The following is a 144,179-nucleotide window of genomic DNA, read 5'->3' on the forward strand; positions in this document are numbered from 1 at the left end:
TTGTCCGCCCGAGTTCAAAGCTGGCACTTCCAAGTCCCAGTGAATCATTCAAAGGAAACAGCACTCTTGTTTTTTTTATTGCAAAGATAAATTCGTAAAGAAATCTGTATGTAACTACACAGTTACTAAAGCGGTTCAGTGTAATGTTTGCAAATCGAGAATATAATCATTGGATCTGATATTGCCTGTGTTTGGAAAAACCAAAGACATTTATTTCTCATGCAGGGCCCTATTTACATACATTGAGGCAACAAGACATTCTGACAGCTGAATGGATCCCACTGGACTTTTGCAGATGGATCTTAAACAGTGATCTTTCCCCACTGCCCCTTGGCAGGAGCTGCCCCAATCTTTAGTGCATCCCTCAGCACCTAGTCTCGGACTTTGGAATGTGCCAGCCTGCGACGCCCGGTCAGGGTCAACTCCTTGCCGTGGAAGACCAGCAAGATCCAGGAAAACTAAAGAGCCCCTCCCACTGAGTTGATGGTCCTCCAGGCGCAGTCAATGCTTGTCTCAGTGTGCATCCTGGGGAACCGACCGTACAGCGCACAGTCCCACGTCATGGAGCTTCTCGGGACGAAACTCAATACAAACCACCGCACCTTCCTCCAGACTTCCTTGACCATAGGCACATTCCAGTAGGAGATGTGTGACAGTCTCTAATCCCCGCAGCCACTTTGAGGTGAGACAGACCAACTGGGAAGGAACTCACAGGTGGTGCCCTGCGCGCCACTAGCCAAACAAGGGCCTGTGCCTGTTGGAAAGTTCTGGTGATAAGGCATTCTGCCCAATGACTTTGACAATCTGCTCAGGAGACCACGTGACAGGACCCGGCCTCCCCTTTTCCCTCAGCGTCTCCACGTGCAGACCACTTCCTAATGGAGTGGTGGTCAAAAGGGTTGTCTTTCGCGGAATTTTTCCACAAGGGACAATTACTTGGAGTGTTCCACAGCAGCAAGGCCAGTCCCATCCTTCGCAAGCTTTTGGACGGGTCGAATCTCAGGACACAGTGACACTTGGCATTTGCGTACTGAGGCTCTGTGCACTGCTTGATGCAGCCACACACAAAGGTGGCCATCAGGGTGAGGGTGGTGGTGGGGGGGGGGGAAATTCATTCCCCCCGCTTATCCAGATCTTTGCACATGGAGTCCCTGCAGACCCCGTCCATCCAAGACCTCCCGATGAAGTGGAAGATGGTAATGGTGCAGGTTCTGGGAACGGGCCCGTCCTGCACCACATACAACAACAGAGAGAGCCCCTCAAATCTGATGGTCAGGTTTTTGCCCACAGAGCTCCCAAAAGCCCAGTTTCTGCCTCATCTTGGTAATAAGCTCCTCCCAAGTTTCTTCAGCCCCTCCGAACGAGATTCCCAGCACCTTCAGGTAATCCATCCTGACGGTGAAGGGGATAAAGGATCACTTGGACCAGTTCCCAAAGAACGTGGCCTCACCCTTGCCTCGATTCCCCTTGGCTCCTGAGGCTAGTTCGGGATGCTGCCTGACCTGCTGTGCTTTTCCAGTAAAACACTCTCGACTCTGGTCACAGATTCCCATGAGTCTGTGCACTGACAGTGGATCCAAGCAGAAAACAGCGATGTCATCGATGTACAGGAAGGCCTTAATCTGCAGGCCCCCACTGACTGGAATAGTCATCCTCTCAGGCTCGCAGCAGGCTCTCAGACTCAGCAAAGGGATCTAGACAACACCCAAACAAGGCAAGAGGGAGTGGGCATCCCAGCCTGACTCCGGATCTGATCGGGAAATTTTCTGATTCCCACCCATTGATTCAGACCGAACTAATGATGTTGGTGGAGAGCAGTCGGATCCAATTGCAGATTCTCTCCCCCAAAGCCCATTTTAGAGAGCACGTCCTACATGTACGGGTGTGATGTCGGGTAAAAGGCCGCCTCCTGGTCCCGGCTGATGAGGCAGGCACATAACCCCATGCACTGCATGAAGGCAATCACATCTGTGTGGAGCGCGGGTCTCTGAGAGACTGTCCTGTATGTAGGCGATCATATCCGTGTGGAGTGTGGGTCTCTGAGAGACTGTCCTGTATGTAGGCGATCATATCTGTGTGGAGCGCGGGTCTCTGAGAGACTGTCCTGTATGTAGGCGATCATATCTGTGTGGAGCGCGGGTCTCTGAGAGACTGTCCTGTATGTAGGCGATCGTATCTGTGTGGAGTGTGGGTCTCTCAGAGACTGTCCTGTATGTAGGCGATCATATCTGTGTGGAGCGCGGGTCTCTCAGAGACTGTCCTGTATGTAGGCGATCATATCTGTGTGGAGTGTGGGTCTCTCAGAGACTGTCCTGTATGTAGGCGATCGTATCTGTGTGGAGTGTGGGTCTCTCAGAGACTGTCCTGTATGTAGGCGATCATATCCGTGTGGAGTGTGGGTCTCTCAGAGACTGTCCTGTATGTAGGCGATCGTATCTGTGTGGAGTGTGGGTCTCTCAGAGACTGTCCTGTATGTAGGCGATCGTATCTGTGTGGAGCACCAGGCTCTTGGAGACTGTCCTGTATGTAGGCGATTGTATCCGTGTGGAGCGGGGGGATCTCAGAGACAGTCCTGTATGTAGGCGATCATATCCGTGTAGAGTGTGGGTCTCTCAGAGACGGTCCTGTATGTAGGTGATCGTATCCGTGTAGAGCGCGAGGCTCTCATAGACTGTCCTGTATGTAGGCGATCATATCCGTGTGGAGTGTGGGTCTCTCAGAGACAGTCCTGTATGTAGGCGATCATATCCGTGTAGAGTGTGGGTCTCTCAGTGACTGTCCTGTATGTAGGCGATCGTATCCGTGAGGAGCACCAGGCTCTTGGAGACTGTCCTGTATGTAGGCGATCGTATCCATGTGGAGCGGGGGGATCTTAGAGACTGTCCTGTATGTAGGCGATTGTATCCGTGTGGAGCGCGAGGCTCTCAGAGACTGTCCTGTATGTAGGCGATCGTATCCATGTAGAGCGCGGGTCTCTCAGTGACTGTCCTGTATGTAGGCGATCGTATCCGTGAGGAGTGTGGGTCTCTCAGAGACTGTCCTGTATGTAGGCGATCGTATCCGTGTGGAGCACCAGGCTCTTGGAGACTGTCCTGTATGTAGGCGATCGTATCCATGTGGAGCAGGGGGATCTCAGAGACTGTCCTGTATGTAGGCAATCGTATCCGTGTAGAGCACCAGGCTCTTGGAGACTGTCCTGTATGTAGGCGATCATACCCGTGTGAAGCGCGAGGCTCTCAGAGACTATCCTGTATGTGGGAGATCGCATCCATGTGGAGCGGGGGGATCTCAGAGACTGTCCTGTATGTAGGCGATTGTATCCGTGTGGAGCGGGGGGATCTCAGAGACTGTCCTATATGTAGGCAATCATATCCGTGTAGAGCACCAGGCTCTCAGAGACTGTCCTGTATGTAGGCGATCGTATCCGTGTGGAGCGGGGGGATCTCAGAGACGGTCCTGTATGTAGGCGATCGTATCCATGTGGAGCGGGGGGATCTCAGAGACTGTCCTGTATGTAGGCAATCGTATCCGTGTGGAGCACCAGGCTCTTGGAGACTGTCCTGTATGTAGGCGATCGTATCCATGTGGAGCGGGGGGATCTCAGAGACTGTCCTGTATGTAGGCAATCGTATCCGTGTAGAGCACCAGGCTCTCAGAGACTGTCCTGTATGTAGGCGATCATATCCGTGTGGAGCGGGGGGATCTCAGAGACTGTCCTGTATGTAGGCAATCGTATCCGTGTAGAGCACCAGGCTCTCAGAGACTGTCCTGTATGTAGGCGATCGTATCCGTGTGGAGCGGGGGGATCTCAGAGACTGTCCTGTATGTAGGCAATCGTATCCGTGTAGAGCACCAGGCTCTCAGAGACTGTCCTGTATGTAGGCGATCATATCCGTGTGGTGTGCAGGACTCTCAGAGACGGTCCTGTATGTAGGAGATCATATCCGTGTGGAGCGCAGGGCTCTCAGAGACTGTCCTGCATGTAGGAGATTGTATATATGTGGAGTGCGAGGCTCTCAGAGACTGTCCTGTATGTAGGAGATTGTATATATGTGGAGCGCAGGTCTCTCAGAGACTGTCCTGTATGTAGGCAATCGTATCCGTGTGGAGTGCGGGACCCTCAGGGACAGTCCTGTATGTGGGCGATTGTATCCGTGTGGAGCGTGAGGTTCTTGGAGACTAACGTGTATGTAGGCAATCGTATCCGTGTGGAACGCGAGCCTCTCAGAGACTGTCCTGCCCGGTACAGCACAGGTGTGGCCAGGGTGACTTACCGATTCCAGAGCCGACCTAACTTTTTAGCAATGACCTCAGACTGGATTTTGTAATCTGCACTCAGCAATGAGATTGGTCATCAATTTCTAATTTCCTCCCGTGTTCTCTTCCTTTTGTCAATGAAGGTGAAGATGCCTTTCCTCATAGATTTGTACATTGCTACCTGGCCGGGAGCACGCTGTCATTAACCTTAAACAGGTCCTGACCAACCATGTCCCACGGAGCTGAACGAAGGTCAGCTGGTTAGCCATCGCTTCCAGGTGTTGTGTTCTTTTCTAAGAACCCAAGGGCTCTGTTCAGCTCATCCAGAGATAGCGGCTGGTCCAGCCTTTTCCCGCCCGGGGTTTCCTCTGCGATCGTGGTCATGGCCGACTGTGAGGCTGCACTGTCTGGGTGCTTCATGTCTTGAGTAAAAGGATATGTTGATGTCTGAGGTGGCATTACCGAGCTACCCTTCAGGCTGCTGAGCAGGGAGCTCTTCCTCTGCACCTTCTGGAAGAAGAAACGTGAGCATCCTGTTACACGGTGTGGATTCTGGACTGGACAATTATCTTGGACGTCTTCACGGATTGCTGTCTCTTCAACTCCTGGAGATTCTCCATGACATCGACCCCCATCGTCTGCAGCAGGAGTCCCTTCTGCATGCCTTTTTAGAGTTTGGACAGTTTTGCCCATCTCTCTCTCTCACCTGCTGAACACCTTTTTTTGGACGTTCCCCTTGACCATCTCCCAACGTCGGCTCAAGGAGGGGCTTCACGGTCCTCCAACCTGTCCAATCACCTTTGAGACCCTCATTGTTTTCTGGGGTCAACGGTTTCACGTTCGGCTTCCACCTTCCCATGCCAGCCCCCTGGTCGTGCTGCAGTGAGAGTCGGCCAGCAGGAGGCAGCGGTCAGCCAAAGGCATTGGCTTGACTTCGGTGGATTTGACTGAGATAGTGCGGGACGCAAACAGGAATTCTATCTTTGAACTGTCTGCGGCGGGGGGGGGGCGGGGGGGGTGTGTGTCTGGAGGGGGGGGCTTACATGTTAACAAGTCTGAGGGGGGCGTTTTTGAAGGATGCACCCACCCTCCACTTCCTTAACGTCGGGGATGGTGACGTTGCCTCTTCCCAGCTGGGCCGGAGGGACGGCTGTCATACCGCCATGACCAAATCAAAGGCCCATGACTCTGTCAGCTCGACCACCTCCTGATGAAGGCCCTCTGCCCGAAATGTCGGTTCTCCTGCTCCTCGGATGTTTCCTGACCTGCTGTGCTTTTCCAGCACCGCGCCCTCGACTCCCTTCCTCACACTTCCTGCAGCTGCTGAGTATCTGGCATTCCTGTCGCGGTACACTTTGAGGTTGGCCAGGGAATCCAATGTGGAAGCGCATCGAGTTGCAGGGAACAGCACTCTAACATTTATTTAATATTTTGAAAATGTGCTGTATTAATAAAAAAATATATATATAATACATATATATATAATACATACACATATCCACAACTGCAGTTTGATTCTGTGCAGTAGCATATTAAGGAAACATCAGACTCTCTCTCAATCCAAAGGCCTCTCCTACTTTTACAAGGATATATCTGTATGCATTTGATGCACCAGGAGGGGCTGGTAACTGGACAGACCTCCACTGAACTTCAGCAGAAAGACCTCAGACAGTGGTCTTTCCCCACTGCCCCTTGGTGGCAGTTGCCCCGAGCTTTAATGCGTCCCTCAGCACGGAGTCCTGAACCTCGGAATGTGCCAGTCCACAACTTTCGGTCAGGGTCAACCCCTTGTTGTGGAAGACCAGCAAGCTTTGGGCAGGCTAAAGAGTGTCTCTCGCTAAGTTGATGGTCCTTCAGACGCAGTCGATATTTGTCTCAGTGTGCGGTGTCCCTGGAAACAGACCGTTGAGAGTTCCATGTCACAGAGCTGCTCAGGACGAGCCTCAGCACAAACCACTATATCTTCCTCCAGACTTCCTTTACTAAGGCACATTTCAGGAGATCTGTGACAGTCTCTAAGCCCCACAGCCACTTCGAGGGCAGTGTGAGGTGACACGGCTAGTGCCCTTCTCACCACCAGCCAAACGATACCTTGGTGCTTGTTGGAAAGTTCTGGTGATGAGGCATTCTGCCGAATGACATTGACAGTCTGCTCAGGGAACCACGGGACAGGATCTGGCCTCTCCTTTTCCCTCAGGGTCTCGAGGACGCTACGTACTGACCACTTCCTGATGGACTGGTGGTCAGAGGTGGGTTTCTCTTTGCAAATTTCTCCACGAGGGATAGGTGATACGGAACGGTCCAACCACTTGGAGTAGCAGTGCGTCCAATCCCACCCTTCACAACCCCGGGGACAGGTAGGAGCTCAGTACGCAGTGACTCTTGGTGTTTGCGTACCAAGGGTCTACGCACAGCTTGATGTGGCCGCACAGCAAAGGTGGCCATCAGGTTGAGGAAGGCGTTGGGGACGTTCATTCCCCACGCTTTGTACATGGAGAACCTCCAGACCCTGTCCATCTTACACATCCAGATGAAATGGTAGATGGTTCAAGTGTCTGCAACAGCACAGTCTCGGGGGGATGGGCCAGACAGGTATCAAGTACAATGAGACAGAGAGTACCTCACACCCGACAACCAGGATTTTACCATCAATGGGGAGGGTGCAGTGCCCCCAAAAGACCAGTTTCTGTTTCACTTTGACGATGCGCTTCTCCTGACACTTTACGCAAACACCAACCCCTCCGTGCCCTAACTCCAATGCCTTCAGGTAATCTGTGCTGATGGTAAAGGGAGCTGAAGGGTTGGTCAGCACAGCTTCCGAAGATCAAGGTATGACGTCACGCGACACCAGGTTACAGTCCAACAAGTTGATTTAAAATCATTAGCTTCAGATTGCTGCTCCTTCGTCAGATGAGGGGGAATTTGCCAGTACCTGACAAAGGTGCTGCACTCCAAAAGCAAGTGATTTCAAATAAATCTGTTGGACTATAACCTGGTGTGGCAAGACTTATGAATTTGTCGACTCCAGCCCAACACTGGCACCTCCATATCATGACCAAAGAGCTTTGATTTACCTTGGCTCCCCAGGCCAGTTCATTGCATTTCCAGTGAATGGTTACAGCGGCTGTCATAGGGAACTGCACTCTGTCAGTCTCCAATCGGCGTTACAGTCCCAGTGAATGGTTACAGTGACTGTCATAGGGAACTGCACTCTGTCAGTCTCCAATCAGGATTACAGTCCCACTGAATTGTTACAGTGACTGTCAGAGGGAACTGCACCTTGTCAGTCTCCAATCGGCGTTACAGTCCCAGTGAATGGTTACAGTGACTGTCAGAAGGATTTGCTGTCTATCAGTCTCCAATCGGCATTACAGTCCCAGTGAACGGTTACAGTGACTGTCAGAAGGATCTGCTGTCTATCAGTCTCCAATCAGCATTACAGTCCCAGGGAATACTTACGGTAACTGTCAGAGGGAACTGCACCCTCTCAGTCTCCAATCGGCGTTACAGTCCCAGTGAATGGTTACAGTGCCTGTCAGAGGGAAGTGCAACCTGTCAGTCTCCAATCGTCGTTACAGTCCCAGTGAATGGTTACAGTGACTGTCAGAGGGACCTGCATTCTGTCAGTCACCTATCAGTGTTACAGTCCCAGTGAATGGTTACAGTGACTGTGAGAGTGAACTGCACCCTGTCAGTCTCCAATCGGCGTTACAGTCCCAGTGAATGTTTACAGTGACTGTCAGAGGGAACTGCATCCTGTCAATCTCCAATCGGCATTACAGTCCCAGTGAATGGTTACAGTGACTGTCAGAGGGATCTGCACCCTGTCAGTCTCCAATCAGCATTACAGTCCCAGTGAATGGTTACAGTGACTGTCAGAGGGACCTGAACCCTGTCCATCTCCAATCGGCGTTACTGTCCCAGTGAATGGTTACAGTGACTGTCAGAGTGAACTGCAACCTGTCCGTCACCAATCGGCGTTACAGTCCCAGTGAATGGTTACAGTGACTGTCAGAGGGAACTGCACCCTCTCAGTCTCCAATCGGCGTTACAGTCCCAGTGAATGGTTACAGTGACTGTCAGAGGGACTTGCACCCTGTCCATCTCCAATCGGCGTTACAGTCCCAGTCAATGGTTACAGTGACTGTCAGAGGGAAGTGCAACCTGTCAGTCTCCAATCAGTGTTACAGTCCCAGTGAATGGTTACAGTGACTTCAGATGGACCTGCACCCTGTCCATCTCCAATCGGCGTTACAGTCCCAGTGAAAGGTTACAGTGACTGTCAGAGGGAACTGCACCCTGTCCGTCTCCAATCGGCATTACAGGCCCAGGGAATGGTTCCAGTGACTGTCAGAGGGAACTGCACCCTGTCCGTCTCCAATCGGCATTACAGTCCCAGGTAATGTTTACAGTGACTGTCAGAGGGAGCTGCACCCTGTCCGTCTCCAATCAGCATTACAGTCCCAGTGAATGGTTACAGTGACTGTCAGAGGGAACTGCACCCTGGCAGTCTCCAATCAGTGTTACAGTCCCAGTGAATGGTTACAGTGACTGTCAGAGGGATCTGCACCCTGTCCGTCACCAATCAGCGTTACAGTCCCAAGAAACGGTTACAGTGACTGTCAGAGGGAACTGCACCCTCTCAGTCTCCAATCAGCGTTACAGTCCCAGTGAATGGTTACAGTCACTGTCAGAGGGAACTGCACCCTGTCCGTCTCCAATCGGCATTACAGTCCCAGGTAATGTTTACAGTGACTGTCAGAGGGAAGTCACCCTGTCCGTCTCCAATCGGCATTACAGTCCCAGTGAATGGTTACAGTGACTGTCAGAGGGAACTGCACCCTGTCAGTCTCCAATCAGCGTTACAGTCCCAGTGAATGGCTACAGTGACTGTCAGAGGGACCTGCACCCTGTCCATCTCCAATCGGCGTTACAGTCCCAGTGAATGGTTACAGTGACTGTCAGAGGGAACTGCACCCTCTCAGTCTCCAATCGGCGTTACAGTCCCAGTGAAAGGTTACAGTGACTGTCAGAGGGAAGTGCAACCTGTCAGTCTCCAATCGTCGTTACAGTCCCAGTGAATGGTTACAGTGACTGTCAGAGTGAACTGCACCCTGTCAGTCTCTAATCGGCGTTACAGTCCCAGTGAATGTTTGCAGTGACTGTCAGAGGGAACTGCACCCTGTCAGTTTCCAATTGGCGTTACAGTCCCAGTGAATGGTTACAGTGACTGTCAGAGGGACTTGCACCCTGTCCATCTCCAATCGGCGTTACAGTCCCAGTGAATGGTTACAGTGACTGTCAGAGGGAAGTGCAACCTGTCAGTCTCCAATTGTCATTACAGTCCCAGTGAATGGTTACAGTGACTTCAGAGGGACCTGCACCCTGTCCATCTCCAATCGGCGTTACAGTCCCAGTGAAAGGTTACAGTCACTGTCAGAGGGAACTGCACCCTGTCCGTCTCCAATCGGCATTACAGTCCCAGGGAATGGTTACAGTGACTGTCAGAGGGAACTGCACCCTGTCCGTCTCCAATCGGCATTACAGTCCCAGGGAATGGTTACTGTGACTGTCAGAGGGAACTGCACCCTGTCCGTCTCCAATCGGCATTACAGTCCCAGGGAATGGTTACAGTGACTGTCAGAGGGAACTGCACCCTGTCCGTCCCCAATCGGCATTACAGTCCCAGGTAATGTTTACAGTGACTGTCAGAGGGAAGTGCACCCTGTCCGTCTCCAATCGGCATTACAGTCCCAGTGAATGGTTACAGTGACTGTCAGAGGGAAGTGCACCCTGTCCGTCTCCAATCGGCATTACAGTCCCAGGGAATGGTTACAGTGACTGTCAGAGGGAACTGCACCCTGTCCGTCTCCAATCGGCATTACAGTCCCAGGTAATGTTTACAGTGACTGTCAGAGGGAAGTCACCCTGTCCGTCTCCAATCGGCATTACAGTCCCAGTGAATGGTTACAGTGACTGTCAGAGGGAACTGCACCCTGTCAGTCTCCAATCGGCATTACAGTCCCAGTGAATGGTTACAGTGACTGTCAGAGGGACCTGCACCCTGTCCGTCACCAATCGGCGTTACCGTCCCAAGAAACGGTTACAGTGACTGTCAGAGGGAACTGCACCCTGTCCATCTCCAATCAGCGTTACAGTCCCAGTGAATGGTTACAGTGACTGTCAGAGGGAAGTGCAACCTGTCAGTCTCCAATCGTCGTTACAGTCCCAGTGAATGGTTACAGTGACTGTCAGAGGGACCTGCACCCTGTCCATCTCCAATTGGCGTTACAGTCCCAGTGAATGGTTACAGTGACTTCAGAGGGACCTGCACCCTGTCCATCTCCAATCGGCGTTACAGTCCCAGTGAATGGTTACAGTGACTTCAGAGGGACCTGCAACCTGTCAGTCTCCAATCGTCGTTACAGTCCCAGGGAATGGTTACAGTGACTGTCAGAGGGAACTGCACCCTGTCCATCTCCAATCGGCATTACAGTCCCAGTGAATGGTTCCAGTGACTGTCAGAGGGAACTGCACCCTGTCAGTCTCCAATCGGCGTTACAGTCCCAGTGAATGGTTACAGTGACTGTCAGAGGGAACAGTCACCTATCAGCGTTGCAGTCCCAGTGAGAGAGCGCTGTTGTGTTGTGGTACACCAGGAAGAGCGGATCAGTCAGTGAGTGGATGAGGGAGCGGTGTGAGGTCTCTGAGCTGAGCTAACATGTTCCTGACCATTACCGTGCTCGCTGCCTGTCTGCTGCTCCCAGAGGGTGAGCATCCCCCTGGTCCTCGGCTGTGGCGGGGAGGTGGGGGGGTGGGGGGGGACGGCTTTCTGCTGCTCCCACACTCAGCCCCCTTTGCTGACCCGCTTCTCTCTCTGTTTCTCTCCTTTCAGTCGAGAGTTTTGCGATCACGGCGGAGGGTTCGATTAACGTGACCGTCGGAGACACCGCCAACTTTACAGTGAAGCCGTCGGCTGCCGTGAAGAATGGGAACTGGGATTTCAAGGGCAAGAATATTGGTCTGTGGATCGGTTCATCTCCTTCTATCAGCAATGAATATACACCCAGGGCTGAGATTCTCACACCCAATGGATCTCTGGTGTTGAAGTCAGTGACGAGCTCAGACAGTGGGGACTACACTGTTACCATGGTCCCCGAAGTAGGGGAACAAGCCTCGAAGACTATCACCCTACATGTACTTGGTAAGAAGTTACTATTGACCGGGGACTGGCTGAGATGGGTGTGGGGGCTCTATCAATTACGCTTAGGGACCCTCTCCCCTTCCATTGCCTTGATGCATGTTTTACAAAGGGAGAAACGCAAAAGCTTAGCTGCAATGACGCTCAGCTACAGTTTCCACACCCAACACCACCCTCAGAGACAGTGCCCACCACACCGGAGGGTATTGGCTGTAGAGGAATGGGGCAGCTCAGCTGTACGTGCCACCCGCCCACCCACACACACACACACACACCATCTCCCCCCCTCCACCTTCACCACCTGGGACAAACCAATCCCCCCCCCCCCCACCCCTCCCCAAGGCTCCAAATTTCTGTGCCCTCCCCCTCACCACCTCTCCCACCCAACCTCCTTTCCAGGCGGGGGGTGCCGAGCTGAGGTCCCGGTGGGTGGGCAACAGGGTGGGCACCGTTTCGTGGCATCCTGGCCCGCACTTAGTCCCTCAGCCGACAAACCAGAAGGAGACGCAGCGTTCAAAAGTGCAGTTCCTGTTGTGGCATTGCAAGTGCAGTGGTTAAATGGTACAGAGTAAACTCACTGAACCTTCAATGCTTTGTGACATAGATTGAAGGGTGGATATTGGCTCGGTCCACAGTAATATCCCCAAACTCTTCACTGGAACAGTGAGACAGGATTTTATTTTCATAGAGGGTGTAAATTGTCTGTCTTACCCAGTACTTCTGCAATTCAGCACTCCCTGAGTGTTGTACTGAACTGTCAGCCCAATTTCTGTGTGCATGTTTCAAGATTGGAAACTACTGAGTTCTAACTGGGGGGCGGGGGGTGGGGGGAGTGGAATTAGCCACAATTGTAGATAGGATAGTGAAGAAGGCATTTGGTATGCTTTTATTGGTCAGAGTATTGAGTTGGGATGTAAGGCTGTGCAGGATATTGGTTAGGCCACTTTTGGAATATTGCGGGCAATTCTGCTCTCCTTCTGATTGGAAGGACATTGTGAAACTTGAAAGGGTTCAGAAAAGATTTACAAGGTTGTTGCCAGAGTTGAAGGGTTTGAGCTAGAGGGAGAGGTTGAATAGGCTGGGGCTGTTTTCCCTGGAGCATTGGAGGCTGAGGTTTGTAAAATCATGAGAGGCATGGATAAGGGTAAATAGACAAGGTCTTTCTTTCCCTGTGGCTGGGGAGTCTGGAACTAGATGGCATAGGTTTAGGGTGAGAGGAGAAAAATTAAAAAGAGACCTAAAGGGAAACTTGTCACAAAGAGGGTGGTACGTGTCTGGAATGAGCTGTTAGAGGAAGTGGTGAAGGCTGGCGCAATGACAACATTTAAAAGGCATCTAAATAGGTATGTGACAGGAAGGGTATGCAGGGATATGGGCCAAGTGCTGGCAAATGGGACTCGATTAGGTTAGGATATCTGGTTGGCATTGATGAGTCAGACAAAAGAATCTGTCTCCATGCTGTACATCTCTTATGACTATGACTCTAATTAGCATGGTCAAGAGTTCAGTGGGTGCTCCAGTAACCTTTCACCTGTGCATATAGAAATGAAATGACTTGGAGAAGGACAATAATTTGATATCTCCACTCACCAGTGATATAGGTGGAATCACTCTGTCTTCAAACATGCACAGCCCAAGCATCACACCATATATATAGTTTGCAGAGTTGGTTTCTGACTCCTCAGATGAGTCAGCTGTCTCCAATGCACGCTGATGTACATCTCAGCAAAGTAAAAATATGTTGTGTGAGGTCTGATTGAAGTGTGGTCAGCAGTTGGGACAATGGGAATTATTTTCAGACTGGTATTTGATGAGAAATCCTGGATGGGGAAGCTACATAAACCTAACAGTAAACACGGCATCTCCCAGCGACAACTCCAGTCCCTCATTCGAGGTAAAGGCACAATGGGAAATTTAGAGGTTTAATCCTCATGAACAATTCCCATTACGGACACTTCAACCAAATATGTTTATTGTGCTGAACACAATGCTTGGTGAAGGGATGTTTAAGACTTTATCTGACATATCAAGCTAATTTTACCTTCAAAGTATTTCCACCCTTTGTTCCATAATCTCTGACAGCATAATGTTATCAATAGATTTGAAGAATAAACCTACCTGTTATTTTACATGTGCTTGCCTGTGGAGAGAGGAAATTCTGTCATTCTGCGTCAAAGGGTTGAGTTTAGAGTGTTGATTTCTAGCAATACGTCCAAGGGATTGAAATGGTTGTGAATGTTTTGGGCGTAAAATGCACTCTTGAAACAGAAACTTTACAATTACTGTACACTTACAAGTGCTCAGTGTAGCGGTCAGGTAAAGAGAGCTGGAAAATAATGTTATTTGGCACTGAGGAATCTCAGTAGACTTGAAACTCTATCCACAGCTCTGACGAGCCACAGTCACCAGGGAAAAGTTAGAAATATGGTTGCTGTGGTTCACTCATGCGCAGGACCCAATGACCTGCAGCCCAGCATCAGAACATAAGTGCATGTGGTGAACTTACACCCTGGTCTTAATCTCTCAAAATTCCTTAGCTCCTGGATGAATTCAAGTGGACTATTCTTACTTAAGGAAGAAAGGAGATGGAAAATCTTCAGGGTAATTGCTGGAAGCCTTTATTGCGATTGCTAGTCAGAAACGGGCGGCACGGTGGCACAGTGGTTAGCACTGCTGCCTCACAGCGCCTGAGACCCGGGTTCAATTCCCACCTCAGGCGACTGACTGTGTGGAGTTTGCACATTCTCCCTGTGTCTGCGTGGGTTTCCTCCGGGTGCTCCGGTTTCCTCCCACAGTCCAAAGATGTGCAGGCCAGGTGAATTGGCCATGCTAAATTGCCCATAGTGTTAGGTAAGGGGTAAATGTAGATGTAGGTGTATGGGTGGGTTACGCTTCGGCGGGGCGGTGTGGACTTGTTGGGCCGAAGGGCCTGTTTCCACACTGTAAGTAATCTAATCTAAAATAATCAAGCCCAGTGAACATGGTTTTATGAAAGGGGAATTTAGTGGGATTATCTGAAGAAATATCAAGTTGGGATAAAAGGCAACACGCTGATGGATTTTCAACTTCGAGATGGTTAGAAAGGAAGTTCGAATGAAGGATTTTGAACAGTTATGGGTTAAACTAAAAAGGCAGAAATCCGCCCCCAAGTGATCACCTTAGAATTGCTACAGCTAAACTGGCATCAGGTAAAGAATATCAAGGAGTTAAGCTTAAGGCTCAGGGGAAATGGGGCCTTGGCACATGGCTAGGGGAGAGCGAAACTGTTCGAATGGGATGGGCTCCACTTGAGCCGTGTGTTCCTGGGCGAATTTGATGAAGTTGTGCTGCTGTCGAGAGAAAGTTTTCAACTAACTAGAGGGTGGGAGGATAGAGAAGAAAGGAACTGTTAGCTTTCAAAGCAAGTGTATATAGCAGCATTTCCAGGTCACTGTTTAGATAGTGACACTCAGAGTGAGGCAGGAGGGACGGAGTGTGTCATATGAAAACATATGAAGCATATAAAAAAACAGCAGCAAACAGGAGGCAAGAGGGAATATGGTTAAAAGGCAAAAATAATGGCTGTTTACTTGAACGCACGTAGTATTCAGAACAAAATAAATGAATTATTGGCATAAATAGAGGTTTCATGGGAATGTTCTTCTAACCACTACAGAGACATGTTTACAATGAGATCAAAACTGGGATGTTGAAGGGGGTGTGACGTTTCCAAAAGGCAGGCAGGATGGAAAGGCTAGAGGAGCAGTTTTGTTCATACAAGATGAGGTAACAACGAGAAATAATCTTGAATTGGGCTGCGTAGAATCCACAGGTGCGGAAGTGAAAAATAGCAAGGGGAGAGAGGACATTGGTGGGAATAGTCGATCAGCAGATTAACAGTGTCAATACTGTACAACAGAAAATAAGTTAGGAAAGAATGAAGGTATGCAAAAAAAAAAGGCAGTGCGTGCGTTGTTGGTGACTTCAATCTTCATGTAGATTAGAGAAATAAACCTGGTAAAGGTAGGCACATGGAAAACGTCAGACTGTATGCAGGACACTTTCCTAGAACAAAATATAATGGACCCAAACATGAATCAGGTGCTCTTGGATCTGGTCATGTGTAACGAGGCAGGTTTAATAAATGATCTCAGAGCAAATGATCCACGAGGGAATAATGCCCATGACATGGTGGAATTTAGCATTCATTTTGAGAGGGAGGAACGGGATTCGGGACCAACTGGGCCAAACTTAAATAAAATTAATTATGTCGGGACAGGGGAAGAGTTGGCTGGAGTGGACTAGGGAAGGAGGTTAGCAGAAAAGATGGTTGAGGAACAATGGCTGCTGTTTAACAAAAGAGGTGGCATTGTGGCTCAGTTGTTAGCCCTGCTGTCTCACAGCATCAGGGACACGGGTTCGATTCTGCCTCAGGCGACTGTCTGTGTTGAGTTTGCACATTCTCCCCATGTCTGCGTGGGTTTCCTCCGGGTGCTCTGGTTTCACCCACAGTCCAAAGATGTGCGGGTTAGGGTGGACTGGCCATGGGAAATTGTCCCATAGTGTCCAGGGATGTGTAGCTTAGAGTGGACTGGCCATGCTAAATTGTCCCATAGTGTCCAGGATGTGCAGGTTAGGGTGGATTGCCAAACAAAATTGTCCCATAGTGCCCAGGGAAGTGTAGATTAGATCAAGGGAAATGTAGAGTAAAAGGGTGGGGCATGAATCTGTAGGGATTCTGTGGTTCTATGATTGTTCAGGATTAACAGCAAAAAAAACATAGGCTTGTAACGAAGGATTCCAGGAAGGGGACAAACCAGCCAGGGTTAAACAAGGAAGTTAAGGAGAGTATCAAATAAAAAAAATACAGCCATGATTAGCAAACTAGAAGACAGGGATTGTTTTAAAAATAGGCAAAGCAAGGCTAAAACGTAATCTATGAGAAGGTAAACAATGACAGTAAACTCGCAAGTAACATAAAAATTGATAGTAAGTGCTTCTTAAAATATCCAAAGAGAGGAAAAAAGAATCCAAAATGAATATAAGTCCCTTTAAGAATGAGGCCGGGGAAATTATAATGGGGAGCCAGGAAGTGGCGGAGAGGTTAATTAAAAGTTTACATCAGTCTAAAAAGTAAAGGCCACAATAACGTTCCAAAATAATTAATGGGCTAAAGCAGGAGATAAATAAATACAGTAACAATAACTAGAGAAAAAGAAAAACTCATTGAACTAAAGACCGATAAGTTCACTGGATGGAATGTTTCTTGGATATTAAAAGAATTGGCGATAGAGTTAGTGGATAACCTGACAGTAATCTTCCATCATCCTTTGCTTCGGGAAATTGGAAAACTGCTGATGTAATGCACCGTTATTAAAAGTTAACTGTAGGCCAGTTAGTTTCATACCTGTCACTGGGAGAATGCAACAGTCTATCATAAAGCATATAACTGCAGTGAAAATGCATAATATGATCAAGCAGACTCATGAAGGGAATCATGTCTAACAGTTTTATTACAGCCCTTGGAAGAGATAACAAGCAGAATCGCTACAGGAGGAGTAGTAGAATCAAAGAATCCCAACAGTGTGGAAATAGGCTCATCAGCCCAACTGGTCCATACTGACCATCTGAAGAGTAACCGACGCTGATCCATTCCCCGACCTGATATTTACCCCTGACCAATCCACCCTAACCTGCGGATCCCTGGACACTACGGGAAAATTTAGCATAGCAAATCCACCCTAACCTGCACATCCCTGGGCACTATGGGACAATTTAGCATGGCCAATCCACCCAAACCTGTGCATCCCTGAACACTATGGGATAATTAAGCATGGCCAATACACCCTAACCTGCACATCCCTGGACACCAGGGGACAATTTAGCATGGCCAATCCACCCTAGCCTACACATCCCTGAACACTATGGGACAATTTAGCATGGCCAATCCACCTAAGCATGCACATCACTGGACACTATGAGACAATTTACCATGGCCAATCCATCCTAACCTACACATTTCTGGAGACAATGGGACAATTTAGCATGGCCAATCCAGACTAACCTTCACATCCCTGGGCACGATGGGCCAATTTAGCATGGCCAATCCAGCCTAACCTGCACATCCCTGGACACTGTGGGACAATTTAGAATAGCCAATCCAGCCTAACCTACACATCCCTGGGCACTCTGGGAAAATTTAGCATGACCAACCCACCCTATTCTGCACATCCCTGAACACTATGGGCAAATCTAGGATGGCCAATCCACCCTAACGCACACATCCCTGGACACTAAGGAGCAATTTAGCATGACCAATCCACCCTAACCCACACATCCCTGGACAAGAATGGACAATTTAGCATGGCCAATCCACCCTAATCTGCATATCTCTGAACATTATGGGCCAATCGAGCATGGCCAATCCACCCTAACCTACACATGCCTGGACACTATGGGACAATTTAGCATGGCCAATCCACACTAACCTGCACATCCCTGGGCACTATGGGACAAATTAGCATGGCCAATCCACCCTAATCTACACATCCCTGGACACTATGGGACAATTTATCATGGCTAATCCACCCTAATGTGCACATCCCTGGACACTATGGGACAATCTAGCATGGCCAATCCACCCTAACCTACACATCCCTGGACACTATGGGACAATCTAGCATGGCCAATCCACCCTAACCTGCACATCCCTCGGCACAATGGGACAATTTAGCATGGCCAATCCAGTCTAACCAACATATCCCTGGACACGATGGGACAATTTAGCATGACCAATCCACCCTAACCTAAACATCCCTTGGCACTATGGTACAATTTAGCATGGCCAATCCACCCTAACCTACACATCCCTGGACACTATCGGACAATTTAGCATGGCCAATCCACCTTAACCTACACATTCCTGGGCACTATGGGACAATTTAGCATGGCCAATCCACCCAAAACTGAACATCCATGGACACTATCGGACAATTTAGCATGGCCAATCCACCCTAACCTACACATCCCTGGGCACTACGGGACAATTTAGCACGGCCAATCCACCCTAACCTCCACATCCCTGGACACTATGGGACAATTTAGCATGGCCAATCCACCCTAACCTACACATCCCTGGACACTATGGGACAATTTAGCATGGCCAATCCACCCTAAACTACACATTCATGGACACTATGGGATAATTTAGCATGGCCAATTCAGCCTAACCTACATATCCTTGGACACTATGGGATAATTTAGCATGACCAATCCACCCTTAACCTGCACATCCCTGGACACTATCGGACAATTTAGCATGGCCAATCCACCCTAACCTATACATCCCTGGGCACTATGGGACAATTTAGCATGGCCAATCCACCCTAACCTGCACATCGCTGGACACTATCGGACAATATAGCATGGCAAATCCACCCTAACCTACATATCCCTGGACACTTTGGGACAATATAGCATGGCCAATCCATCCTAAACTACACATCCCTGGGCACTATGGGACAATTTAGCAGGACCAATCCACGCTAACATGGTCATCCCAGAGCACTTTGGGACAATTTAGTATGGCCAATCCACCCTAAACTGAACATCCATGGACACTATGGGACAATTTAGCATGGCCAATCCACCCTAAACTACACATCCATAGACATTATGGGATAATTGAGCATGGCCAATCCAGCCTAACCTACATATCCCTGGACACTATGGGATAATTTAGCGTGGCGAATCCAACCTATCCTACACATCCCTGGACACTATGGGACAATTTAGCATGACCAATCCACTCTAACCTAAACATCCCTTGGCACTATGGGAATATTTTGCATGGTCAATCCACCCCAAAACTACACATCCCCGGACACTATGGGACAATATAGCATGACCAATCCACCCTAACCTACATATCCCTGGACACTATGGGACATTTTAGCATGGCCAATCCACCCTAACCTACACATCCCTGGGCACTATGGGACAATTTAGCATGGCCAATCCACCCTAACCTACACATCCCTGGACACTATGGGACATTTTAGCATGGCCAATCCACCCTAACCTACACATCCCTGGGCACTATGGGACAATTTAGCATGGCCAATCCACCCTAACCTACACATCCCTGGGCACTATGGGACATTTTAGCATGGCCAATCCACCCTAACCTACACATCCCTGGGCACTATGGGACAATTTAGCGTGGTCTGGATTAGTGGTGCTGGAAGAGCACAGCAGTTCAGGCAGCATCCAAGGAGCTTCGAAATTGAAGTTTTGGGCAAAAGCAGGAATAAAGGCAGTGAGCCTGAAGCGTGGAGAGATAAACTAGATGACGGTGGGGGTGTGGAGAAAGTAGCGTAGAGTACAATGGGTGAGTGGGGGAGGGGATGAAGGTAATAGGTCAGGGAGGAGAGGGTGGAGTGGATAGGTGGAAAAGGAGATAGGCAGGTAGGACAATTCCGGACAAATCATGGGGATAGTGCTGAGCTGGAAGTTTGGAACTAGAGTGAGCTGGGTTAGCATGGCCAATCCACCCAAACCTGCACATCCCTGCACACTATGGGACAATATAGCATGGCCAATCCATCCTAAACTACACATCCCTGGGCACTATAGGACAATTTAGCAGGACCAATCCACGCTAACATGGTCATCCCAGAGCACTATGGGACAATTTAGCATGGCCAATCCACCCTAACCTACACATCCCTGGACACAATTGGACAATATAGCATGGCCAGTCCACCCTAAACTACACATCCATGGACATTATGGGAAAATTGAGCATGGCCAATCCAGGAGGTAAAAACAATGACTGCCGATGCTGGAAAGCAAATACTGGATTAGTGGTGCTGGAAGAGCACAGCAGTTCAGGCAGCATCCGCTGAGCGTTGGATGCTGCCTGAACTGCTGTGCTCTTCCAGCACCACTAATCCATGGCCAATCCAGCCTAACCTACATATCCCTGGACACTATGGGACAATTTAGCATGACCAATCCACTCTAACCTAAACATCCCTTGACACTATGGGAATACTTTGCATGGTCAATCCACCCCAAAACTACACATCCCCAGACACAATGGGACAATTTAGCATGGCCAATCCACCCGAACCTACATATCCCTGGATACTATAGGACAATTTAAGATGGCCAATCCACCCTAACCTGCAAAGCCCTGGACACTATGGGCCAATTTAACATGGCCAATCCACCCTAACCTACACATCCCTAGACACTATGGGACAATTTAGCATGGCCAATCCACCCTAACCTACATCCCCAGACACTACGGGACAATTTAGCATGGCCAATCCACACTAACCTGCACATCCCAGAACACTATGGAACAATCCAGCATGGCCAATCCAGTCGAACCTACACATCCCCGGTCACTATGGGACAATTTAGCATGGCCAATCCACCCTAACCGGCACATTCCTGAACAGTATGGGCCAATGTTGCATGGCGAATCCACCCTAACCCATACAACCCTGGACACTATAGGATAATTTAGCATGGCCAATCCACCCTAACCTGCACATCCCTGGACACGAGGGAAAAGTTAAGATGGCCAATCCATCCTAACCTGCAAAGCCCAGGACACCATCGGACAATATAGCATGGCCAATCCACCCTAACCTGCACATCTCTGGACACTATGGGACAATTTATCATGGCCAATCCACCCTATCCTACACATCCCTGGACACGACGGAATAATTTCGCATGGCCAATCCAGCCAAACCTGCACATCCCTGAACACTAACGGACAAATTAGCGTGGCCAATCCACCCTAATCTATACATCCCTGAATACTATGGGAATATTTTGCATGGCCAATCCACCCCAAAACTACACATCCCCGGACACTATAGGACAATTTAGCATGGCCAATCCACCCGAACCTGCACATCCCTTAACAGTATGGGCCAATGTTGCATGGCCAATCCACCCTAACCAATACAAACCTGGACACAATGGGACAATTTAGCATGACCAATCCACACTAACCTGCACATCCTAGAACACTATGGGACAATTTAGCATGGCCAATCCACCCTAACCTACACATCCCCAGACACTATGGGACAATTTAGCATGGCTAATCCACCCTAATGGACACATCCCTGAACACTATGGGACAATTTAGCATGGCCAATCCACCCTAATCTACACATCCCCGGACACTATGGGACAATTTAGCACGGCCAATCCATTAAAATCTGCACATCCCTGAACACTATGAGCCAGTTTAACATGACCAATCAACGTGAAACTGCACATCCCTGAACACTATCGGACAATTTAGCATGGCAATCCACCCAAAACTGCACATCCCTGCTCACTATGGGACAATATAGCATGGCCAATCCATCCTAAACTACACATCCCTGGGCATTATGGGAACATTTAGCATGACCAATCCACCCTAACATAGTCATCCCAGAGCACTATGGGGCAATTTAGTATGGCCAATCCACCCTAAACTGCACATCAATGGACACTATGGAATAATTAAGAATGGCCAATCCAGCCTAAGCTACATATCCCTGGACACCATAGGACAATTTAGAATGACCAATCCACTCTAACCTAAACATCCCTTGGCACTATGGGACAATTTAGCATGGCCAATCCACCCTAACCTGCACATCCCTGGACACTATGGGAATATTTTGCATGGCCAATCCACCCCAAAACTACACATGCCCGGATACTATGGGACAATTTAGCATGGCCAATCCACCCTAGCCTACACATCCCTGGACACTATGGGATAATTTAGTGTGGCGAATCCAACCTATCCTACACATCCCTGGACACAATGGGATAATTTAGCATGGCCAATCCAACCTAACCTGCACATCCCTGGGCACTATGGGACAATTTATCATGGCCAATCCACCCTAACCTACACATCCCTGGACACTATGGGACAATTTAGCATGACCAATCCACGCTAACCTGCACATCCCAGAGCGCTATGGGACAATTTATCATGGCCAATCCACCCTAACCTACACATCCCTGGGCACTATGAGACAATTTAGCGTGGCCAATCCACCCTAAACTACACATCCATGGACACCATCGGACAATTTAGCATGACCAATCCACTCTAACCTAAACATCTCTTGGCACTATGGGACAATTTAGCATGACCAATCCACCTTAACCTGCACATCCCTGGACACTATGGGACAATTTAGCATGGCCAATCCACACTAAATTGCACATCCCTGAACACTAACGGACAAATTAGCACGGCCAATACGCCCTAACCTACACATCCCTGAACACTATGGGAATATTTGCATGGCCAATCCACCCCAAAACTACACATCCCCGGACACAATAGGATAATTTAGCATGGCCAATCCACCCGAACCTGCACATCCCTGAACAGTATGGGCCAATGTTGCATGGCCAATCCACCCTAACCTGCAAAGCCCTGGACACTATGGGCCAACTTTGCATGGCCAATCCACCCTACCCTACACATCCCTGGACACTATGGGACAATTTAAGATGGCCAATTCACCCTAACCTGCAAAGCCCTGGACACTATGGGCCAACTTTGCATGGCCAATCCACCCTAACCTACACATCCATGGACACTATGGGACAATTTAAGATAGCCAATTCACCCTAACCTGCAAAGCCCTGGACACTATGGGTCAACTTTGCATGGCCAATCCACCCTAACCTACACATCCCAGAACACTATGGGACAATTTAGCATGGCTAATCCACCCTAACCTGCACATCCCTGAACACTAAGGGCCAATTTAGCATGACCAATCCTCCCTAACCGACACACCCCTGGACACTGTGGGACAATTTAGAATGGCGAATCCATCCTAACCTACACATCCCTGGGCATGATGGGACAATTTAGCGTGACCAATCCACCCTTACTTTTCCTTCCCTGGACACATTGGACCAATTTAGCATGGCCAATCCACCCAAAACCTGCGCATCCCTGGACACTATCGGTCAATTTAGCATGGCCAATCCACCCTAACCTACACATTCCTGGGCATTATGGACAATTTAGCATGACCAATCCACCCTAACATGGTCATCCCTGAGCACTATGGGCCAATTTAGTATGGCCAAACCTCCCTAACCTACACCTCCCCGGTCACTATCGGACAATTTAGCACGAACAAACCACCCTAACCTGCACATCCCTGGACACTATGGGACAATTTAGCGTGATAAATCCACCCTAACCTACACATCTCAGAACACTATGGGACAATTTAGTATGGCAAATCCACCCTAACCTGCACACCCTGCACACTATGGGTCAACTTTGCATGGCCAATCCACCCTAACCTACACATCCCAGAACACTATGGGACAATTTAGCATGGCTAATCCACCCTAACCTGCACATCCCTGAACACTAAGGGCCAATTTAGCATGACCAATCCTCCCTAACCGACACACCCCTGGACACTGTGGGACAATTTAGAATGGCGAATCCATCCTAACCTACACATCCCTGGGCATGATGGGACAATTTAGCGTGACCAATCCACCCTTACTTTTCCTTCCCTGGACACATTGGACCAATTTAGCATGGCCAATCCACCCAAAACCTGCGCATCCCTGGACACTATCGGTCAATTTAGCATGGCCAATCCACCCTAACCTACACATTCCTGGGCATTATGGACAATTTAGCATGACCAATCCACCCTAACATGGTCATCCCTGAGCACTATGGGCCAATTTAGTATGGCCAAACCTCCCTAACCTACACCTCCCCGGTCACTATCGGACAATTTAGCACGAACAAACCACCCTAACCTGCACATCCCTGGACACTATGGGACAATTTAGCGTGATAAATCCACCCTAACCTACACATCTCAGAACACTATGGGACAATTTAGTATGGCAAATCCACCCTAACCTGCACACCCTGCACACTATGGGACAATTTAGCATGGCCAATCCACCCTAACCCACACACCCCTGGGCACTGTGGGACAATTTAAAATGGCCAATCCACCCTAACTTGCACATCCCTGGACACTATGGGACAATATAGCATGGCCAGTCCACCCTAACCTGCACCTCCCTGGACACTATGGGACAATTTAGCATGGCCAATCCACCCTTTCCTGCTCCTCCCTGGACACTATGGGACAATATAGCATGGCCAATCCACCCTAACCTGCACATGCCTGGACACTATCGGACAATATAGCATGGCCAATCCATCCTGACCTTCACATACCTGAACATTTTGGGACAATTTAGCACAGCCAATCCACGCTAACCTGCACATCTCTGAACGCTATTGGCCAATTTAGCATGGCCAATCCATCCTGACCTGCACATACCTGAACATTTTGGGACAATTTAGCACGGCCAATCCACCCTAACCTGCACATCACTGAACACTATGGGACAATTTATCATGGCCAATCCACCCTAGCCTGCACATCTCCAGACACTATGGGACAATTTAGCATGGTCAATCCCGCCTAACCTGTGCATCCCCGGAACACTATGGGCCAATTTAGCATGGCCAATCCACCCTACCCTACACATCCCAGGACATTATGGGACAATTTAGCAAGGCCAATCCACCCTAACCTACACATCCCCGGTCACTATGGGACAATTTAGCATGACCAATCTACCCTAACCTACACGTCCTTAGGCACTGTGGACAATTTAGCATGACCTATCCACCCTAACATGGTCATCCCTGAGCACTATGGGCCAATTTAGCATGGCCAATCCACCATAACCTACACATCACCGGACGCTATCGGACAATTTAGCATGGCCAATCAACCCTAACCTACACATCCCTGGACACTATGGGGCAATTTAGCATGGCCAATCCACCCTATCCTGCACATCCCTGGGCTCTATGGGGCAATTTAGCATGGCCAATCCACCCTAACCTACACATCCCTGGACACTATGGGGCAATTTAGCATGGCCAATCCACCCTAACCTGCACATCCCTGGGAACTATGGGACAATCTAATGTGCATAATTGAGGACTGCAGATGCTGGAAATCAGAGTCTAGATTTGTATGGTGCTGGAAAAGCACTGCAGGTCCTGCAGCATCCGAGGAGCAGGAAAATCAACGTTTTGGGCAAAAGCGCTTTGAGTTTCCTGCTCCTCGGATGCTGTGCTTTTCCAGCACCACTCTAATTTAGACAACATAGCATGGCCAATCCACCCTAACCTGCACACCTTTGGACTGAGGGAGGAATCCCTCGCAGACACGGGGAGAATGTGCAAACTCCACACAGACAGTCACCCAAGGCCGGAACCAAACCTAGGTCCCTGCTGCTGTGAAGCGGCAGTGCTGACCCACTGAGCCACCGTGCTGCCCCCAAGTAACACATTTCCAAAACGCACTCAAAAGTTACTGCACTCAAGGTTAATAACAGAAGAGCCTATGGTGTCAGAGGTAGCGTATCAGCATGGATAGAACAATGGGTTGGGGTAAGTGGAGGACCACTTTCAGGAGAGCTGTAACTTTGTGAAGTTGTGAAGAGGTGGGTTTTGGGGCCTCAAGTATTTAGAATCGACAATAATTACTCGTGTGATGGAAGTACAATGGCTCCTATCTCCAAGTTTGTGGATGACTCAAAATTAGGTGGGAAGGCAATTAGGGGGGATGACCCAAGCTCTCTACTGAGGGGCGTGGATATTTTACGTGAATGGGCAAAATATCGGGCCAATGGAATATCCTGTGGAAAACTGCAAGGCTTTATATGAACATTGGCAAGAAGAGTAGAAGGGCTGAATATTATTTAAATGGAGAGTGACTGTAAAAAGCTGGGATTTGGAGTCTTTTTGTATGAATCACAAAAAGCCAACTTCTAAGTTTAGTAGGCAAATGAAATGTTGTTTTTTATTTCAAAGGGAATGAGGAACGTTTGAGGACGTTGAGTTTATACTCATTGGAGTTCAGAAGTGGGGGGTGGATCTAATTCAACCTTATGGAATACCGAATGGCCTGGACAGAGTAGATATTGGTAGGAGAGACTAAGAGCTGAGGGCACAGCATTAGAGCAAAGGGAAGACCTTTTAGAATGGAGATAAGGCGAAACTTCTTCAGCCAGAGAGTGGGGAATCCATGGGATTCACTGCCACAGAAGGATGTGGGGGTCAGATCATTGAGTATATTTAAGATTGAGATGGATAGGTTCCTGAGTATCAAGGGGGTGAACGGTCAGGGGGAGAAAGCGGGAGAATGGAGGTTGAGAAACGTTATCAGCCATGATTGGATAGTGGAGCAGACATAGCTAACCTCTGCTATGGTCCTATGGTCTTAAGAATAAAAAATGGGGAAGTCTTGTGAAAAGCACTTGTCACAACTGGAGTAAAGTGAACAGTATCGGCATTGAAGGCAATCCCAGTAAGGGAGGGGTATCATTCCAAGATGTGAGGAGAAACATCTTCACTCAAAGGAGTGTGATGATTTGGAATTCATTACCGAAGAGGGTTGCAAGAAACTTTGCAATTGAATAGAAATAAGGCTGGGACAGGCATGTTTTTAGACTCTTGGGGAACGAAAGGATACAGGGAGTGAGCGGGAAATTGTAGCTGATGCCTACCATGAGTCAAGATCCTGTGGTGTGTTGCACAGTCTCGATGGGCTAGATGATTTCCTTCAGCTCCTATCCCTTATGTTCCGTACCGTTGGAATGCCATACTCCAACAGGGTGGTTGCTAAAGCGACAGATACTGTGTGTGTGTGTGTGTGTGTGTACTCCAACCCTTGATTGACTATCAGACTTAGGCCTCCCACTGAGTCCTCCATTTCTATCATACCAGAGAGCTTGTCTATCCTGATGGCAAGTTCGGACCAAAGGTATTATTTGGACCAACGTCATCTTCTCTTTTAACAATGTTTGTTTCACACTTTACAGGTAATTCTTTGAGTTCAATTTTCTGGGGGTGAAATCTACATTTTTTTCTGCATTTTGTTCAAGGTATTCAAATAGTGACAAACTTATCTGGAATGGGCTGTTGATTGGCCCCGTGACAAATTTTTATTTGGTCCTCCGCTCAGAGGGATGCAACCGTTTAACAGGAGCTCCCAAATAAATTCAGAGTAATCCTGCGACAACTCTATTTAGGTCTACTCCTTCATAGCATGGAGCTGAATGATAATCTTGTGTGTTTTGACAGAATCTATCTCTAAGCCTATCGTCTCATCAGACAACGTAAGTCCCGTAGAACACAATGATACGGTGACTCTGAAATGCACTGCTTCAGGGCCAGTACAATCATATTACTGGCTTAGAGGAGATGCCATTGTCAATAATGATGATAGAATTGTTCTCAGTCAAAGTAATGAAACCCTCACTGTGTCTGGAGTTTTGAGGACAGACGGAGGATTTATATGCCATGCATATAATGCAATTGATTGGAGCAGAAGTGAGCCATATTATCTAAACGTTAGCTGTAAGTGTTATAGTAAATTCTTTCAACATTTTAGATGCTTGTTGCCAAATGTAGTGAGATTAACATGGGGGAGTCGGAAGAGGAAATGACTCATATTTTTATATGTGAAATTTCTAACACATATTTTACAAACCGAGCTTCAATGTTACTTATTTGGGTTGAGTGCGGATGCAATTCTCCATCGGTTTGGAAAAATGTGAGAAGTTGATTGATAAGACATTTGATTCTTGTGGAATCTATTTAAAATTCTAATTTGACATAACATGAAGATTAAATATTTCCTGGCCCCAAATGTTGCGAACCAGGATTGGTTCATCTTGCATTTTCTACAGATCTGTCAATCATCTTGCTGGTGATAGAATCGTACTAGACTTAGCATGAATTGTGTGAAAGAAAGCTTTCAATGACTTCCTAATATCTAATCCATAATCAGCGCATTAAATGTGATCTGGAATTGGAAACTGCCCTCAGTCATGGTGAATATGAAACCCACTTTGATCATCATAAGAGAACAACAAATTCCCTCTGTGTCTTCTACTCTACACTAACCATGAGACCATAGCAAATAAGAATAGGACAAGGCCATTCAGCCCCTTGAGCCTCCTCCCCATTCCATAGGATCATGGCTGATCCCACACATGTTCCTGCCCTGCCCTCATAACTCTTGATTTCCCTCCTGATCAAGAATCTATCTACCTCAGCCTTAAATATATGCAAGGACTCTGCCCCCCCCACAGTAACAAGGAGTTCCAAAGACTCACAATCTCGGAGAGAACAAATTCCGCCTCACCTCAGTCTGCAATTGGTGCCCCTTTATTCTGAACCTATGGCCTCTGGTCTGAGATTCTCCCCAAAGGAAAAACATTCTCTCAGCATTTACCCTGTCAAACCCATTAAGAATCCTGTATGTTTCAATGAGATGACCATTCATAGACTCAATCTCTTCAGCCTTCGCTCGAAAGACAATCCCTCCATATCATTGATCACTCTAGTGAACCTTCTCTGCTCCATCCAATGACATATTATCTTTTCTTAAATAAGGGGGCCAAAACTGTTTATAGCACTCCAGATGTGGCCCCACCAGCATCTTGTACAGTTGCAGTAAGACTTCACTCTAATTCCTTTGAAATAATATTCCTTTCGCCTTCCTGATTGCCCCTTTCACCTGTGTGTGAGCTTTCCTGCACAAATACGTCCAATCCCTTGGTGTTGCAATGTTCTACAGTCTTTTGTTCCCCCCCCAATTTGAATAATAATCTGTTCTTTGGCTTTTCCCTCCCAAATGAACAACTTCCCATTTGTCCACACATTACTTCCCACACAATACTGTATTCCCTTCACTTCGTATTATCCGAAGCCAGAAGTCAAGGACGTTTTCCACAGTGGAATGATAATCTTCTTGTAATCTGGGGTCTAGAACTGCACAACGTGATTGAGATAGGGATCAACAAATGTCCTGCAGAGGCATTGTCTAATTATATCACGTCCATGATTTAATTGACTCCTCCCCCTCAATTTGCTCCGATCATGCCCTGTATTTGATTTGTCACTGATTCCATCAAACGATTCTCATTGAATCGTAGAAAAATAGGAACAGGAATTGGCCATTCGACCCCTCAAGCCTTCTCTACTCATTCAATGTGATCCTGGTTGACCATTCAGCTCAAACCCCTGTTCCCCCCTCTCTCTACTTTGATCCCTTTCACCCTAAGAACTGTATCAAACTCCTATTTGAAAACATGTCATTGGTTTGGTCCCAACCACCTTCCACGACTGGAATTTCTATAAGCTCCCCACTCTCTGGGTGAAGATGTTTCTCCCCTGTCAATGGGAGCATCCTTCCTGCTTTGATCCTGCCTAGTCCTGGACATGTTTTAGAGGTTGCTATGAGATACCCCACTTACTCTTCTGAACTGTAGTGAATATAGTCCTAGCCGATCCAATCTCTCCCCATAGCACCACCTGGTCTGTAACTAAACTATTAATTTCTCTCCCCTAATTCCAACATTTTGTTCCTGATCATTTCAATTGGAATCCCCCAACTGGACAAGTCAAGCTGCAAGTTTCTTTTAATAATTGTCTTACAGCACACCTCTGGAGTTGGTGGGACTTGAACTCACGCCTCTTGGCTCAGAGGCATGTATGCTAGCACTGAGCTACAGGGGTGCTCCATCCTGCATCTTACCAACACAACCTTTGACTCCTCGCAACTTCCTTCAATTTGCTGTCGATTAGACAATCACAACAATGTTATTGTAATCCCTAATTCCAAGTGATTGAATGTTGCAAAAGCTGATCCAATATCTCCATTGGATTTTCCCACCTGCTTCCCCGCAAAGGACCCTTTCGGTGAGCAGAGTCGAGTCAGGTTCCCAACAGACCAGCAGCTGGGAAGAATTTAAGCCCACATCCACAGCCAAACCTGAGCTCCATGTTCCAGGCAAAACGATGCCCCCTTCCGCATTCCTCAACAAGTCCCAGTATGAAAATTCCCGCCTAATTTCCTGTGAAATCGACCATTGCTTCCAGCAGAGAAGCCAAGGCTACTGATGTGAACATCGATATGAGTTGGTCAGGTGGAGCCCATTATTTCTTGATGTGGAGGTGCTGGTGTTGGACTGGGGTGTACAAAATTAAAAATCGCACAACACCAGTTTATAGTACCAACAGGTTTATTTGGAAGCACGAGCTTTTGGAGTGCTGCTCCTTCATCGGATGATTGTCATCAGGTGATGAAGGAGCAGCGCTCTGAAAGCTAGTGCTTCCAAATAAGCCTGTTGGACTATAACCTGGTGTTGTGTGATTTTTAACCTTTATTTCTCGTTTGCCTAATGCCAGAGATCTTCTGGTTCCTTTCATAGAAACATAGGAACAGACCATTCAGCCCCTTGAGACTGTCTCATCATTCAATCAGCTGGTATGTGGCCAGACTCTGTACACCTGCCTTTGTCCCATATGCCTTCACTTCTTTGCTTAACAAATGATTATCTACCTCAAGATTTAAAATTAACCACTGATTTCAGCATCCACAAGCATTTGTGGAAGAGAGTTCCAAATATCTACCACCCTTTGTATGTAGAAACATCCTAACATCATTCTTGAATAGTCAGGCCCCATTTCCCAGGCTAATACCTCCAGTTCAAGAATCCCCAACCAGTGACAATAGTTTATGTTTATCTGTCCTGTCTTTTCCTGTTAATTTCTTGAAGACTTCAATCTGACCACGGCTTAACCTTCTAAATTCTGGAGAACACAGAGCTAATTTGTATAATCTCCTCTCGTAGCTTAACCCCTGAAGTCCAGGTAAGATTCACGTAAACCTTCCTAATCCTTCCTAAGATATGGTGCCCAGATTTGCTCACAGTACTCCAATTGGGGTTTAACCGGGGTTTTCTACAACTGCAGTTAGGTATCACTGTGTCTTTTGCTGTCTGTTTAATTTCATTGGTTTACATCTGTTCTTATTTTGTTTTTCGATTCCTGGCAATCCTATTCTTCTTGTTCTATCAACAACTTCCGCCATATTCTTACACCTTTTTTTGCCTGTCACTGAAGTCAAAGCTAAAATTTTAGGACCATACAATGAGGAAGAACTTGCACTCACACCTCTCGCCCTACTGGCCACAGGATATCCCTAAAATATTTCAGAACCAGTCTAGCGCATCAAAGTGTTGTCATTATTTTAACATGTGAAACTTCACTGGTCAAAATCTGCAATGCAACGTCCCATAAACCGCAATACGAAAGAAAAAGACTTATTGCCCTAATTTGGTGATATTGGTGGGGGCTGAATGTTGGCAAAGGCACTCTCTTTATTGAGATATTTACTTCAGTGTGTCATTGTCTGTCAAGATTTGGAGATGCTGGTGTTGGACTGGGGTGTGCAAAGTTAAAAATCACACAACGTCAGGTTATAGTCCAACAGGTTTAATTGGGGGCACTAGCTTTTGGAGCGCTCCATCATGTGGTTGTGGAGTACAAGATCGTAGACACAGGATTTATAGCAAAATGAGCTGCCCTTGGTGGGACTATCTGTGCCACAATGGTCAGACTGATCTAATCGAAAAAATGGATTCTGTAAATCTGTCTCATACAGGGCACCTCACACCTTAAATGCACTTTCTGGGCCAACATGGCACCAATTGTTAAAGTTGACTTGAGAATGTAACTTTTAAACTTTCTGCGATTTACATATTAAAGAACCAACACCAACATGCCCATTCTAAAAGATGAGAGACTTAACAAACAATCCAGGTCTTTTTCAATATATAGTTTCAGTTACCTCACACTGTAAAATTTTGCTATAAATCCTGTGTCTATGATCTTATACTCTACAACCATCTGATGAAGGAGCTACACTCTGAAAGCGAGTGTTTCCAAATAAACCTGTTGGACCATAACCTGGTGTTGCGTGATTTTTAACATCGTTCCCCCAATTCAATTTGAGAAAGTCCTCCATCGTCTCTTGTTTATGTATATTCATGCACTGTTTTGAAAAAAAAAAGCTGTGCCTGCTTCCTCAAATTTCAGCTCCCTAAAGATTCAAACCAAATTCAGACAAAATGTTACAAAATACAATGTTACTTTCCATAGCCAGTGGCATCTGCAGTTAGACTCCATGAGGTTAAGATACATACTTCTAAAACACTTTGATCCTTAACCTCAGTCTTTACAGAAAGTTATGAGCTGTTTGGCTTCCATCCATCTGATGTGATCATTAACCATTTAGGTAAGAGAGTAAAGGACGCGATGAGCACGGTAAAGACAATACAGCTCCTCTTTAATCTTAAAATCAAGACTAAGAACAAATAAATTCCTACAAATTACATATCTGAAAAAGCCTACATTTTGGAACAAAGCTTTTTTTCACATATGCAACTTAGCTCTTAGTTTTATTTTCAGTCTTTTGGTTTTTATTCAACACTCCGAGTGGCATGATTTGTGGATGTAATGATTTGTGAAATAACTTTTGTCGGCTTGTGTGTTGCATGCTAACTTGACAATCCAAGTGACATGTTGTAACTAATCGTGCGTTTGCTTTTAGATGGACCGGAATCTCTAAATATATCCATCAACCCACAACATGATTTATACATTTTGGGGTCAAATGTGATTTTTACCTGTTCTGCCATTTCAAAACCCGTTTCTGAATTTCAGTGGTACCTTAACGGGAATTCACTTCATAAATATGGACAGCAGCTAACCATTTCTGATATAACCTTGAATAACACTGGTATCTACACTTGTGAAGCCTTTAATGCTGTGACCAAAAGATACAGCACAACAATGAGGGATATCATTGTGGTCGGTATGTAAGCCTGACTATCTTGTCGAATAGAAACGTCCTTGTAACTTGTGAAATCTGTTGTTGTTGTGTGGTAGATCTAGCTGTGTTTGTAGCAGTGGTAGTTGGGGTTGTTAATCACTGTTTCTCAAAAAGTATATTCAACTTTGTCCCTCATGTTTCGTCTGTCGTTTGTGAATTTACTGTAAAGTCGGAAAACAGTATCTATATTCTGCTTCTGCCTGTGTTTTTCCTTTTGGAATCAAGTTTGAGGGGGTGGTTTCTAGAACAGACAACCAATCCCCACTACCTCTTTGATATGCCTCATGACTTTGATGATGATATTGATCTTTATTGTCATGTATACTCAAGTACAAAGTACAATGAAAAGTGTACAACAGTGCCACACAAGGTCCCATCTCAGATACAAGTACTTAGGTGCAGAATCTTAACAGCAAGATAGAAAGAAGGAACAGGGTTAAAGGTTTAGCATCACAGTAATTGTAGACCATCACGCCAGTCCGAGAGACTGCCACGCCAGGCCACCGAGAGACCGCCATGCCAGGCTGAGAATTCACCACGCCAGACTGAGAGTCTGCCACGCCGGGCTGAGAATTTGCCACACTGGGCCATTGAGAGATCGCCATACCAGACCTAGAGTGCACCATGCCAGGTTGAAAGCCGTGAGTTGACCATGCCCGGTCGAGAGTCTGCCATGCTGGGCCACTGAGAGTCTGCCACGCCGGGCTGAGAGTCTACCATACCAAGCTTAGAGTTCACTATGCCAGGCCGAGAGCCTGCCAGGCTAGGCCAAGAGTTCACCATGCCAGGCCGAGAGTTGACCATGCCCGGTCGAGAGTCTAACAGGCCAAGCCGAGAGTTCACCGTGCCAGGCCGAGAGTCTGCCACACTGGGCCACTGAGAGTCTGCCATGCCAGGCTGAGAGTTGACCATGCCAGATCGAGAGTCTGCCACGCTGGGCTGAGAATCTGCCACACTGGGCCACTGAGAGATCGCCATACCAGGCTTAGAGTTCACCATGCCAGGCTGAGAGCCTGCCAGGCCGGGCCGAGAGGTCACCATACCAGGCTGAGAGCCTGCCACGCTGAGCCAAGAGGCTGCCATGCCGGCCTGAGAGTCTGCCATGCCAGGCCAAGAGTCGGCCACACTGTGCCGAGAGTCTGCCACGCTGACTAAAGTTCACCTCGCCAGGCCGGCATGAATATCCATGTGTTAGTTTCATAAACTCAGTCATTGACAAGTGAGCACTCTTTGGAGGTTATTCAGAGTCAATGCCCCCAGTTCAGGGCAAAGTTATGTGTTAAAATCTTACGCTGTCTGATAAAGTTGCTTCAAACAATGCTGGCGAATAGATCTGGCAGCATCTGTGGAGACAGAAACAGAGTTAATGCAATGAGTCCAACACAACTAGCAGCTCGAAGCAAGTTATATTGGACTTAAAACTTTGGTTCCCTCTCCCCTGATGTTACCAGGCCTGTGAGTTGCTTCAGAATTCCCTGTAACTGTTTCAGATTTCCTGCAGCGGCATTTATGAAAAGTTTGCGTGTTATTTGAGGAGATAATGCGGAGGCTTGATGACCGATATACAAATAGCATTGCAGTCCATCAAGATTTTCTGATGGCGTAAAACGAGGCGTTCCATTGTATCGTGTCGCATGCAGTGGGAACGTGGGTAAGGGCTGACAGACGGAGACCACAGTCATTAACAGTCAGTCTGATAGTGTATGTGGAGACCGAAGCAGAATTGGCGTTTCAACGCCCTAACCAGACCGCTCCCCAGCAAATGGGTGAAGATAAGACTTAACAGGCAAGAGTTCCTCCCAGCCACTGCCCACCTCCCAGGAAGCGATAATAAGAAGTGGAAAATATACACTCTATGGGTAAGGCTTGGGGCCTAGTGAGGGAAAGCGGCCCTTATGTAGGCAGTTCTATATGTTTGATGGTATAGGCTCAATGTCCCGAAAGGCCACCTCAGTATTCTACACTATCTATTCATTTCTGTTGAATTTTGGTATACAATTATTTCATCAAATTCAGCTCCCTTGCTCGTTATGTTCTTTTGTATTACAGGATCAGAGAGCATGATTTTAACTTATGGTATTAAACTTATTTGCCGGCACTTCAACTATTTTGGAAATAATTTCATATAAAGCAACATATATTTACTATGCTTTATTTTACTGTATGCCTGTGAATACAACCTTTATATCTTTACTATGATATCTCATTGGGAAGCATTTAAATTATTGCAACTTGCTCATAAATATAGCACGGATTAAATCGCATTCTGTCAAGTTATATTCACATCGGTCAACTGTGAGGATAGATTAAAGACGTTGGGACTGTTCTTTTTGGTGAGACAAAGGTTTCGAGGAGATTTTCGCTCAGGTTTTCAAAATATGATCGATACAATGGACAGGGATAATTGTTTCCGCTTGTGAAATAAACAAGACTGCGAGGGCATAGATATAAACGCTATACATATGAAGTCAGAGTGACAGCGAGTGAGCTGGAATGTGCTGCCTGACAATGTGACAGGCGCAGGTTCGATTGAAGCACTCAAGAGGGGCATTGGATAGTGGTTTGAACAGTCATTATGAACTAAAATTAGCGTCATTGTCGCATGTACTCAGATGAGTCCACTTATGACGCCATCTTCAGCGCAGACTCTTCAGTACAAGTTCTCAGTTCAAAGAAAATGAGAAAATAAAGACACAAAAGGTCCGGCATTAGAGGTCGTTGGAATAAATGAGAAAATTGAGGCGAGGAGACAAGGACACAGCCTTAGAGTAAAGGGACAACCTTTTGGAACAGAGATAAGGAGAAACTTCTTCATCCAGCAAGTGGGGAATCTATGGGATTCACTGCCACAGAAGGATGTGGAGGCCTGGTCATTATATACTTAAAACTGGGATAGATAGGTTCTTGAATATCAAGGGTTACGGGGAGAAAATGGGAGAATGGGGTTGAGAAACTTTTCAGCCATGATTGAATGGCACAGCAGACTCGATGGGCTGAATGACCTAATTTCTGATCCTACGTCCTACGGTCTAAAATGGAGAAATAAATAGGTCATAATCATAGTTCTTTCAACCCAGTCCACGTTGGCACCGAGCCTCCAATCCACACCAGGCCTTTGCTCCACACCGCGTCAGGCTTCACCTCAAGGCTAGGAGATCACTCTGGAATCACTGTGAGATCAGAAGGTCATGCTGAGGCCGCACCGGGCCGAGAGACCAGAACATCAGGCCGAGAGACTGCCATGGGCTCCCGAGAGACCAACACATCAGGCTGAGAGACGGCCATGGGCTCCCGAGAGACCAACACATCAGGCTGAGAGACCGCCATGGGCTACCGAGAGACCAACACGCTGGGCCGAGAGACCGCCGTAGGATGCCGAGAGACTAACACACCAGGCTGAGAGACCGCCATGGGCTCCCAAGAGACCAACACATCAGGCCGAGAAACCGCCATGGACTACCGAGAGACCAACACGCTGGGCCGAGAGACCGCCGTAGGCTGCCGAGAGACTAACACACCAGGCTGAGAGACCGCCGTGGGCTACCGAGAGACCCACACGATGGGCCGAGAGACTGCCATGGGCTGCCAAGAGACTAACACACCGGGCCACTGAGAGAGCGCCATGGGCTGCCGAGAGACCAACACGCTGGGTCACTGAGAAACCACCACTCCAGGCCAGGAGACTGCATGCTGGGTCAATAAGAGACAGCCATGTCAAGACGAGTGACTGCCTTACAGGATCGAGTGTGCAGGGATATAGGGAAAAGGCAGGCTACTGGCCTTCGATAAAGATCTGTAGTAGATAATAGAGGCACGAAGGAATTAATGGGCTCCTTCAGCCCCTTAATAAATCTGCAATATGCTTAAAATATTCAAAGCAACTCAGGCAGTTAAGGAATACAAAAGTGAATATGATAGACATGCCCTGTTATATTGCTTTGGTAATTATTGAATGTTTTGTTTAATACAATGATATGCTGTATTTTGACAGAACCCGTTTCTAAGCCCTCTATCTCATCCAATAACACCAACTCGGTAGAACATGACACAGTGGTTCTGACGTGCCATGCTTCAGGGACAGCAGTTTCATATCGGTGGCTAAAAGATAATGAAACTATTGAGGCCGGTGACAGGTTTGGTCTGAGTAGTGATAACAGCACCTTGACCGTGTTCGGAGTCTTGAGATCTGATGAAGAGTTCATATGTTACGGTTACAACATGGTTAATGAAAACGCAAGTGATCCTTATCTACTTAACGTTAACTGTAAGTGCCACAATAAAATGCATGAGTTAGTCATTGGCAATTCCTCGACTTTACCCTGCATTGTGTTTTCTAGCACGATACTGTGGGCTGATGGAAATAACAACAGGTTCTGCTGGCCCAGTTCCCTTTCTGCGTTGACTCGCATAACCAAAACTGTTTCTGAATAACCCTTCCCAACTATTTGGTACAAATAGAGCCATGAACCAAAATTGCTTTCCATCAGTCTGCAGAATATCAGTGAGTTGCCTTCCCTCAGTACGATCGCATGTTCATTGAGTAGTTACGTAAACAAGCTGCATTTCTTGTGCTTCTTATGGTCACCGCCCTACTGAAGGGCCGAACAGCCTACTCCTGTTCCTAGTCCATATTTGGATTTAATTCAAATTGTCATGAATGGAATCTGAAACTGCCAAGTTAATGTAAACACCCAGTTTCAGGGACCTGTGCTTCGCAGTCCAGTAAAACAGACGAAATTATCGTTTCATCTTGATATGTTTCTGAGAGTGGTTTAATATTTCAAATCAGGCGAGCGCACATCCATAAATTACTTCCTGAAACAGAGTGAAATTGATGAGAAAGGTCATATGCATTAACTGACGAGTTGTTTATAAAGAGTAGCTGACCCTTCCAGACTGAACGTTATGCCATTTTAAAATCACACAACCCTCCTGAATTATTTGACCACAGGCCAAGGGTCTGCATTCAGCAGAAACGCCATGAAAGATCATAACAGGAGTGGGAGTAGGCCATTCGTGCCATCAAAGCTGCTCCACCATTCTATATGACCAGGGCTGACCTGGTTGTGAGAAAACAGAGATTTGAGCATTGGAATAGAATGTAATTCAATTGGCTTGAAAGACTTGGATCCGGAACAAGAATATTTGTTGGTTGCATCCCTGTCTTTGAACCAGGAAGTTCACGTCCCACCTGATAGAGTCTCTGAACAGATAATGCCTAAGAAGATAGATATAGGACAGATGTCAGAGGTAGTTTCTTTGCTCAGAGAATAATAGAGGTCTGGAATGCCCTGCCTGCAACAGTAGTAGACTTGCCAACTTTAAGGGCAATTAAGTGGTCACTGGATAGACATATGGACAAGAATGGATTAGTGTAGGCCTTTGGATTGGTTTCACAGATCGGTGCAACATTGAGGGCTGAAGGGCCTGTAGTGCACTGTAATGTTCTAAGGAAAGTGGGTGGGTCTGTGAAGGTGAATTCTCAACCACTGATGGGTGTTGCACAGTTTCTTGCGTGACAAACGAGCTGATTGATTCAGATTGATCACGGCCAAGGATCATGTCGCCTTTGGGGGTAAGAGATGGCCCGTGACAGAAGAAAGTGCCAGAGAGCAACAAGGAACTGCTGGGATACTCCAGCAGTAAGTCTACTTGCACATGTCCTCCCGAAAACCCAAGTCCATCAGCAGCCCGCTCCCACAAGAAATGGCGGGGAATAACTTGGTTCGGGCACTGCCAATGAGACGAAGGGGCCACAAAGATGGTCCTACACTACCCTCCTCACCACCAAATCCACAACCTTTTCCCACTATGTGTAGCCTTCCCACCACGAGGTGACAGAATGAGGTGCTTAGGCAACCATTCAGCCACTTGAACTCCTCACTTGTCTCCAGGGCAGATGAGCCACCCATCAGGGTCGAATGAGTGGAATTGCACATTCTCCCTGTGTCTGCGTGGGTAAGCTCCCACAGTCCAAAGATGTGCAGGTTAGGGTGGATTGGCCATGCTAAATTGTCCCATAGTGCCCAGGGATGTGCAGGTTAGGGTGGATTGGCCATGCTAAATTGCCCCATAGTGCCCAGGGATGTGCAGGTTAGGGTCGATTGGTCATGCTAAATTGTCCCTTAGTGCCCAGGGAGGTGCAGGTTAGGGTGGATTGGCCATGTGGGTAATTAGGGTTGGCAAACAAATGCTGGGAAATGGGATTAGATTAATTTAGGAAATCTGGTCAATAAATGGATCAACAACAAATTAGGCATCTTGCACAAACCTGGAGCCTTCATTGAGTTGCACGCAACCTGGCGGCTTGTGCCTGTCGGTTATGAATTGGCAGTAAGCAAGTGGGGAGGGGAAGCTCAGACTTCCTTTGTGGACTCCTTACCCCATTGGAAATTAATTTTGCACGGACTTGGAACGATTAGTCCACCTAAGACATGGTGTATTCACAGTAACAGCCACAACGTTTCAATCCACCAATTCATATTAACAACTTTCACAGCATCATAGACTCCCTACAGTGTGGAAACAGGCCTTGGCCCAACAAGTCCACAGTGACCCTCTGAAGATTATGCCATTCCCCTACCCTATTACTCTGCATTTCCCCTGACTAATGCACCTAACCTACACATCCCTGAACACCATGGGCAATTTAGCATGGCCAAATCACCCTAACCTGCACATCCCTGAACACTATGGGACAATTTAGCATGGCCAATCCACCCTAACCTGTACATCCCTGGGCACTGTGGGGCAATTTAGCATGGCCAATCCACCCTAACCTGCACATCCCTGGGCACTATGGGACAATTTAGCATGGCCAATCCACCCTAGCCTGTACATCCCTGAACACTATGGGACAATTTAGCATGGCCAATCCACCCTAGCCTGTACATCCCTGGGCACTATGGGACAATTTAGCATGGCCAATCCACCCTAGCCTGTACATCCCTGGGCACTATGGGACAATTTAGCATGGCCAATCCACACTAACCTGCACATCCCTGGGCACTATGGGACAATTTAGCACGGCCAATCCACCCTAACCTGCACACCCCTGAGCCCTATGGGGCAATTTAGCATGGCCAATCCACCCTAACCTGCACATCCCTGGGCACTATGGGACAATTTAGCACGGCCAATCCACCCTAACCTGCACACCCCTGAGCCCTATGGGGCAATTTAGCACGGCCAATCCACCCTAACCTGCACACCCCTGAGCCCTATGGGGTAATTTAGCATGGCCAATCCACCCTAACCTACACATCCCTGGACACTATGGGACAATTTAGCACGGCCAATCCACCCTAACCTGCACACCCCTGAGCCCTATGGGGCAATTTAGCATGGCCAATCCACCCTAACCTACACATCCCTGGACACTATGGGACAATTTAGCATGGCCAATCCACCCTAGCCTGTACATCCCTGGTCACTGTGGGGCAATTTAGCATGGCCAATCCACCCTAACCTGCACACCCCTGAGCCCTATGGGACAATTTAGCATGGCCAATCCACCCTAACCTGCACATCCTGGGCTGTGGGAGCTTGCCCACACAGACACAGGGAGAATGTGCAATTCCACACCGACAATTGCCCGAGCTGGAATTGAACCCAGGTCCCTAGCGCTGTGAGGCAGCAATACTAAGCACTGAGCCATTATGCCAATAAATCACTAGGGAATACCAGAGGGCATAAGCTTAAGGTAAGAGGGATTTAAAAGGGACCTGAGGGGCAACTGTTTCACTCAGAGGGTGGTGCATGTGTGGAATGAGCTGCCAGAGGAAGTAGTGGAGGTTGGTACAATGACAGCAATTAAAAGGCATATGGATGGATACATGAATAGGAAGGTTTTGGAGGGATATGGGCCAAATGCTGGCAAATGGGACGAGATTAGGTTAGGATATCTGGTCGGCATGGATGAGTTGGACCAAAGGGACTGTTTCCATGCTGTACGTCTCTATGACTGTAAGTGGGTCACACCCGTCACATGCAAAGCTGAAGAGGATTTGAAGTGAGTTTCTCAGTGTGACTCCCCGAATGATTTACAAGGGGTGTAAGGATTTGGAAAATGTGACCAACCGAAGCCAAAATGAGTCAAGAGGCAGTTCAAGCATGTTGTCGCTCTGTGATATTTGCAAAAAGAAGTTAAACTATGCGCCACATTTGCTGAATGTCGCTTGTTTCCATACCTATTTCTTTCACCTGAATAGCAGTAGTGTCTAGAATTAGTTGTGGCAGAGTCTTCACTAGGATTTAAAGCTGTCGTGCTGGGCTGCATGCATGCCTTACGTTTGCCACTGCCTACATGATATGTCGCAACCGACTGTGTGTTTATTTTAGATGGACCAGAATCCATTAATGTATCCGTCGATCCACAACCTCTCTTGCCCACCTTGGGGTTGAGTGCAAACCTTTCCTGTTCTCCCGATTCAAATCCCACTTCTGGGTACCATAATACTACTCAGTATTATGAAGAGCAGCTAAACCTTGATGATATATCCTTAAATGACACTAGTAACTACAGCTGCGAGACTTTAAGCAACGCAACAGAGCAAAATAGCATGACAACAACAGAAATGGTGGTCTTGGTAGGTACGTAATGCATCTAGAAAAAGGAGAAGTGCTATTTTTTAATTGCCTAATTATGTTGGAGTGGATAATCTGTTTTTGCTGACTGTTATATCTCAGTAGCTCTATCTTCCAGCAGAAAAGACTGCAAATCTGACAATAGCATTTTAAAAAAACGTAGAAATTGTGCATGCAATTGTTCTGTTTAATCGTGTTATGTTTCAGAATCGTAATTTGTGGTATTATGTAGTTCTAAGGAGCATACGGCAGGCTAATGGACATAGAAATTGCGATCATTGTTTAATTAAAATGTCTGGGAATGACGTGTACAGCAGGATATGTAAAACAAAAAGTTACCAGACTTGGCTGAATGATTAACGCCAACTATTGTTAAACACGATCAGCAGAACAAGTCATCAGTTTTTTGTTGTTGAAACAAAATCACGGGTCCATTCGGTGCAAGCTTATTGTTTTGCTTCAACATTACTCTTGCAAACATCCCCATTGCAAACATTTTCATTTTGATATGTGTCGGTATGCTGGCATGGAGCATGTACCATTGCTTTATACATAGCCTTAACCCATGTCTGAGTGCTGAAGTGAATGACTTTCCCTGTAAGGTTCCTCATTGATCACTTACTTACTGGCTTTCAGGTGGAGGTGCTTGAGCCTACTCTGCTGATTTATATTAAAAGGTGATCGTTGTTCGGGCTCCTGCTGTTTGGCGGCACGATGGCTCAGTGGTTAGCACTGCTGCCTCACAGCACCAGGGATCTGGGTTTGATTCCACCCTTGGGTGACTCTGTGTGTGTGTGTGTGTGTGTGTGTGTGTGTGTGTGTGTGTGGAGTTTGTGCATTCTCCTCATGGCTGCGGGGGTTTCCTTTAGGTGCTCCAGTTTCCTCCCGCAATCCAAAGATGTGCAGGTTAGGTGCCCTTGGCGTTAGGGATGTCTCGGTTAGGTGTATCAGTCAGGGTTCAAAAGCAGGTAGAGGGAATGGGTCTGGGTGGGTTACTCTTTGGAGGGTCGGTGTGGACTTTTTGGGCTAAAGGGCCTGTTTCCACACTGTAGGGATTCTATGATAATCATCTGCACTATCAAGGACCTTATTTACCTTAAAAAAGGTCCACCTCATTCTGACAAACTTCAATGGATACAGGACTAACTTTCTTATAAAGTAACGCCCCACTCATAGACCCCATGTTGGCTACTGGTTGAGAGTTAAGAATTCGATTGGCTAACATGGCGGCCAGAATGGTTCAGAGGCTAAGGTGAAAGGTCGCAGATGGAGGCCCCACACTAACAGTGGAATGCTGGGTCACTTGATGGAAATCGCCATACTCAGCCAGACAACAAACTTCCCGGAGCTGTAACTGTGGGACCACCCAGTGCCATTATTTTTGTCTTTCTGAGCAAAAGCGCAGCGTGCCCTCCCATTGCAATCGGCAACATTGCCCCAATAGGGGGGGACACAAAAAGATTTTCTAAGACAGTTTATTGAATTGAAACCAGGCACCAATTGGTGGTCATGACAAATCAGGTCTGCTGTAGAGCCTGTTTCTTCAACGCGAATTGGCTTTGAGGCGATTGAAAAACTTAGGCCGTTATTCTGTGGAAAGCGAACTTTCTTTACCTGTCAAGGGTACAACGTGATTGCGGCCACACCCGTTTAAACGGGGCGGCTATGGCCCAACTCCCCTATAACACGAGACCAGCACTATCGCGTTATAGCAGGACCGACCGTATTTTCAAAATCGGCTCAGGTGTGAAATGCCTTCTGAAAACCATCAGGGCCTGTTATAAGCATGCTCACTTTGCCCTGAAGAGGAGAAAACGGTGGCGTGATGCCAAGAATGACGCAGCGAGACGAGTGAGTCGCGAAGTGAGACAAGTCACCAGTCAACACGGGGGGTTTCCTTCTTTGGGGTGCTGTTGGAAGTTGGCAGGCCTCAGACTGCCCCAGTGGGCAGCACAGAAAGGCGTCGGGCAGGATTATGCTGCCGTCGAGAGCGCGGCGCTGGGAAAGCGCGGCAGGTCAGGCAGCACCCGAGGAGCAGGAGAGTCGACGTTTCGGGGCAAAAGCCCTTCAGGATTCCTGACGAAGGGCTCTTGCCCGTAACGTCGACTCTCCTGCTCCTCGGATGCCGCCTGGCCTGCTGTGCTTTTCCAGCATCGCGCTCTCGAATCTCCAGCCATCTGTCGACCTCACTTTTGCCTCGGGTTACACTGCAGGCTGTTACAGAGTGAGCTGAGCGGAGGGCTGAGGCTGATAGTGCCACCAAGATCCACGGCAATTGCACCAGCGTTTGCTAAACCATTTTCAGCAGTCAGTTCACCACTACTTTCACAGTGCCCCTGAGGGACCTTGCATGACTTACACTACAATTCCATTTAACAGCCTAACCTCTTGCTTTTGATTTCCTACAGTGTTTTTTGTTCTTTAATTGCAAAAGGTCCCATCACATTTTCCATTACGCTTCCTTTCATCGGCTTCCCTTTAATTTATTAATTAAATTATCGTCATGAGTTATTAACGGGACTCACTGTACAAATACAGTGGCTGCAAGAGCAGGTCAGAGGCTGGGAATCCTGCAGCGGGTAACTCACCTCCACACTCCTGAAAGCCTGTCCCACCATCTATAACGGCACAACTCAGAAGTGCGATGGAATACTCCCCACTTGCCCCTGGATGGCTGTAGCTGTAACAACACTCAAGAAGCTCAATATCATCCAGGACAAAGCAACCCCCCCAACTCCGGCTTGACTGGCACCACATCCACTCCCTCCCCCACCGACGCTCAGTAGCAGCAGGGTGTACCATCTACAAGATGCACTGCAGAAACTCACCAAAGATCCTCAGGCAGCACCTTCCAAACCCACCACCACTTCCATTGAGAAGGACAAGGGCAGCAGATACATGGGAACACCGCCCTCTGCCAGTCCCCTCCAAACCAGTCACCATCCTGACTCGGAAATGTTTCACAATCCCTTCCATGTTATTGTGCCAAAATCTTGAAACGACCCCCCCCCCCCCCCCCACCTCCCCCCACCTCCCCCCACCATGGGTCTATTTACACCAAGGGAACTGTGGAGGGATATGAAGATAGTTCACTACCACTTTCTCAAGGGGTAGTTAGGGATGGCCAGTAAATGCTGGGCCCAGCCAGCGATGCTCCACATCTCACGAGTTAATAAAAGATGAAAGTGCATGGAATTTGCATGTGTCAACTAAGGAATTGTAACAATTGGACAAATTCCTGAACCGCAGGTTAGAATGAAATGTGACTCAATGAACCTCCTTATTTTGACAGTGGGTGAAGCAACAAATTGACACTGTCGGAATCTCATACGCCTTCGCAGATGGAACTTGCACTGTTAATTTTCTTTTTCTTTTGGCAATGATGTCTGACACTCCTGTTTATTTTTTTTTTCCCCAGCAGCCATGTTGTGTGTGGACAGGTGTGAGACACAGTGAAAGACACAAGGGGCCTGAATCTTTATTCAAAGTCCCACCACCAGGAAGAAAGGAAACACCCGAGTGGCCAGTGACAAGCAGTGGCCCTTCACATCAAAGGGCAATGCTGTGTGATCAAAACAGTGAAGGGGAGGGCAGGGATTAAATCAAAAGAGAGTTGGAGGGGGAAATAGTGCACTCCACTCCCTGCGGCGCCCACCTCTCCCTGAACAACTCCAGGGTGTTGGTGGACACCACGTGCTCCTTTTCGAGAGACACCCGGGCTCTAACGTAACTGCGGAAGAGGGGCAGGCAGTCGGCCCTAACGACCCCCCTCCACGGCCCGCTGCCTGGACCTGTTGATGGCCAGTTTGGCCAGGCCCAGGAGCAGACCCACGAGGAGGTCTTCGGACCTGCCCTCCCCCTTCCGTACTGGGTGCCCGAAGATCAGGAGCGTGGGACTGAAGTGCAACCAAAAGCAGAGGAAGAGGTTTCTAAGAAAATCAAAAATGCCCACACCCAATATATACATGGTGCACGGACTCCACAGCACCACAGAACAAGCAGTTGGGCTGGGAGTCCGTGAACCACTGCAATCTGCGGTTGCAGGGGACTGCGGCGTGCAGCACCCTCCACCCCAGATGCCCGAGAGTAAGGGGAACTTGCACCGTTTAAAGTGTTGCAGGGAATTGTTTTCCCTCAGGACCCACAGGTTTTAAGCAAGACTCAGCGAATTCCGAATCTGGCCCTCAATCCACGGCCTTAATTTCTCGAGTGCATTAACTACTCTCCTATATTTTGACAGAACCTGTGTCCAAGCCTACGGTTACTGCTAATGCTACAAACCCAGTAGAATTCAATGACACCGTGGCTCTGACCTGCATCGCATCAGGTACAGCAGTTTCATATCAATGGCTTGAGGAAAATAGCACTATTACTCCCAATGACAGGATTGCCCTAAGCGATGATAACAGCAGCCTCACTATATCTGGAGTGTTACGGTCCGATGGAGGATTCACATGCTATGCATTCAACACCATTAATGGGATGACAAGTGACCCGTACCATCTAAACGTTAGCTGTAAGTGTCCCGACAAAACATTATTTTTATCATTTTATCACCACTCCTGCCGAATTTGTGACAGGGGAAAGAGACTTGATCTTTTGCACATCATGTTTGCTCATTAAAACGTGTGTGCAAATAACTGACTGCTCTCAAGATCAGTGGCTTCACATTCATTTCTATGTTCAAAGAAGTGTCCCTGAAATATTTTGACTTGTTTGGAAACAGGACTGGTTATAAAAATGTTACTGTTTAGCGGTGGTGGTGTAGATCAGCGTGTGTGGCCTACATATCTATTAATTAACAAAACCATCTGATCCATATTTTCAATCTTTACTCTGTCAGTTACAATATTCAGTTCTCTCAGAACAGCCACATATCGATATTGTCAGGTAGAATTGAGAGTTTTGTGATTGCAGTGGAATAAATGTTTTCGATGCAACTCCCTGCACAATTTAAAAAAAACGAAATTCAGATTGATTTGGGAGTCAAAATTCATAATTGAGCAAATGGAATAATTTTGTTGAAATGTTATCTCACAAGAATTCAGTTCGTTGCATGAATATTGCAAGGGGTGCCCAGTGAGATTTTGTGGATCAGACACATTAAGAAACAGCTGCATTATATCCCAGTTGCAGCTCACAACAGGAAACAGATTTTTTTTGCCATTCCTGACCCTCGTAAACATTACACTCAATTATGGTCACTGCAAGCTGGATACTTTGGCAATTTTGTAATATTCCATTGTTAACAGAGCCAAGAGCAAAGGCTTGTTCAAGACACCTCAAACCATCAGGAACCACTGCATCGCTGAAAATACAGAGAAGAGACATTTACTGACTCTATGCATAATCATTCCATCCCTAGCTTTGCTGAGAGAACAGTGCTGTGGCCACATTGGATTTTATTTCTAAAAATTACCTTTCAAACATCTTAAACCATTCTCATAATGCCAGTAGGTTGCCGTGCAGTCAGTTAACACTCAGAACTGACGTTATGTCTCACCAATGCAACCTGAAGCAACATCAGAGCCTCATTACGACATACCCAAGAACTGCCAGTGAACCCCACCATTACATACTGGGTAAAGTAATATTGATCCCACCTTTACACACTGGGGAAACTAGCATTGAACCCCACCCCCCCACCCCCTCAACTACACACTGGGTAAGCTGGCATTGACTCCACCATTCCACACTGGGTAAGCTGGCATTCACCACACATTTACACACTGGATAAACTAACATTGACCCCACCATTAATCACTGGGTAAACTGGCATTGAACCCACCATAACACACTGAGTAAACTGGCATTGACCCCAACATTATACACTGGGTAAACTGGTATTGGCCCCTCCATTAAACACTGGCTAAACAAACATTGACCCCACCATTACACATTGGGTAAACTAACATTGACTCCTCTATTTCATACTGGGTAAAATGGCATTGACCCCCACCATTACACACTGTGTAAGCTAACATTGACCCCACCATTACACACTGTGTAAGCTAACATTGACCCCCACCATTACACACTGTGTAAGCTAACATTGACCCCACCATTACACACTGTGTAAGCTAACATTGACCCCCACCATTACACACTGTGTAAGCTAACATTGACCCCACCATTACACACTGTGTAAGCTAACATTGACCCCATCATTACACACTGTGTAAGCTAACATTGACCCCACCATTACACACTGTGTAAGCTAACATTGACCCCCACCATTACACACTGTGTAAGCTAACATTGACCCCACCATTACACACTGTGTAAGCTAACATTGACCCCCACCATTACACACTGGGTAAACTAGCATTGACCCCACCATTACACACTGGGTAAACTAGCATTGACCCCACCATTACACACTGGGTAAACTAGCATTGACCCCACCATTACACACTGGGTAATCTGGCATTGACCCCATCATTACACACTGGGTAAACTAGCATTGACCCCACCATTACACACTGGGTAAACTAGCATTGACCCCACCATTACACACTGGGTAATCTGGCATTGACCCCACCATTACACACTGGGTAAACTAGCATTGACCCCACCATTACACACTGGGTAAACTAGCATTGACCCCACCATTACACACTGGGTAAACTAGCATTGACCCCACCATTACACACTGGGTAAACTAGCATTGACCCCATCATTACACACTGGGTAAACTAGCATTGACCCCACCATTACACACTGGGTAAACTAGCATTGACCCCACCATTACACACTGGGTAATCTGGCATTGACCCCACCATTACACACTGGGTAAACTAGCATTGACCCCACCATTACACACTGGATAAACTAGCATTGACCCCACCATTACACACTGGGTAAACTAGCATTGACCCCACCATTACACACTGGGTAAACTAGCATTGACCCCATCATTACACACTGGGTAAACTAGCATTGACCCCACCATTACACACTGGTAATCTGGCATTGACCCCACCATTACACACTGGGTAAACTAGCATTGACCCCACCATTACACACTGGGTAAACTAGCATTGACCCCACCATTACACACTGGGTAAACTAGCATTGACCCCACCATTACACACTGGGTAAACTAGCATTGACCCCATCATTACACACTGGGTAAACTAGCATTGACCCCACCATTACACACTGGGTAAACTAGCATTGACCCCACCATTACACACTGGGTAATCTGGCATTGACCCCACCATTACACACTGGGTAAACTAGCATTGACCCCACCATTACACACTGGGTAAACTAGCATTGACCCCACCATTACACACTGGGTAAACTAGCATTGACCCCACCATTACACACTGGGTAAACTAGCATTGACCCCATCATTACAAACTGGGTAAACTAGCATTGACCCCACCATTACACACTGGTAATCTGGCATTGACCCCACCATTACACACTGGCTAAACAAACATTGACCCCAAGATTACACACTGGTAATCTGGCATTGACCCCACCATTACACACTGGGTAAACTGGCATTGACCCCACCATTACACACTGGGTAAACTGGCATTGACCCCACCATTACACACTGGGTAAACTAGCATTGACCCCACCATTACACACTGGGTAAACTGGCATTGACCCCACCATTACACACTGGGTAAACTGGCATTGACCCCACCATTACACACTGGCTAAACAAACATTGACCCCAAGATTACACACTGGGTAAACTGGCATTGACCACATCATTACACACTGGGTAAACTAAAGTTGACCCTGCCATTCCACACTGGGTAAACTGGAACTGATTCACCATTATACACTGGCATTGAATCCCACCATTACACATGGATAAGTTAGCAGTTACCCAGCCACTACACACGTGGTAAACTAACATTGACCCCACCATTATACACTGAGTAAACTAACACTGACCCCACCATTACACACTGGGTAGGCTGGCATTGACCCCACAATTAATTGCTGGGTAAGCTGGCATTGACACCACCATTACACACTGGGTAAACTGGCATTGGCCCCTCCATTACACACTGGCTAAACAAACATTGACCCCATCATTACGCACTGGGTAAACTAACATTGACCCCACCATTAATTGCTGGGTAAACTGGCATTGACCCCACCATTACACACTGGGTAAACTGGCATTAACCCCACCATTACACACTAGCTAAACAAACATTGGCCCCAAGATTACACACTGGGTAAACTTGATTTGGAGATGCCGGTGTTGGACTGGGGTGTACAAAGTTAAAAATCACACAACACCAGGTTATAGTCCAACAGGTTTAATTGGAAGCACACTAGCTTTCAGAGTGATGCTCCTTCATCAGGTGACAATCCCACCATTGATTCACCATTATACACTGGCATTGAATCCCACCATTACACATGGATAAGTTAGCAATTACCCCACCATTACACACTGGGCAAACTGGCATTGACCCCACCATTACACACTGGTAAACTAGCATTGACCCCACCATTACACACTGAGTTAACTGTCAGTGAACCCCTATCATTACACACAGGGTAAACTGGCATCAAACCCTTCCATAATACAATGGCAAAACTAGCATAGAGCCTGATACTAAGACAACCCATCACACATGGGGACATTGATATTGAGCCATCCCATTACACACTGGAGAAACTGATATTGAACCATGCCATTGCACACTGCGAAGACTGATATTGAGACAGCCCATTATATTCTGCAGAAACTGACATTAGCTAATCCCATAGCATGCTAGGAAATCTGACACTGGAACCTTCCATTACAAATTGTGGAAAATGACTTTGGAACCATCCATTACAAACTGGGGAAGCTGACATTAGAACCTTCATTAAAAACTGGGGAAACTGACATTGGAGCCTTCATTACAAACTGGGGAATCTAATATTGAAACCATCCATTATAAACTGGGGAAACTGACATTGGAACCTTCATTACACACTGGGGAATCTAATATTGGAACCTTCATTACAAACTGGGGAAACTGACATTGGAACCTTCATTACACACTGGGGAATCTAATATTGAAACCATCCATTATAAACTGGGGAAACTGACATTGGAACCTTCATTACACACTGGGGAATCTAATATTGAAACCATCCATTATAAACTGGGGAAACTGACATTGGAACCTTCATTACAAACTGGGGAATCTAATATTGAAACCATCCATTATAAACTAGGGAAACTGACATTGGAACCTTCATTACACACTGGGGAATCTAATATTGGAACCTTCATTACAAACTGGGGAAACTGACATTGGAACCTTCATTACAAACTGGGGAATCTAATATTGAAACCATCCATTATAAACTGGGGAAACTGACATTGGAACCTTCATTACAAACTGGGGAATCTAATATTGAAACCATCCATTACGTACTGGGGAAACTGACATTGGAACCTTCATTACACACTGGGGAATCTAATATTGGAACCTTCATTACAAACTGGGGAAACTGACATTGGAACCTTCATTTCAAACTGGGTAAACTGACATTGGAACCTTCATAACAAAACTGGGGGATCTAACATTGAAACGTCTATTACAAACTGGGCAAATTGACATTGGAACTTTCCATTACAAACCAGGGAATCTGACATTGGAACCTTCTATTACAAACTGGGGAAATTGACATTGGAACCTTATCCTTGCACACTGGGGAAATCTGATATTGGAACCTTCTATTACAAACTGGGGAATCTGACATTGGAATCTTCATACAAACTGAGGAAATTGACATTGGAACCTTCATTACAAACTTGGGGAATCTGACATTGAAACCTTCATTACAAACTGGGGAAACTGACATTGGAACCTTCATTGCAAACTTGGGGAAACTGACATTGAAACCTTCATTACAAACTTGGGGAAACTGACATTGGAAACTTATCGTTGCACACGAAGTGAATTTCGCCCGCAGCACCACAGACAATAGAAATCTCACGAACCAGTCCCAGAATTGCACGGTGCAGAAGGTGATCCAATCTTTTGCCTTCGGCTGACATTTCAGTCCAATTGATGGTGTGTAGAAGACACATGCCTGTGTACTTTCTGTAGTGGTGATGGTGACGGTGATCTCCTTCTAGCTTGGATAGTCCACGACTGCTTCTTGTAACGGCGTAACTTTACGACAATACATTTGTGCGTTTATTTTAGATGGACCGGATGGCCCTAAAATATCCATTAATCCCGATTTGTCCATTTACCCCGCTGGAAGAGAAGTTACTTTTACATGTTCTGTGGACTCAAACCCACCTGCAGCAATGGAATGGTTCCATCATGAAACTTCTCTTCAACAGAAAGGGCGTGAGCTAATTATTGCTAGCATTTCGTTGAATCAAAGTGGAACTTATACCTGTCAGGCCTTTAACATTTTAACACAAAGATACAGTGTCTCAACTAAGCCAATAATTGTCGTAGGTAGGTAACACATTTTTCCATTCTGTTTCTTTGGTTTGTAGTTCACTTGTGGACTGGTGGAGGGGTCTCTTTTGTTTAACGCTGGGAACGGGAATAAATCATTTGATAATAAAAAATGGAGCTTCTTTCTCCCACTTGGCTTTGCTAATGACAGATAACATTGTACCAAGAAATAATTTTTTTCAGTACTCACTTCAGCATGATCAAACATCATTAAGAAAATATAAACAGTCCTAACTGCTTCAATATTTACTCAGTTGCAACCACAATTCAGGCTGCAATTGTCCGGTATGCTGTCATTAGCCTGCGCGTGAACTCATTTAGATCACAGGAAAATTTGCGAATTTAAGTGTTCAACCTTTAAGTTAATTTATTTATGTTTAGGGGTGGCACGGTGGTTAGCACTGCTGCCTCACAGCGCCAGGGACCCAGGTTCGATTCCAGCCTTGGGCGACTGTCTGTGTGGAGTTTGCGCATTCTCCCCAGTGTCTGCGTGGGTTTCCTCCAGGTGCTCCGGTTTCCTCCCACAGTCCAAAGATCAGGTGAATTGGCCATGCTAAATTACCCATTGTGTTAGGTGCATTAGTTAGAGGGAAATGGGTTTGGGTGGGTTACCCTTCGGAGGGTCGGTGTGGACTGGTTGGCCCGAAGGGCCTGTTTCCACACTGTAGGGAATCTAGTCAACCTGCTTCAAGGATATGAATTGGTGAGCCATCAAAATGGCTCACCAGAAAACATTTATATACTACAGCGAATTTTTGAATGAAGTTAAGCAGCCAACTCTGCAGTGATCAATTCTGAAACTCCTATCATTGATGTTTCATTGTAATATTTTTAATAACTTTAAGCTGAGAGTGAAGGTCCTAAATGCCCTTTTGGAAATGTCACTGGTGTAATGAAAAAATTATTATGAATTATTTTGTGTGTTCGAATATTAAAACAGCTCTGAACTTACTGGCTCGCACAGATGTTCTAACTATCCAAACTGTTTTAACCCCTTGAAATTCTTCCCACCTTCTAGTCCTTGTGCCTTTTCAAAGGAAGAATTTAAACTTGAAAGGGGAGCCATGTCAATACAACAGCACAGAGCGAGATTGTTCAGCTCATCAAGTTAGTGCTGTCCATTGTCTTGTAGCCTTGTGGGTTTCAACACATCAGGAGTGGACCCTGATGCCTTTTCAAGGGAGAGAGGGTCTCCACCTCTACTTCCAAACTGGGCGGTGGATTCCAGATCTGATGCAGAAACCTTTGTCCCCTCTAAACCTTTTATTGGTCACCTTCGATCTGTGCCTGGTGGTAAATGAGCTCACCGTTAAGGGAAACAGGTCTTCCCTGATCCGAACCCCTCACTATTTTGTACACCTCGGTAAAGTCATCCCTCAGCCCCCTCTGTTTGAAGGAAAACAATCCTGGCCTCTCCGATCTTTCCTCATGCCTGTAATTTTTGAGCCCTTGCCAATCTTCTCCAGAGCAGTTACGTTCCTTTTGTAATTGGGTGACTGGGAACTGTACACTATCCTGTAGCTGCCTTATACACGTCCTGCATTGCATCGCTGTTGTTTGGATTCGATATCTTGCCCAAAAATAGGTGAGAGTTGGTGAAATGGTGAAATCTATTCTTCATTTCACATGTTCCTGCATCTTACAGTACCTTAAACGACCTGTGAATGTGTATTCTAACCCATCAAAAAAGTAATTTTACTGTTGTTACGATGCTCAACCATACATATTCTCATGGCCAACGCAACAGATACATTCAACCCAATTTGTCTTGTTGCTCATCAAATGTACTTGCATGGTCAAACAAAGTTCCCTTCACAGTAAAGGTTCAGAGAGAGGCCAGTTTTACATCTCTATTGGAAAAGGCTGTGCAAACATGGAGAGTGGAGAGCAAGACCACTGTAGGAGAATAGTTTCACACACTATTTAGATCTGATGTTGGTACATCAACGCTTCCCAAACGGTTTCCCATCATGACCCCAGTGTGGTGGATGAAGGTTGTCAAGATTCAACGCTCTAGAGAGCCACAGTTGGTGGTGGGGGGGTGGAATAATGGGTGGGAAGCAGTCCCTGAAAGTGGCGGGGAGAGGGGAGTATGCCTATGGGGCAAGAAACACGTACCTATGAGAGAGGGAATGGGAATGCCTGCAGGAACGATGGGAAGGGGTGCACCATGGTGTGGGAAAGACGCCAAACTGGGAGGAGTTTGGTGTGGAGGTGTGCCTGTGACTGGGTGGGGAGGGGGTTTCAGTGAAGAATGAATGAATGAATGAATGAAATAATTGTCACATGTACTTTACAGTGAGAAAAACAGTAAAAATAAGTGTCGCCGAGAACTGGCACCATTTTGAATGGTTTATGAAGAAGAGAAAAAAGTACAAAGATGGGTGGGTTACTCTTCGGAGGGTTGGTTTGGAATTGTTGGGCCGAAGGGCCTGTTTCCACACTGTAAGGATTCTAATTCAATTTCTAATTCTAAAATATAGCTTAAACAAAATCCATTAGTCCTGAGCCAGAGGTTCATTTCTCTCTCTGTAGTGCCAAAATGTGGTAATTAGGTTTTGCATTCCATAACTGCGAGATCTTGGCTATCACCAATTGGCTTCCAGTTGCCAGCAATGACAGGCAGAAGCTGAACTCCCGTTTGTGTCTATTGAGAGCGTATTCTGTCCGAATGCTCTCATGGCTTTGAAGGGACAGGCCATGCTAACATCACAGCATTCCTCCAGCCCATTTACCACCGGATAAACATCCATCGTATCATTGTACAATGCACCTCGCCACAATGATGCGTTTGCCGTGAAAGCCATCCCTTTCGCCTCACCAACACGAACAATCTCCACCAGCATGTGTTCAAAACGCGAGCAGCATGATGTCCTAGCTCGGGGAATGGCGTTGAGTTGGGCCACAATGCAATTGTGTCTGGCTGGTAATTCAGAAAGAAATGGGATGTTTGTGATTGTTGTTGGAGCTTTTGTCTTGTTCAACTCCACGTCAATGGAACTCAGTAACAAAGAAATATCTATTCTACCTAAATTGATAGGTTAAATTTAAAGGAGAAAGTGAGGACTGCGGATGCTGGAGATCAGAGCTGAAAATGTGTTGCTGGAAAAGCGCAGCAGGTCAGGCAGCATCCAAGGAACAGGAGAATCAACGTTTCGGGCATCAACGTTCCTGAAGAAGGGCTGATGCCCGAAACGTCGATTCTCCTGTTCCTTGGATGCTGCCTGACCTGCTGCGCTTTTCCAGCAACACATTTTCAGGTTAAATTTAAAGCCCTAATCTGCTATATCTCTGCCTGCGAGCATGATAAAGGCATAACATTTTAACAGAGTGTCCAGTTCTGGTCACCCTGTTACAGGTAAGATATTACTAAGCTAGAAAGAGTTCAGAAAAGATTTTACCAGGATGTTGCCGGGAATGGAGAGTCTGAGATATAAAAATAGACTGGAGAGGCAAGGACTTATTTCACTGGAGCTTAGGAGGTTGAGGGGTGACCTTTATAGAGGTTTATAAAATCATGAGGGGTGTGGATAAGGTGAATAACAGGTGTCTTTACCCTCGGGTGGGGGATTTCAAGGGAAGGGGGCATGGTTTTAAGATGAGAGGACAAAGATTTAAAAAAGACACAGGGGGCATTTTTTTTTACACGGGGACTGGTTCATGTGTGGAATGAACTTTCCGAGGAAATGGTGGATGCGGGCACAGTTACAACATTGGGATAAAGATATGATCAGGAAAGGTTCGGAGGGATATGGGCCAGGAGCAGGCAGGAGGAGCTAGATTAATTTGGGATTATAGTTGGCATGGAGTGATTGGACTGTAGGGTTTGTTTCCGTGCTGCCTCACTCTATGACTCTGACTAAGTATTTAGCTGTGCACTTGTGATGCCAAAGCCCACGAGGTTATGGGACAAATGCTAGAAGGTATTTGTAGAATAATTCCGTGATTGCTTTTGACTGGCACAGATGGGATGGGCCAAAGGGCCGTTTACTACATTGTAGAACTCTGCGACTCCACGTTGTATCTACGGATAATCTGTTTGCTAATTCGTTCTGACAAGACGTCAGAGCTTTTGGCAATGAAGAGCCGCAAGTAATTCTTTAAATGGTTTTGGTTAGGCCACAGTTAGAGTAATGTGCGCATTTCTGGTCACCACAATGCAGGAAGGTTTGAGAGCACTGGAGGGAGCGCACGGGAGATTCGCCGGGATGTTACTGGGGTTGGAGCAGTTTGGTTCGGAAGGGAGACGGGAGAAATTGTTTTCTTTCGAGCAGTGAGGATTGATGGAGGCAGCTGCTGGAGATGGGTAAGATGAAGGGCATGGGCAGGGCGGAAAGGAAACAGCTGCTCCCCTCAGTTGTAGGGTCAGCAACGAGGAGAGGGGTGGCATAATTTTAAAGTGACAGGCAGGAGGTTTTGAGGGGATTTGACAAAAAAAAACGTTTTCACTGGAGAATAGCGATAATCTGGAATGTACTGTGGTGGAGGATAGTAAAGATGAGAAACCACACAATCTTTCAAAAGTAAGAGGATAGACACTTGAAATATCATAACATTCAAAGCTACAGACTAAGTGCTGGGAAAATGGGATGAATGATGATAGATTGGCGCAGACTCAATGGGCCAATGGCAACTCCTGTGCTGTATGACTGCATGACCCCATAAATAAAACTCAAAAGCGTACTTTTACAAATTTGGATCTGTACCCTCTCGGCTTTTCTTTCAGTCTCCTTTGAAGTGCTTTTCTTCAGGTAATCATTTCCATCAAGTTTACTTTTCCCTACAGGAACCTACAGGGATGGTACTGTGGTTCAGTGGTTAGCCTCACAGCACCAGGGACCTGGGTTCAATTCCAGCCTCTGGCGACTGTCTGTGTGGAGTTTGCACATTCTCCCCGTGTCTGTGTGGGTTTCCTCCGGGTGCTCTGGTTTCCTCCCACAATCCAAAAATGTACAGGTTAGGGTGAATTGACCATGTTAAATTGTCCCATAGTGTCCGAGGATGTGCAGGTTAGGGTGGATTGGCCGTGATAAATTGCCCCATAGTGCCCAGGGATGTGCAGGTTAGGGTGGATTGACCGTGCTAAATTGCCCCATAGTGTTAGGTATATTAGTCAGAGGGAGATGGGTTACTCTTCGGAGGTTTAGTGTGGACTGGTTGGGCCGAAGAGCCTGTTTCCGCACTGTAGTGAATCTAAAAAAAAAACCTTTATTTTTAAGATGTTACCAGGGCAACATCCTGGTAAAGTCTTCTTCATTTGAATGTGCCAACTCGGATGGCACCATAGCTCTGCTGCCTCCCAGCGCCAGGGACCTAGGCTCGATCCCACCCTCGGGCGACTGTGTTGTGTGGTGTTTGCACGTTCTCCCCGTGTCTGTGCGGGTTAGCTCCAGTTTCCTCCCACAGCCCAAAGATGTGCAGGCTCGGTGGATTGACCATGGGAAATTGCCATGGTAGACCCACATTGGCATTAGGGAGAGAACTCCAGGATTTTGAACCAGCGAGGGAGTGGCAATGTATTTCCAAGTCAGGGTGGTGCGTGGCTTAGAGGGGAATTTCTGGGTGGTGCTGTTCTCATGTATCTGTGGCATTTGTCCATCTAGACAGGAGTGGGTTTGGAAGCTGTTGTCTAGTACCCTTTGGTGAATTGCTGCAGTCCATCTTGTAGATAGTACACACTGCTGCTACTGATCGTCACTGGTGGAGAGGAGTGGATCTCAATCAGGCAGGATGCTTTGTCCTGGGATGGTACCCCATTTTCAGTGTTGCTGGAGTTGTACTAACCCAGGCAAGTGGGGAGTACTCTGTCTCACTCCTGACTTGTGCCTTGTTGATGGTTGAAAGGTTTTGAGGAGCCGAGTTATTGAATATACTATTCCGATGCATTGATCTTTCCCAAACCTATCACGAGTTCTCACATCCTTTGGAAAAATAATCTCATGTGCGCTTTCATTATACTCTGCTCTCAAAAGGTAAAGTGCACTCTCCCTTTGTACAGATGATTGCATGGATAGTTTCCTCTTTTCAAGAAAAAGATAGATAGAGCTCTTAAAGATGTTGGAATCAAGGGTTGTGGGGATAAGGCAGGAACAGGATACTGATTGAGGATGATCAGCCATGATCATAATGAATGGTGGTGCTAGCTCAAAGAGTCGAATGGCTGACTCCTGCACCTATTGTCTATTGTAACATTAAGGAGTTTAGTCAAGTATTGTAAATACCTTCTGATTTCATATTGTGTGTTGTCTGTTGGTCCACAGTCCCATCTGTTCTATACTGTTGAAGGGATGACTAAGTAACTGTATGCTGCAGTCAGTCACCAAGTTCAGCGCAGAGTTAAAATTTATAACAAACACTGCAAGTGCTGGAGAAACTCAGCAGCATCTATTGAGAGGAGGAGAAGAGAGTTAATGCTTTGAGTCCAATTACTCTTCATCCAGACTCTTAGCAGCTGGGAAAGATGATAGGTGTGGGGGAGGCAAGGAGGTGAGATGAATCGATGGAGACGGTGCCGAAAGAGGGGGAGAACAGGCAGCACAGTGGCTCAGTGGCTAGCACTGCTGCCTCACAGCGCCAGAAACCCGGGTTCAATTCCCACCTCGGTTAACTGTCTGTGTGGAGTTTGCACGTTCTCCCCGCGTTTGCGTGGGTTTGCTCTGGTTTCCTCCCACGGTCAAAAGATGTGCAGGTTAGGTGAATTGGCCATGCTAAAATTGCCCGTAGTGTTGGGTGCATTAGTCAGGGGTGAATGCAGTGGAATGGGTCTGGGCGGGTTACTCTTCAGTGGGTTGGTGTGGACTTGTTGGGCCAAAGGGCCTGTTTCCACACTGTAGGGAATCTAATCTAGAAGTAAAGGAGGTGAAGAAGGTATTATAGGATCTGTGGTGGGCCATTCAGCCCCTCAGGCCTGTTCATACATTCAGTAATCTGTGGCCAAACTCCATATACCTGCCTTTGTCATATATGCCTTAATGTCGTTGCTTAACAACAATCTAAGTGTTTCAGACAAGCCAAAAGAGTGAGTGAAAATTGCTGGGTAGAGTGCTAATGAGAGGTGCAAATGGTTGAAAGTGGGTTGACTGTGTTGGGAACAAAGAGAGAGAACATTTCCTGTAGTCATAGGATGTGTTCATGCACTGAGATTGTTAAACTCAGTTGAAAATGCAAATTGAGTTCCTTCAGGTAAAGGAGATTAAATTTAAAGTTTGACAGTGTTTTCAACAAACCTATTTGCATCCAGTTAGATTCCAGGCAAGTACCGTTCAGACACTTAACACTGTGGCGAGACTTGTTTGCAATTGCCAAACTGAATTTCAGACAAGTCATATCCAAGACCGGAGGGTGTGAGCTATCGGCAGAGTCTGGATAGGCTAGGACTTTCTTTCCCTGGAGCTAAGAGGTCACCTTAAAGAAGCTTATAAAATCAGGAGGCCACAGGGATAATGTGAACAGTAAAGGTCTTTTCCCTTTGTTAGGGGAGTTCAAAACCAGACGTTCAAGGTGAGAGGGGAAAAATTTAAAAGGGACCTCAGAGGTAGCTTTTTTGCATGGAGGATGGTGTATGTACCCAACTACCTGTTTGAGCAAGTTGCAGAGGTAGATCCAATTACATTTCAAAGACATTTGTGCAATTACATGAATAGGGAAGGTTTAGAGGGATATGGGCCAAATGCAGGCAAATGGGACTAGTTCAGTTTAGGAAACCTGGTGGGCATGGATGAGATGGGCCGAAGGGCCTGTTTCCGTGCTGTATGACTCTATCTTGGCTATTCATTTGGTTTGTCAGAGTTTGAAATCTTGTTGGAGTGAGCAAACATTTAAAAAATCCACTTGTAAGTTCAGGTAGAAAGTTACCAAACAATCTACTTAGAGTCATAGAGATGTACAGCATGGAAACAGACCCTTCGGTCCAACCCGTCCATGCTGACCAGATATCCCAACTCAATCTAGTCCCACCTGCCAGCACCCGGCCCATATCCCTCCAAACCCTTCCTATTCATATACCCATCCAAATGCCTCTTAAATGTTGCAATTGGACCAGCCTCCACCACATCCTCTGGCAACTCATTCCATACATGTACCACCCTCTGTGTGAAAAAGTTTCCCTTTAGGTCTCTTTGATATCTTTCCCCTCTTACCCTAAACCTATGCCCTCTAGTTCTGGACTCCCCGACCCCAGGGAAAAAACTTTGTCTATTTATCCTATCCATTCCCCTCATAATTTTGTAAACCTCTACAAGGTCACCCCCCCCTCAGCCTCCAACGCTCCAGGGAAAACAGCCCCAGCCTGTTAAGCCTCTCCCTGTAGCTCAAATCCTCCAACCCTGGCAACATCCTTGTAAATCTTTTCTGAACCCTTTCAAGTTTCACAACATCTTTCCGATAGGAAGGAGACCAGAGTTGCATACAATATTCCAACAGTGGCCTAACCAATGTCCTGTACAGCCGCAACATGACCTCCCAACTCCTGTACTCAATACTCTGACCAAGAAAGGAAAGCATACCAAACACCTTCTTCACTATCCTATCTACCTGCGACTCCACTTTCAAGGTCTCTTTGTTCAGCAACACTCCCTAGGACCTTACCATGAAGTGTATAAGTCCTGCTAAGATTTGCTGTCCCAAAATGCAGCACCTCACATTTATCTGAATTAAACTCCATCTGCCACTTCTCAGCCCTTTGGCCCATCTGGTCCAGATCATGTTGTAATCTGAGGTAACCCTCTTCGCTGTCCACTACACCTCCAATTTTGGTGTCATCTGCAAACTTACTAACTGTACCTCTTATGCTCACGTCCAAATAATTTACGTAAATGACAGAAGGTAGAGGGCCCCTCCAGCACTGATCCTGTGACACTCCACTGGTCACCGGCCTCCAGTCTGAAAAACAACCCTCCACCACCACCCTCTGTCTTCTACCTTTGAGCCAGTCCTGTATCCAAATGGTTAGTTCTCCCTGTATTCCGTGAGATCTAACCTTGCTAACCAGTCTCCCATGGGGAACTTTGTCGAACGCCTTACTGAAGTCCATACAGATCACATCTACTGCTCTGCCCTCATCAATCCTCTTTGTTACTTCTTCAAAAAACTCAATCAAGTTTGTGAGACATGAGATGATGCGTAATATCTACCAAGTGCCTGGCTTAGTTAAAAAAAAATAAATGCAGAGATGGAAATGCTCACTTTAATATTTTTAACCTGGCTGATCTGTGTGTGCAAATATCTGCCCTCAAGTTATAATGAGGGGGAATGAAAGTGGTGGGTGCGTGGAATGCATTGCCCCCCAATGATAGTAGAGTCAGAGCAAACACAGGAATGGCAGTAAATTGTGTAGGTTAGGTTGATCTTAGATGATGATAAATGCTCGGCACAATATCGTGGGCCGAAGGGCCTATACTGATCTGTGCTTTATGTTCTGTGGTGGCTCAGTGGTTAGCACTGCTGCCTCACAGCACCAGGGACCCGGGTTCGGTTCCAGTCTCGGGCGACTGTCTGTGTGGAGTTTGTACCTTCTCCCCGTGTCTGCGTGGGTTTCCTCCGGGTGCTCCGGTTTCCTCCCACAGTCCAAAGATGTGCAGGTGAATTGGCCATGCTAGGTTGCCCACAGTGTTCAGGGATGTGTAGGTTAGGTGCATTAGTCAGGGATAAATATAGGGTGGGGCGGAATGGGTCTGAGTGGGTTACTCTTCGGAGGGTTGGTGTGGACTTGTTGGGCCGAAGGGCCTGTTGGAATTCTGTAATATGTGCGATGTTCCAAAAAGGTTTTATGCATTTAACTGAAGTTTAGGTTCTCAATGTCAAAAAACCCTGCTTTTTATGGTGGAATCATTACTAAAAGGTTTACAGGTGGTGTGTCCTGGGTGTTGTGGTTTTATGACTGGACTGTTACTTCAGTGTGTAATCTGCTGAATCTAAATCCTGCAATGGTAGCTTTTGAATTCAATTTGGCGGCTTAGTGATTAGCGCTACCACCTGATGGTGCGAGGGACCTGGGTTCGATTCCAGCCTTGGGTGACTGTCTATGTGGAGCTTGCACATTCTCCCCAGTTTTTTCCGGGTGCTCCGGTTTCCTCCCACACTCCGAAGATGTGCAGGTTAGGTCGGTTGGCCGTGCTAATTTGGCCCGTAGTGTGTGCAGGCTGGGTGGATTAACCATGAGGAGAGTGAGGTTAGGTTGGGGGAGGTGTCTCTGGGTGGGATGATCTCTAGGGAGTAGGTGCAGACTTGATGGGCCGAATGGCCTCTATCTGTTCTGGGGGGGATTCTGCAGTGTGTACCTTTCCCACAGGTTTGCCACTTGACCTGCTATCTGAGACTACAAACTCAAGACCTCAAGCAGACAAGAACTTAAACCTCATTCGTGCCCCAAGCCCTTCCCTCTTTCCAATGCACTGCAAGAAACAAATCATTAATCTGTTGCAAGTCAGTTTTGGCGAGTCAGTAATCACACTTACTGACAGACACTTCTGGCTTGTGGTATACAAGTGGCTCCAGATATCTGGCAGCTGAGATCAGTTGGATTTAATTAGGTGTGCTAACAATCCCTCGGGCAAAATAAAATGTTGCTGCAAAATAAATACCGAAGATAAAATCATCTGCAATGAAATGCGTTGAGTCTAAGGATTTATGTGTGGAGTTCTCGCTTTAAGTCACCCTGTTTAAAGATCTTTCACTTTAAAGTTGTTGCTGTCCTATGTTCACTCTCCTCATTTAAAGTCCTGCTTTTCATTTTAACATCCCTTACTTCCCAGCTATACCTCATATGATTGCACCTCTTGCACCATCATGAGTCACTTCATTGTGATGTCAGCTGGACCCCCACATCCCCCAACTCTGACTGGTTGGTGCCAATGTGTTTGTGCTGATGTCCAAAATCATTTATTTCAAAATTGTGTCTCAGGCTCTGAGTAAACTTTTCAAAAGTATGTCTATATTATTTTCTCTCTCAACATCTCTATTCTTTTTAGCCAGACAAGTAGAGGAACTGGTCAGGATTTAGTTATTTTCAAAGAATTCTCTGCTGCGCTATGCATTACGTATCCAGATACAATAACTGAGGAATGTATATAGTGTCTGTACCATATTAGAAATTCTTTTACCATTGCAAGCAAGAAGTTTTCTTTCCTAACTGAAGTTTTTCTTGAGTTGGTTTGCAAGTTATTTCAACAAGGAATGCATGATACAGCACATGTCTGCCACAGTATTTCAACCTTTGCATTAGTTAACCCAGGCAACGGTTTTCCCCAGGAACCTAACTCTGATTTTAACATTGATTCCTATGAGAAACCATGCTTCACTTAAAGTTGCAAGTTTCAGGAGGGCAACCCTGACTTTGAGTGTGGGAACCATGTACTTCCACCTTACGTTTTTAGCTTTCAGGCTAGCAACGTTAACTCAAGACATTTTGTGAAATAATACTCCGCTGTTGTCTGACGAAGCGTAGACTTCTGAATTGCGATAGTGTGCAGAGCATTCTCATAATATTGGAAGGACTTGAGATCCAGGAAATAATTGCTGGCCGAAAGATCAAATGCTGCAACCTCTCCATGATTAGCTGCGGTAATCTTGGGGGCAAATTTGTCAGTTCTGTTCAATGTCAAAATGGACCCTAACTTGATTAAGTTTAATGAGTGGCATTTTCTCACAAGAAACAGAGATGGGGGCTGGAAAAGTCAGCCTTGGTGGGACAAAGGGCCCCTCGTCACTGTCCTGTCTCCAGCCTTGTGGTTCCACCCATCGATAATTCATATTTCTGTTCCTCTCTGTGCTCTCCAACCTCGCTAATCTTTTCCCAAGCGCCGTTTGTGGTCGGTCTGACTTAAAGCATCGATTTCAAATCATCGCACGTCTTTTTACAGGTAACTATGACGCCGTGATTTTAAAACAGTCTGCAGTTTTGCGTGGGACGTCGAAATAAAAAGATAAGCTTAAATGGAGAGCCCGGCGATCACTGAGCGGGGAATCGAAAGTGATATAACACCGTGTCATTTTCCAAATTTTATTTACAGTGCCAGTTTCTAACGTCAAAGTATCGTCCAACAATTCGGTGCCAGTAGAAAGCCTCCATGCCATTTTATTGACTTGTGAGGCCAAGGGCTCTATACAATTAAGGATATGGTATAAGGATAACAGCCTTCTCAAGGACAGTGACAGAATAAAAATATCTGAGGAGAAAAAGACACTGACTATAATCAGTGTTAACAGAAGCGACTCTGGAACATATACATGTCAAGTCATTGGTATCACTAACAACGCATCTGGAAGCTTTGACCTGAAAATTAATTGTGAGTACACAGAAACCTTGAGGAGTTGGTTTACATTTACTATCAGCGATTCTTTTAGGTGCGAAGGCAACACGTGTTCTCTCGATTCCTTTTTGTAGATGGACCGGAGGCAGTCACTGTTGAACCCCCGGGGCCAAGTCACCTTGAACTGGGGCAATCGCTTACATTACGTTGCTCTGCCCAATCCGTCCCTTCAGCTGCCTATAGATGGTCCAACGGTAATGGGCTGTTAGACAGCGGACAAACGTACAACATTGAATCGACAAAGGAAAGTCCAGGTGGGAATTATACCTGTGAGGCTTATAACAACATAACCAGACATACCAAAAGTGCTACTATAGAGGTAACTATTGAAGGTGAGTAAACGTTTCACCAAAACAGACTAACAGCATTTTGTCCATGTGCTTCACTCCATATGTATGTTTCTTTTCTATGTTCTTCTTTCTGTGTTTACTGGTAATAACAAATATTTCTTTCTAATGTAACAAAATAACAATATTGTCAATGTCTATGAGTTTCTACAGTCACATCAATAACACAAAGTTTATACCTGCAGCACCATTCACAACTCCTCAGAGACTGGGGCAGTACATATCCAAATGCAACAAGACCTGGACTATATTTGGATTCGGGCTGACAAAACAGCAAGTCAAATTCATACCACGCAAGTGCCATCAACATTAGCGAATCTATCTATCACTCTCTGACATTCAACAGCATTACCATCACTGAAAGCCAACTATCAATATCCTGGGGTTTACCATTGACCAGGAACTCAACTTGACTCGTCATATGTAGTGGCTACGAGACCAGGATAGAGGTTAGGAATCCTGCAGCGAGTAACTCACCTCGTTGCTCCCCAAAGCCTGTCCACCATCGATAAGGGATAAGTCAGGATTGTGTTGAAATATTCCGCACTTACCTGGATGAGTGCCACTCCAACAACACTCAAGAAGCTCAACACCGTCCGGGATGAAAGAATCAGCTTGATTGGCACCACGTCCGCAAACACTTACTCCCTCCACCAAAAATACTCAGTGGCAGCAGTATGTACCATCTACAGGATGCACTGCAGAAATTCACCTAAGCTGTTAAGACAGCACCTTCCAAATACATGACCATAATCATCTTGAAGGATGAGGGAAGCAGATTCATGGTATAATAACCCCTCCGCTCCCACCACCACCACCCCCCCCGCCCACCTCAAGTTCCCCTCCAAGCCATTCTCCATCCCGATTTGCAAATAGAGTCACAGAGTTTGTGTGGAATTTGCATATGCTCCCCATGTCTGCGTGGGTTTCCTCCGGGTGCTCCGGTTTCCTCCCACAGTCCAAAGATTAGGTGGATTGACCATGCTAAATTGCCAATAGTGACCAGGGCTGTGCAAGCTAGGGAGATAAGGCCATGGGTTGTGCAGTGTTAAAGGGAAAGGAATGGATCAAGGTGGGATGCTCTTTGGTGGGTCGATGGGCTGAATGGCCTGCTTCCTCACTCTCGGGATTCTCTGATTCTACTCCAGCGACTTGCTTGAGAGAGGGACAAGGCTTAATGTTCCAGGATTTTGGTGTTTCAGGCAAGGTTGGTGAGATATAAAAGGAAGGGGTGTCAGGTAAGGATTATCCCAGCTAAAGGAAAACACCTTGAGAGGGCTTATCCAGCAAAGCTGAAAGGTGAGATCGCGGGAGTAGCAAGGGTGCAGGCCTCCCTACAGCTTCTGAGGTGATTAAAAAGGTGATAGTGGTACAGACGTGTGGACGGGTTATGGAAAAATGTACAGATCACGGGTGGGTGATGTTAACTTCCCCTACAGTAAATGAGGGTCCCTTGGTGCGAGGGTCTTGGATGGGGGTGAGGAGGGGCAGTTGTGAGGTGTGTCCAGGGCAGTTTTTGAAACAATATGCAGACAGTTCAACGAGAGACAGGACCATACGAGACCTGGTATTGGGAATGAGCCCGGAGCTCTAAGTTTCAATGAGGGAGCATTTCAGGAGCTAATGGCCATAATTCTGGACAAATTTAAAAATCCCACAACACTAGGTTATAGTCCAACAGGTTTATTTGAACCACCTGATGAAGGAGCAGCGCTCCGAAAGCTAGTGCTTCCAAATAAACCTGTTGGACTATAACCTGGTGTTGTGGGATTTTTAACTTTGTCCAGCCCAGTCCGACACCGGCACCTCCAGATCATAATTCTGTCAGTTTTCAGTTACTCTTGGTCAGGATAAGACTAATCCTGGAGTAAAAGCATAAAATGACTAAACTGGGGGGGGGGGGGGGGGAGACTGACTGGGGGCAGCTGTTTGAGAGTGAATCCACATTTGCCACAAAGGCCAGCTCAGGACCTGTGAAAATGAAGGATAAGGATGGCAAGGTTCGGGAACCTTGGATGGCAAGAGAAATATGTTGGTATGCCTTTGAGCTTTGTCAAGTCAAAATCATGCAACTCCCTTGCTAACAACGGGGGGGGGGGGGGTCGGTGGGCCTGTACCGAACAGACTACAGCGTTTCACGAAGACAACTCAACAACTTCACCAATGAAACTCAGGACAAGCAAAAAATGTTGACCCCTCCAGCGGCAACCATGAATGGTTGATTTTAAAACGGTGGTATCAAATTGGAATTTAAAAGTGCCAAAGATGCTTCTTCGAAGTCCTCAGACAGTTGAGGAATCTTATGTTCAGATCTAATCCGTATTTTTCCAGCGTGCATAACTTTGCCTCACAGAAAGTGCCAGAGGAAGGTGGACTTTGCAAGTGCAGAGTTCCCGGCTGATCTCAAGATTGCCGTTCGGTACTCGATATCACAACTCGGATGAATGCTGGTCTTGTAACAAGCCTAGCGAAGGCTGGAGAAACTCAGCAGCGTCTGCAGAGGGAAAACAAACCAGCTCTGAAAAGGAGTCATGCTGGGCTCGAAAAGTGAACCCTGTTTGGCTCTCCACAGAAGCGAGGAGAAGGTGAGCCCTGCAGATCGCTGGAGGTCAGAGTCGAGAGTGTGGCGCTGGAAAGGAACAACCGGTCAGGCAGCATCCGAGGAGCAGAAGCCTCATTCCCCGATGAACAGCTTATGCCCGAAACGTCGACTCTCCTGCTCCTCGGGTGCTGCCTGACCGCCTGCGCTTTTCCAGCACCACACTCTCGACTCTCCACAGAAGCTGCCAGACCCGCCGAGTTTCTCCAGTAATTGTCTGTGCTGGTTTCAGATTTCGCATGTGGTTCATTGCTTTCATTTGAGCACAGCAAGGTTTGTGACTTATGGTTCTCGTGCTAGAGAGATATCTTCCCGTCTCTGTTAACACTCGTAGTCTGTAATGGTTCCCTTTACCTTCAAGTTATTGCTGTCTGATTCCAGCAGTTGGAAACCTCTTTTGTTCACACATTTGTATGTTGCTTTCTGTAAGTATACCCTCTCACTGGTAACTGCTACGACATTAAAGGATATTCAACATTTAGACACAGGGCAAAAGGAAGAGGTAGTTGCGTTAGTGCTGACTGAGAGGAATGAGGTCAGTGGATGTCTGCATCAGAAGGCAAGGAATGCAGAATCAGTTTGGGTCAAGTTCAGCAAAAGCAAAGAGCTACAGTTCTTGGGCCGAAATTGTCTCTCGGTTACCGAACCTCCATCGTCCTGTCAGAGCAGTAGTCGCACTGTTGACAGAGCAGGAAGTTAGAGATGCAGTCATCATGTGGGACTTCAACTGATAGATGAGGGAATGCACTGATGCTGTGGAGGAGAAATTCCTGGAATTTCTATGGGATGACTTACTGCATAAATACATTGAGGAACCAACATTGGCCACAGGCTATTTTAGAACTTGTATAACGCCGTGAAAAAGGGCGATTATTCTTGCTGCAGGTGAACGTTTTAGCAATGACAGATTTTTTACCAATTGGGTTGGGACGGTAGTAGTTCAATCGAAAATGAGTGTCTTAAGTTTAAACAAAGTCAGTTATGAGAGTTTGGGGGCACAAAAGGCCACGCTGAATGGAAAAACAAATGTATTAAAAGCACAGAAGACATGTCCACTGCTGAAAGAATTAATGCTTGGACTGAAAGGAAAATCCATTCTTTTAAGGCAAAAAGGGAGGAGTTAGAGAGCTGAGACTATTGAGGCAAGTTAAATGCAATGTAGTGATTGGAACCAGGTGGATCTTATTGACTACCAGATCCTTGATTGGGGTTGTTAAATTGGGCCAATCAGGGAGCCCCGGCTGACTGATATTCGGGGATTCAGAGTCTCCTCACTTCAAGACCAAAATATTGAATATTTCTGGGGAGGCGGTCGGTATAAATCTTAGAGATCAAAGGACACGGGGAGAAAGCGAAAGCAGGGTTGGAGGATCCGCCATTATCGTGTGAATGATGCAGCAGGTTCAATGGGCCAACCCCTGCTCCAATTTGTAAAGTTTCTAGGGGGCAGGCGACTATGTCCTCCCTTCATCATCTCTTACGACGCAACGGCCATCACATGCTCTTATCGTGGCGCGATCAAGACCGCCTTGTAAATCCATTCTGTCGCGAAAGCACTGCTGTCTTAACCAGGGCCTGAACGGCCTCGTTATCTGGGCAATCATATCTAACACCGAAGGCACTGCATCACATCGATGGAGTGCAAGCCACCATTCATGGCTATGTTGCTTAACCCATGAGCTAACCACAGCGTTTAACCAAGAAGGAGTCTGTCTTTGCATGTAACCCTGAAAGCCGAACAGTATCTGAGATGCACGCTCATTAGGTTCCTTACTCTCTTTTTCAGAAAAGGCCATAAAAAGTGAAACGCTGTCTGCTGGTGCCATAGCTGGCATTGTGATTGCAATTCTCGCCGTTCCTGTTATTGGGGGAACTGCATGGTTTGTCAAAAAGAAGTTAAGCAGGTAAGTGCACATTTAATGAGCATCTTTTGCTGATTCGCCTTTGCGTGTGCCAATTTGAGATTATCTGCACGGCTCAGTCTTTGACCAGACCATCAGGTAAAGGAGCAGCATTTGGTCATTCTGCCCTAGGATTGGGGCTGCTCTGTTTCTCAAGCCCTTGCTAATCAGTGTTTGCACTGTCGATATTTGGGGGTGGATGGGTCAAACGTTCCCCAGGAGATGGAGAGGGGGACACAGAGTGGGGTGGGGAGGGGCTTGGTGGGTAGCAGAGGGGTGCTCCAAATGAAGCGGCTGCCCCATCTAATACCCACCAGCGAGGGTCCTCTCACTGGTAACCTGGAAGGGTTGGCTCTTTCAAGTGAAGAAGGCAGGATGGTGGGGGCACGGAAAACTGTCCTACGGCAGAGATTTCCCTCCAGACGTTCTCCCCGTCCCCTGCCAAAGGTTCATTTCGCGCCCATTTTCCTGGCTTTCTGTAGCGCTGCACCCCCCTCAAACACCGAATTCGGCTGCTGACCCTCTGTTCAGGGCTGGCATCTCTCGGAAGGGGCCCACGGTGAACAGTTGGTGGAGAGAGGGTCACATTTCCAACAGAGCTTGGGACCGGCTAAATTCAGAACCACGTTTCCATAATTATCCATCCTGCTCCCGATGCTGCCTCGTGTTAGGGTGATGCACTCGGGCAGGACAAACAAGGCGGGGGGAACCATGTGATGACCCCAGGATGCAGCGATTGAGCTTGATGTGTAAGTCCGTCCATCCCTTCAGGTCACAGGGACACAAGATACTCACCTTTATTAGCCGAGGCTTATAGTTTAACAGGGAGGTGATGCTGGAACTGTATAAAACACTGGTTTGACCACAGCTAGAGTATTGTGTGCAGTTCTACATTATGGAGGGGAACAGGATAGCACTGGAGAGGGGTCAGAGGGAGATTTACCAGGGGGTTGCCTAGGCTGCAGAGTTTTGGTTCTGAAGAGAGATTGGACCGACTGGAGTCGTTTCCCTCAGAGGAGACCGAGAGGGGGACAGGATTGAGCGGTGTGGAATGATGCGGGGCATAGAGAGGGTAGACAGGAAGAGATGTTTCCCCTTAATGGAGTGAACGGGAGACGGGGGCGGGGGAGGGGGCGGTGGAGTGTCATTGATTTAAGGAAAGGGGTCGGACGTTTAAAGTGGATGTGAGGAAAGCAAATGTTTCACTGAGAGGGTGGTGGGAATCACTGCCTGTAAGAGGAGAGATAGAGGCAGGAATCTATTGAAGAAGTATTTAGATGCTCACTTGCAATGCCAAGGCTATGGGGGCCAAGTACTGGGAAATGGGGTTAGAGCAATTAACTGGTAGTTTTTGATATTTGGCAGGTCGAGAGGTTTTTCTTTTACAGTGCTGTAAATCTCTATGATTCTATATTCTGAGCACTACCTAACTGTGGTGTTAACCTTCAGCCACAGCCAATGATTCTCAATGATTCTCTTCATTATCGTTTCAAGCATGTTTTGCACAGTCTGGGACTTTGTTCCCAGTTGAGCTTTGCTCCCACCAATTTGTGCTGACATTAAGAAAGTAATAATGTTGTTGTGCCAGCAGTTGGCCCATATCCCTTCATATTCACGTCCCCATTCAGATCTCCAGGAGTCTCACTGCAGAGGCGTTTGCACAATGCTTGGTCAACAGAAACTACACGGTGTCACATAAGCAATCTTGGCACGACAAATTTATGCCGCGTGTCTGATTCGCTTTTCTCTTTATTCGTTTGTGGGATTGTGGGCGTTGCTGAGTCAGCCTTGGCTGTCCCTACAGAAGTATTCTTGCTGAGCCATTTCTGAGGGCAGTTAAGTTCAGAGGGCTGTGGAACGCACAGAAGTAGTTGTGGGTTTGGAAGGTGCTGCCTAAGGATCTTTGGTGGACTCCTACAGTGCATCTTGTAGATGGTATGTTCGGGGACGACTGAGCGTCAGTGGTGGAGGAACTGGGTGTTGGTGGATGTGGTGCCAATCAAGCGGGGGCTGTTTTGTCCTGAGCTTCTTGAGAGCGTTGTTGGAGCTGCCCCCGTCCAGGGCAAGTGGGGGAGCATTCCAACACATTCCTGACTTGAGTTGTGTGAGTAGCTTTGGGAAATCAGGAGGTGAGACTCTCACTGCAGGATTCCCAGCCTCTGAGCTGCTCTTTCATATGGTCCGTCCAGTTCAATTTCTAGTCAATGGTGACCCCCAGGATGTTGACAGTGAAGGATTCAGTGATGGTCACGCCACTGAATGTCAAGGAGTGATGGCTAGATTCTCTCCTGTTGGAGGCGGTCACGTGTGTGCTGTCAATGTTACTCGCCTCTTGTCAACTCAAGGCTGGATATTGGCCAAGGTCTTGCTGCATTTGAACATGGACTGCTTCAGTACCTGAGGATTATTCATGGAGACTGACTGCTGGGAGGGAGGGAAAGCTACATTTTCAGATGTGGATACCTGAAATCTGGAGAGAAGGAAAGATCCGTGAGTGAAAGAGTCCAATGTGTTGTCAGTCAACTGTTGTGTTCTCCTGAGCTGCCTCAAATTCAGAGGGACCATACCATTGCTGTTGACCACGTCTGCATACTTATGTCTTGTGGAGAATTTGTTCTCATCCTTCTATCACTGGAAGAGCTCAGCTGTTCAACCCCATTGACAGGCAAGAGAGAAGCTCCCAGCCTTCACTCCTAGTAACTGAATCCTCAAGGAGCATGTTACAGCCCCTTCGGCTAAAATAGGATGGAGTCTTCCGTGCTCCCAGAATCCTTTGCGAGTCCAGAGATAGGATGCCAATGCCTCAAGCATCCCAGAGACTCGGATGAGCTGGAATATGAGTGAGTCTGGTTTCTGATCACATGCACAGTCACACTGACCCAGAATACACATTGTGTAGAGGTCGATGAGTGTTAATTGTCTCAGCGTTGCTTGTGAAGCCAGGACGGGATGAATAGAAAGTTACGTTTTGTTCCGAAATGAACTGAAGGCATAGAAGGGATGTTTTGGTTCAGTTATACAGGGCATATTTGAGACTGTAGCTGGAGTACTGTGTGCAGCCCTGGTAACCGTACTCAGAGGCATGGAAACAGACCCTTCGGTCCAACCATGCCAACCAGATATCTTAAACTAATCTAGCCCCATTTGCTAATATTTTGCCCATATCCCTCTAATCCTTTCCTATTCATATACCCATCCAGATGCCTTTAAATGCTGTCATTGTACCAGCCTCCACCACTTCCTCTGGCAGCTCATTCCACACATGTTGCCACCATCTGTGTGAACAAGTTGCCCTTGAAGTCCTTTTAAACTTTTTCCCCTTTCATCCTAAACCTATGCCCTCTAGTTCTGGACTCCCCCACCCCAGGGGAAAGGCCTTGTCTATTTATCCTATCCAAGTTCCCTCATGGTTTTATAAACCTCTATAAGGTCACCCCTCAGCCTCCGAAGCTCCAGAGAAAACAGTCCCAGCCTGTTCAGCCTCTCCCGATATCTCAAGCCCTCCAACTCTGGCAATGTCCTTGTAAATCTTTTCTGAACCCTGTCAAACTTCACAGCATCTTTCCTGTCGCTGGGAGACCAGGATTGCACGCGGTATTCCAAAAGGGGCTGAATCAATGTGCTGTACAGCCGCTCCATGAAATCCTAGTGCCTCTCACCCGATGCTGAAAGCATTTGAATTAATTCAGAGATTTAATCATACCTGGAATGAGTAGATTGCCTTATGAGGAAAGGCTAAACCATCTAGTATCCTCTGGAGAACAGAAGAGTCATAAATGACTGAACGGAAACATATCAGATCCTGAGGGGACGTGATCAGGTGGATCGAGAAAGGAGAGCTTCCTCTTGTGGGAGAGTTGAGAATGAGGGGTACAGAATCAGAAATTGCTGGAAAAACTTCGCAGGTCTGGCAGCATCTGGGGCAAGGAAGCAGGGTGAACTTTTCAGATCCAGGGACCCTTTGTTTTTTTTTTGGTTTTGAGCACCTGCCGTTAAAAATATGGAGGTGCTGTTTAAAATAAGACACGAGGAAGTGTTTTTTTTTCCTCTCTCAGAGGAAGTCTTTGGACTGCCCTTCCTCATTTGGCAGTGGATGCAGAATCGTTAACTATTTTGAAGGGAGACTGAGGTAGATTCTTGAGGACCAAAGGAGAGCACGAGAGCACAAAGGAGGTGGGGGGGATGTAGAGTTGAGGTTCCAATCAGATCAGCCATGATCCTATTGAATGGTGGAGAGTGAGCTGGAGGGGCCGAGATGGTCTTCTCTTGCCCCTTGCTTGGATGACAGTCCCTGTTCAATTTTAGGAGCTGGGGGAGAGCTTTGGAGAACATGGCACTGTTCAATGTTCTTAGGCTCCGAACCTAATCGAGTCCCATTTGCCAGCACCCGGCCCATATCCCTCTTAACCTTCCTATTCAGATACCCATCCAGATGCCTTTTAAATGCTTTAATCCAAGTGAGGTTGGTTTAGGTTGGGAGCGTGGACAAATTGGACCAAAGGGTCTGTTTCCATGCTGTATGACTCTACAAACAAGAACTGGGGCCACAATTTACAAATAAGGGGTCAACCCCTGCAGTGAGAGATGAGGAGAAAGTATTTTTTTATTAGATTAGATTCCCCAGCCTTTGGCCCAACAAGTCTACACCGACCCCCTGAAGAGTAACCCACCCAGACCCATTCCCCTAACCTACATTTACCCCTGACTAATGCACTTAACACTATGGGGCAATTTAGCATGGCCAGTTTACCTGGCCTGCACATCTTTGGATTGTGGGAGAAAACCAGAGCACCCAGAGGAAACCCATGCAGACACGGGGAGAATGTGCAAACCACACAAACAGTCGCCCGAGGCTGGAATCGAACCCGGCTCCCTGGCAGTGGGAGGCAGCAGTGCTAACCCACTGAGCCACCGTGCCAACCAGGTAGGATGGATCTTTAAGGATGTGGTCTGCCTTTCTGAGGAAGTGAGAGGTGTAGAGGGAGCCAATGGATGGAAGGCTGGTTCGCCTGATGGACTGTTCTCAACTCTCTGTAGTTTCCATATCAAGATAGAATACTTTCCATGGAGCATCTATAAAGGTTAGAGTCTTTATGGATATGGGGAATTCCCTTCATCCCCTGAGGATGAAGAGGCATCAAGTTTGTTTGACACTGTCAGCATGCGTTCTGTTTGTTTACCCTGAGTGTACTTGGCTCAGCTTGACCTGAAAGACCATCTGATATCTGTCTGACGAACGCAGTGCGGTGCTAAATTCCATACCGAAGCCACTCCCCAGACAGGAAGTTTTATGGGAATTTCCCCATTTGATTTCTTGGCAGCTAGCTTGCAATGAGGAAACTAAGAGCAGGATGTGGCTGTTCAGCCCTTCGAACCTGCTCCGCACTTCAGCCTGTTATGGCTGACCCTCTCTCAATGCCATGTTCTCCAATACCATTTCACTCAGAGGGCTCTGATCCTTTGGAATTCTTGACCATAAAGACAAAGGTTTTGTGATACGATCGCTTGACTATCAATCCTATTAATTCCTGGTGAGGGGTCTCTGCCCGAAACTTCGACTCTCCTCACCTGCTGCGCTTTTCCAGCGCCACATTTTTCAACTCTGACCCCCGGCATCTGCAGTCTGCACTTCCTCCTATTAATCCAGAAACTCGGCTAATGCTCTGGGTGACTCAGGTTCAAATCCCACCACTTCAAGTGGCGTAATCTCAACTCAGTCGGAAGTTACTGATGACCACAAAACCGTTGTCAATTGTCATAAAAGACCATCTGGCTCACTTTTGGGAAGGAGATCCAACCCAAGATGTGACTCCAGACCCACAGCAATGTGATTGACTCTCATCTGCCCTCTGGGCAAATAAGTTCGGGAGACGAGGATCGCCCGCGTCCAGAGAACAAATAAAGAAAAAGAGGGGTTGTGGAAGCTCAGTCTTTGAGTCTGTTTAAGGTCGAGATTGGTAGATTCCTGATGGGGGTTGGGTAAAAGCCATTGAAGTGTTCACAGTCAGACATGATCGCACTGAAAGGTGTCAGAAGGTGACTGTTGGGTAGCATGGCGGCTCAGTGGTTAGCACCGCTGCCTCACAGCGCCAGGGACCCAGGTTCGATTCTGACTTCGGGCGACTGTCACGCTCTCCACATGCCTGGGTGGGTTTCCTCCCACAGTCACAAAGGTGTGCTGGTTATGGTGGATTGGCCATGACATGACATGACATGACATGTCTGAAGGTGGCTGTTTGGGTGGCACAGCGGCTCAGTGGTTAGCACTGCAGACCTCACAGCGCCAGGGGCCCGGGTTTGATCCCAGCCTCGGGTGACTGTCTGTGTGGAGTTTGCACATTCTCCCTGTGTCTGTGTGGGCTTCCTCCCACAGTCTAAAGATGTGCAGGCCAGGTGAATTGGCCATGCTAAGTTGCCCGTAGTGTTAGGTGCATTGGTCAGAGGGAGATGGGTAGGTTACTCTTCGGAGGGTTGGCATGGACTGGTTGGGCCGAGGGGCCTGCTTCCACACTCTAGGGAGTTAATCTCATCTAATCTAAATTGCCCATCATTGAGAGCGAGTACTGGAGATTAGAGTTGAGAGTGGAGTGCTGGAAAAGCACAGGTTGGGCAGCATCCAAGGAGCAGGAAAACCGATGTTTCGGGATGAAGGGCTTTTGCCTGAAATGTTGGTTTTCCTGCTCCTCGGAAATTGCCCAAAGTGTTCAGGGATGTGTAGGTTACGAACATTAGTCACGGGCAAATATAGAGTAGGAAACGGGTCTGGGTGGGCTACTCTTCAGAGGGTCAGTGTGGACTTGTTGAGCCGAAGGGCCTGTTTCCACACTGTCGGGATTTAACAAAAAAAGTATTTTCTGAAGGAGTTGAATTATTATAGACACTGCCGTTTGCTAAAATTGTTTTCCAAAGCAACCAGCCACAGCGCAGAGGGAGAGAGGGTCCTGTTCACTTTGGAAAGTTCATGCAGTCCTCCATATAAATGGAACCAATAGGAGCAGATATCAGTGTATGAGGGAATGAGATGCCAGTTCATCAGGTCAAGTCCTGGGATGGCAGGACTGGTGTATGGAGAGAGATTGGATTAGACTGGGCTACCCTCATTGGCGTTTAGAAATATAAAGGGGAGGATCTCATAGAAACTAATAAAATTCCAGCCAGGCAAGATGCAGGAAGGATGTTACTAATGAGCGGGGAGTCCAGAGAGTGTGCAATTCTCTGCCATAGAAAGTGGTCCGGACCAAGACATTCGAATGTTTTCAAGAAAGAGTTAGATATAGTTGTTTGGGCGAAAGGAATCAAAGGGTATGGGGGAGAAAGCACCTGGAGGGGAGTGAATTGAATTGTCAGCCATTTTGAATGGCAGAGCAAGCTGCAAGGACTGGGCAGCCTACTCCTGTTCCCGTTCTCTGTGTTTCCAGATTCATGTCAGCACGTGCTGCTCGAGAGAGCAGATTGAGAAACCAGCTTTGTTCGCTGTGACAGGTTGACCAGGCAAACAACAGAAGGAAACCTGGGGCGGCATGGTGGCTCAGTGGTTAGCACTGCTGCCTCACAGCAGCAGGGACCCAGGTTCGGGTCCAGCCTCGGGGGACTGTCTGTGTGGAGTTTGCACATTCTCCCCCGTGTCTGCGTGGGTATCCTCCGGGTGCTCTGGTTTCCTCACACAGTCCAAAGATGTGCAGGTTAGGGTGGATTGGCCGTGCTAAATTGTCCCATAGTGCCCAGGGATGTGTAGGTTAGGGTGGATTGACCATGCTAAATTGTCCCATAGTGTTCAGGGATGTACAGGTTAGGGTGGATTGGCCGTGCTAAATTGTCCCATAGTGTTCAGGGATATGCAGGTTAGGGTGGATTGGCCATGCTAAATTGTCCCATAGTGCCCAGGGATGTGTATGTTAGGGTGGATTGGCCATGCTAAATTGTCCCATAGTGCCCAGGGATGTGTATGTTAGGGTGGATTGGCCATGCTAAATTGTCCCATAGTGCCCAGGGATGTGTATGTTAGGGTGGATTGGCTGTACTAAATTGTCCCATAACCTTCAGGGATGTGTAGATTAGGGTCAATTGGCCGTGCTAAATTGTCCCATAACCTTCAGGGATGTGTATGTTAGGGTGGATTGGCTGTACTAAATTGTCCCATAACCTTCAGGGATGTGTATGTTAGGGTGGATTGGCTGTACTAAATTGTCCCATAACCTTCAGGAATGTGTAGGTTAGGGTGGATTGACTGTACTAAATTGTCCCATAACCTTCCGGGATGTGTAGGTTGGGGTGGATTGGCTGTGCTAAATTGTCCCGTCGTGTTCAGGGATGTATAGGTTAGGTACATTGGTTCGGAGAAATGTAGAGTAATAAGGTAGGGGAATGGGTCTGGGTGGGTTACTCTTCAGAGAGGTACTTTGGATTTGTTGGGCCAAAGGGCTTGTTTCCACATGGTCGGCATTCTATGATATTCTATGGATTCTATGATAAAATATTTGCGTAAATCAATTTGCCTAACTCCTTCATATCGAGCACCAAGAGAATTAAACAGCGACTCAGAGCCTAAGAGAGACCACAGTGGAGTATTATGTGCAGTTCTAGTCTCCTTATCTGAGGAAGGGTGTTCCAGCGGTGGACGGAGTGCAGTGGAGTGCACTCAAGTGATAACAGGGATGGCAACACTGAACTCTTTGGAAACCTTGGTTCGACTGGGCTTATACCCACTAGAAGGATGAGAGAAGGTCTGATTAAAATGTATCGCATTCTAACAGGGCTGGGCAAACCAGATGCAGGGAGGATGTTGGTTGGGGAGTCTTGAAACAGTCTCAGGGCACTGACTGGACTGAGGTGAGGAAAAATGGCTTCACTCAGAGGGTGATGAAGCTGTGGTATTCTCTGACACAGAAGGCTGTGTCACTGAAGGAGGGGATAAGTAATGTCTTTCGTTTCAAATGGTATGGGCAGGAGTGGGACTGTGATATTGGGATCGAGAATCGGCCCATGATCATAGCAGGTCAGGCTCGAAGGACCGAATGGCCAACTCCTGCTCCTCGTTTCTCTGTCTAATCACCCATTCGAGTTCTTACAGTCACTGAATTCATCTGTAGAAATCAGCTAAAAAGATCACTGATATTTTACCGTGCAGATAGTCCCAATACTGTGTCATTTTCCTATTGTATGTGCATAAAGTTGGGATAAAGTTTACACGCAAAGTGAAGCACTTGAAAATATGAAAATCGAAAGCTCCATCTCACTTTCTTTCTCTGAAACACTTGTACCTGTTTTGGACCTTCTTTTGCCCATTCGCAAAACACATGATACCTACCTCTCATGCTGTGGACTATCTTGTATTGATTCATTCCATGTAAATTGGAGTTGAGGGTTTAACGCAAGTGATTGGAATAAAATGGGTCCAAAAATTTTTAAAATTTTCACATGAAATTAAGAGGCGCACTTATATCTTGCATGCAGCAAACTAACAAGATATTTATCAAGTCGTTTCTGAACACACCATTGCATTCTGGAAATTATGAGGTGGGTTAGTGACATTGTAAATGCTATGGGGTATAGTCTGCACTCAACCTTAAATTGCAGTTGCTTGACTCTGTTTAATAGCAAACTCGAAAGCTGGTAAAAGAAAAGAACTGTGAATGCTGGAAATCTAAAGCAAAAACAGAAATGAATGGATGTAGGTTTGCTCGCTGAGCTGGAAGGGTCGTTTTCAGACGCTTTGTCACCATATGAGGTAACATCATCACTGAGGCTTCATCACTGAGGTGACGAAACGTCTGAGAACGAACCTTCCAGCTCAGTGAACAAACCTACATCCAGAACCTCAACCTGAGCTACGAATCTCCTCGAAACAGAAATGAACGGAGAAACTCAGCAGGTCCGGCAGCCACTGCGGAGACAGAAAGCGGACTCAACGTTTCAAGTCCAGTGACCCTTCTTCAGAACCGGACTCGAAATGTTGACTCTGTTTTTCTCTCTCCGCAGAGCTGCTGAGTTTCTCCGGCCACTTCCGTTTTTTTTTTCAGAAAGTGGCCTCTGAATCTGCCGAGAGCCAAGAAATGAAAGCAGTGTAGGCAATGAATTTCCGACAGGTGCAGCTCGATGGATTTAACTCTGACACTGTTTTTGCACAGCCAAATATATTTTCGCCAACCTCTTCCCCGGTGATCATCAACTTTCGGGGGGTGGCGGAGGGGGGGCCGGTGGGGTCATTAAAATGTAATGAATATTTTGTTTGCATTCTTAGGAAACTAATGACTGTATTTTGGCTGTGAGTCATATTTAGTGAATGTAAATTGCAAGAGAATGTAAATTTGCTGAGCAACCTCTACAAGCCTATTGTGTAATATTTATATAGGGGAAAAGGTGGATCTCAACAAAATAATAGCAAATTGGCTTCATCTGGAAGTGGTAAGTGAGCTAGTTCAGCACTCATCACCCTGCTATGCTCGTGCAATTCTCATTGAGTGAAGTGTTTTAATTACTTTACTTAATCGATGTTAATTATAGCTTCTTTGCTCTGTGTCGGCATCTAAATAATAGAAACGAATGCGTTAAAGTGTATCATCGCTTTGCAATAAACCGCTTTCATTCCACAACCACGTAACCATAAAGCTTGACGTCAGCTTATGCCAAATCTGGCAAAGGCATATGTTCCCCTCAAAGCTTTTCTGTGTCCTTCACTGCAATCCAATTCATCACCAAAACAAGGTGCAGTGGTCGGAAGACCACATCCTTGCATCCAAGGTAAGTATGCTTGAATCAAAGTGATTGTTCTCATTATCTTCCCTCCTGTGTTTTTGTTAATGTGACTGTCATCAAGCACTCTTCATAACCCACCTCCGAAGTATGAACTAATAGTGAAGGGGCATCAAAACTGTTGAGATGAAGGGCCACTATGTTTTGACTGTGAGCATTCAATAGTCAAGGGAGTGCAGTTCTGATTGATCAGACCTGAAGTTTTTTTTTAGTGAATCCCGCCCACCCGACGCCATGGCTTTGCGGTATTATCACTAACCTATTAATTTTTTTAGATTACTTACAGTGTGGAAACAGGCCCTTCGGCCCAACAAGTCCACACCGCCCCGCCGAAGCGCAACCCACCCATGCCCCTACATTTACCCCTTACCTAACACTATGGAACAATTTAGCATGGCCAATCCACCCTAACCTGCACATCTTTTGGACTGTGGGAGGAAACCGGAGCACCCGGAGGAAACTCACGCAGACACGGGGAGAACGTGCAAACTCCACACAGTCAGCCGCCTGAGGCGGGAATTGAACCCGGATCTCTGGCGCTGTGGGGCAGCAGTGCTAACCACTGTGCCACCGTGCCGACCCTAATCCAGAGACCCGAGTGACATTCTGGGGGACTGAGTTTGAATCCTGACCGAGCAGATGGTGGAATTTAAATTCAGTCAAAACTTGGAGTCTAATGACAACTGTGAAGCGGTTGTCAGGAGAATCTGCCTGTTCAGTGATTTCCCTGGTGACACAGTAGTTAGCATTGCTGCCTCACAGCGTCAGGGTCCTCTGTTCGATTCTAGCCTCTGTGTGGAGTTTGCACATCCCCCCTGTGGCCGCGTGAGTTGCCTCCGCGTGTCCTGGTTTCTTCCCACAGTCCAAAGATTTGCGGGTCAGGATGGATTGGCCATGCTAAATTGTCCCATAGTGGTCAGGGTTGTGTAGGTTAGGGTGGATTGGCCATGCTAAATTGTCCATAGCCTTCAGGGATGTGCAGGTTAGGGTGGATTGGCCATGATAAATTGTCCCATAGTGGTCAGGGATGTGTAGGTTAGGGTGGATTGGCCATGCTAAATTGTCCCATAGTGTCCAGATATGTGCTGGTTAGAGTGGATTGGCCATGCTAAATTGTCCCATAGCCTTCAGGGATGTGCAGGTTAGGGTGGATTGGCCATGCTAAATTGTCCCACAGTGTCCAGTGATGCACAGGTTAGCGTGGATTGGCCATGCTAAAATGTCGCACAGTGTTCAGGGATGTGTAGGTTAGGGTGGATTGGCCGTGCGAAATTGTCCCATAGCACCCAGGGATTTGCAGGTTAGGGTGGATTGGCCATGCCAAATTGTCCTATAGTGTGCAGGGATGTGCAAGTTACGGTGGATTGGCCATGCTAAATTGTCCCATAGTGTGCAGGAAGTTGCAGGTTAGGGTGGATTGGCCATGCTAAATTGTCCCATGGTGTCCAGAGATGTGCAGGTTAGGTGCATTAGTCAGGGGGAAATGTACAGTGGAATGGGACTGGTTGGGTTACTTTTCAGAGGGTCGGTGAAGGTCTGTTGGGCCAAAGGGCCTGTTTCCAAACTGCAGGGATGCTATGATTCTCTTAAGTGGTGATGTTCGCTGATGAACGCATAATGTTCAGCACCCTTCGTGACTCCTCCGATACTGAAGCAGTCCATGGGCAAATGCAAAAAGATCTGGGCAATATCCAGGCTTGGGTTGGAAAGGGGCAAGGAACATTCGTGGCACACAAGTGCCAGGCTTTGGGCATCCTCATTTCGAGACAGTCTAACCATTTCCCTTTGTCATTCCACGGTGTGTGAATTCCATTGACCAGAAACTGAGCTGGATTTGCCATATAACTGCAATGACCAAAAGAACAGGTCAGAAGCTGACAATATTGTCGTGAGTACCTCACCTTCTGACTCCTCAAAGCCTGTCTAACATCGACAAGGCACAAGTCAGGAGTGTGAGGGGATACTCCCCACTTGCCCTGGATGAGGGCAGCTCCAACAACACTCAAGAAGCTCGACACCGTCCCGGGACAAAGCAGCCCCAGCTTGATTGGCACCATATCTATCTCTCCCCTATCAATGCTCAGTAGCAGAAGTGTGTACCATCTACAAGATGCACTGCAGAAATTCACCGAAGATCCTCAGACATGACCATTTCCATTGAGAAGGACAAGGGCAGTAGATACATGGGAATACCAGCAACTGCAAGTTCCCCTCCGAGCCACTGACCATCCTGACTTGGAAATTTATCGCTGTTCCTTCAGCGTTGCTGAGTCAAAGTCATGAAATTCCTTCCTGAAAGACAATGGACCGACAGCACATGGACTACAACGGGCCCAGATCTAACTGATAACCCTGTCGGTGTAATCTTTCACTCACTCAGGATTAATTCGCAGTTAGCATCATTCAACCCAACATTATGCTATTTCGAGTCATAGGGCCATACGGCATGGAAACAGACCCTTCGGCCCAACTCGTCCGTGCTGACCAAGCTTCCTAAGCTGAACTAGTCCTATTTGCCTCTGTTTTCACCCAGCAAACCTTTTCTTTCCACGTACCTGTCAAAATGTCTTTTAAATATTGGAGCTGTATCTACATCAACCACTTCCTCTGGCTGATCATTCCACATATACTTGGTGGGCGGCACGGTGGCACTGCTGCCTCACAGCGCCGGAGATCCGGGTTCAATTCCCGCCTCGGGCGGCTGACTGTGTGGAGTTTGCACATTCTCCCCGTGTCTGCGTGGGTTTCCTCCGGGTGCTCCGGTTTCCTCCCACAGTCCAAAGATGTGCAGGTCAGGGTGAATTGGCCGTGCTAAATTGTCCCATAGTGTTAGGTAAGGGGTAAATGTAGGGGTATGGGCGGGTTCGCTTCGGCGGGTCGGTGTGGACTTGTTGGGCCGAAGGGCCTGTTTCCACACTGTAATGTCATCTAAAATATGAATCATCCTCTGTGTGAAAAAGTTGCCCTCAGGTTCCTTTTAAATTTCTTTCCTCTCACCTTAAACATATGCTCTCTCGCTTTGAACTCCCTTACCCTCGGGAAAAGACATCTGCACTTCATCTTATCTATGCCCTTCATGATTATATAAACCCTTGTATGGTCACCTCTCGGCCTCCTACACTCCAGTGAGAAAAGGTCCCAACCTATTCAATCACTCTTCGTATTTCAGCCTGGCAAATTGCTTCTCCACCCTCTCCCATTTAATAATACTCTCGCTGACCAGAATTGTACACAGGACTCCAAAAGTGATCTTGCCAACATCCTATACAGAAGAGAAAAATAACCGATAACTCAATACTAAGCATTTTCCCTTGTTTTATTTTAGCATTTTCTGACAATATGTTTCTTTTAGAATTTTCTTAACAAGAAGTACCAACCAGTGATGAAAATATCTTGCACCACTTCCAGCCAGCTATCTTTCAATCATGTAACACACCCAAAAGAATTGTTGAAATGTAAGATAAAAAAAGAATGGCTGCCCTTTTTTAGTTAAACATTCACAAGAAATTATTAAAACGGAATAGTTTAAACCTGTAATGGATTGAAGGATTGTTAAGTATGGTTCCTTTTAAGTGTTTGAGCTGTCACATATATAATACACACTCAACTATCTTGTATTTCAATATTACGCCTATCAACACACCAATTCCAGTCTCAATCCCAGCTTTAGGAGTGCCTTAAATACAAAGCCAACTTCCCTTAGTCTTCGACAATGCGCAAGGGAAAGATCACTCAACATTTTAAAGTATTTCAACTCATGATCTGCTGAAGGGAGATTTCGTAGAGTGTCCGCACTGACTCTCCAAAGAGCATCCCGCCCAGACTTGCATCACTGCCCTTAACCTAACCCTGTAGCCCTGCCTAACCGCACATCATTGGACACCGTGGGGCAAATTAGCATGGCCAACCCAAGTACCCTTTGTGACTGTGGGAGGAAACCAGATCACCTGGAGGAGAGTGAGCAAACTCCACACAGACAGTCGCCCGAGGCTGGAATCGAACCCAGGTCCCTAGCACTGTGAGGCAGCAGTGCTAACCACTGAGGCACCGTGCCACCCCAACATTCAAGTGCACTAACAATCATGGAAGCCCTACAGTGTGGAAACAGGCCCTTCAGCCCAACAAGCCCACACCGACCCTCTAAAGAGTAACCTATCCAGACCCATTCCCCTACCCAATTAATCTGCATTTATCCCTGACCAATGCACCTAACCTACACATCCCTGAACACTATGGGACAATTTAGCATGGCCAAGCCACCCTAACCTACAATTCCCTGAACACTATAGGGCAATTTAGCATGGCCAATCCACCTTAACCTGCACATCCTTGGACACTATGGACAATTTAGCATGGCCAATCCGCCATAACATACACATCCCTGGACACTATGGGACAATTTAGCATGGCCAATCCACCCTAACCTGCACATCCCTGGAAACTAAGGGACAATTTAGCACAGCTAATCCACCCTAACCTGCACATCTTTGGATTATGGGAGGAAACTGGAACACCTGGAGGAAACCCACGCAGACACGTGGAGAATGTGCAAATTCCACACAGACAGAGTGGAATTGAACCCGGGTCCCTGGCACCGGGAGGCAGCCAGGATTCTGACTGGTTTGCTAGTTAAATGCGGAGGTGCTGGTATTGGACTGGAGTGGACAAAGTTAAAAATCCCACAACGCCAGGATCTGATGATCCTGCCCCACCTGATGAATGAGCAGTGGTCTGAAAGCTAGTGCTTCCAAATGAACCTGTTGGACTATCCACTGGCATTGTGTGATTTTTTTTTGTCTGACAGTTGGTAGACTGGACAAACAAAAATAGGAATCACTGGAGAAACTCAGCGGGTCTGGCAACATTCGTCGAGAGACAGAAAGGCGGCTTTAACATTTCGAGTCCAGCAAGTCTTCTTCAGCAGTCAGTGTGAGGCGGTGCTGGCGTTAAGATTAAGAGAGAGCTGGTGAATGATTAGATTAGATTCCCCATAGTGCAGAAACAGGCCCTTCGGCCCAACCAGTCCACACCAACCCTCTGAAGAGTCACCCACCCAGACCCATTCCCCTCTGAATAATGCACCTAACACTACAGGCAATTTAGCATGGCCAATTCACCCTGACCTGCACATCTTTGGACTGTGGGAGGAAACCGGAGCACCCGGAGGAAACCCCCGCAGACACGGGGAGAATGTGCAAACTCCACACAGGCAGTCACCCGAGGCTGGAATCGAACCTGGGACTGTGAGGCAGCAGTGCTAACCACTGAGCCACCATGCCGCAGGGTATGGATCTTCAGTGAGGAAGATTGGAATACCCGTGATCCTGGGAGGATTTGAAACCGGAATGTTAAAACTGCGCTCGGAATCCACGTGTGGTGAGCCAAGGCAGTCAGAGCCTTGAGCTGTGGCCATGGGACCCAATTTCGGCAAATATCTTGGCCGAGCATTAGAATGACAGCAATGACAGTGAGCGAGAAGCAATACTATCGGGAGAGAGGGGCAGAATGCTGGGCATACCCGGAAGAGATGTGGGAATGAGGTTTACACAAAAATGGATCACAAAACTGGACTCGGGTCAGGGACATGCTGCCTGTCTCTCTCCACAGATGCTGCCAGACCTGCTGAGTTTCTCCAGGGTGGTTCCGTCTTTGTTAATGACGCCAGCAGCCAGCTGAGCTGAGTATTCCCGTAAACAATCGGGGATGATTCTTTACCGATGAGCTTAAATTCTTGTTCTTTCCCCATTCATCCATAAAAGCAGGCAAATTCGAACCAAGACTCTACTCTTCGTCCCAACCAGTCCACACTGACCCTCTGAAGAGTAACCCACCCAGACCCATTTCCCTCTGACTAATGCATCTAACACTATGGGACAATTTAGAACATAGAACATAGAACAATACATCGCAGAACAGGCCCTTCGGCCCTCGATGTTGCACCGACCTGTGAACTATCCCAAAATCATCCATGACCTTATCTAAGGATTGTTTAAATCTCCCTAATGTGGCTGAGTTGACTACATTAGCAGGTAGGGCATTCCACATCCTTACCACTCTCTGTGTAAAGAACCTGCCTCTGACACCTGTCTTAAATCTATCACCCCTCAATTTGTAGTTATGCCCCCTCGTACAAGCTGACGTTATTATCTCAGGAGAAAGACTCTCACTGTGTACCCTATTTAGCATGGCCAATCCACCCTAACCTGCACATCTTTGGACTGTGGGAGGAAACCAGAGCACCCGGAGGAAACCCACGCAGACACAGGGGAGAATGTGCAAACTCCACACAGACAGTTGTCCAAGGCTGGAATCAAACCCAGGTCTCGAGAGGCTGCAGTGCTAACCACTGAGCCACCGTGCCACCCAAATTTCTCAAGGGCAAGTTCTTGTTAGGAGATTTTTTTTAAAAATAAGGGCACAGTCTTATTGGAAAGCTTGCAGAGTAACAAGATCTAAATCTTGATTTTACAGGACCAGCGGCATCTAGCAATGGGACCAATCCAGAAAACACGAAGGTAAAAGAAACATTGTCTCTCACTTTTTATTGTTAATTTGTTTAGAGGTTTGAGCGATTTAAACTGCATCAGCATTGACTTTTCACTGACTGCATTTTTACGTAAAGGATATTATTTAATCTACATTGGTCCGTCAATTCCCTTTCATCAGTGAAGTGGTGGAAGATATCAACAAATGCTATCAAACATCACCCACTCAGCAATAACCTGCTCAGTGACTCTCAGTTTGGATTCCATAGAATCTCTACAGTGTGGAAACAGGCCCTTCGGCCCAACCAGTCCACACCGACCCTCCGAACAGTAACCCACCCACACCCATTCCGCTACACTATTATCTTATATTTACCCCTCACCAATGCACCTCGTTTGCACATCACTACTGGCAATTTAGATTAGATTAGATTCCCTACAGTGTGGAAACAGGCCCTTCGGCCCAACAAGTCCACACCGATCCTCCGAAGAGCAACCCACCCAGATACCCAGCTTGGCTAATTCACCTAACCTGAACATCCTTGGATTGTGGGTTCCACCGAGGCCGCTCAGCTCCTGACCCCATTACAGCCTTGGATCGAAATGGCCAAAAGAGCCGAATTCCAGTGGGGAGATGTGAGTGACAGACCTTCACATCATGGCTGCATTCGACTGAGTGTGGCATCAAGGTGCCCGAGCAATACTGGAATCAATGGGTGTGAGGGGGGGGGATATCTCTCCTCTGGTTACAGACATAGCTGGCATGGAGAAAGATGGCCCTAGTTGTTGGAGGTCAGTCATCTCAGCTCTAGGGTATCTGCGCAGGAGCTCCTCAGGGTAGTGTTCCCAGCCCAACCTTTGGCATGGTGGGCCTACCTCCAGCGCAGTGGAGGTTCAAGAAGGCAGCTCGACTCCCCCTCAGCTACTGTGTCTGTTGCTCTCGATGTGGTCTCTGCTACATCAGGGAGATAGGGCGCCAACTTGTGGAGCGTTTCAGGGAACATCTCTGGGATGCACCCACCCAACAACCCCACCGCCCAGTTGCCAACCATTTCAAATCCCCCTCCAACTCCCCCCAAGGACATACAAGTCCTGGGCCTCCGACGCTGCCAAATTCAAGCCACCCGATTGCTGGAGGAAGAACGCCTCAACTTCTGCCTCGGGACCCTCCAACATCGACTTCACTCGTTTCCTCATCTCCCCTTCGCTACCCCCCCCCCCCCCCCACCTTATCCTAGATCCAACCCTCCAACTCGGCACCACCCTCTTGACCTGTCCATCCTCCCACCTATCCACCCCACCCTCCCCTCTGACCTATCACCATCACCCCCCTCCCAACATGCATCTACCTATCTCCTTCCCAGCTACCTTCCCCTCAACATCCTTCCCACCCCCCTCCCCAAATTAATTCTCAACCCTCCTTCTCCCCGCGCCCCCACCAACATTCCGGATGATGGACTTATGCCCGAAATATCGACTCTCCTGCTCCTCGGATGCTGTGCTTTTCCAGCGCTCACTTTTCAATCACCCTCTCAAAGGGTGACAAGGGACTGGCGAAAAATGCTGGCAAAGCCAGAGATACCTGCATCTCCTGATTGAATCAGATTAGATTAGGTTCCCTACAGTGTGGAAACAGGCCCAACATGTCCACACCAACCCTCTGAAGAGTAACCCACACAGACCCATTTCGCTCTGACGAATGCACCTAATACTATGGGACAATTTAGCATGGCCAATCCACCCTAACCTGCACATCCCTGGGCACTATGGGACAATTTACCATGGCCAATCCACCCTAACCTGCACATCCCTGGACACTATGGGACAATTTAGCATGGCCAATCCACCCTAACCTGCACATCCCTGGGCACTATGGGACAATTTAGCATGGCCAATCCACCCTAACCTGCACATCCTTGGGCACTATGGGACAATTCAGCATGGCCAATCCACCCTAACCAGCACATCCCTGGGCACTATGGGACAATTTAGCATGGCCAATCCACTCTACCCTGCATATCCCTGGGCACTATGGGACAATTTAGCATGGCCAATTCACCCAACCTAACCTGCACATCCCTGGGCACTATGGGACAATTTAGCATGGCCAATCCACTCTACCCTGCACATCCCTGGGCACTATGGGACAATTTAGCATGGCCAATCCACCCTAACCTGCACATCCCTGGGCACTATGGGACAATTTAGCATGGCCAATTCACCCAACCTAACCTGCACATCCTTGGGCACTATGGGACAATTCAGCATGGCCAATCCACCCTAACCTGCACATCCCTGAGCACTATGGGACAATTTAGCATGGCCAATCCACCCTAACCTGCACATCCTTGGACTATGGGAGGAAACCCACACAGACACGGGGAGAATGTGCAAAATCCACACAGACAGTTGCCCGAGGCTGGAATCGAACCCGGGTTCCTGGTACTGTGAGGCAGCAGTGCTAACCCCTGCACCACCTCTAATATCAGGTTGCATGTCAATCGATCTCGATATCAATCCAGTAAACAACCTCTGATCTAACTCCAATGCTTTGGCTCCTTCTTTAGATGAGGAGACCAAAGCCACACATAGTACTCCCAGATGTGGTCTCTCTAATACCCTTTCGAAGTGAAGCAGAACCTCTTTTACTTGTATGTTCAATTCCTTATGTCCCAAAGTCTACCGTGCTACGGAAGAGGCCTCCCTGAGCATTTTTGCTTCCTGTGGTTTATACGCCTATGGTATGTACTTCCCCACTGTCAAGCAGGGCCATTGAAGCCTTACTCACAGCAGAGGGTAAAGCCGATGTCGTCTTCTCCACCATTGTTTCAGACAGTGGAAATGAGCAAGGAGCTCCAACTCAGAGGAGGTAGTGACCCCGGCTCAGGTTACAGGGCACAGTACCAATTTTCTCAACACCAGGTGACTCAGGGACGCTCAGAATCGCACATCGCGACAGAGCTTTCAACTTCTCTGAAGCGGATGTGGCAGCAGGTCAAACTCACAAACAGCCCTGAATTCCTCCAGCTCTACACGCTGACAGAGATTTGATGGTGGCATCTGTCGCTCTCTCTATCTGCCCACAATCGTGACCCTTGACCTTGTGACAGTCACCATTTCTGCCCACGTTGCTCCAGATGAAGCCAATCAAAATAGGGTGCCTTTGAGTCAACGAGCTAATGAATTTCTTGCAAGTTAATGTGGAAGCACTAGTTTAAGGCTGTGTAAGTTCAGGAACTACTGGTCTGTTGAAAAAAAGTATTTCATGGATATGATTGAGGAACACTAAAACGAAAACAGGAATTGCTGATCAGATTCTGTAGAAATGTTATGTTTATTATTGTCAGATCAGGCACAGTTTATTGAAACTTTTCCCTCATTGGAGGTCTAGTTGACAGTGAAAAAGGTTACCTCAGAGTACAATAGGACCTTGATCAGATAGGCCAATGAGCCAAGGAGTGGCAGAGGGAATTTAATTTAGATAAATGTGAGGCGCTGCATTTTGGAAAGGCAAATCAGGGTAGGACTTATATACTTAATGGTCAGGTCCTGGGGAGTGTTCCTGAACAAAAAGACCTTGGAGTGTCGATCCATAGATCCTTGAAAGTGGAGTTGTAGGGAGGCAGGTTAGTGAAGAAGGCATTTAGTATGTTTAGTAGTTAGACCAGCGAGTATAGGATTTGAGAGGCAATATTGAAGCTGTACAGGACATTGGTTAGGCCACTTTTGGAATACTGTGTGAAAGACTGGTCTGTTATCGGAAGGATGTTGTGAAACTTGAAAGGGAATACTGTCTGCAATTCTGGTCTCCCTGCTATAGAGAGGATGTTGTGAAACTTGAAAGGGTTCGGAAAAGATTTACAAGGACGTTGCCAAAGTTGGAGGATTCGAGCTATGGGAAGAGGCAGAACAGGCTGGGGCTGTTTTCCTTGGAGCGTCGGAGGCTGAGGGGTGACCATATAGAGGTTTACAAAATTATTGAGGGGCATGGATAGGATAAATAGGCAAAGTCTTTTCCCAGGGATCAGGGAGTCCAGAACTAGAGGTTTAGGGTGAGAGGGGAAAGATATAAAAGAGAGCTATGGGGCAACTTTTTCACACAGAGGGTGGTGCGTGTATGGAATGAGCTGCCAGAGAATGTATCCCTGGTGGTGGGGTCCATTTGGAGGTGGTGGAAATGACGGCGGATGATAAGCTGTATATGGAGGTTGGTGGGGTGGTAGATGAGGTAGTCCAAGAACTCCCCACCTACATTCGGGACACCACCCACGCCCTCCACCTCCTCCATGATTTTCGCTTCCCCGGTCCCCAACGCCTTATCTTCACCATGAACATCCAGTCCCTGTACACCTCCATCCCCCATCACGAAGGACTCAAAGCCCTCCGCTTCTTCCTTTCCCACCGTACCAACCAGTACCCTTCCACTGACACCCTCCTCCGACTGACTGAACTGGTCCTCACTCTGAACAACTTCTCTTTCCAATCCTCCCACTTCCTCCAAACCAAAGGAGTAGCCATGGGCACCCACATGGGCCCCAGCTATGCCTGCCTCTTCGTAGGATATGTGGAACAGTCCATCTTCCGCAGCTACACTGGCACCATCCCCCACCTTTTCCTCCGCTAAATCGATGACTGTATCGGCGCTGCCTCGTGCTCTCACGAGGAGGTTGAACAGTTCATCCACTTTACCAACACCTTCCACCCCGACCTCAAATTCACCTGGACCGTCTCAGACTCCTCCCTCCCCTTCTTCGACCTTTCCATTTCTATCTCGGGTGACCGAATCGACACGGACATTTACTATAAACCGACCGACTTCCACAGCTACCTAGACTACATCTCCTCACACCCTGCCCCCTGTAAAAACACCATCCTATATTCCCAATTCCTTCGTCTCCACCGCATCTGCTCCCAGGAGGACTAGTTCCAATACCGTACAACCCAGATGGTCTCCTTCTTCAAAGACCGCAATTTCCCCCCAGATGTGATTGCCGATGCCCTCCACCGCATCTCCTCCACTCCCACTCCTCCGCCCTTGAGCCCCACCCCTCCAATCACCACCAGGACAAAACCCCACTGGTCCTCACCTACCACCCCACCAACCTCCATATACATCGTATTATCCGTCGTCATTTCCGCCACCTCCAAACGGACCCCACCACCCGGGATATATTTCCCTCCCCTATCAGCATTCAGAAAAGACCACTCCCTCCGTGACTCCCTCGTCAGGTCCACACCCCCCACCAACCCAACCTCCACTCCCGGCACCTTCCCCTGCAACCTCAAGAAATGCAAAACTTGCGCCTACACCTTCCCCCTTACTTCCCTCCAAGGCCCCAAGGGGTCCTTCCATATCCGCCACAAATTCACCTGCACCTCCACACTCATCATTTATTGCATCCGCTGCACCCGATGTGGCCTCCTCTATATTGGGGAGACAGGCCGCCTACTTGCGGAACGTTTCAGAGAACACCTCTGGGACACCCGACCAACCAATCCAACCGCCCTGTGGCTCAACACTTCAACTCCCCCTCCCCCTCCCCCTCCCCCTCCCCCTCCCCCTCCACCAAGGACATTCAGGTCCTTGGACTCCTCCATCGCCAGACCATAGCAACATGACGGTTGGAGGAAGAGCGCCTCATCTTCTGCTTAGGAACCCTCCAACCACAAGGGATGAACTCAGATTTCTCCAGCTTCCTCATTTCCCCTCCCCCCAGCTTGTCTCAGTCAAATCCCTCAAACTCAGCACCGCCTTCCTAACCTGCAATCTTCTTCCTGACCTCTCCGCCCCCACCCCCACTCCGGCCTATCACCCTCACCTTGACATCCTTCAACCTATCGCATTTCCAACGCCGCTCCCCCAAGTCCCTCCTCCCTACCTTTTATCTTAGCCTGCTGGACACACTTTTCTCTTACCTGAAGAAGGGCTTATGCCCGAAACATCGATTCTCCTGTTCCTTGGATGCTGCCTGACCTGCTGCGCTTTTCCAGCAACACATTTTCAGCTCTGATCTCCAGCATCTGCAGTCCTCACTTTCTCCTTAATGAATACTGGTATAAGACCAATGAGTACTGGTATAAGACTGAAAAGTACTGGTATAAGACTGATGAATAAGAATATAAGACCTATGATTACTGGTATAAGACCAATGGGTACTAGTATAATACCTATGAATATTGGTATAAGACTGATGAATATGAGTATAAGTTGTACAAGACCTATATATATGTATACTGAAAGGGATGCACAAGATTATTTTGTAAATGTTCAAGATCCATATATCAATGCATAAAATGCACAGCACCTACATCTTAGTGCTTAAGACACACAAGACCTATATAATAGTGTGTAAGACATATAAGATCTATGTATTATTTTGTAAGATGCGCAAGATCTACATATTATTGATTAAAATATCCAATTCTTCTTTATTAGAGTGTAAGATCTATAAGACCTATGTATTAGCATACAAGATGTAACAGATTTAAGTGTTTATATAATACATGTAATCATATATAAGATGTATTAGGCCTATATATTCATATATAAGATGCACAAGACCTGTACATTGCTGTATAAGGTGGACTGGACTATATATATCAGTGTTAGCGATGCTTGAGAAGATTGTAGCTCAGGTTAATGATAAGTCTGTAAGTTAGCTCGCTGAGCTGCAACGTTTGTTTTCAGACGTTTCATCACCGTGACTCGGTACCATCATCAGTGAGTCACACTAGACCTATGTATTAGAGTGTAAGATATTCAATGAATTATTCTGACTGTGCAATCATTTTTTTTGTTTTATTTCAGACATCAGAGACAGATGTTGTTTATTCCCAACCGAACATTAACCCTTTGTACGCAGCCTCTCCACCTGCACTGATTGATAGCAATAAGACTGCCTATGCCGAACTGAAGTTCACATGAGTTTATATTTGAAGGAAAGAGTGTATATCATTATAATCACTTATCCACCTTAAACATAATACAGATGCTTGGATGTATGCTGAGGCTTTGTGTCCAGCTTCTCAAGAACAAAAGCTAACAGACTTTTACAAAAGGAAGGCATCCAGCAAATTTAGTTTTCTATTTTTTTTAAGAAAATGATTCCCCTAAAGGGACAGAATTATTAAGTAATAGTTACTGCAAGTCTGCGTCGTAAACTCAGGCTTAAATTGTTGGATGGAGAAAACCAATGAATCAATTCTTTCCTTCCAAAGTGCTAGGCCCGCAACAGTAAACACAAATATCTATTTTCTTAGCTAATATCACGCCGCCAAATTTACAACCCAAAGTAAACCTACAATATATAGCATAGAAGTTGACCTTTCTGATGAATATGCCGTTGCCCTTCTCTGGCTGGCTTAGATTAGATTCCCTACAGTATAGAAACAGGCCCTTCAACCCAAACTGACCCTCCCAAGTGTAACCCACCCAGACCCATTCGTCTACCCCCTGACTAATACACTTAACGCTATGAGACAATTTAGCATGACCAATTGACCTGACCTGCACATCTTTGGATTGGGGGGAGAATGTGCAAACTCCACGCAGTCACCCGAGGCAGGAATTGAACCTGGGTCTCGAGCGCTGTGAGACAGCCATGCTAACCACTGAGCCACCATGACACCCAAGTCATTGGAGTTGACCTTTCTGGAGGGTATGCCATTGCCCTTCTCTGGCTGATTCTTCCAGGTTTATGCCAAACGCCCATTAGGGGATTGAACTGATCCAGAAACAAGCAACCTTCACGGGTCCCTTAAGACTGCAAACAGCTTAAGATGTTGAGGCATCTGACTTAATTGCTGTTGACGTGCAAAATTGAATGGAGGGAGGGGAGGAGGGATGATGCTGAAGGGAATCTAAGATTGCCGGCATTTATACCAATAGAAAGCTATTTTTTCTTTCCATAAACGTGATCAGGCTTTCCCTTATCGCACTTACTCTTCCCAAAACGGAGGCGTGTGAGCAAGCTTTCTGAAACATGACGCGCTCAAGCCGTTTCACGGTGGGTCTCAGGCCCTGAGATTTCTGATGTTGCTCCAGTTTGACAAGGAAGCGTATGAAGGGCCCGGGTGTCCGAGTTCTGGCCTGGAGTCGAGAGTGAAGCAATCGCCTCCTTCCCCCGTTTTCCGTTCGCCGATCGCACTCGGTATCGCAGCTCTGCCACGACCACGTCCCTGCTTCTACGAGGTCGGAGTGTCGACTTGACAGCTCCTGGTTGGGAAATAATGCTTCCAATTAATAAAGGGGGTTGATGCACTAGGCTGACTGGCCTGCAATACAGATTGAAGCTCACAGCCTGGGTTCAATTCCGACATCTGTCTGAGGTTCCTGTGAAAGGTGTCTCTTCCCCCTACCTGAGGTATGCTGACCCTCACATTAAACCACCACCAGCTATCTCTCTTTAATGTGACAGTATACCTTTACAACAAAGCAGTACAGTAAACCTTTTATTAACCTGCATCTCAGGAATGCACCAGACAATCAAATATTCCAGATGATCAAGAGGCCCACAAAATCGATGAGGAAACACGCACTAAGTAACGGAAATGAAATGCACAACGCTGTTATACTTTATTTATAGCATAAGTCACTGAAATGATAATAAAACTTTGCCTTAAATAAAACTTACCAGTTAAAAAGCCTTGTGACTTGCACCCTTAACTGACTACTCAGACATTTGAGGAGGAATTGACTTGAAACTGAATCAAAACTTCGGGTGGCTATTCAACTGTATGAGTATATTTACATCAATGTGAACAGCTTTAAAAACTGTAGTGCTTGGAGAGTAAACTTCATGGTGCTTGAGGGACATAACTCTTGCGATTTTATCGAGACTGCCAGTAGATAAGGTGCAGGTTAAAACAAAGTTCGCTGTATCATCTCGCGAGTGTGGTGCTGGAAAAGCACAGCGCCCGAGGAACCGGCGAGTCGACGTTTTCGGGCATAAGCCCTTCAAAGCTTTTCCAGCACCACACTCTCGACTCTGATCTGCAGTCCTCACCTTCTCCTGTATCATCGTATAACCTCAAAAGATTACTGGTGGGGGGGGTCATAGAGTCAGAAGTATGTGCAGATTGGAAACAGACCCTTTGGTCCAACTCATCCATGCCAAGCAGATATCCTGATCTAATCTGCTCCCAGTCGGCCCATTTTCCTCTAAACCTTTCCTGTTCATATACCCATCCAGATGCCTTTTTTTTAAGTGTTGTCCTTGCCAGGCTAGAAAGATGAAGCTAGTGGTATCGTCACCAGGTTATTCATCCAAACATTCAGTTAACCTTGTGGGGACCTTGGTTTGATGGAATTTGAATCCAGTAAAAATCTGGAATTAAGAATCTCATGATGATCATCAATTGTTGGGGGAAATTGGTCTTGAGGCTTCTATATGACTCTGAGACACACAGCGATGTGCTTGACTCTTAACTACGATCTGGGAAACAAGGATAATAAATGCTGTCCTGCCCAGAGACACACATGTCCTGTGAAAGAGTTCATAGGGTCATGCAGGACAGAAACAGACACCTCGGTCCAACTCATCCAGGTTTCATAAACTGAACTCCTTCCATTTGCCTGTGTTTGGCCCATGTCCCTCTAAACCTGTCCTATCCATATAACTAACCAAATATCTTTTAAATGTTGCAATTCATTCAATCAGCATTAACTCCAGCCCAGATTTTTTAATTTCATAGAATCCCTACAGTGTGAAAACAGGCCCTTCGGCCCAACAAGCCGACACTGAACCCCTGACGAGTAACCCCCCCTATCTATTTCTCTACATTAACCCCTGACTAACGCACCTAATCTACACATCTCTCGGCACAATGGGACAATTTAGCATGGCCAATCCACCCGAACCTGCACATCCCTGGGCACTATGGGACAATTTAGCATGGCCAATCCACCCTAACCTGCACATCCCTGGGCACTATGGGACAATTTAGCATGGCCAATCCACCCTAAACTGCACATCCCTGGGCACTATGGGACAATTTAGCATGGCCAATCCACCCTAACCTGCACATCCCTGGACACTATGGGACAATTTAGCATGGCCAATCCACCCTAACCTGCACATCCCTGGATACGATGAGCAATTTACCATGACCAATCCAATCCACCCAAACGCTTGGCTAATCTACCTAATTTACACATCTTTGGACTGTGGGAGTAAACCTGAGCACCCAGATGTAACCCACGCAGACACGGGAAGAATGTGCAAACTCCACACAGGCAGTCACCCAAGGAATCGAACCCAGGTCCCTGGCGCTGTGAGGCAGCAGTGCTAACCACTGAGCCACCATACCAAATTCAAGATGTGAGCATTTGAAAGAAAATCTTACCAGACATCATTACAAGTGCACATTTAGAATAACTGGCAAGGAAGGATGTGATTTGAAACAAGTATGATGCAACTCTGACAATTAACTATTGAGAATACTTAAATAGAATGCATTTGGGTAATTGTAGTTAAAATGGAGTTAACTACAATCTTGTGCTAACAGGAGCCCGGAAGCGTGATAAGCAAGCCGTTAATTGCAGAAATGCTATGATTTAGACCATAGTTACACCAGCACCAGCATGTTTTCTAACAATCAGATTGTCTGTCAAATGTTGCTCACATCTTCCTCCTTCCTTCTGCAATTTAAATTCCATCTCCTCGTTTTGCGACACACACTTACGCCGTCTGGGAAATGCTTACTCAATGCCAAAGCTCTGAATGGCCTTGTGGAGCACGGAATTCAGTGTGGACCAGGGCAACACCCATAACAGGTTTCCCCAGTAACTGAGTGAGGCATAACGCTGGGACTCAGGCATGCAACGACGCGACACGACTGGTTTCGAAATCATTAATTAAAGAGAGGAGATTTCTCGAGCAAATCCCTCACTGGTTTCCTCATTACGAAAGTCAAATACGACTTGGATGCTCGCTTTTATTGATTCGTGGTTGAGCACTCGCTGATCCCTGTCCTCTGTGGAAAGACGCAGATTGAAGAGGGACCTAATTGAGGCCTACACATCATGAGCGGTGTAGACAGGGTGGATAGCAAGAAACGTTTTCCCAGCGTGGATGACTCCATTACTAGGGGTCACGAGTTCAAAGTGAGAGGGGTAAAGGTTAGGGGAGATATATGGGGAAAGTTCTTCACGCAGAGGGTGGTGGGTGCCTGGAACGCGCTGCTAGCAGAGTTGGTAAGGGCGGCAATGATAGACTCATTTACGATGGATCTAGACAGATAAATGAATGGGCAAGGAGCAGAGGGAAACAGATCCTTAGAAAATAGGCGACAGGTTTAGGTAGAGGATCTGGATTGGCTTGGAGGGCTGAAGGAGAAAGTGAGGACTGCAGATGCTGGAGATCAGAGCTGAAAAATGTGCTGCTGGAAAAGCGCAGCAGGTCAGGCAGCATCCAAGGAGCAGGAGAATCGACGTTTCGGGCATAAGCCCTTCTTCAGGAATGAGGAGGGTGTGCCAAGCAGGTTCAGATAAAAGGTAGGAGGGATGGGCGTTGGGAATGCGATAGGTGGAGGGAGGTCAAGGTGAGGGTGATAGGCCGTAGTGGGGGTGGGGGCGGAGAGGTCAGGAAGAAGATTGCAGGTTAGGAAGGTGGTGCTGAGTCCGAGGGTTGGGACTGAGATAAGGTGGGGGGAGGGGAAATGAGGAAGCTGGAGAAATCTGAGTTCATCCCTTGTGGCTGGAGGGTTCCTAGGCAAAAGATGAGGTGCTCTTCCTCCAGCCATCGTGTTGCTATGGTCTGGCGATGGAGGAGTCCAAGGACCTGCATGTCCTTGGCAAAGTGGGAGGGGGAGTTGAAGTGTTGAGCCACGGGGTGGTTGGGTTGGTTAGTCTGGGTGTCCCAGAGGTGTTCTCTGAAACGTTCCGCAAGTAGGCGGTCTGTCTCCCCAATATAGAGGAGGCCACATCGGGTGCAGCGGATGCAGTAAATGATGTGTATGGAGGTGGAGGTGAAGTTGTGACGGATATGGAAGGATCCATTGGGGCCTTGGAGGGAAGTAAGGGGGGAGGTGTAGGCGCAAGTTTTGCATTTCTTGCGGTTGCAGGGGAAGGTGCCGGGAGTGGAGGTTGGGTTGGTGGGGGGTGTGGACCTGACGAGGGAGTCGCGGAGGGAGTGGTCTTTCCGGAATGCTGATAGGGGAGGGGAGGGAATCCGGAATGCTCACCTTAACCTCCTTCCACCTATCGCATTCCCAACGCCCCTCTGCCAAGTCCCTCCCCCCGACCTTTTATCTGAGCCTGCTTGGCACACCCTCCTCATTCCTGAAGAAGGGTTTATGCCCGAAACGTCGATTCTCCTGCTCCTTGGATGCTGCCTGACCTGCTGCGCTTTTCCAGCAGCACATTTTTCAGCTTGGAGGGCTGAAGGGCCTGTTCCTGTGCTGGAATTTTCTTTGTCGGCTTTCTTTATTCGAATACTTCCAACTGGTTCCGTAATCAATGTACTGCAAATTACTGACAGACCTAATAGTTCCCATCATGAGGTGCCAAGAGTTAATAATACACATTTTTACAGAAGTCTGCTAATTTGCATTTGAATGCACACTGTATAAGATTATGAATGCATACACTGAAACCCACAATGCATGACAGGAGATCCCATTTCCATAGACTTGTTTATTTTACGCTACCCATTATGTATTCCAGGTAAAGCACATTTTCTCACAATCGAGTTGCGACTTGATTTAATGCCGTTTCCGAGGGTGTTTTGAATCAGGTGCCTCTCGGCTTTTTGTACAACACAGAGTGAACGTGTTCTCCCAAAGGAAGAGGGAGGGCAACTGGTGAGGAGATCACCCAGAGTCCACAGAGGGATAGGGACAGATTAAACAAGTGGGAAGCAGCTTGGCTGATGGAATATAATGTGGGGAGACGTGAGGTAACAGGCTTTGGCAGGAAGAATAGAGGAGCTGACTATTATTTCAAGAGAGAAAGCCTGCAGATAATTATGGAAGACAGGAGAGCTGGGAGTCCTTGCCCACGAATCATTAAAAGCGAGAATCCAAGTCTAACGAGTCACAAGGAAGGCAAATGGAATGTTGGCCTTTACTTCAAAGGTAATGGGGTAGAAATGGAGGGAGGTTTTGCTAAAACTGTACAGGGCATGAGTCAGACCACAGCTGGAATAGTTTTGGATCCCTTATCTGAAGGAAGATAGACTGACAGTCCAGAGAAAGGTCACTCAGCTGATCCCAGGGACTGTCTTATGAGGAGAAGGTGAGTAGGTTGGGCCTGTAGTCACTACACAATGAGAGGTATCCTCACAGAAGCATGCACGATTCTTCACAGGCTTGGTAGGGTAGGTACTGAAGAGGTTATTTCTCCTTATGGGAGGGTCTAGGCCGAGAAGGTATCATCTCAGAATAAGGAGCCTCACATTTAAGACACAAATGAGCAGCCATGATGTGGAGGGGCCAGTGTTGGACTGGGATGGACAAAGTTAAAAATCATTTCCGATGAAGGGCTTTTGCCCGAGACGGCGATTTTCCTGCTCCTCGGATGCTGGCTGACCGGCTGTGCTTTTCCAGCACCGCTCTAATCTCAAGTTTAAAAATCACACAATGTCAGGTTACTGTCCAACAGGTTTATTGGGAAGCACTAGCTTTTAGAACGCTGCTCCTTCATCGGCTCCTTCATAACCACTTGGTGAAGGAGCGGTGCTCCAAAAGCTAGTGTTTCCAAATAAACCCGTTGAACTTTAACCTGGTGTTGTGTGATTTTTTTTAACAGATGAGGGGGAATTTCCTCTCTTTGGAAGGTAGTCAAATCTGTGTAATTCCTGACCACAGAGGATGGTCAAGTCTGGGGCATTAAGTATATTCACAGCTGAGTTTTCTTAATCAGTAAAGGAACCAAGGGTGCTGGGACTGAGACAACAAAGTGGACCTGGGGGTTATCAAGTCAGCCATTGATAGCTCAGAACGAGATGGTCTGAATGAATTACATCTGCTCCCCTATCTTACTGTCTCATGGTAACAAACGTTCCTCAGTTTAAAAATAGCCTGCTCATTTTCAAATGTGCTGAATAACCTGCATAAATTAAGGGAAAAAGACCTGTGTCTGGGCTGGATCGTCGGCTTTAATTTATAACTTCAGAGCCAAGCCTGTGGATATATTCACCTTTCTCGCAAATAGTCTCAATTCTTTCCTCCTGAGTGCTTCCCCTGAGTCCGTCGAAGCAAACAGCTATATGACAAGGCAACTTACAATGGAAATGCAGCAAACAGAAGATGCAAAACAGTTTTGATTCTCAGGAGTGACTCTGTTCGGAATGATTCCTTCGGGAGCTTCCTTGGTTTTCATGTCACCACACGATGTGACAGCTGAGATCACCAGTGCTTGCAAAAATCGACACATTTTGATCTTATTTTGAACTCATGTGAACTTCAGCCCCCCCCCCCCCCAGCCATTTACTTGAATATTTATCTGTACATGTATATATCTATCCGTTAACTTGTAAATACGGGGTTAACGAGATGATTGCCCCTTAATAGGACAAGCAAGACATACTCAAGAGAGCAGACAGAGTTGCCAATGTCCGATGGAGTTCGGGCTCTTGTGGTGCAGTGGTAACGCCCCTACCTTTGAGCCAGGAGACCTCCATTGGCTACTGATCACCTTCCCTGAAAACAATTTTGCGATGCTATTTTAAAGCTCTGTATTATTGAAACATATCTTTTCTCCAACGTACCAGTGTGCAGTGATTTTAGGAAAAAGCTCTCCTGAGTGTTGTGAAGATGTGCCAGGATTTCTGTTCTTGCAACGATAATGCGTGCAGCTACAGTGTTGTAAAGCTGAAATCTGCATTTCTAAAGCTCCAGCAAACCAAGAGAGTGCATGATGAATGGTCAGACCCTTGGACATACAGAGGACTTGGTGTGCATGTCACTTGAAAAGGCAGGAGGACACGTATAGGACATTGGTGAGGCCGCTTTTGGAATACTGCATGCAAGGATGTTGCCAGGGTTGGAGGATTTGAGCGGTTGGAAGAGGCTGACTAGGCTGGGGCTGTTTTCCCTGGAGCATCAGAGGCTGAGGGGTGATCTTATAGAGGTTTACAAAATCATGAAGGTGGGGGGTGGATAGGATAAATAGACAAAGTCTTTTCTCTGGGGTGGGGGGGGACCCAGAACTAGAGGGCATAGGTTTAGGGTGAGGGGGGAACGATTTAAGAGGGCCCTAAGGGTCAATTTCTCCCACACAGAGGATGGTATATGTGTGAATCGGGCTGCCAGAGGAAGTGGTGGAGGCTGGTACAATGACAGCATTTGAAAGACATTGGATGGGTACATGAATGGGAAGGGTTTGGAGGGATATGGGCCGGGTGCTGGCAAATGGGACTAGGTTAATTTAAGATACCTGGTCAGCATGGGTGAGTTAGGCCATGGCTCTATGAACAGCTTATTTGCATGACGGCCCTACTCTCTCAACCTCACCCCTGGCCTGAGTCATGGTAACCATCTCTCCAACCACGCCAACCATCTTTCTCCAATGAGAGAGCAACCGTCTGGTCTGGTAGACTGTGGTGACTTGGCTTGCTATATCAATAACTGCAGAGACCAGAGATCTGACCCTAATGCAGGAAGCCCTGGAGTTACTCAGCAGATCCAGCAGCCTCTGTGGAGAGAGAAATGGAGTTCAAGTCCCTACGGACAGTAGCTCAGGGAGAAAAGGAAGAGGCTGCATTGATTGCCGAAGATGAGGATGGGGAAGGGGAGGTGGGTGGATTGATGGAAATGGAGTCCAGAGAGAGAGAGAGAGATGAAAGGGAAAGCCAGCCAATGTAGGTCTCCTGGCTCAAAGGTAGGGACATTACCACTGCACCACAAGAGCCCGAGCTCCATCGGACATTGGCAACTCTGTCTGCTCTCTTGAGTATGTCTTGCTTGTCCTATTAAGGGGCGATCATCTCGAACGCTGCAGTGCAGAAAGGGGGTGACAGTGAGGAAACGGCTGATGTCCTGAGAGCAGTTATCTCTGCAAGAGCTGATCTTCACCCACAGTGAAGTGAGCTTATCGGTGTATCCTCTTCAGCAGTCTTTTAAGTTTAGGGGAACAGTTATGGTAACTGCTTTGAAAATTGCTGGTCAGGCCAGCAATTCAACAAAACAGCTCAACCAGATGTCTTTTATTCAGAAACATACGGCTCACATACATTTGATTGGATAGATTGAAAACTCTATGAAATTTTTTTGTGTGGGACTTGTGGTATGTGTATGGAATGAGCTGCCAGTGATGGAGGCTGGTACAATTGCAACATTTAAAAGGCATCTGGATGGGTATATGACTAGGAAGGGTTTGGAGGGACATGGGCCGGGTGCTGGCAGGTGCAACTGAATCGGGTTAGGATATCTGGTCAGCGTGGACAACTTGGACCGAAGGGTCTGTTTCCGTGCTGTACATCTCTATGACTCTAGTGATGGTCCTGGTATATTTCAGGTAGTGCAGAATTGACGGGCTATTTTGTGATGTCCTTGAAATCCATAGAGTCATAGAAATGTACATCAGTCCAACTCGTCTATGCCGGCCTGATGAAGGGCTTTTGTCCCAAACGTCGATTTTGCTGCTCTTCGGATGCTGCCTGAACTGCTGTGCTCTTCCAGCACCACTAATCCAGAATCTGGTTTCCAGCATCTGCAGTCATTGTTTTTACCGACCAGATATCCTAACCTAATCTAGTCCCATTTGCCAGCACACAGCCCATATCCCTCTAAACCCTTCCTATTCATATACCCATCCAGATGCCTTTTAAATGCTGTCATTGTACCAGCCTCCACTACTTCCTCTGGCAGCTCATTCCATACACGTACCACCCTCTGTGTGAAAAAGTTGCCCCTTAGGTCTCTTTTAAATATTTCCCCTCTCACCCTAAACCTATGCCCTCTAATTCTCGAGTCTCCCACCCCAGGGAAAAGACCCTGTCCAATCACCCTATCCATGCCCCTTGTAAACCATAAACCTCTGTCGGGCCACCCCTCAGCCTCCAACACTCCCCTTTTGGAAAATCAGAAGCAAAATTGATCTGAAATGGAAGAAGCCTCATGTTGTTCAAATGGAGAGATAAAGAGATAAAGTTTTACTGGAATTCCTCTCAACTGAATGATCGTTGTGTGCACACATTTTTAGTTAAAATTGCGCAAAATTGTCTTGAATTTAAATTTGGAGACCGTGACCGATACCAGTCTCTTTTATTTCAACTTCTGTGTGCTATTATCGCACCCAGTCCCTGTCACAAGTTAATGGTTACATACTGAAGTAGCAAAAATAAACTCAGAGAGACGTCAATCAACTGCAAATTATTTGAATCCAGCGTCTATTGGTCAATTAGATTAAAATGATGGATCAAGCATCATCATAAAGAAATGCTTACAAAGCTAGAAACATCGAAAATAGACTCAGGAGGAGGCCATTCAGCCCCTCGAGTCTGCTTCCCCATTCAATCTGACCAAAGGAAGATCGTCTCATTCAGCAGGCTGTTCTCATGTTTGTCCCATAACATGAGATCTCTTTAGGCCTATGTTGAACTCTTTCTTCAATGTTTCGGTCTCAACCGTTAGAGAATTCCACAGGCTCACCACTCAATGGATGAAGACGTTTCTCATTGTCTCAGTCTCCTACCCCTGTAACCCGAGACTGTAACCTTTGTTACTAGAGCACCCATCCTGCCTTTACACTGCCTCGTCCTGCAAAAAGTTTTATAGGTTTCTATAAGAGCACCCCCAAACTCATTCCTTAATTCCAATGAGTATAATCCTAACAAATCCAATCTCTCCATCAAGGATGGAAACTAATTTTAACACTTATATTCACTATTTGGAGGTGAGGGTGTTAAAAAGCACACAACACCAGGTTATAGTCCGACAGGTTTAGATTTAGATTCAGTTCAATTTAGAACAGAAATGAGGAGACATTTCTTCAGCCAGAGAGTAGTGGGCCTGTGGAACTCATTGCCACGGAGCGCAGTGGAGGCCGGGACGCGAAATGTTTAGATTGATAAATTCTTGGCCTCGCAAGGAATTAAGGGATAGGGGGAGAGTGCGAGTAAGTGGTGTTGAAATGCCCATCAGCCATGATTAAATGGCGGAGTGGACTCGATGGGCCGAATGGCCTTACTTCCACTCCTATGTCTTATGGTCTTATGATCTTATGGCTTTAGGTTTATTTGGGAGCACTAGCTTTCAGACCACTGCACCTTCATCAGGTACGGCACGGTGGCTCAGTGGTTAGCACTGCTGCCTCACAGCACCAGAGACCTGGGTTCAATTCCTGCCTCAGGCAACTGTCTGTGTGGAGTTTGCACATTCACCCCGTGTCTGCGTGGGTTTCCTCTGGTCACTCCGGTTTCCTTCCAAAGGCCAGGTGAATTGGCCATGGTAAATTGCCTGTAGTGTTAGGTGCATTAGTCAGGGTAAATGTAGGGGAATGGGTCTGGGTGTGTTGTTGCTCGGAGGGTCGGTGTGGACTTGTTGGGCCGAAGGGCCTGTTCCCACACTATAGGGAATCTAACATATACTTCACAACCACCTGATGAAGGAGCAGTGCTCCCAAATAAACCTGTTGGACGATAACCTGGTGTTGTGTGATTTTTAACTTTATATTCACTGTGGTTTTCATAAATGTCAAATCACCAGTCTGCTAGCTTAGATGCCGGTTTTTCCCAACAGCGTGGATGCAAATCCCGGACTGGCTGAGTTTACCACGAAGGACTCTCTCCTCAACCTCTCCCATTTCCTAAACTCTCAGGTTAAACCACCAACAGTCACCTCTCTAATGATAAAGATAAAGCAATCTGATGAGGCCTTCGTGGGTTTATTCTGTGACAGTACAGGCCTTTCAGAGTGCTTTATAACGACAACAAAAGCTACTCGATTCGTGTAAACAGACAGTAATTTCCCTTTCCAATTAACAAAACAGAACTCTTCAGATTGTTTACCGCAAAATAGATGTGGCTTTTATCTGGGAACAATGGGAAAAGTCACACAATGTCTGCAAAGATGACCTTGTAAATGTCACCTGGCAACATTGCAGGTTGCTGTTTGCTATATTTGATTAAGAGCCTGGAAGACGGATCGCTGTGTGATCCATTACCAGCACTACCAGGATGGGGACACTACAGTCACCCATTGTTCTGTCTGTCTCACATTGACGCAGTGCTACTGAGCAACCTGTATCCAAGCCAGGACATGGATATTGGCAGCCAAGCCACTGTCAAACCCGGTCCCCCCGCAAGCCTCTGAAACAAAGTCACTGAATAGTAAGAGAGCACCCAAAACTTCAATCCAATCCTGAAGAATTCAACTTCTATTCTTTTGCCACTTCCTGGAGCAAACTAGTTGTTACAATCGAGTCAGGCCAACACTCATATGTGATCCATTATCGGGATTTCCATTTTGGGGAAGAAAAGTCATGCAAGACTCGAAATTCCTGATTCCTGATAAAGGGCTTTTGCTCGAAACGTCGATTTTCCTGCTCCTCGGAGGCCGCCTGACCTGCTGTGCTTTTCCAGCACCACTCTAATCCAGGCTCTGGTTTCCAGCATCTGCAGTCCTTGTTTTTACCCAGGACTCGATATGTTAACTCTGTTTCTCTCTTCACGGATGCTGCCAGACTTGCTGAGTTTCTCAATCATTCTCCGTTTTTTTTTGAGGTTTCCAGCGTCTGCAACATTTCGTGCCTTAATCTGTTTTTGCTACCTTGACTTTTCTTGATTTGGGGTGTTGGACTGGGGTGAACAAAGTTAAAAATCCACACACCAGGTTATAGTCCGACAGGTTCAATTGGAAGCACTCGCTTCCAGAACACTGCTCCTTCATGAAACCTGTCGGACTATAACCTGGCGATGTGTGGATTTTTAACTTTGACTTTTCTTGCTGCCTTCTCTTTTCCTGCTTATGTTTTTGCATAAAAGTTTTGTCAGGAAACTTTGACACTGTCCTGAACTGGGGGAGACAAAGGAAGGTTCTGATGCAGAGTCACTGTTAACTCTACTTTCCTCTCTACAGATGTTCACAGTTTTGAGTACAGGAGTACTGTACAGGACATTGGTTAGGCCACTTTTGGAATATAGTATGCAATTCTGGTCTCCCTGCTATAGGAAGGAAAGGTACAGAAAAGATTTACAAGGATGTTGCCAGGGTTGGAGGGTTCGAGCTCTAGGGAGGGGCTGGGACTGTTCTCCCTGGAGCATCAGAGGCTGTGGGGTGGTTTATAAAATCATGAGGGGCATGGATAGGATAAATAGACAAGGTCTTTTCCCTGAGTGGGGGAGTCCAGAACTAGAGGGGCATAGGTTTAAAAGGGACCTAAGAGGCAACTTTTTCACACAGAGGCTGGTGCATGTATGGAATGAGCTGCCAGAGGAAGTGGTGGAGGCTGGTTCAATGACAACATTTAAAAGGCATCTGGATGGGTATATGAATAGGAAGGTTTGAGAGGGATATAGGCAAAGTGCTGGCAAATGGGTCGAGATTAGTTTAGGCTATCTGGTGGGCATAGATGTGTTGGACCGAAGGGTCTGTTTCTGTGCTGAACATCTCTATAACTCTATGACTCATAGAACATACAACATAGGACAGTACAGCACAGTAAAGACCCTTCAGCCCTTGATGTTGTGCCAGCCTTCTATCCTACTCTAAGATCAGACTAACGTGCATACCCTTCATTGCACTATCATCCATGTGCCTATCCATGAGTTGCTTAAATGTTCCTAATGTCTCTGACTCTGCTACCACTGCTGGGTCGCGCATTCCACACACCCACCACTGTCTGTGTAAAGAACCTACATCTGACATCTCCCCCAAACCTTCCTGCTTTCACTTTAACATTATGTCCCCTCATGATAGTCATTTCCACCCTGGGAAGAAAGGTCTCTGGCTATACACTCTATCTATGCCTCTCATCATCTTGTCCACCTCTATCGCGTCACCTCTCATCCTTCTTCACTCCAATGAGAAAAGCCCTAGGTCCCTCAACCTTTCCTTCATAAGACATGCCCCCCCAGTCCAGGGAGCAGCCTGGGAAATCTCCTCTGCACCGTCTCAAAAGCTTCCTCACCCTTCCTACGATGAGGCGACCAGAACCGAACACTCGATGAGATGCTGCCAAACCTGCTGAGTTTCTCCAGCAGTTTTTGCTTCAGCATCCACAGTGCTTTGGTTTCTTGACGTAACTGCTCTGTTGGCCTTCACAGTGAGAGGATTCGAGGACAGGAGCAGGGACATTATGCTGCCCTTGTGCAGGGCCATAGTGAGACTGCACCTGGTGTACTATGCTCACCTTTGGTTTCCTTATCTAAAGAAGGACAGAAACATGGAATTCAGTCCTCTTGGGCCTGCTCTGTCATTCAACATGATCTTAGCTGATCATCGAACTTAATATTAAGGACAGCATGGTGGCTCAATGCTTAGTCCTGCTCCCTCGCAGCGCCCAGGTTCGATTCCAACCTTGGGTGATGGTCTCTGTAGAGTTTGCACATTCTCTGTGTGGCTTTCCCCACAGTCCCAAGGTATGCAGGTTATGGTGGATTGGCTGTGCTAAGTTACCCATAATGTCCCAGGGTAACAAAGAACAAAGAGAATTTACAGCCCAGGGACAGGCCCTTCGGCCCTCCAAGCCTGAGCCGATCCAAATGTACTGTCTAAACCTGTCGCTCAATTCCTAAACATCTGTATCCCTCTGCTCCCAACCTACTAATGCATCTGTCCAGACGCATCTTAAATGAATCTACCGTGCCTGCCTCTACCACCTCTGCTGGCAACGCGTTCCACCCTCTGTGTGAAGTACTTACTGCGTGTATCCCCCTTAAACATTCCACCTTTCACCTTGAAAGCATGACCTCTCCTTATTGAATCTTTCACTCTGGGAAAAAGCTTGTCTCTATCCACCCTGTCTATACCCTTCACGATTTTGTAAACCTCAATCAGGTCCCCTCTCAATCTCCTTTTTTCTAGTGAAAATAAACCTAATCTACTCAACCTCTCTTCATAGCTAGCACCTTCCATACCGTTGTGCAGTGAGGTGGGTTAGCCGTGGGGCACGTTGACTTATAGGGATAGCTTAGGAGAATGGCTCTTCGAAAGGAGGGGTTGGACCCAATAGGCCGAATGCTTCTGAACTATTAGAATTCTAAGGATAGCCTAATCCTGCCCTTCTCCCTGTCCCTTTAGTCACAAGAATTATCTCTATGGATGGATGTTGTGGCTATGGAGGGAGAATAGCAAAGACGTGCCAGACCTGATTCCTGGAATGGCAAGGCTGACATATGAAGAGAGTTGGTTTCCATATCCAACCAAATTCAGAAGAATGAAAGATGTACAGAGCCATATGGCATGGAAACAGACCCTTCGGTCCAACTCGACCATGCTGACCAAGGCTCCTAAACTATACTTGTCTCATTTGCCTGCGTTTGGCCATATCCCTCACAATACTCCAGTCTCATTAGAATTAGTCAATTCAACCACTTTCTGTGGGACAGAATTCCACTGACTGACTAGGGAATAGTGATCTAATATAACCTCAATATTTGGAAAATGCATGTGGAAAAGTTTTATGAATAAACTCCAGTCTGATGAATGAATATGAAAGGAGAAGTCGCATTTATGTAGCACCTTTCACAACCCTGTTTGCACTCTCGAAGCGCTTTCGTAACTGAAGAGTCTGTCAATGACCTGATGATACGTTTTAATGAGGTTGATTGAAGGATAAATATTGGCCAATAGAGCAACCAAATTCCCTTGCATTGTTCAAAATGGTGCCATGAGACTTTTAACAGCCCTCAAGAGAGCACATGTGTCCTCGCTTTGACATCTCATCCAACAGACAGAGCTTCCAACGGTGGAGTGTAGTCACATTAGCGGTCCAGTGGAGCGCGACTTGAAATTTCTGGCTCAGAAATCAGCCAACAGCTAACATCCATCTGAATGAGCATTGCGACTTCCTGATGCTCAGATATTTCGAGCTGCTTGCTCGACCTTAACTCTCTGAAAGGAACAAGGGAGACCTTCACCCCGTGACAGAAATCACTTCCGAAAACATCAGCAGGTCTGGCTGGATCTGTGGAGAGAGAGAAAGCAGACTTGGGGTGCCGTTCTGAAGAGGGGTCACTGGGCACAAAATGTCGAACGCAGTTCTTCTCCCTCCACGCGGACGCTGCCAGACCTGCTGAGTTTCTCCAGCGATGTCTGAATTTGTTTGCTTCAGAGCCCCAGCCTCTGCAGGTCATTGCTTGGGTACTGATGGCATGGTGGGTCAGTGATTCGCACTGCTGCCTCACAGCGCCAGGGACCCAGGTTCGATTCCAGCATCAGGCGACTGTCTGTGTAGCGTTCGCACATTATGTAGGCATGGGTTTTCCCTAGTTTCCTGCCACAATCCAAAAATGTGCAGATTAGGAGAATTTTGCTAGAGTAAATTGCTCCATAGTGTTCAGGGATGTCTAGGATGGGTGCATTAGTCAGGGTTAAATGTATTACAATAGGGTAGGGGAATGGCTCTGGGCAGGATACTCTTTGAAGGGTCAGTGTTGGGCCAAATGGCCTGTCTCCACACTGTCGGGATTCTATTCTGTTGTTTCATTTTAAGGAGATCTTCAGGCTGCCTTAGACCTCAGAAGGAAGCTGAAGGGTCTGTTTTGTCTTTGATGTCCTGTAAAGACAGGGTCTTTTTTTTTTCAGAAATTGTTTTAAAAACCAAGCTTTGCTGCCCATTTGGAACCCAATTCATCCATAATTCCCACGCTTTTCTGCTCCGTCGCATACCTTTGAAGTTAATGAGGGGAGCAAGAGTCAAATTATATGCCAAAAAAAATCATCATTTACCTGGAGTCCAATTGCTTGTAATACGTGGTCAGTTTTATTCAGTGCAATCACCTGGGCATGTGCTTTCTCTCAAACTGAGTGTAAAAGAGACTGTGTATGAGTGGAGAGCAAAATACTGTACACGTTCATAAAATCTTTAACTTTTCATTGTACAGTCATGGAATCATAGAAATGTACAGCACAGTCCAACTCGTCCATGCCGACCAGATATCCGAAATTAATCAAGTCCTATTTGCCAGCACTTAGCCCAGATCCCTCAAACCCCTTCCTATTCATATATCTTTTAAACGTTGCAATTGTACCAGCCTCCACCACTTCATCTGGCAGCTCATTCCATACATTCCATACCTTCTTTCTATCTTTCCCCTCTCCACCCTAAACCTATGCCCTCTAGTTTGCCCACCCGAGGGGAAAAGATCTTGCCTATTTACCCAGTCCATGCCCCCTCTTGATTTTATAAACCTCTGCAAGGTCACGTTAACAGAGTCTGGGAATAACGGGGCTTAATAGTATTCCAGTTCCACCAATGACGCACCTCGGCACTACCTTCGTGATCCTTCTGGGGACCAGCCATCGCAGGAATGCTATGCCCTGCCTGATGGAATGTCACTTTCACAGTTCTCACTGAGAGAGTGATTAGAAGGTGTGCAATGAACTGCTGTTTAAGTAAAAGCCCAACACACAGGGGAGAGAAGGATACGTTCCACTCGCATCTGAAGCCCCACAGCGGTGACATACATAAACAGATTGGTTTGTTTTTTTTTTAACCTGATGGTGGCAGAGAGATAAACATTGACAGGCCCACAGGGAGAATGGCTGTACAACGGCACCATGGGAATTTTGGCATCTGCCTGAGACAGCAGACTGGGCCTCCCTTTACAATCTCGCTCGTAAGGCAAATTGGACGCACTCTAACTTGGAGTCAGACAGCACAGAAACAGCCCCAACAATGTCTCCTCTTCCTCAGGCAGCTGAGGAAATTTGGCATGACGGTGAATACCCTTGCCAACTGTGATAGGTGCGCCATCGAGAGCATTCTGTCTGGATGTATCACTACCTGGTATGGCAACTGTACCATTCAAAACCGGAGATGGTTACAGAGAGTGGGGAACTCGGCCCGGATGATCACAAAGGCCAACATCCCATCGATAGAGTCCATCCACCAGGCCCACTCAGATCAACTGGCAGAGGTTTTCTTGGACATCTTCAACCTCTCCCTGCAGCAGGCCATTGTCCCTGCCTGATTCAAGAGGGCCAACATCATCACTGTGCCTAAGAAGTCTCATGAAGCATGTCTCAATGACTACCGCCCTGTGGCCCTAACTTCAGTGGTCATGAAGTGCTTTGAAAGGCTGGTCATGGCATTAATCAACTCCAGCCTCCCCACTACTCTTGACCCACTCCAATTTGCCTATCGGACCAATAGATCCACGTCAGATGCCATATCACTTGCCCTTCACTCCTCCCTAGAACGTTTTGACACCAAGAACAGCTATATAAAAATCCTATTCATTGACTACAGTTCAGCCTTCAACACTATTATCCCCTCGAGACTGATTACTAAACTTAGCGATCTCGGACTAAGCCCCTCTCTCTGCAATTGGATCCTCAGTTTCCTGACCCACAGGCCACAAGCAGTGAAGATTGGGGACAATATTTCACCCTCACTAACACTCAACACTGGAGCCCCCCCCAGGGGGGTGTGTACTCAGCCCCCTACTGTACTCCACTGTATACCCATGACTGTGTCACCAAATACCAGACTGATGCCATTTACAAGGTCACTGATGACACCACCATAGTCAGACGAATCTCAGATGGTGATGAAACAGACTACAGGTGGGAGGTGGAAGACCTGGAAAAATGGTGCACTGAGAACAACCTAGCTCTCAACGTTGGCAAAACCAAGGAACTCATTATTGACTTTTGGCGGGATGTTCCTCATGCCCCCCCCCCCCCCCCCCCCTACACATTAACAGCACACAGGTGGAACGAGTGGAGAGGGTCAAGCTCCGGGGAGTGGTCACCCACAACAGGCTTACTTGGGCTCTTCATGTGGACACACTGGTTACAAAGGCCCAACAACGTCTCTTCTTCCTCAGGCAGCTGAGGAAATTTGCCATGACAGTGAATACCCTTGCCAACTTTTATTGGTGCACCATCGAGAGCATTCTGTCTGGATGTATCACTATCTGGTTTGGCAACTGTACCATTCAAGATCGGAGATGGTTACAGAGAGTGGTGAACTCGGCCCGGAGAATCACAAAGGCCAACCTCCCATCTATAGAATCCATCTCCCAGGCCCCACTGTCAAGGAAAGGCCGCCAGCATTCTCAAAGCTCCATCCCACCTGTTTATCTACAACCTCTACCATCGGGGAGAAGGTACAGAAACCTGAACACACACACCAGCCGGTTTCAGAACAGTTTCTACCCTCCTGTTGTTAGAATACTGAACGGACTCACAAACTCTTAACATTCGCCTGTCCCTGTGGTTTTGTTTTTGTCGCTGTTTACCTATTATTCACTATCTATGCTCATTAACTCTGTGATCTGCCTGTATTGCTCACAAAACAAAGCTTTCCACTGTGTCTTGGGACACGTGACAATCAATTCAATTCAATTCAATTCAGACCCTTCGGTCCATCCAGTCCGCACTGACTATAATCCCGACTAAACTAAATGATTCCCGCCTGCCTGATCCTGGCCCATATATCCCTTTGAACCTTTCCTAACCTTTGGACAGGAGCTGAGGAATGTGGATTGGGAGCAGTTATTTGAGGGTAAATGTTCAACTGGCATGGGGGAGGCTTTTAGTGACCAGTTGATTAAAGTGCAGGATGTGCCCATCCCTGCAAAACTGAAGGATAGGAACCACGGAAGACAAGAGGAATTGAAAACACAGGCAAACAAAAAGGAAGCAATCAATAGGTCTGAGGTAAATGGCTACAAACTGACACAGTCCTTGGGGAGTATAGAGTAATTAGGAAGGAACTTAAACATGGAATTAGGAAGGGACCATGAAATGTCTTTAGCAAACAGGGTCAAGGAGAGTCCGAAGGCTTTTTATGCGTATATTGGAAGAAAGAGACTAGCGAGAGAAAGGGTAGATTGACTCAAGGATAAAAGGAGGGAAGTTCACAGGAAGTGAGAGAGAGAGATCCTTAATGAGTACTTTGTATCAGTATTCACTGAGCAGAAGGATATGACTGATGTTGAGGTCAGCGATGAGTGTGTGAATACTCTAGGGAAGTCAATATATTGAAGGAGGGCGTTTTGGCTATCCTAAGTTGCACTAGTTTATAGAGGTCAAAGAATCCCTACAGTGAGGACACCGGCCAATTTAACCCAACAAGTCCACACCCAACAGTATCTCCCCCAGACCCATTCCCTACCTTATTACTTTACAGTTCTCTTGACTAATCACCTAACTTACGCATCCCTGAACACTATGGGCAACCCACCTAACCAGTACATCTTTGGACTGTGGGAGGAAACCGGAGCACCTGGAGGAAACCCACGCAGACACGGGGAGAATGTGCAAACTCCACACTGAGTCACCCGAGGCTGGAATCAAACCTGGCTCCCTGGCACAGTGAGGCAGCAGTGTTAACCACTTTATCACTCTGTATTAAAATAGGCAAGCCCCCAGGGCCAGATGGGATCTATCCCAGGTTTCAATAAGAGGCAAGGGAAGATATAGCTGAGGCATCAGCAGATATCTTCACATCCTCGTTGACCACAGGTGAAGTTCCGGAGGACTGGAGATTAGCCGATTGTTGTTCGCTTGTTTAAGAAAGGAAGTAGGGATAATCGCAGAAATTCTAGGTCAGTGAGCTGAACGTCTGTGGCTGGGAAGCTCCTGGAGAATGTACTGAAGGACAATATAGATACACATTTGGGAGAAAATTGACTAGTTAGTTATTGTTAGTTAAGGAAAGTCATGTCTCACCAACCTTTTTGAAGAGGTGACAAAGATAATTGATGAGGGAAGGGCTATGGATGTAGTTCATATGGACTTTAGTGAGGCACTTGATAAAGTCCCACATGGCAGATTGGTACAAAAATTAAAATTACAGGAGATTCAGGATGGGCTGACAAGACAGATATAAAACTGGGTCGGTCATAGGAGACAGAGGGTGGTATTGCAAGGATGTTTCTCAGAATGGAGACTGAGTGTGTTCCACAGGGATCAGTATTAGGTTGTCTGTGGTAGATATAAATGATCTGGAGGAAAATGTGAGCGATCTGATCAGTACGTTTGCAGATGACACGAAGATTGGTAGAGTTGCTGATATTGCCGACAATTGTGAGAGGATGAAAGAAGATATAGATAGACTGACGACCTGGGGACAGGAATGACAGATGGAGTTTGACCCAACCAAATGGGAGGAAAGGCCTTTCAGAGGATCAAATGTTGGTGTGAGTTGTGCGGTAAATGGCAGCATCCTGAGGAACATTAACATACAGACCGATCTGGGCATGCAGGTCCACAATTGCTGGAAAAGGGAGACACAGTAGTCAAGGTGATGGACATGGCACATGACATACTTGCCTTCATCAGCAGGGGTATAGAGTCCAAGTGTTGGTGAACCATGTTGCCCTAGTTAAAGCACCTTTGGAGAATGGTGTGTAGTGTTGAGGGCCACACTACCAGAAGGAGGTGGACGCTTTGCAGAGAAGGTTCACCAGGATGTTGCCTGGCCTTGAGTGCATTGGAGCTACGAGGAAAGGTTAAAAAGAACCAGGATTGTTTTCACTGGGAAGACAACGGCCGAGAGGAGACCTGGTGGAGGGCTAAACAATTATGAGAGGTATCGATAGTCAGAGGCTTTTTTCCCAGGGTTAAAGTTTCAATTACAAGGGGGCAGAGGTTCAAGGTGAGGAGGGGAATGTTTAAGGGAGATGTGCCAGGGATTTGTTTCACATAGAAGCTGGTAGGTTCAAGATGAGGGGGGGAAAGTTTAACAGATATGTGTGAGGGATGTGTTTCACACAGAGGGTGGTAGGTTCAAGGTGAGGGGGGGAAAGTTTAACGGATATGTGTGAGGGATGTGTTTCACACAGAGGGTGGTAGGTTCAAGGTGAGGGGGAAAGTTTAAGGGATATGTGTGAGGGATGTGTTTCACACAGAGGGTAGTAGGTTCAAGGTGAGATGGGAAAGTGTAAGGGAGATGTGCGAGGGATGTGTTTCACACAGAGGGTGGTAGGTTCAAGATGAGGGGGGGAAAGTTTAACGGATATGTGTGAGGGATGTGTTTCACACAGAGGGTGGTAGGTTCAAGGTGTGGGGGGAAAGTTTAAGGGATATGTGTGAGGGATGTGTTTCACACAGAGGGTGGTAAGTTCAAGGTGAGGGGGGGGAAGTTTAACGGAGATGTGCGAGGGATGTGTTTCACACAGAGGGTAGTAGGTTCAAGGTGAGATAGGAAAGTGTAAGGGAGATGTGCGAGGGATGTGTTTCACACAGAGGGTGGTAGGTTCAAGGTGAGGGGGGGGAAGTTTAACGGAGATGTGCGAGGGATGTGTTTCACACAGAGGGTAGTAGGTTCAAGGTGAGATAGGAAAGTGTAAGGGAGATGTGCGAGGGATGTGTTTCACACAGAGGGTGGTAGGTTCAAGGTGGGGGGGGAAGTTTAACGGAGATGTGCGAGAGATGTGTTTCACACAGAGGGTGGTAGGTTCAAGGTGAGGGGGGAAAGTTTAACGGAGATGTGTGAGGGATGTGTTTCACACAGAGGGTGGTAGGTTCAAGGTGGGGGGGGGAAGTTTAACGGAGATGTGCGAGAGATGTGTTTCACACAGAGGGTGGTAGGTTCAAGGTGAGGGGGGGGAAGTTTAACGGAGATGTGTGAGGGATGTGTTTCACACAGAGGGTGGTAGGTTCAAGGTGAGGGGGGGGAAGTTTAACGGAGATGTGTGAGGGATGTGTTTCACACAGAGGGTGGTAGGTTCAAGGTGAGGGGGGGGAAGTTTAACGGAGATGTGTGAGGGATGTGTTTCACACAGAGGGTGGTAGGTTCAAGGTGAGGGGGGGGAAGTTTAACGGAGATGTGTGAGGGATGTGTTTCACACAGAGGGTGGTAGGTTCAAGGTGAGGGGGGGGAAGTTTAACGGAGATGTGTGAGGGATGTGTTTCACACAGAGGGTGGTAGGTTCAAGGTGAGGGGGGGGAAGTTTAACGGAGATGTGTGAGGGATGTGTTTCACACAGAGGGTGGTAGGTTCAAGGTGAGGGGGGGGAAGTTTAACGGAGATGTGTGAGGGATGTGTTTCACACAGAGGGTGGTAGGTTCAAGGTGAGGGGGGGGAAGTTTAACGGAGATGTGCGAGAGATGTGTTTCACACAGAGGGTGGTAGGTTCAAGGTGAGATAGGAAAGTGTAAGGGAGATGTGCGAGGGATGTGTTTCACACAGAGGGTGGTAGGTTCAAGGTGAGGGGGGGAAGTTTAACGGAGATGTGTGAGGGATGTGTTTCACACAGAGGGTGGTAGGTTCAAGGTGAGATAGGAAAGTGTAAGGGAGATGTGCGAGGGATGTGTTTCACACAGAGGGTGGTAGGTTCAAGGTGAGGGGGGGAAAGTTTAAGGGATATGTGTGAGGGATGTGTTTCACACAGAGGGTGGTAGAGGCTTGGAACGCTCTGCCTGAGGAGATGTTGGAAGTGGGCACATTGGTGATATTTATTTGGCACCTGGATGGTGACAGGGGCAGGGAGGGAATAGAGGAGTGAATAAGGGCAGAAGTTTAGTTAGGGCATGATGATTGGTACCGGCTTGGAGGGCCAATGGGCCTGTTCCTTTGCTGCATTTCCCTTTTGCTCTTCATTCATGTGCTTTCCAAACGTCTTTTGAAAATTGCAGTTGGACCCGCATCCACCACTTCCTCAGGAAGTTCATTCCACACATGGCTTGGGAGATGAAGTTGAACTCTTTAGAGGAAGGATATTATAGACTCATAGAAGCCCTACAGTGTGGAATCAGGCCATTCGGCCTAACCCTCCAAAGCTCATCCCATCCAGACCCATTCCCTTGCTCTATTACTCTACATATCCCCTGACTGAAGCATCTAACCTACACATCTGCTGGACACTCTGGACATTTTAGCCCAGCCAATCCACTCTAACCTGCCCATCTTTGGATTGTGGGAGGAACCCCACGCAGACACGGGGAGAATGTGCAAACTCCACACAGACAGTCGCCCGAAGTCGGGATCGAACCGGGGTCCCCAGTGCTGCGAGGCAGCAGCGTTAACCACTGAGCCACTGTGCTGCCCCTGTGGATAGGGCTGCACTAGAGGAGGGCGCAGAGGAAGTTCACCAGGACATCACCTGGTTCAGCGATGAAAAGAGGCTGGATAAGCTGCATTTGTTTTCTTTATAGAGCAGGGAAGTTGGGAGTGCTGGGTTTGGGTGGGGGTGGTTACTGGATCGAGGAGTATAAGATTATGAGGGGCATGGGCAGGGTGGATAACAAGGTGGAAGCGGGTACTACAGATGCTGGAGATTAGAGTCAAGATTCGAGTGGTGCTGGAAAAGCACAGCAGGCCAGGAAGCATCGGAGGAGCAGAAAAATCAACGTTTCGGGCATTCATCAGGAATCCGATGGGTGGATAAGAAGCCATTTACCTGAAAGGTCAATAATAAGGGAGCGTCATTACAATTTGAAAGGCAGGAGGTTTGGAGGGGATTCGAGGAAACCGTGGGGAGTGGCGGGGTTTCTGGAATGGGAGGGCAGCAGAGGCGGGAAACCTTGCAATTGTTACAAAGTACTTGGAAAAACCCCTCGCAATGTCATAACATTCAAGGCCATGGGCTGGTAAGTGGGATGAGTGCAGGGAGGTTAGTGCAGACTCGATGGGCCAAAGGGCACGGTTCAGGATGCCCATAGCTGTCCGTCTAGAACTGCTCACCTATTTATCAGTCCTTCGCTAAAACCAAGTCTCTGTTACCAGCTAACCAAACAGGAGACAAGTTTGCCCAACAAAAAACAATTGGCCTCCCCTTCAAGCCAGACTCATACCGGGGAATGACCCAGCTGAAGAATGTTCTCTCAACTCCAGACCACTTCTGCCTCTCGGAATACAAAGGGTGGCGGTGTTCTGATTTCGGATTTTCCGTGTATCTCCTGCTTGGTGCTATCGGTGCGCACTTGTACGTCAAATCTTAAAGCGTTCAAAAAACTGGACCTGGTGCTTGAAGACTCGTAGCCTCCTGCGATGCCGCGTGCTGTGTTATGAGAATCAGTCTCACGCACCTTAAAACCATCTGCTTTAAGTCAGGGGACTTTTCCGTGACCTGAACGCCTAAATGGAAGGGTCAGGCCTGACTCAGGCCCAGCCGATCAGGCCAACTTCAGCAGCTGACAACCGAGGACGGTATCTTTCGGAACGTGCGGCAAAAACAAAATGCCAGCTTAGAAATCAGGCCGACTTGCAGGTGGGAAGGGCAGGAGAGATTCCAGTAAGTCAGCTTGAGATGCAAAGAAACTGGAAACCCGCGCCTATAGGAGCAGGAGTAGGCCTTTCGGACCCTCGACCTTGCCCCTTCCATTCAACAGGATCATGGCTAATCTGACATTCCTCACGACCACCTTCCTGCCCTTTTCCCACAACAACTGATTCTCTTCCCGATCAAGAATCTCAGCCTTACGAGGACTCTGCCCTCACAGCTGTCTGCGCCCGGGAGTTCCAAACGCTCACAACCCTCTTTAGAGAATAAATTCCTCCACCTCTCAGCCATAGGTTGCCTACGGTATGGAAACAGGCCCTTCAGCCCAACAAATCCGCACCAACCTTCCGAAGGGTGACCCACCCAGAACCATTCCCCTACACTATATTTACCCCTGATGAATGCACCTAGCCTACACATCCCTAAATGCTATGGGGCAACTCAGCACAGCCAACTCACCTAACCCGCACATCATTGGATTATAGCCAATAGGTGCAGGAGTCGGCCAGTTGGCCCTTTGAGCCTGCACCACCATTCATTATGATCATGGCTGATCATCCCCAATCAGTATCCTGTTCCTGCCTTATCCCCATAACCCTTAATTCCACTATCTTTAAAAGGATTGTGGGAGGATAATACCCACGCAGACATGGGGTGAATGTGCAAACGCCACAGAGACAGTCGCCTGGGGCTGGGATTGAACCTGGGTCCCTGACACCGTGAGGCAGCAGTGTTAACCGCTGAGCCACCATGCCCCCCCCCCCACAGTCTTAGATTGGCATCCCCTTTATTCTGAGACTGTGCCGTCTGAACCCCGACTCACCAAGGAGGGGAAATACCGTATCAGCATTGACACTATCAGGCCCCTTCAGAATCCTCAATGAGACCACCTCTCAATCTTCTAAACTCCAGTGAGTACAACCCCAACCTGTTTAATCTTTGTTCATCAGACCATCCCCTCCATTACAGAGATTATGTCATCTAGCCCTTTTTCTACATTATCTACGACCACACTGTCAGCAACCTGGGATGTTACCATTGGCCAGAAGTGAAACAGGACCCATTATAGAAATACAACGGCTATATGAGCAGGTCAGGGGCTAGACATCACTGCAGTGAGTAACTCATCTCCTGACTCCCTAGGCCCACCATCGACAAGGCACAAGTCAGGAGTGTGAGGGAATACTCCTCACTTGCCCCTGGACGGGGGGCAGCTCCAACAACACTCAAGAAGCTCGACACCATTCAGGACAAGATAAGACAAGATAATATAGATAAGCTGCAGAGCTGGGCTGAAAGGTGGCAAATGGAGTTCAATGTGGGTAAGTGTGAGGTGATTCACTTTGGTATGAGTAACAAAAAGATGGGGTACTGGGCTAATGGTCGGATACTTGGTAGTGTGGATGAGCAGAGGGATCTTGGTGTCCATGTGCACAGATCTCTGAAAGTTGCCACCCAGGTAAATAGTGCGGTGAAGAAGGCATATGGCGTACTGGCTTTTATTGGTAGAGGAATTGAGTTCCGGAGTCCTGAGGTCATGTTGCAGTTGTATAAGACTATGGTGTGGCCGCATCTGGAGTATTGTGTGCAGTTTTGGTCGCCATACTATAGGAAGGATGTGGAGGCACTGGAACGGGTGCAGAAGAGGTTTACCAGGATGTTGCCTGGTATGGTAGGAAGATCGTATGAGGAAAGGCTGAGGCACTTGGGGCTGTTTTCATTGGAGAAAAGAAGGTTTAGGGGTGACTTGATAGAGGTGTACAAGATGATTAGGGGGTTAGATAGGGTTGACCATGAGAACCTTTTTCCACGTATGGAGTCAGCTATTACGAGGGGGCATAGCTTTAAATTAAGGGGTCGTAGGTATAGGACAGATGTTAGAGGTAGATTCTTTACTCAGCGAGTCGTGAGTTCATGGAATGCCCTGCCAGTAGCAGTGGTGGACTCTCCCCCTTTATGGGCATTGGATAGGCATATGGAGGATAGTGGGCTAGTGTAGGTTAGGTGGGCTTGGATCGGCGCAACATCGAGGGCCAAAGGGCCTGTACTGCGCTGTATGTTTCTATGTTCTATGTTGACAAAGCAGCCCCCGCTTGATTGGCACCACATCCACTCCCTCCCCCACCGACGCTCAGTAGCAGCAGTGTGTACCATCTACAAGATGCACTGCAGAAATTCACCAAAGATCCTCAGACAGCACTTTCCAAACCCACCACCACTGCCATCTTGAAGGACAAGGGCAGCAGATACATGGGAATATCGTCCTCCTTTGCAAGTTCCCCTCTGAGCCACTCACCATCTCGACTTGGAAACCTCCTTCCAAATAAACCTGTTGGACTAGAACCTGGTGTTGTGCGATTTTTAACTTCGTCCACCCCGGCCCCCCCCACATCATGGAAATCTATCGCCGTTCCTTCAGTATCACTGGGTCAGAATCCTGGAATTCCCTCCCTCAGGGCATTGTGGGTCAACCCACAGCAGGAGGCCTGCTGCGGTTCGAGAGGGAAGCTCACCTCCACCTTCTCAATGGGCAACTAGGGACGGGGTAATAACTGCTGGGCCCAGCAGCGATGCCACGTCCCATAAATGATAAATCTCTTGACCAAGATGGCGGATGTGTGAGTTACTACAATTGAGATAAACACAATGGACATAATAAAGACGAAGCTAAGCTAAGATGCAATGTTGTTGGAGTTGAGGTGAAGGGATGAGGGCATTTGGAGTATTCATAGAATCCCTACAGTGTGGAAACAGGCCCTTCAGCCCAATAAGTCCACACCGACCCTCCGAAGAGTAACCCACCTAGATCCATTCCCCTACCGCTCCACATTTACCCCTGACCAATGCACCTTGTCTTCACAGCCCTGGACACTACAGGGCAACTTCGCATGGCCGACTCACCTAACCTGCACATCTTTGGATCGTGGGAGGAAACCCATGCAGACACAGGGAGAACGTGCAAACTGGGATCGAATCCCCGGTCTCTGGCGCTGTGAGGCAGCAATGCTAACCACCGAGCCACCGTACCGCAGACTTTTCAATCAAATCAAAATATTGTGAGCGGCTGGAGTGAAAGCCCTGCTTCAGTGCAATAAATATTGTGGAAATGTCCCACAGACTGGATGAGGAAACAAAGAGTGTAAGAAGGGAGAAGGGGCCAAGAGACCTGGGACAGGAAAGACAGATTTAGATTAGATAAATCCCTCTTACTTCCCGTGCAGTTAGTATCGAAGCTGACACATGACAGCGCAGCTAAACGGCTAATAGGGCTCCTGGTGTGCACCGATAGTGACAGTCCTGCATGAGAAGCCTTAATGCATTTCTGCAGTGCATCTTGTAGATAGTACACACTGACCGTGAGTGTTGGAGGGTGCGGATGTGGTGCCAATCAAGTGGGCGCTGCCAGTGTGTCCGAGCCAGGAGCTCTGGGTTCAAGTCCCACCAGCTCCAGAGGTGGGTCATAACACATCTGAACAGATTGAATCGAGTGAGGGGGGGGGGGGGGGGTTTAAGAAACGAACTCATTTGCCCACTTGCTGAGTTAAAATGGGTGAACCCTGTCTTGTGGTCTGCAAGTGGCTTTGGAGAACAAAGCAGCTTATCACAAGAGATGTCTTGGGATAGAAATTTGACTGCAGGGGTATCACCAGGCCAAATCAACTTGAGCCGTTCATGAGCTTTTATGGGGATTTTTTTCAGTTATTTTGAAATCAACTTACCGCCTGTTTTTTTTTTAAACAGGCGATTCAGCTCTGATTTTGACCACGTAACATTACAATTCCACACTCGTGTTTGCCTTATGCTTTGTGGCTTTCCTGGTGAGAAGGACTGCAACCACTCGACAGTCAGCATCGATATCGTGTGCATGCTGGGAAAAAAAATCACAGCAGGCCAGGCAGCGTCCGAAGCGCAAGAGAGTCGACCTTTTCACCAAATCCCGATGAAGGGTCCTGTCTGAAATGCCGACTCTCCTCGGATGCTGCCTGACCTGCTGCGTTTTTTCCCAGCATATCCACTCTCACTTTCTTAGTCATAGTGTTGCCTGCACCGAAGAGATCATGGATTTAAACTGCAGTGCTAATTCTCAGCTTCCTTCTGAACCTGAACCTGGAGACTATGGGACAATTTAGCATGGCCATTCCACCCTAACCTGTATATCCCTGGAGCTAATTCTCAGCTTCTGTACATCACGAAGTTCATGGAATGAGGGGCTGCTCAGGTTCTCTCAAGTCTCACTTTCGGAAATGGAGGCCCTTCGAGAAATTCTGTTCACCTCGACCCAGGGACCAGCAGTCAGAAAGTGCAGCGCTGGAAAAACACAGCCGGTCAGGCAACCTCCGAGGAGCAGGAGAGTCAACATTTCGAGCATAAGCCCTTTGTCGGGAATAGATCGGAGGTCAGGGCGGGCTCATTGGGCTGAGTCACATTCCTGCTGAAGATCTTATGCCCGAAACATTGACACTCCTCGGATGCTGCCAGACCGACTGCGCTTTTCCAGCACCACACTATTCGACTCTGATCTCCAGCAGCCACAGTCCTCACTTTCCCACAGAAACCAGCACAGCCAGTTCCAACTTTAGGCTCTACTAAACCTTTGATCTGATTTCATTTAGTTTATTATTGTCACAGGGACAGCGAAGAGTTTTGTCTCGCGTGCAGGTCATACTGTACAAAGATTGGAGGGCGATTGAACAGAACAGGGGATACAACAAGTTAAACCAACGCGAGATTTGAAATTTGACAGGTCTGTTCAGATGTCTAACAACAGCGGGGAAGAAGCTGTTCTTGAACCTGTTGGTTTGTGTAAAAGGTTCTGTACCTTTTGCCTGACAGAGAAGGTACAGAACCATAGAATTGTGACAGTGTGGAAACAGGCCCTTCAGCCCAACAAGTTCACACCGACCCTCTTAAGAGTAACCCACCCAGACCCAATGCCCCTACCTAATTATCCTATACTTACCCCTGACTAATGTACCTAACCTACACATCCCTGGGTACTATGGGACAATTTAGCATGGCCAATCCACCCTCACCTGCACATCCCTGGGCACTATGGGACAATTTAGCATGGCCAATCCACTCTAACCTGCACATCCCTGGGCACTATGGGACCATTTAGCATGGCCAATCCACCGAAATCTGTATATCCCTGGAGACTATGGGACAATTTAGCATGGCCAATCCACCCTAACCTGTATATCCCTGGAGACTATGGGACAATTTAGCATGGCCATTCCACCCTAACCTGCACAGCCCTGGGCACTATGGGACAATTTAGCATGGCCAATCCACCCTAACCTGCACAGCCCTGGACACTATGGGACAATTTAGCATGGCCAATCCACCCTAATTGATTGTGCAAGCAAGGGTTGTGCCCAAAACATCGACTCTCCTGCTCCTCGGATGCTGCCTGACCAGCTGTGCATTTCCTGCAACACATTCTCTACTCTACAGGAATAGTGCCAGAAGACTAGAGGATAGTAAATGTTGTCCCCTTGTTCAAAATGGGGAGTAGAGACAACCCAGGTAATTATAGACCAGTGAGCCTTATTCCAATTGTGGGTAAAGTGTTGGAAAAGGTTATAAGAGATCGGATTTATAATCATCTGGTAAGGAATATGTTGATGAGGGATAGTCAACACTGTTTTGTGAAGAGTAGGTCGTGCCTCATAAACCTTATTAAGTTCTTTGAGATGGCGACCAAACAGGTGGATGGGGGTAAAGTGGTTGAGGTGGTGTATATGGATTTCAGTGAGGTGTTTGATAAGGGTCCTTTCGGTAGGCCATTGCACAAAATACAGAGGCGTGGCATTGAGGGTGATTTAGCAGTTTGGATCAGAAATTGGCTCGCTGAAAGAGGACAGAGTCTCGTGGTTGATGGGAAATGCTCATTCTGGAGTTCAGTTACTAGTGGTATCCTGCAAGGATCTGTTTTGGGGCCTCTGCTGTTTATCATTTTTATAAACAACAGGATGAGGGTGTAGAAGGATGGGTTAGTAGGTTTGGGGATGACACTAAAGTCTGTGGAGTTGTGTATCACGTTAAAGGATATTGCAGGTTACAGAGGGACACAGATAAGCTGCAGAGCTGGGCTGAGGTGGCAAATGGAGTTTAAGGTGAGGTGATTCACTTTGGAAGGAGTAACAGGAATACAGAGTACTGGGCTAATGGTAAGATTTTTGGTAGTACAGATAAGCAGAGAGATCTCGTTATCCAGATACATAGATCCCTAAAAGTTGCCTCCCAGGTGGACAGGGTTGTTAAGAAGGCATACAGAGTGTTAGCTTTTATTGGTAGAGGGATTGAGTTTCAGAGCTACTAGGTCCTGCTGTAGCTCTACAAAACTCTGGTGCGGCCACACTTGGAGCATTGTGTACAGTTCTAGTCGCTGTTTTATAGAAAGGATTTGGAAGCTTTGGTGCAGAGGGGATTTACCAGGATGAGGCCTGGTATGGAGGGAAGGTCTTATGAGTTAAAACTGAGGGACTTGAGGCTGTTTTCATTAGAGAGAAGAAGGTTGAGAGGTGACTTAATAGAGACATATAAGATAATCAGAGGGTTAGATAGAGTGGACAGTGAGAGCCATTTTCCTCAGATGGTGATGGCCAGCACAAGGGGACATAGCTTTAAATTGAGGGGTGATAGATACAGGACAGATATCAGAGGTAGTTTCTTTACTCAGGTTAATAGGGGGATGGAACGCCCTGCCTGCAACAGTAGTAGACTCACCAACTTTAAGGGCATTTAAATGGTCATGGGATAAACATATGGAGGAAAATGGAATTGTGTGGGTTGGATGGGCCTCAGATTGGTTCCACAGGTTGGTGCAACATCACGGGCCGAAGGGCCTGTACTGCACTGGAATGTTCTATGTTGTACGCATTGATGCTGAAAGCTTGTTTCCCCTTGTTGGGACAGTCGAGGGACCAGAGGGCATGAGCTCAGACTAAGGGGTTGCATGGTTAAGATCAAGTTGAGCAGGAATCTCTTCTCTCAGAGAGTCGTGAATGGAGGGAGCTCTTTCCTGTGGAGGCTGGGTCATTCAGACCATCAAATATGAGAGCAGAATTAGGCCATTCGGCCCATTGAGTCTGCTCTGCCATTTCATCATGGTTGATATGTTTCTCAATCCCATTTGGCTGCCTTCTCCCCATAACCCTTGGTCCCTTTACTCATCAAGAACCTCTGTCTTAAATCCACTCAATGACTTGGCCTCTGAGGCCCTCTGAGGCAATGAGTTCCACAGAGTCACCGCCCTCAGGTTGAAGAAATCCCTCCTCATCTCAGTTCGAAAGGGTCTTCCCTTCACTCTGAGGCTGTTCCCTTGTGTCCTGGTCTCTCCTGTTATTGGAAACATCTTTTCCACGTCCCCGCTATCCAGGCCTCTCGGTATTCTGTACGTATCAATCAGATCCCACCTCCACCCCATCGTTTGAAACTGCATCGATTACAGACCCAGAGTCCTCGACTATTCCTCATAATTCCTGCCCTTCATCCCCAGGATCATTCTTGTAAATCTCCTCTGGACCCCTTCTAACGCCAGCACATCCCTCCTTAGATACGGGGCCCAAAACTGCTCACAATATTCCCAACGCGGCCTGACCAGAGCCTTATACGGCTTCAGTAGCACATCCCTGCTCTTGTACTCTAGCCTTCTTGAAATCAATACCAACAATACGTTGGCCTTCCCAACTGCCAAGTCAACCTGAAGAGATTCCTGAAGAGACTCCTCAGTCCCTTTGAGCTACGGATTTCCGAAGCCTTTCCCCATCTGGAAAACAGTCATCGCCTTTATTCTTCCAACCAGAACCTCACCCTTTCCCATATTGTTTTCCATTGGTGCTTCTTTCCCCGCTCTCCTAGCCTGTCCAATTCCTGTTGCAGCCTGCCTGTCCCTTCAACATGACCAGCCCCGGCATCTATCTTTGTTATATCTCCAAACTCAACTATGTCCTCAGTTCTTTCATTCTGATCATTAATGCGTAAAATGAATGGATTTAGATATTATTGTCATTATATACTCGAGCACAGGAGTACAGTGACAAGCAGATAATGTCACCACACATGGTGCCATCTTAGGTACCTATTTCCAAGAAACTTGGACACAAAGTCGTAAGAGAGGCAGAGTTAAGGAGTTTAGCATTACAGGCTGTCGTAGTATAAATGGAACTATAGTGAAATAAGGTAATAATTGACATTAAAGTCGTTCTTAATATAAACTCGAAAAAAAAGGCACAAACTCAATAAACATTCTCGAGTAAAAAAATGTTGGTGCTGGAAAAGCACAGCAGGTCAGGCAGCATCTGAGGAGCAGGAGAGTCAACGTTTTGAGCATAAGCCCTTCAACAGCAGGTCAGGGCAAGCTCAAAGGGCTGAGTCACATTCCTGATGAAGAACCTATGCTCGAAACGTCGACTCTCCTGCTCCTCGGATGCTGCCTGACCTGCCGTGCTTTTCCAGCACTGCCCTTTTTTGACTCGGATCTCCAGCATCTGCAGTCCCCACTTCCTCCTCATCTTCCTTGAGGACTCAATCAGAACGGTGCCCCAATCTCCTCCACTTGGCCCGATCCCCCGGCTGCCCGTTCCCGATGTCACCTCATCGCTCAGACCTCCCTCATGGCTCACTCTTCCGACGTCGGGCTCGACTCTGAATGACGGAATCCACGCTCCGGAGCTGACAAACTGACATCGCCACGGCTGGTGCGCTGTTGCGGCTCCAATCCCTGCGGAATTCCACTCGTTCGCCCATCCTGAAAAAGACTCCATTACTCTCTGCCTTCTGCACATCAGTTAGAAATCACACAACAACAGATTATAGTCCCCTGCAGGTTAATTTGGAAATACAAGCTTTCAGAGCCCTGCTCCTTCATCGGTAGCTAGTGGCAAAGAATCATAGGACACAGAATTTGTCGCAAAAGATCAAAGTGTCATACAACTGACACAATATTTTGAACGAACCTACATCGCTGTTAAGTCTTTAATCACTTTGAACAGGGACGCAGATTTTGATTAGCCAATCATCTATCCATGCCAGTCCCTTAACACCATAGGCTCTTATTTCACAGCTTCTTATGCGTTTTCTTGTCAAAAGCCTTCTGGAATCCAAATAGATCACATCCGCTGACTCTCATCTGTCTAACTTGCTCATTACCTCCTCAAAGAATTCTAACGCTTTGTACTTCCTCTTGACAAAGCTGTGCACACTCAGCCCTGTTTTACCATATGCACCTCCAAGTGCTCCGCAACCTTATCGTTAATAACGGACTCTGCTAGTACCCACTGGTCAATGGTTCCTCGCCTCCTGTCTCCCTCCCTTCTTAAACCGGCGTGTTACAGTGAGCCATATTCCCCTCCTCCTTAGATCCTCCCTGACTTAGTCATTCCTGAACGATCACCACCAATGCCTGCGCAATCTCCTCAGCAAGCTCCCTCAGAACCCTGGGTGGCACCCAACTGGCCTGGGTGATTAATCCGCCTTCCGACCTTCACATCAGTGATGGCCACTATGCTCATCTCTGCCCCATGACTCTCTGGTGTGCTGTTGGTGTCTTCCAATGTGAAGACTGACATCAAGTACTTATTGAGTTCCTCCACCACTTCCTTGTTCCCCATTGCTACTTGTCAGTCTTATTCCCTAGCAGTCCAATGTCCAATCACGCCTCACTCTTACTTATTTAATATTGGAAAGAATATATATTATTACCCGCATATTTCCCTGGTATTGCTCTCACAGTTGTCCTCTAGTGGTTTATAAAGACTTCCCAAATCGTTGGCTTCAGTCAATCTACACGACATTGCATGCTTGGTTTTAGATTAGATTCCCTACAGTGTGGAAACAGGCCCTACGGCCCAACAAGTCCACAGCGAAACTCCGAAGCGCAACCCACCCAGACCCATTCCCCTACATTTACCCCTTCACCTACCACTACGGGCAATTTAGCACGGCCAATTCACCCTAACCTGCACATCTTTGTGACTGTGGGAGGAAACCGGAGCACCCGGAGGAAACCCACGCAGACACGGGGAGAATGTGCAAACTCCACACAGTCAGTCGCCTGAGGCGGGAAATGAACCCAGGTCTCTGGCGCTGTGAGGCAGCAGGGTTAACCACTGTGCCACCGCGCCGCCCTACTATCCCTGAATGGTTGCCCATCTGTTTCTCCTTTCTTGGGATGAGTTTCTGCCGTTCCTCCCAAATTCCTGCCATTACTGCTCCATTGTCTTTCCTGCTGGGATCCCTTTACAACCAGGTCTGGCCATCTCCTCCCTCATGCATTTGCAATTATCGATACTCGATTGTAACAACTATACACCCGATTCCATCTTCTCTGACCACGGGCTAAATTCTTTAATATTGTGGTCAGTGCCCCCCTCTCAGGAGTTCCTTCACCTTAATCTCCCTGATCAAGTCCGTCTCATTACACAAATCCAAATCCAGAATTGTCGCTCGCCCTCACCCCCCCCACCTCCCCCGCCAGCGGGCTCTACCACAAGCTGGATGAAAGTGAGGACTGCAGATGCTGGAGATCAGATTCGAGATTAGAGCGGGGGTGCTGGAAAAGCACAGCAGGTCAGGCAGCATCTGAGGGGCAGGAAAGTCGCCCACCTGTCTGTCCTTTCGATAGGATGCCTATCCTTGGATATTTAGTTGCCAGCCCTGATTCCCTTACAGCCACGTCTCCGTGATGCCCACTGCTTCATACCCACCAGTTTCAGCCTGCCCAGCAAGCTCATATACCTTGGTTTGTACACTGAACGCATTGTTATCCAACACCCTCAACCCTGCCTTGGCTCCCACCTTTTCTCAGCATTGTTCGCTTATCTGCAGTGCCTGAAGTTCAATTCCTTTCCATCCTTCTGTTCTACATCGGGAAGTTTTAATAACCTCTCCTAGGTCGTCTCCCCTCTTAAACTGGCTCAAAGTCCTTGTGATCGCGATTTCACTAGATTTGTAGCACTAATTTTTCTGCATGCTTTGTGCATTAAGACAAAAGCTTTAAGTTTGTTCTGTAATCGAATTTAACGACACTTATATAACTCCTTGGTACAGTATGACATTTACAAATTCTGTTCCTTCCTTTTCATTTCTGGTAATAATTAACCCCATCACTCACCAGCTGTGCTGCTTTTTCTTTATTTATGACCCAATACAGGATTGACTCTGCACACGACAGGGGACCCCACTGCATACCACACACACAGACACACACACACAGACACACACACACACACACAGACACACACACACAGACACACACACACACACACAGACACACACACACAGACACACACACACACACACAGACACAGACACACACACACAGACACACACACACAGACACACACACACACACAGACACACACACACAGACACACACACAGACACACACACACAGACACACACACACACACACACACAGACACACACACAGACACACACACACAGACACACACACAGACATACACACAGACACACACACACAGACACACACACACACACACACACAGACACACACACACAGACACACACACACACACACAGACACACACACAGACACACACACACAGACACACACACAGACATACACACACACACAGACACACAGACATACACACACAGACACAGACACACACACACAGACACACACACACAGACACACACACACAGACACACACACAGACACACACACACAGACACACACACAGACATACACACACACAGACACACACACACAGACACACACACACACACAGACACACACACACACACACAGACACACACACAGACACACACACAGACACACACACAGACATACACACACAGACACACACACAGACACACACACACAGACACACACACACACAGACATACACACACACACACAGATACACACACACACAGACACACACATACACACAGATACACACACAGACACACACACACAGACACACACACACAGACACACACACAGACACACACACACAGACACACACAGACACACACACACAGACACACACACACAGACACACAGACATACACACACACACACACACACAGACACACACACAGACACACACACACAGACACACACACACAGACACACACAGACACACACACAGACACACACACACAGACACACACACACACACAGACACACAGACATACACACACACACACACACAGACACACACACAGACACACACACAGACACACACACACAGACACACACACACAGACACACACAGACACACACACAGACACACACACACAGACACACACACACACACAGACACACACACAGACACACACACACAGACACACACACACAGACACACACACACACACAGACACACACACACAGACACACACACACACACAGACACACACACAGACACACAGACACACACACAGACATACACACACACACAGATACACACACACAGACACACACATACACACAGATACACACACAGACACACACACACACAGACACACACACAGACACACACATACACACACACAGACATACACACACACACACACACAGACACACACATACACACAGACACACACACACACACACACACAGACACACACATACACACAGGCACACACACAGACACACACACAGACACACACATACATACAGGCACACACACACACACACACACAGAGACAGACAGACACACACACAGACACACACATACACACAGGCACACACACACAGACACACAAAGACACACGGACACACACAGACACAGACACACACACAGGCACACACACACAGACACACGCATACACACAGGCACACAGACACACACACAGACACACATACACAGACACACACATACACACAGGCACACAGACACACACACAGACAGACAGACAAACACACAGACACACACATACACACAGGCACACACACACAGACACACACAGACACAGACACACACACAGACACACACACACAGACACACACATACACACAGGCACACAGACACACACACACAGACACACACATACACACAGACGCACACACACAGACACACACAGATACACGCATACAGACACACACAGAGACACGCAGACAGACACACACACACAGACACAACATACACACAGACACAGACAGACGCACACACACACACAGATACAGACAGACACACACAGACACAGACACACCACACACACACAGACACACACACAGGCACACAGACACACACAGATACACACACAGACAGACACACACACACATACACACAGACACACACACACAGACAGAAGCACACAGACACACCCACACACAATCGCATAGACACAGACACAGCCACACACCCACACACACTCTACCTACACAATCCAACAAACAGACATACTCGCACAGACACACACCCACACCCACACACACCCACACTCGCACAGACACAGACACACACACACAAACACACACCCCACACACGCACTCGCACAGACACACTCGCACAGGCACAGACACAGCCACACACACACATCCACACCACACACTCACACACACACACACCCACACGCACCAGACACACACAAACACAGGAGAATCGACGTTTTGGGCATGAGCCCTTCTTCAGGAATGAGGAAAGTGTTTCCAGCAGGCTGCTGGACACACTTTCCTCATTCCTGAAGAAGGGCTCATGCCCGAAACATCGATTCTCCTTCTCCTTGGATGCTGCCTGACCTGCTGCGCTTTTCTAGCAACACATTTTCAGCTCTGGTCTCCAGCATTTGCAGTCCTCACTTTCTCCACACACACACACACACACACACACACACTCGCACAGACGCAGACACAGACACACTCACACAGACACAGACACAGCTACACATCCACATGTACACCACACACACACACACACATCCTCACACAATCTCTCTCTCATATGCACACACATACAAACCCCGCACTCACACCAACACATACATCCTCTCACACATATCCCATCTCACTTGCATATCCACACACACACTCACACATGCGCACACACATACGCACACAGACACACATACAAACACACACACAAAAGCTCTCTCTCATATGTGCATACATACAACCCCCCTCACCCACGCTGACACACGCACCCTTTCACACATACCCCATCTCACACGCACACACTCACAAACACACTCACACACGCGCGCACGCACACACATCCACACACACAGACACATGGACATAACCAAGCTTGCACATACACATGCATATACACACACACAGGCACACACACACACTCTATCACGTGCACTCACACCCACACATGCACGCTCACATGCTCCCTCAATCTGTCGCCCCTATGTGAGCACGCGTACAAGTTTATGGGGTGAACCTGTTTTGCAGAATTACATTACATTTTGTTTTGCTGTATGAGTCCATGTAAAACTCTGTAAAACTGTACAGAGGGTTTGTCAGTCTGACACAGCACTGGGACACAGGCAGACCTCATACCTGTTGGTTAAAAAAAACTGGGCTACCTTGAGAATGTCATTTAAAAGAAATTTACATGTCAAAGAACAGAAACCAGCAAATCTCATTGTCAAAGATGGAAGTTTTAATCTAAGATTGTTTCCTGTGTCACATCTCCATGACACTGGATTCCTTTGAATCGATACATTCTGTGACCATGATCTTAATGTCCACAACCACCCAATGAAGGAGCAGCTCTCCGATAGCTAGTGCTTCCACATAAACCTGTTGGACTATAACCTGATATTGTGTGATATTTATCCTTAGAGGCGCCTGGCAAAAGCTATGATGAAGGGATTTTGCCCGAAATATCGCTTTTCCTGTTCCTTGGATGCTGCCTGACCTGCTGTGCTTTTCCAGCACCACACTCTCAACTTTAGAGGGACATGGGTAAAGTGCTGGCCTAGATGGAACTAGATATCTTTAGGATATCTGGTCAGGTTGAGCCGAAGGGTCTGGTTCCGTGACTCTGTGATTCCTCCCTCCTTCCCAGGCACTGCTGCCAATGCTCCCATGAATTCGGGTCCATTTCTCCCAAAGCAATCTTCGAGCCACGTGGTTTATCTCTTTAATCCTCTGACTCTACGCTCATTAGTTCAGCTAGTAATCCGGGAATTACTAGCGTTTGGGTTCTGCGTTCTAACTTAGCCGCGGCTGCTTGCATTCCCACAATAAACCACTTTCCTCTTTGTACCTATTGTGTTAGTACCTGCATGGACTGCAATAGCTGGATCTGTCACCTCCCACTTCCTCTGCATCCCAGACGGGATATCAAAAGGCAGACAACATATGGCTTTCGAGACTACCCCTCATAGAGCGGTCAGGCCCATCCAATCCACGCTGACACATCAAAACTGGGCCCAACCACTAAACGGGCCCTGTAAGCCTGCACTTCCTGTGGCCAATCCAGTCTAACTATGGGTCCTTGGACTGATTAGATTAGATTAGATGTCCCACAGTATAGAAACTGGCCCAACAAGTCCACATCGACCCTCTGAAGAGTGACCCACCCAGGCCTATTCCCCTACCCTATATTTACCCCTGACTAACACTACGGACAATTTAGCACGGCCAATCCCACCCTAACCTGCACATCCCTGGGCACTATGGGACATTTTAACATGGCCAATCCCACCCTAACCTGCACATCCTTGGGCACTATGGGACAATTTAACATGGCCAATCCCACCCTAACCTGCACATCCCTAGGCACTATGGGGGAATTCAGCATGGCCAATCCACCCTAACCTGCACATCCCTGGGCACTATGGGGGAATTCAGCATGGCCAATCCACCCTAACCTGCACATCCCTGGGCACTATGGGACAATTTAGCACAGCCAATCCACCCTATCCTGCACATCCCTGGGCACTATGGGACAGTTCAGCATGGCCAATTCACCCTGACCTGCACATCTTTGGTCTGTGGGAGGAAACCAGAGCACCCGGAGGAAACCCACGCAGACACAGGGGAGAACGTGCAAACTCCACACAGACAGTCACCCGAGGCGGGAATTGAATCTGGGTCCCTGGTGCTGTGAGGCTGCAGTGCTAACCCACTGAGCCACCTGCCTGGGCACAGCGAGCAATGTTGTTTCCCCTGAATGTGCTATCCCTGGGTACGACTACATTTCTCTTGTCTCTCCACTCCTTAATGGCTTCCTTGTCCATGCTGTTCTGGTCAGTTTCCTCATCCTCCCTGCAACCCCAGTCTCATCTACTCAGGATCCTCCAATCTGTTAGATGGAGCTCAAGGGCTGAGTCTTCTTCAGAGAGGGAAAAGTGAGGACTGCAGATGTTGGAGATCAGAGTGTGGTGCTGGAAAAGGACAGCAGGCCGAGGAGCACGGGAATCCACGTTTCGGGCATCAGCTCTTCAGGCATAATTCCTGATGAAGGGCTTGTCCCCGAAACGTCAATTCTCCTGCTCCCTGGGATGCTGCCTGCCCTGCTGTGCTTTTCCAGCGCCACATTCTCGACACTGAGTCTTCTTCAGCACTTCCTCCTGGATCCCCCTACCTGCCTTGCTCATCCTCCTGACGCTAACCACTGACCGAATTCGAGGTCGTTTCCTCATGGTAAGACAGTGCCCGGGTGTATCTCAGGGCTTGAAGTACAGACTCTAGCTGATCAACTCTGAGCCAGAGTTATAGAGCCACCCAGCAGAGGGACAGACCCTGCAGTGCAACCAGTCCGTGCAAAATATGATGATAAACTATTAAAGATAGTGGAGTCAAGGGTTATGGAGATAAGGCTGGAACAGGATACTGATTGGGAATGATCAGCCATGATCATATTGAATGGCGGTGCAGGCTCGAAGGGCTGAATGGCCTACTTCTGCATCTATTGTCTATTGTCTATTGTCTATTGTCTATTAAACTAAACTCGCCCCACCTGCCTGCTACTGGCCCACATCCCTCGGGAACAATGCTGATCCAAATGTCTTTTAAACATGGTAACTGTCCCCACATCCACGCCTTCCTCAGGAAGTTCATTCTGGACAAGAACCACTCGCTGTGTAAACAATTGCCCCTCATGTCTTTTCGACATCTTTCACCCCTCACCTGAAAGATATGCCCCTTCATCTTGAATCTCCGCACCCAAGGGAACATACAGCATCAGGTCACCTTCTTGTGCATGTCAGAGAATCATAGAGTCATAGGGATATACAGCACAGAAACAGACTCAGACAGTCATAGAGATGCACAGCACAGAAACAGAGTTATAGACACATAGATATGTTCAGCACAGAAACAGAGTTATAGAATCATAGAGACGTTCAGCACAGACACAGAGTCATAGAGACATACAGCATGGAAACAGAGTTATAGCGAAAGAGAGATATACAGCACAGAAACAGAGATATAGAGACATAGCGATGTACAGCAGAGAAACAGAGTTATAGACACATAGAGATGTACAGCACCGAAACTGGGTTATAGAGTCACAGAGATGTACAGCACAGAGACAGAATTATAGAGTCATAGAGACATACAGCACGGAAACAGAGTTATAGAGTCATAGAGATATGCAGCACAGAAACAGAGTTATCAAGTCACAGAGACGTATAGCATGGAAACAGAGTTATAGAGTTATAGAGATATACAGCACGAAAACAGAATTCTAGAGTCATAGATATTTCCAGCATGGAAACAGCCACATAGAGTCTGAGAGATATGCAGCACAGAAACTGAGTTATAGAATCTTAGAGATGTGCAGCACAGAAACAGAGTTATAGAGTCTTAAAGATGCACAGCACGGAAACAAAGTCATAGACTCGTAGAGATATACAGCACAGAAACAGAATTATAGATTCATGGAGATATACAGCACAGAAACAGAGTTATAGACTCACAGAGATGTACAGCATGGAAACAGAGTTATAGAGTCATAGAGATGTACAGCACAGAAACAGAGTTATAGAGTCATAGAATTATATGGCACAGAAATGGAGTTATCGAATCATAGCGATGTAGAGCGCAGAAACAGAATCATAGAGTCAGAGAAATATGCAGCGCAGAAACAGAGTTATAGATTCATAGAGATGTACAGCACAGAAAAATGTTATAGAGTCATGGAGATATACAGCAAGGAAGTAGAGTTATTGAATCATAGAGATGTACAGCACAGAAACAGAGTTATAGAGTCAAAGGGATGTACACCACTGAAATAGAGTTATAGATTCAGAGAGATGTGCAGTGCAGAAATGCAGTTATAGAGTCATAGAATTATACAGCACGGAAACAGAGTTATCGAGTCATAGAGATGTAGAGCGCAGAAACAGAATCATAGTGTCAAAGAGATATACAGCACGGAAACAGTTATAGATTGAGATATACAGCATGGAAACAGAGTTATAGAGTCACAGAGATGTACAGCATGGAAACAGAGTTATAGTGTCATAGAAATATACGGCACTGAAACAGAGTTATAGAGTCATAGAGATGTACAGCACAGAAACAGAGTTATAGAGTCATAGAGATGTACAGCACGGAAACAGAGTTATAGAGTCATAGAGATGTACAGCACAGAAACAGAGTTATAGAGTCATAGAGATGTACAGCACGGAAACAGTGTTTTAGAGTCATAGAGATATGCAGCACAGAAACAGAGTTATAGAGTCACAGAGATGTACAGCACAGAAACAGAGTTATAGAGTCACAGAGATGTACAGCACAGAAACAGAGTTATAGAGATGTACAGGAAGGAAACAGTGTCATAGAGATGTACAGCATGGAAACAGAGTTATAGAGTCAAAGGGATGTACACCACTGAAATAGAGTTATAGATTCAGAGAGATGTGCAGTGCAGAAATGCAGTTATAGAGTCATAGAATTATACAGCACGGAAACAGAGTTATCGAGTCATAGAGATGTAGAGCGCAGAAACAGAATCATAGTGTCAAAGAGATATACAGCACGGAAACAGAGTTATAGATTGAGATATACAGCATGGAAACAGAGTTATAGGGTCATAGAGATATACAGTGCGGAAAAAGTGTTAAAGAGTCATAGAGATTTACAGCACAGAAACAGAGTTATAGAGTCATAGAGATTTACAGCACAGAAACAGAGTTATAGTGTCACAGAGATGTACAGCATGGAAACAGAGTTATAGTGTCATAGAAATATACGGCACGGAAACAGAGTTATAGAGTCATAGAGATGTACAGCACAGAAACAGAGTTATAGAGTCATAGAGATGTACAGCACGGAAACAGTGTTTTAGAGTCATAGAGATATGCAGCACAGAAACAGAGTTATAGAGTCATAGAGATGTACAGCACAGAAACAGAGTTATAGAGTCATAGAGATGTACAGCACAGAAACAGAGTTGTAGAGTCATAGAGATGTACAGCACAGAAACAGTGTTTTAGAGTCATAGAGATGTACAGCACAGAAACAGACTCATAGAGTCATAGAGATGTACAGCATGGAAACAGAGTTATAGAGTCACAGAGATGTACAGCATGGAAACAGAGTTATAGAGTCACAGAGATGTACAGCACAGAAACAGAGTTATAGAGTCATAGAGATGTACAGCACAGAAACAGAGTTATAGAGTCATAGAGATGTACAGCACGGAAACAGTGTTTTAGAGTCATAGAGATGTACAGCACAGAAACAGAGTTATAGAGTCATAGAGATGTACAGCACAGAAACAGAGTTATAGAGTCACAGAGATGTACAGCACAGAAACAGAGTTATAGAGTCACAGAGATGTACAGCACAGAAACAGAGTTATTGAGTCACAGAGATGTACAGCACAGAAACAGAGTTATAGAGTCATAGAGATGTACAGCACAGAAACAGAGTTATAGAGATGTACAGGAAGGAAACAGTGTCATAGAGATGTACAGCACAGAAACAGAGTTATAGAGTCAAAGGGATGTACACCACTGAAATAGAGTTATAGATTCAGAGAGATGTGCAGTGCAGAAATGCAGTTATAGAGTCATAGAATTATACAGCACGGAAACAGAGTTATCGAGTCATAGAGATGTAGAGCGCAGAAACAGAATCATAGTGTCAAAGAGATATACAGCACGGAAACAGAGTTATAGATTGAGATATACAGCATGGAAACAGAGTTATAGAGTCACAGAGATGTACAGCATGGAAACAGAGTTATAGTGTCATAGAAATATACGGCACGGAAACAGAGTTATAGAGTCATAGAGATGTACAGCACAGAAACAGAGTTATAGAGTCATAGAGATGTACAGCACGGAAACAGTGTTTTAGAGTCATAGAGATATGCAGCACAGAAACAGAGTTATAGAGTCATAGAGATGTACAGCATGGAAACAGAGTTATAGAGTCACAGAGATGTACAGCACAGAAACAGAGTTATAGAGTCACAGAGATGTACAGCACAGAAACAGAGTTATAGAGATGTACAGGAAGGAAACAGTGTCATAGAGATGTACAGCATGGAAACAGAGTTATAGAGTCATACAGCACAGAAACATTGTTTTAGAGTCATAGAGATATGCAGCACAGAAACAGAGTTATAGAGTCATAGAGATGTACAGCACAGAAACAGAGTTATAGAGTCATAGAGATGTACAGCACAGAAACAGAGTTATAGAGTCATAGAGATGTACAGCAGTGAAACAGAGTCATAGAGATTAGATTACGTTACGTACAGTGTGGAAACAGGCCCTTCGGCCCCACACCGACCTGCGAAGCGCAACCCACCCATACCCCTAACCCAACACCACGGGCAATTTAGCATGGCCAATTCAACTGACCTGCACATCTTTGGACTGTGGGAGGAAACCGGACCACCCGGAGGAAACCCACGCAGACACGGGGAGAACGTGCAAACTCCACACAGTCAGTCGCCTGAGGCGGGAATTGAACCCAGGTCTCCAGCGCTGTGAGGCAGCAGTGCTAACCACTGTGCCACCGTGCCGCCCCAATGTACAGCACAGAAACAGAAGCAGAGTTTTTGAGATATACAGCACAGAAACAGAGTTATAGGGTCACAGAGATGTACAGCATGGAAACAGAGTTACAGAGTCATAGAGATGTACAGCACAGAAACAGAGTTACAGAGTCATAGAGATATACAGCACAGAAACAGAGTTATAGATTCATAGAGATGTACAGCACAGAAACAGAGTTATAGGGTCATAAAGATATAAAGCACAGAAACAGAGTTATAGCATCATATAAGGCACAGAGATAGAATTATAGAGTCATAGAGATATACAACACAGAAACAGCGTTACATATTCATGGAGATGTACAGCACAGTAACAGAGTTATAGAGTCATAGAGATGTACAGCACGGAAAAAGAGTTATAGAGTCATTGGGACGTACAGCACAGAAACAGACTCATAGAGTCATAGAGATATACAGCAGTGAAACAGAGTTATAGAGTCATAGAGATGTACAGCACTGAAACAGAGTTATAGAGTCATTGGGACGTACAGCACAGAAACAGACTCATAGAGTCATAGAGATATACAGCAGTGAAACAGAGTTATAGAGTCATAGACATGTACCGGATGGAAACAGAGTTATAGAGTCAAAGGAATGTACAGCACGGAAACAGTGTTGTAGTTTCATAGAGATGTACAGCACGGTAACAGAGTTATAGAGTCATAGGGATATACAGCAGTGAAACAGAGTTATAGAGTCATAGACATGTACCGGATGGAAACAGAGTTATAGAGTCAAAGGAATGTACAGCACGGAAACAGTGTTGTAGTTTCATAGAGATGTACAGCACGGTAACAGAGTTATAGAGTCATAGAGATATACAGCAGTGAAACAGAGTTATAGAGTCATAGACATGTACCGGACGGAAACAGAGTTATAGAGTCAAAGGAATGTACAGCACGGAAACAGTGTTGTAGTTTCATAGAGATGTACAGCACGGTAACAGAGTTATAGAGTCATAGAGATATACAGCACTGAAACAGAGTTATAGAGTCATAGACATGTACCGGACGGAAACAGAGTTATAGAGTCAAAGGAATGTACAGCACGGAAACAGTGTTGTAGTTTCATAGAGATGTACAGCACGGTAACAGAGTTATAGAGTCATAGAGATATACAGCACTGAAACAGAGTTATAGAGTCATAAAGATGTACCAGACGGAAACAGAGTTATAGAGTCAAAGGAATGTACAGCACGGAAACAGTGTTGTAGTTTCATAGAGATGTACAGCACGGTAACAGAGTTATAGTGTCATAGAGATGTACAACACAGAAACAGAGTTATAGAGTCATAGAGATGTACAACACAGAAACAGAGTTATAGAGTCATAGAGATGTACAACACAGAAACAGAGTTATAGAGTCATAGAGATGTACAACACAGAAACAGAGTTATAGAGTCATAGAGATGTACAGCACGGAAACAGAGTTATAGAGTCATAGAGATGTACAGCACGGAAACAGAGTTATAGAGTCATAGAGATGTACAGCACAGAAACAGAGTTATAGAGTCATAGAGATGTACAACACAGAAACAGAGTTATAGAGTCATAGAGATGTACAGCACAGAAACAGAGTTATAGAGTCATAGAGATGTACAACGCAGAAACAGAGTTATAGAGTCATAGAGATGTACAACACAGAAACAGAGTTATAGAGTCACAGAGATGTACAGCACGGAAACAGAGTTATAGAGTCATAGAGATGTACAGCACGGAAACAGAGTTATAGAGTCATAGAGATGTACAGCACAGAAACAGAGTTATAGAGTCATAGAGATGTACAACGCAGAAACAGACCCTTCAGTCCAACTGATCCATGCCGACCATATGTCCTAAATTAATCTAATCGCTTTTGCCATCACTTGGCCCATGTCCATCCAAACCTTTCCTATTCATATACCCATCCAGATGCCTTTTAAATGTTGTCATTGTACCAGCCTCCACCACGTCCTCTGGCAGCTCAGTCCATACACGTCCCAACCTGTGTCTGTAAACATTGCCCCTTCGGTTCCTTTTAAATCTCTCCCCTCTGTGCGCTGAATGGGGGAGTTGGGGGAGGGTGTGAAGAAGAGGGTTTGTGAGATAAATAGGATGGTTGGGGTGGACCTTGGGGGGGAAGGTATCTGATAAGGCGATAGGTAGATTCAGGCAGGGGGGAGGTGATAATGAGGGGTGGGTGGAGCGTACAGGTGCAAAGGATGATGGGCAGTCAGGACAGGTCAGGAGGGCATTGCCGAGTTGGAGGGCTGGATCTGGGATGAGGTGGGGGAAGGGGGGGGGAAGGCAGAAACTGGTGAAGTTGATGCTGAAGCTTCGTGATTGGAGAGTCCCGAGGCAGAAGGTGAGACGCTGTTCCTCCAGGCAACGGGCAGCATGGATTTGGCGGTGGAGGAGGCCCAGGCCTTGCAGGTCCTGGGGGGGGGATTGGGAAGGGGAATTGAAGCGGTCGGCCGCAGGGCTGTGGCGTTGTTGGGTGCGTGTGCCCCACAGCTGTTCCCTGAAATGTTCGCGGGTCACCGTCCCGTCTCCCCGATGTAGAGGGGACCACATCAAGAGCAAAACAGACAGAGTAGGTGAGGTGAAAGTGGGGACTGCAGATGCTGGAGATTAGAGTCAAGATTAGGGCGGTGCTGGAGAAGCACAGCAGGTCAGGCAGCAATTGAGGAACAGGCGAATCGATGTTTCGGGCATAAGCCCTTCATCAGGAATGAGCTCCCACAGTGCCCAGAGGTGGCAGAGGGGAGGCAAAGAGAGAAAATAACAGAAATCAAGACCGCATGTCTCTGCCAATGCAGGGCATCAGGGAGATGGAGTCAACCAAAGCCCTGCATTGGCATACGATGATGAGAGGGGGCACACCTGCCAGCTTTTCTTGGCGATCCTGCCAACAGTGAAATTGACGCCTTAAACAATGGGTCAGGTGTCAGTTTCATGTGCAATTTCACCATTGGCTGAAGGCGGGTTTGTATCTGGGATTGTGTCATTTGCCAGTCTTCAGGCGCGCCCTGGCGTAATTGATGTGCGATCCCGCCGTAAACGTCCAACCCTGCCTCCTCTGAGCCCTTGCAATATTCCAAAAGCTGCACGTCGAGAGGCAAGTCCCCAGGCACCCACACACGGAGGTTTCACAGGGGAGCAGTGAGCTCCGGAATTGGCAGTTCCCTTTCGAACACCAGCCTGGCAGAAGTTCTCGGTTTGAAAGTCGGGCACAGACATGGATGCGTAAATAGACTGGCACACAGACACACATGCACTGACACACATACATACACAGACACATTCTCTCAGACACATACATGCATAAACACACAGAGAGACATAGACTCTCAGACAAGCAGAGACACAAGCAGAGACACATACACTCCCCCTCTCTCTCGTGCACACACACACGCACCAACACACAAACAGACAGACTCATACACACAAACAGAGAGACACATATCCTCAGTCACACACACACACATGCACAGACATGCACATTACCCTTAGACACACACACATATACACAGGCATACATATATGCACACAGATTAGATTAGATTATATTACAGTGTGGAAACAGGCCCTTCGGCCCAACAAGTCCACACCGACCCACAACCCACACATACCCCTTACCTAACACTATGGGACAATTTAGCACGGCCAATTCACCTGACCTGCACATCTTTGGACTGTGGGAGGAAACCGGACCACCCGGAGGAAACCCACGCAGACACGGGGAGAACGTGCAAACTCCACACAGTCAGTCACCTGAGGTGGGAATTGAACCCGGGTCTCTGGCGCTGTGAAGCAGCAGTGCTAACCACTGTGCTACCGTGCCGCCCGAAGAACACACACACAGATGCAAGGACACATACACAGAGACTCACATACTCATGCATGCACACAAGCACGCACCCAGATAGACACACATGCACACTCACACAGAGACACTGACGCACACTCGGACCCAGACACACACTCAAACCCACAGGGACATGGTCACACATGGACATAATTCTAACAGGTCAGATCCTGAGGGCTCTTCTCCGAGGTGGATGTGGAGAGGGAGGTTCCTCTCATGGGAGAACTGAGAATTAGACGAGATCACAGTTTCACATCACCCATTCAAACCAGAGATTAGCCTTTTCTTTCTCCGAGAGAGTCAAGAGTATTTGAAACTCCCTTCCTGAAAAGTGGTGGAAGGGGAGATTGCCTTAAATATTTTGGGACCTGCGCGGTTATTCAGATCAGTCAGTGATGTGGATTTGAGATGTTGAAATGTGGTCACTGATGTGATGTTGG

General features: G+C 47.1%; 1 protein-coding gene across 2 annotated transcripts; it reads left to right on the forward strand.

Annotated features, from left to right (window-relative positions):
- Window positions 1–10,826: 10,826 nt before the first annotated feature.
- LOC140458797 (cell adhesion molecule CEACAM5-like) lies at window positions 10,827–95,314 on the forward strand. 2 transcript variants are annotated; one of them, XM_072553437.1, is made up of 14 exons: window positions 10,827–11,027; window positions 11,153–11,461; window positions 27,639–27,914; window positions 32,959–33,222; window positions 37,232–37,504; window positions 41,581–41,832; window positions 46,067–46,342; window positions 52,011–52,274; window positions 64,286–64,561; window positions 64,660–64,917; window positions 69,318–69,435; window positions 79,784–79,836; window positions 86,656–86,699; window positions 93,478–95,314. In XM_072553437.1, the coding sequence occupies exons 1-14, from the start codon at window positions 10,979–10,981 to the stop codon at window positions 93,592–93,594; spliced, it is 2,829 nt and encodes a 942-aa protein (XP_072409538.1). In that variant the 5' UTR covers window positions 10,827–10,978; the 3' UTR covers window positions 93,595–95,314. The 2 variants fall into 2 exon arrangements, with proteins under 2 accessions (XP_072409538.1, XP_072409539.1); XM_072553438.1 differs by lacking the exon at window positions 79,784–79,836 and having other exon boundaries at window positions 93,478–93,613.
- The last annotated feature ends 48,865 nt before the right edge of the window (window positions 95,315–144,179 follow it).

The sequence above is a fragment of the Chiloscyllium punctatum genome, chromosome 34, assembly GCF_047496795.1.
Source record: "Chiloscyllium punctatum isolate Juve2018m chromosome 34, sChiPun1.3, whole genome shotgun sequence".
Classification (NCBI taxonomy): domain Eukaryota; kingdom Metazoa; phylum Chordata; class Chondrichthyes; order Orectolobiformes; family Hemiscylliidae; genus Chiloscyllium; species Chiloscyllium punctatum.

Coding starts and splice junctions, on each gene's coding strand:
- LOC140458797 (XM_072553437.1), top strand. CDS start 10,979: ATGTTCCTGACCATTACCGTGCTCGCTGCCTGTCTGCTGCTCCCAGAG. Junction 33,223..37,231: donor GAGGGATATCATTGTGGTCG/GTATGTAAGCCT, acceptor GTATTTTGACAG/AACCCGTTTCTAAGCCCTCT. Junction 37,505..41,580: donor TTATCTACTTAACGTTAACT/GTAAGTGCCACA, acceptor TGTTTATTTTAG/ATGGACCAGAATCCATTAAT.